The sequence below is a fragment of the Haliotis rubra genome, unplaced genomic scaffold (assembly GCF_003918875.1).
Source record: "Haliotis rubra isolate DU_JTF1 unplaced genomic scaffold, ASM391887v1 Scf24, whole genome shotgun sequence".
Lineage (NCBI taxonomy): Eukaryota > Metazoa > Mollusca > Gastropoda > Lepetellida > Haliotidae > Haliotis > Haliotis rubra.
In genome coordinates this window covers 1,178,682-1,322,860 of record NW_025766447.1, presented here as the reverse complement: position 1 = coordinate 1,322,860, position 144,179 = coordinate 1,178,682, and the positions used below count along the sequence as shown (strand labels likewise).

Sequence of the window (144,179 nt, the reverse complement as noted above, 5' to 3'; positions counted from 1 at the left end):
GTTATCAGTTCCACGTTGTTGTTGATGCTATCTGCTGTTTGTCACGACATACAACACACTTCTAATCACTGGGTTGTAGTCACGTTTGAGTGATAAAGGTGTAAGTTCCTACATTGCAACATCGCTCTTTGTAATGACAAGAATTTGCTTTCTATAAAGTTTAATGTTTTGTTCTCAACAAGCCTGTGTGACAAGAGAGGGAGAGCTGTTATTTGTGGGTGTTACTGCGCATTATATGGCCATTTGTTGTTATTATCTGTTTGAAGCAAATTTGTTGTGTGGTTATTGTGAATATTACGGATTCGAAGAAGCTTTATTGCGACAATCAAAATTTGTTTAGCTACTTTGTTAAGTACTTTGTTTGTCATGTACCCTTTCACTGACATTTGGCTTTAACATTTAATTTTCTCTAACTCTATATATCCTTAATTTCCTTATCGGATTTCCACCATAGCTTTAGGTTGTAATAATCTCTATCTGAATCAGATTTGAATATAAGTGTCTTTAACACTGTCACAGATCATCATTATAAAAACTGATGTGTATACCATTCACAAAATCATATTACAGGAAGGCGATATCTCACATGACCCGACAAAATGTCAATTTCTATTTTCAAAGAGGCAGCAGATCATCACGAGTTTCATATAGTCTAAAACATTTTCAATAATACGGGACAGTAATAGGCACATGTACCACATTGTATCAGTGTTAATGTCTTTGGAGCAACGATATTCACGATATGTTTGGATTATAATTCAAGAGTGAAAAGTATAATTTAACTATTTCATGAAACTGCATTGTCATTGGTCCGAGTCTAAAGAAATACGAAGTATGTACAACGATGGTGATTTCTCCAACTTCTAAGTATGTAACATTTGTCTATCTATGGTGTTTGCTGGTAACAGCGGGATGTTCAGAGAGGGCCTTCGCTGATGCAGGACATACACATAAACATGTCATGTAAGTTAAAGTAATCAGAATCAAACTGAAATCAACATACTTTCATCACATTCCCGAGACTACGCGGAAAGTTAGTTGGCCGGCCGTGACGTCGTGTTGGACGATTTCTGTTGAATTTTCCTAATCATTGTTTACGTGTAAAACTGCGTTTGCTTTGACATTGTCAGTGGGCCAGTGAAAGGCTCACTCGTAGGTTACAGAACCAGGGTTTGGATTCAGGCAGGACTTTACTGTTGATCCTCCGGGATCAATGGCTCAGACGTTTTTCAATAAACTTTTAATGGTGTGAGTAAATAGAGGATGTTTGTACCGTCCCTGAGTGAGAAATGCATGTGGATATGTTGGGTATCTCGCCAAATGCGAAAAGAGTCCTAATTTTGTAAACTTTGGCAAACATAAAAGTTTAGCTTCGCTTTTAAGTTTTTACTACATTACAAAGGTTTTGTTTTTAGTTTTTAACGGAATAATTATTGGAATATTGACATAGGCCAGACACCCTATAGTTGTGCAGTTGAAATTACCGTATATATGAATACATATTTACCTTGATGACGGTAAATTGGTGAAATGCAAAAAGAGCGATATTTTCGTTGCATGTTATTTTCAGAAGTCATTGATTGTACTTACGCTTTGCCTGAGATAAAGGTTAATGAAATATGATATATTCTTTCCCGCAGAATTCCAAATTGCGAAGTGTATATATTTGATGTATGTTTGAGTACTGCTGGACTACTACCGGAGTATACTACTCGCGCCCTGGCCGACATTGCACAGACCCATAGGTTGACGTGTCAAATAACCACAGGCAAAGCTTAACCGAGTGACCAATGCAAATGTCAAAACATATCGATTACTACAGGGTCAAGTACTTACTTTTTATAGGTCCTTTAATTTGCCGTGAAACACAGGACGACGCCATATTGTTTACTAGCGCGATTTTGATAAATTGTTGATTGTCCACGGGCGCACAGGAAATACGCTGTTTTGAAATATAAGCATCGTATTTCGTACAACTCACTTGCAACAAGGTGCAAAGAGTCAAGGAGTCAAAAGGTGACCCATGTTGACGTATTACGTGTTGCATGTACAATGTTGTATATGACTAGCTGCACCATATGGATGCCCCTTTACATTATCGCGTTCATACTGTCAGACTGTGCTACAATGCCAGTTATTATACACATCATTCCTGCAACCCTGAATACAAATGCAAGACTTTTAATTGAACGATGTTCGTATCCAGGTTAAGAATATCCGGAGTATATAGCAGGACAGCTGGCCGCCAATAATTAAGCACATGGAGTGGTCAGTCATCTGGCCACTGGTCAAGTACATTCATGGTCAGTGAGATACCGTTGTCCGTACAATACCCACAGGGGTGACATAGGGCTGTAAGGCTGTTGACGATGATCAGAGCACCCACGCTATATCGGGCATATGCTTGGTCCACTAAAATAGTACTGGACACCAGGCACATTATCTTCTGGCCAGTAATACCTGAAATCCAGTCGTGATTTAGGCCCCTAATTAAGATTAAAACCCACAGGGACCCTGCGGGAAGTAAATGAAAATAACAAATCACTGACCAGATGCAAGGAGGGATAGAGACAAGGACCAGCAATGGTCAACCCAGGGTATATAGGCTGTGCAGGCAATAGGCCTGGAACTTGAGTCAGAGTTGGGAGAAGTTCTGACCTACGCTTGAGACGTGTAGCCTGAAAATCAGTTTTGGACCCTCAGAGAAGACATTCACTTAGAATGACAACTACGAAGTGTAATTACAGTCACACGTTCGTGGACTGGCGTATGGCACAAACCGTTCTGTAAGTGTGGTAGCTTTCAACAGCAATTTCTATAAGACTACACGAAAAGGTCATGGAAAGGAAATTACAAGGAGTACGCATTCAAAGAGTAAAGTCTCCGTTCCATTTCAACGAACGCCAGAACATGATATCTCGTTTGTGGAACCTGTTTTCCCGCCTCAGTTAAATCCAGGAGTGTTCGAGGAGTGGAAGGACCATGCATCATCAACCCTGCACAAGATTGCTGCATCCAGGTCTTCATCCATATTATAAACATACCATTGCCCGCCAAATCGGAACACGCTTGCGAGATCGGGAAACTGGCGGACAATCTGGTTCAGTGATGAATCACGATTTCTAACGACGTCTAAGATGAACGTTAGGGACTGAGCAACGTTCGACAGGTCGACGGGTGTGTGATGTCCGACACACATATTTGGTGGTGGTTCAGGGAAGCTCACAGCAAATCGCTACATCAATCTTCAACGTCACTGTCTTCAACCGACAGAGGCAATGATGCACCACACCACGTGTCTCTGTTCACTAGCTTCTTAACTCAATGTCTTATAGCTACCTGGCTTTCAGAGGCCGAAAGAGCATCTCTGAGCATCACAAACACAACTGACCAACGCACGGGACAGAAGCAGTTATGTGCTAAGGACAATATTCTAGCTATATGGCGGCGGTCTGTAAATAATCGAGTCTGGACCAGACAATCCAGTGATCAACAGCATGAGCATCGATCTGCGCAATTGGGAACCGATGACGTGTCTGAACCAAGTCAGCGAGCCTGACCACCCGATCCCGTTAGTCGCCTCTTAAGACAAGCATGGGTTGCTGAAGATCAATTCTATCCCTGACCTTCACGGGTCTGCTAAGGACGTGTAAAACAGCACACGGTGGTCACACGAGGTGCTGATCAGAACGCCCCACCACCAAGTGAATGGTCCAGGTTATTTACAGACTGCAGCCATATAGCTGGAATATTGCTGAGTGTGGCTTTCAACGACAAACAAAACGTCCGGTACCATAAATGAACTGCTGCCAACCCCCCTGCATGTCAGGAATTCATCCTCTCAGAAGGCAGGTTTACTGACATGGCACAAGTTCATGTACTTGTAATCAACGGATGAGCAGAGAGAAAACGCCCTGTAATCAATATATCCAAGACGGAATCCTGCATTGCTTTCGATGTTTTGAATATTATCGAGTTCCATGCATAATCTATTCAACGCTGAAAAGTGGTTCTGGAACGAATTCGCACGTCATGACCAAAGAGTAACACTGACCTAGAATTCGCGTAGGAAACACCTGCCATGTATGCGTGGTCGTTATATCAACCTTGTACCAAGCAGTCCTTAAAAATAGATTTCTTAAATTCCACTCCGAGTAGTATTAGATATGTCTACATCGATATTTGTTTCTGTTTTAGTAGGGAAACACACACGCTAGTTCTCACCAAAGGAAATTCGAGAATCAGAACGAAAAGATATTAGTTATCATATTTTGTAAGTAAATCTGTTTGTACAGGAGTGCATGGTCTACGTTAACCTTAGATTCGGTTCGATGACATTTATTAGACATTCGAGCGTTGATAGACGTGATACAAGACACCAATTAGTCTATGCTTTGTAGGTGTCACCCATCCGAACAACATAATGCTGCGTATGTCTCTGTGGGTATAAGGTTTCTGTTTACAAATTGTATTTGAATATCATATTTACTAATATATCGGAAATGTTATATACAGCGCCCTGATTATAAGACGGAAAAATGACTGTATAAGATAAATAGGAGTTTACGCGTGACTATGAGAGACGTGTATATAGTCCGTTTGGCTCAAAAGCGGACCGATGAATTGCAATCTAACTTGAAAACTAATAAACATAACATACTCAATGAAACGCTGATCATAATCAAAACATCATACCAACTCTGTGAGTTTTTTGCAGAATTTTTGTCCTAAAATAATAAAGTTGTTTAACAAACTATCATTAAAATATTGACACAGTTCACTATTTGTTACGAGGGAGGAGTGCAGAGAAAGGGACAGCCAGGTGTCCGAGAAGCACGTTCACAGACAAAGTTATTTATTCATTAACCTGTGCTTTGCCGTCTCCATCCGTTCTCGAACACCTGGCTGTCCCTTTCTCTGCACTCCTCCCTCGTAACAAATAGTGAACTGTGTCAATATTTTAATGATACATTGTTAAACAACTTTTTAATTTTTAAGGCCAAAAATTCTGCAAATACCTCACAGAGTTGGTATGATGTTTTGATTATGATCAGCGTTTCATTGAGTATTTTACGAGGGTCGGTCAAAAAGTACGTAGCCTAACTATATTCTCGATGTCCAATGTTTGAAAAGCTTCCATTTTAGTTTGTAGGAATCATAAGCAAAGTCGTATAAAAAATTCACATATGTGGGTAATGTGATTAACGAGATATTAGTCATCACAACACATTGGGGTATAATATTTCTAGAAAAAATGCAGAAAATGAAAAACGATCCGTCATTTAGTACCTCTTGGATAATGGTATGCCCTCAGATAATGTCATATAAAATATGTTAGTATAGTATTGGATGACTTCCCGTCATAATCAACATTCAAAGATTTGGATTGCTTGATTTATGTTTAGACAGGGCTGTTTTTCTAAGGACACACCCATTTTAGTCTTTCAAAAACATTGTGTCCAGATATTCAAGCTGGCCCTGTTTACAATATACTGAGAGTTGACACTTGTGTGACCCTTCAGTATTTACTTTACCTTTAGCATCATGTGTGAAAAAGTGAAAACATTAGAATAAGTTATGTCCTTATGAATTCGTCGTCTGAACGAGGATGGGTAGTGTCTCCAAAACAAGCTGTTTCAGTAAACATGAAAGGGGAATCACTTTAACAAGCGATTGTACTTTCAAATTGCTTTTTTATCCACTTTAATATCTAAGTTTGATTCTAGCGGACGTCTACCTATCTCAAACACACAAAATGTTTCTTGCATATTTTGTTACCTGAAGTTTGTGGTGCATTTATTGCAGATTTTGCGCTTTTGGGGGGTACCAAGATAAAATTTCAAACAAAATGGGGATCGTAAGGCTGGAACGTAGCAAAATCAATTTGCTTGAGGTTGACAGATAATATGTAAAAAAATAAAACATAAAAACAGCTGCATTTGTATCATTTACTAGGTCAGGCTCATTACTTTTTGACTGTCCCTCGTATGTTTATTAGTTTTCAAGTTAGATTGCAATTCATCGGTCCGCTTTTGAGCCAAACGGACTATAGTTTTAGATTGAACTGTGTGAGATGTGATGAAGTCCATGGTCAGGTTTGAGAGACATTAAGGAATTTCAGGTTAAACTACGGGACTTAGGAGTTAAAATATTGAAATGTGAGGAGGCCTTTAAAGTGAAACTTCCAGAGACATTGTGGAGGTAAGGTTGAATTGGGAGTGATATGCAAGACGTTAAAATCGTGAGGGTCTTGAATTTTGTTTTCGGCTAAGGTTGGACTGTGACACATATTTTGTTTTTCGTTTACTCGTGGACCCGCGGAAAGTTAGGTTTGCCTGTGTGAGACTTGCCTGTGTGAGACTTGACTGTGTGAGGCTTGACTGTGTGAGACTTGCCTGTGTGAGACTTGACTGTGTGAGGCTTGACTGTGTGAGACCTCACTGTGTGAGACTTGACTGTGTGAGACTTGACTGTGTGAGACTTCACTGTGTGAGGCTTGATAGTGTGAGACTTGACTGTGTGAGACTTGACTGTGTGAGATTTGACCGTGTGAGACTTGACCGTGTGAGGCTTGACCGTGTGAGACTTGACCGTGTGAGGCTTGACTGTGTGAGGCTTGACTGTGTGATCCTTGCCTGTGTGAGACTTCACTGTGTGACACTTGCCTGTGTGAGACTTGACTGTGTGAGACTTGACTGTGTGAGAATTGACTGTGTGAGACTTGACTGTGTGAGACTTGCCTGTGTGAGACTTGACTGTGTGAGGCTTGACTGTGTGAGGCTTTGACTGTGTGAGACTTGACTGTGTGAGACTTGACTGTGTGAGGCTTGACTGTGTGAGGCTTGAACAAGTTTCTCACTAAACTAGAGAGACACGAGTTTAAGGCTGGAAAGTGTTTTTCCGAGATTAAGGATTGCATTAAGAAGACGGGAGGATTAAAGACATCCTTCATCCTCAACTAATTTTATCATTACTTGGACAATGATGACAAGAACACAAGGTCATCCATATCCCCAGCAATGGTAAAATATTCTCCATCTCCATGAGTATGTCAACTAGTTATGACTACGTCAAATGTGCGGTTTGATGTACCTCAGTAATGTTGATACTGGAAAATGAGTGGTACTGTTGATTTATGTCATTAGGTTCTTGGATATCCACAAAGTGGAAGGAGAGTATTAAAAGGTTTTAAAGTTCTGCTCCGGAAAGAAGTACTACCACCAGTGTTATTCAAAGAAAGACTTGTTCCCATGGAAATGGACAAACATACTTTTTCAGCAATCCAAAACTATCAAACAACAGTTCACCACCATTCCTCTCAATGTGGCAAATATGGTGAAGAAACATTGAACTGTTTTAAAGTTCTGCACCGGAAACTAGCACTACCACCAATCTCAGTCGAAGTCAAACTTGTTCCAATGGAAACGCAATTTATTTTATTCAGAAATCCAAAACTACCAAAAGGCACCATTTCACAACCAGACCTATCTATGTGCCAAGTTTGGTGAAGAAACATTGCAAGATTTTATGTTCTGCTCCGGAAAAGAGCATAACCACCAATTTACTGCTAAACAACGGGGTCTTGTAAATAAACAAGAATGTCAGTAATTGTGGACCAGAAAAGGTCAACTCTGTTGAATCTAGAAATGATGATGTTAATGCTGAATTACGTATGCAGCGTAAACACTGTGCACCGGTTTATCTAGTTCCGAGTCTTTGAATGGCCCTACAGCAACATAACAACGCAATGTCCTCTGTGGGATAGCTGCACACCAATCTCCATTACGCCTCTGTTATCAGAAGTCACGCTCCGGGACGCATACTTGGGTACAGAGAATTATTTTACACATCTGATATGAATTCTTCACAAACTCACCTTGGACTAACATGTGCAGACCAAAAAATGTCCTTGCCCCGTGATTGGATTCGAACCACGAACCTTCTGCTTTGAGGTCGGATACCCTGTCCACGTGCTCAAAATGTTATCCCAATCACCCTGCTGACAAGGTAGGGTTGTCCTCTGTGGGATGACTCCAGGCCCTACTACACTGACAAGGTAGGGTTGTCATCTGTGGGATGACTCCAGGCCCGACTACACTGACAAGGTAGGGTTGTCATCTGTGGGATGACTCCTGGCCCTACTACACTGACAAGGTAGGGTTGTCATCTGTGGGATGACTCCAGGCCCTACTTCACTGACAAGGTAGGATTGTCATCTGTGGGATGACTCCAGGCCCTACTACACTGACAAGGTAGGGTTGTCATCTGTGGGATGACTCCAGGCCCTACTACACTGACAAGGTAGGGTTGTCATCTGTGGGATGACTCCAGGCCCTACTACACTGACAAGGTAGGGTTGTCATCTGTGGGATGACTCCAGGCCCTACTACACTGACAAGGTAGGGTTGTCCGCTGTGGGATGACTCCAGGCCCTACTACACTGGCAAGGTAGGGTTGTCATCTGTGGGATGACTCCAGGCCCTACTACACTGACAAGGTAGGGTTGTCATCTGTGGGATGACTCCAGGCCCTACTAGACAAGGTAGGGTTGTCATCTGTGGGATGACTCCAGGCCCTACTACACTGACAAGGTAGGGTTGTCCTCTGTGGGATGACTCCAGGCCCTACTACACTGATAAAGGTAGGGTTGTCATCTGTGGGATGACTCCAGGCCCTACGACACTGATAAAGTAGGGTTGTCATCTGTGGGATGACTCAGCGCCCGGGTAAAAAAATAATAAATATTCAAGGAGAAGAAACAGTGACAGAAATACACATATGTCAATAGACCTACAACCTCATATTTTGATAATTATCGTATTTTCAAATTAAACTTCTACACAAGCAATCAATGTCATATTCTGGCTGTGAGAATGCCAGACATCAGTCCTTTAGACTGCGGGCTGCAGACAAGATACCGATCAGGAAGCCAAATGGTGGTTGTCGTGGTCGATTCTTTTAACCATAAATCTTCACCAGCTCCACAGGCGACTCAACGTTGTGAAATACGGCCGTGGACTCTTTCATAACATCTTTATATCATGGCATACTTCATTAAAAAAACATGATACTCAACATGGAGCGGAGCATCTAACAACTTGATCTGCATAATTGGCCTCCGGTTGGCAAAACACACCCTTACTTCCCGCATGTTTTACCAACTTATCATGTCCACTCCTGCAGTGGTTATAGCGCATAAAATCGAAGTAAGATTTGTACAAACCAGGTGAGTAAATGTGTCCCCAGAGTCAGGATCTTGACACATGTCAGAGATAGGGGTGAATATGGATAGGCGATAATTAATGATCATAATAAAACAACTTTATTAGTCCATGTTTAAATGTCAGTCTGAGAATTGTCAGTCTGAGAATGCGGTGGACAGTTGAAATGTTTATCGATTAAAATACACAATACATTAGGCTAGCGATTTCACAATACGAGAAATATCACAATTCATGGGGCACAGAAATTATATCCGTGTTACTATTATTGCTCCCGCCTGAAAGCTGGCAGCTCGTTATACTAGTATGATTGATGTTTGCGTTCATTCTCCGTCTCCGACGACATTTAACGGGACACAAATGAGAAATCCGATTTGTAAATGTTCAGCACATCGTTTCCGTCAAATATAAATAATCGCAAACTTTCCTATCATTCCTGCTAAATGATCGATACGCCCAATTGTAGATAATTCCAAACTGTTGTTATGAGGTGATTAGTAATCTGAAACGAAGAAAGTTTCTGAAACTGTGAGATTAGTACAATACCAATGATTAACATATACACGCTCTGGTATGATAATTGTTTCAAATACAAATTTTCTGCAATGAAAAAATTATTGAATTGAATTGCTATTGTTTCTAGAGCATGTGTCCAGATCTGAAGTTTTATGTACTCCAACATTCTTTTTAACTGGTCACTGCTACAAGTTCAACTCTGTCTGTTTTATCACAGCACTGCACTTATTGGGGTAAGTTACTTTAGATGTCTTTGTATGTATATTATTATAAGGAGGTTAGGATATGATATTTTAGTCTAGTTAGTTTCATCATTTTAATCATATGTCTGAAATATATATTATATTGTGTTGTTATATCATCTACATCTATATGATGTAAATATTTTATATGTTTAATATCATGACACACTGTTATGTATTATGATTATTACACGTTTGGTTAATTCAAGATTCAAGATATAAATTTGTAGAAAGGCCATATGACCCAAAGTACAAATGTACAATATAACATAAGATTCTACAGAGTTACTTTCTTTTGTTTTATACATTCAAACACATGTTTAAGAAATTTAGCAAGATTTAACAGAAAGATATTATTATTTGATTGGCACAGGTTTGAAACATTATTATGGTTACCACTACTACAATTTTGGATCAAACGCTTTCTCTCTGTTACAAAATATACACAATCATACAGTACATGGTTTTCATTCAGCATTACATTACATTGTTTACAAATGTAGGAGTTTTTACTAAAAACATTTTTCTTACTCAGATATCCACTTCTAAATAAAGTTAATACACGTCTATGCTCATGGGAACTAATGTTTAACAGATATTTTTCACAGTTAAGCAAAGACTTATGAGAATGATAAAATGTGAGAGAATCACTCTGAAGAGAATAGTGCCAGTTCTGATAAGCACATTCTTTAACACGTTGACTAAAGATATAATGATATGATCTGGATCCCCAACCTCTTGGCTTATCCAAACAAAACCATAGCCATAACAAAAAGTAAATATTTTACTTGATTGGCCCAACTCGGCCTTTTTCTCTCAAGAATGGACAACAACATATTATAACATTGGAAAACATATCTTTGACGTTGCATTCTTAACAATGGTAGCCAATACTTAATACATTTAATATGATAGGAAACATAAAATGGATATCTTCCACACTCCCCGTATGAAGCAGCCTTCGACGGTTTATAACTAATATGGAGAATAAATTTACAAAACTTCCTATGAATAATTTCTATATTACTCCTTTCTTCCCAACCCCAAATTTCAGCCCCATATGTAAGAATTGGAGTAAGAAAGCATCTTTTACTGTAAATTCAAAACATCTGAAAATTCAAAACGTTTGATTAATGTAAACTACAGTGTATTCATTGTAGATTAAGTACATATTTTGGATGACATGAGAAAGAGAGAGAGAGAGAGAGAGAGAGAGAGAGAGAGAGAGAGAGAGAGAGAGAGTGTGTGTGTGTGTGTGTGTGTGTGTGTGTGTGTGTGTGATATAGATTGTATTTAATTGTGTTATTTATTTATTAGGTCTTTGAAGTACTCATTTGCCACTGGTGGTTTAGACTGTGGATTACCTGCGTCCCTGAGACGAGGTTAGTATTTGTGTGTCAAGGAATTGCAAGGGTTATGTTCTTAATGTTATGTTACATATCAGATTTGCATCTGTGTGACTGTAATTTGTAAGATAGGCTTATATTTATACTTAGATTGAGTAACCCTTGTGGTGTACAGAAAATGTTAAATGCAATTATATGTTTACTGTGTACATGTTGCATACCAGTAATTTGAGATGTTTATGTTTTGTTTCAAGGGTTTTATCACCTGATCCATCATCCAAGACAATAAAACCCTGAACCCTTTACAAGTATTCGTCTGTGTTCACTGTTGACGTGATACCGCTGTTACATGAGCACGTCTATTGCGTCTCATAACGCAAGCATAACCGCAAATTCGTTATTAACAAATGTCTGGCTCCTGCCTATAACGAATGTCAAGTTATGTGCGCTATCCCAAGTACGATGCATGAATAACATGTACACTGAAACGCGTACAATGTATGTCCCAACTTTGGCGACTGTCGAACGTATCGCAAAAGTCTATGTTCCGTTCTTGAATCCAGAATAGTGTTGGAAGCTGGCAAAATTCGTTGTTTACCTCTAAACATCCAATCCCCACTTGACTAGCAGATGCAAAACGCATAGAATCGCCCTCTTCCAATTGTAAGGCAGCCTTCAAGAAACTCTTCCATACCGAAAAGTTTGTCACGTAATTCGACTATTCACGTTACTCACTGCTATTAGGCCGTCGGCTGTGGCTGGAAAAGTGGCAAGAAAATGACTTTCGTTCCCGCCAATATGGAAGTACTTTTTGAAAGTTGAAATATGTTCTTGAAACTGTATTTAGCTATGAGCCAAAAGTTCCCAAGTCAATTCCTGGAGAATCAAAAGTTATGGCCCCTCAAAGATGACCCCCTTTATCGCACAAGTTGTAGTCTTTTAGCGCATTCACATAGTACATCTGAGGCCCCAACACACCAAGCAAGTAAATTGTATAACTCACAAGGAACAAGTGATTTAACAGCACCCATGCTCAAGTCATTTGATGTTGAAGGCAAAGGTACATCCATGCATGGTATATTTCCATTATATTGAAACATGCATGAAATTTAATATGTTCAATACTTACCACTATCTAAAGTTTCTGCTTGCATGAGTTTGTCTTTCACTTTCAAATGTCTATTCAAACGATAGGTCACTGATTCCTGCACAATATACACACCGCCGGCCGAGCATGGTAATCTTGTTTTTCGGAGAAATAAAATGATCAGTTAGAATATTCTGCTTAGTGAAAAAGTAGGTATTCTTGTACTTAATTCATGTTCAATGGGATTGACAAACAGGGTTTCCCCTACATTAGTGTCTCTCCTCAAAAGATTACATATCACAACAGTATATTTACATCAGAAATTCCTATTCATTCATGTAGAGAAAACGTTGACTGATGTATTCAGGTAAAACGTTTGCTTAATGATATAAACTTATGAACAGATTGGACTATTTTCGTTTTGACATGATTTGATAGGTTCTTATTGCCAAATAATATAGTGTTCAAGTTGTGACCACTGACATAAAAATAGCTTACATGACGAATATCTGTATAATTTGGGCATATAAATAGATATGGATGTGCATCCCCCATACGCATGACCACAGGAACATCGTGAATCATTGACAATGAATCTATCAAATTTATGACCATTTAAGTTGCTGCATCCCAATCTGATTATTTCTCAATCCATAATTCTGCACTATTTCGTGTACATCACTATTGTCACTATGCAATCTGTTTTTATCACCCCGGCATGTATTGCGGGGGGATAGAGTCGACGCCTCGTCAGCTCGTAATCATTTTATTTCCGGAGCATAAGTCGAAAACCGTTCAATATCTTTCACCAAACTAGTGGTGCCTTTTGCTATTTACAGATTTTTGTCATTTTTTCTTTTCATATATTTCCATGGAAACTTGTAGGACTTAGTCTCAAAAAGGAGGGGTAAGCTTCGTTTCCGGAGCACAACTCGAAAACTGTTCAATATCTTTCAACAAAACTGATATGGCAGATATATGAGGCACATCCCAAAGTGGTGCCTTTTGCTATTTACAGATTTTTGGCATTTATATTTTATATGATTTCCATTGAAACGATTTGGACTTGGTCTAAAAAATCAAGTTGGACTTTAAGTAACTGTCAGATGATGTAACTTTCAAATATGTTAGGGCCGGGGGGATTTGTCATCTTCTGATGACTCTTGTTAAATACTGAATACGATTCGGAATCCTTTATGAATTCTTCGAGATCATTCCATTCTGCAATAGCACACGGGGAAGAGAAATCGTTTATATAATTCCGTACGGCAATTAGGAACTTGAATATTGTCAGAGTTGCTTATTTCATAAAGTGATAAGTGATGGCTTGTACAAGGTATGAGCCTCGATAAATATTCGGGCGTCAAATTTGAATTCATTTTATAGAACAAGTTCATTTTATGATTGTACCGTCTTATGGCTAATGAAGTAAACCCAGTTTCATTATATATTTTTTGATGATTTGTACCCTTTACAGCAGCACAAACAGCGCATCTAAATGAAGTTTTTCAAGTAGGTACTCCTGTGATTTGGAACAATCATTCCAAATTTGATCGTAGTAATCAAAGATGGGAAGAATGAAGGAACTATACGAAGTCTTTAGACTTTTACGTGTTAATCGGTATTCAAGACTACTTGATCAGTTGATCATCGGATGACTATTCTTAAATGCCACCGCCATCCGTTTGGAAAGTTAAACCAAGATGTTTGTGATTTTCGACTTCTGCAATGATTTGACTATTCCTGGTTGAATTTGGTAGTAAGGTTTCAGTTCGTTTCCTTGTAAACAGAATGGTTTCAGTTTTTGTAGGATTGAATTTAACTTTCCATTTTTCAGCCCAAGGAAAAATTCTCTCAAGATCATTATTCAACATGTCGTTGGCTTCGTTAGGATTGTCTATTGCATATAATGCAGTATTTTCAGCAAATAATGTTATGTTGCATTCTTTATCATGAACAATATCATTGATAAATACTAAAATCAAGGCCGCCATATAGCTGGAATATTGCTGAGACTAAACTCAATCACTCACTAAAATCAAGAGAGGTCCTAATATAGATCCCTGTGGAACACCGACTAGCACAAAGTTCATTATAGATTTAGAACCATATATAACTGTATATTCTGCTTCGCTTGTGGATGTTTCTGGCTCACCTTTTCTTTTTAAATTAGCCCTTGAAATTTGTGGTTTGTCCGTGAATTGACTGTAACATGTCTCATGATATCCTGTATTCGTTGGAAAATCTTCGATGTTTTTACTTAGATAGCCCGAACTTCCACACACGTTGGCTACAGACCGTTGGAATTCGTTGCTCTTTTTCTGCCACTCAGAGCAACATTGTTTAAATTTCTCCCACCTCATGCTTGTGAAAATATTTTCTGACTCATTTGCTACATTTTCTATGTGCATTAAATACACATGAAATTCTACGATGACGATGTTTTAGCCATGATCGTCCACTGTCAACATGTTGTTACTGGGCGCAGCCATCTTCAACAGTATCGGTTAAAATGGATTTCAAGCATTCTGATTGCTTGAAATACGACTGATTTATATTCCTTTTATTCTAAGTTTTTATAAGTCTTCCTGAGTTTTCGCTTGGGCGGTACGAAAATAAAAGCCTATGTTTTTTTTCTTTGTTCAGTCACTCATATGTCCATTTGTTGTCGGTCATAGTGTCTCTAGATGACTGAATTCAACAACACATCCAACAATTTCCACATTTTCATTATTTTCAGTTCAGTTAGAAAATATAGAGAATGAATTGGCAAAGTAGTAGTTTCAAACCTGTTGCTTATTAAAATCTTTCGGTTTCAGTGACGTGACTGTCAGAAGGTTGTCTTCGCTAATATACGCCAATGAAAGCTGATTGAAAACAGTATCAGACTTCACCTTAGAAAATCAACAATGCCCCAGGAAGTATACATCGCCAAGGAAATATACAACACCCAAGAAAATGTACATCACTTACGAAATATGCCTTCAGTTTTAAAGAACTTCTTGTATTGCCCTGGTCCACCTACTCCCAAGATTTGTACCAGCATCGAACACCTGTGGGGCCACATCCTCCAGCCAAGTATCCAGGCCCTCCGTGAAGTGTGGTGACGCATCCCAACTTATCCTGTATTTGCGTGTCTTGTAGCAGTGGTGGCCATATACGCTATTAGTGTGACGTCTGAAATTATTCATTTCGTACCGGTTGCATCATTCGCAGTGACATTCGCCTGTTGCTGGTGTAAAGTTCTCTGATTGGTGCGATATGGGCATGGATATATGATGGTTTGAGTATTCCCCTTCTAGGGTTTATGTCTATGTATGACATTATAATCATTAAACGTGTAATTTTACATGTGTGTACCCATTGTCCATTACATTGCCATCTTTTCTTGTGGTACTCCATGTCGATCCGGGCAGCTGTCATAATCTAGGTTCATTAAAATCCATGGTAAAGTTGACAATGTCTTTAACTGTCTGTTTAATTGCCATTTGAAGGATTTCGAATAGTTTGGGTTAATGGCACTGTTAATACACTGACGGGCAAATGAAACTACACAACTTGTATTTGATTTTTTCCAAACAATTACAAACGTTCCGGAAACATATTTGAAAGCAGTCGCCAACATACCGCAAGCCTGATGTCGAACACAAAACCAGGATAATGAGGACATCCGAATGATAATGCATCACATTCGAATAACTTGTTGTTTGCTCGTTTCTTGGCCAACCGCAAGCATGGATGTATACATTTTTAACCAAGCAGTTAATCAACGGTGTGATTAATACGTCTATCTACTCCAGTACAAGGTTTGGAAATCGTTCTTCAAATATCAGTCATCGTTGCGTACATGTGTGTGCCCAACAATTCTTCCATTCAGACACGAATCAGGCCAACCCTTGAATTCTTTCAACTTGTTCACGGTCGTACACTTTCATTGTCTGAAACTGATAGGTTGTTGATATTTAATTCTGAAAGGAATAGTGCACATCATTTATTATTTATGATTGATATAAACCTCTATCGCTGCTCCCATTCCCGTGCGTGTGAGTGTGTGTTTACAGAAATGTTAGATTCGTGCTTTGTAGAAAAAAATAAAACAGTAAAGGTATCGCAGGTTTCGGTGCCCACATCCATTTTCGGCCAGTATGAATATAGGTCTACTGGTTTAATGTATTCTTTCACCGGTTACCTATTGTAGTTTTTGACTAGTTATTGGTACTAACAAGGTCAAGGTCAAGCTTATAGTTATCCAGGGACCTGATCGGGGATGCATTATGTTTCAAGTGGGTCTTCTTTGCTGTGTCTGTAGCCTCAACCTTTTTAATGCGGTGTGGGAGTGCATTGGTGTAGAGATAAACTTTCGAAGATCTGTTTTCAGCCTGCCAGGGTTATTCCACACCTTGTTTGTTCCACATCTGTGTGGGACATCTTCCCTAGTCTGGCCTGGTATTTGTAAGGTCGTTAATAAACCAGTCCGTTTCCTCACTTCATTTACGGTGAGTCCATGCATCTTGGAAATGGTTGGTAATGATAAATGGGATTCGTCGAACATGGCCGTGAGTGGGTCAACAAACATGACGCCTATGCTTGACTCATTAATGAAGTAACACATTTTTATCAAGAGTATATTCTAATATCTGGTTCACTGAGCATACGACCGGGAGTCAAAACAAAATAAAGCCTAGGTAGGCAACTCTGGAGCGCTATCAAAAAGGCGTACCGCTAAAAAACTTACTATTGCCATTGAACATACATGATGCAAGATGTGAGCCGCAATCCACACTCAAAACTTTACAAATTGTGACCCATAATAACTATCACTTAATCAATGATATTACAAAAAAACCACTCTCGTAACAATGAGTCTTAGCCAATCAAAAGGTAATGCGTGCTTTGTTGGTTTTTAGACTACTTCCGGGTCAAGCGATGCCAGACAATGCAACTAACAAATCGTTTTTCTTTTATTTACGATATTTGCTTATAACAAATATAACAGCGGGTGATATTGCTGACATGCAACATGCGAGACAAAGGCGACACACTGTAAACAAATATGTAAGTGATCTGATTTCGGTAGGATTAATTCCTGTCGGGACCGCGCCATTATTGAAATTACACTAGTCTGTTGGAAATGCTGTGCGCTTGCATTTGCTATCTGATTTCCCGAGATTTGAAAAATCACAAAGGTTTCAAATGATTCCATCCAATTTTACGAATTATCCATGCAGTACCAATTTGTTAAACATGGAACTGACGTTATATTTATCTTTAAATCGACTCCCGACCAGATGGTTAGTCGTGCACGCAGATAACATGGTTGGCACACGTTCTGCCAGTGTTAGCAGACATTCAGTCATCTGCTGTTACCCCCCATGGTTGGCACACGTTCTGCCAGTGTTAGCAGACATTCAGTCATCTGCTGTTACCCCCCATGATTGGAACGCGATCCCAGTCATCACATTACATGATAACAATGAAACAAAAATCTTTGATTTGCAATGAAAAAGCATAATTTTCTTTCTAGTTAGGTCAAAGAATACAAAATCACATATAAGTAATTTCCACCACATAAAATCATACTCAGGCAAATTAAATCGCAAAGAATTTGTGCTGAAAGTAAGCTTGACGAACTGTAGCAGTGTCCAAACTTCCAAAATAGGCAGAGGCTGGGTATCCACTGTGAAGGTGAGATCTACATCATCCACAGGTCCTGGGGTGAAAGTGGCATGCGCTTGTCTACTCATCTAGTCATAATTCCTTCTTGAAAATCCCATACCATTCTTGATGTAGCAGTACATGTGTTAGAAGACTCCAGATTGCACTGGACTCCAAAAACATAAAACTGATTACGTAGTGACACATTCCTAACAGCTATAATGTTGAAAAAGAACACAGTAATTAATAAACTTATACTGGCTCTTAACGAAATCATTTAATGCCTTTACAATATTGTTTAAAATTCACTACACAGCTGCATAAAAACAGCAGCTTGGAATTTACATTTTTTAAATATTTTTATTTTATTTTTGACACTTTATTTCTTTTTGATGGGTACCGTTGCATTTGCGGTACATATATAAATATACAAAGTATGAACACGAGTGGTAGATAATCCGTAGGCTAGAAGAATACATTGTTATTGTAATTTATGTGAGGAGGTTATGGCAAGATGACCAAAAGGTGAAGAATTTACCATAGTTGCAATGCGAAAAGGCAGTAAATTTGTCAATTTCATCCAGGGTGTGTAGGTAATTATTTAATCCAACAAACCGCGATGCGAATTAGAAGATTTATTGCATATATATAGTATTTTGTTACGATCATAATCAGATTTAATACATCATTTCGTTTTTCTTTATATCTAAAGATGATATGTTTTACATCCAGAATTAATCTTGTGCCTGCATCTTATTCAATCCAGGCTTTCAGTTGTTGCCACATGTACACACTCACAAACTATGTGGATAATTGTTTTGATTGTAACATTACAAAATGTACAAGTAGCAGATTGTGTCAGTTTATAGTTAAATAAATCTTTGTTTGTTGTAATGATTCTTTGGACAATTTTATATTGAAGCCATCTGAATTGTGTATTACAAGTTGTTCTGAAAGGTATATAGTTAAAAACTTTCCAGAGTTGTTCTGATACTAGTATATCTACGTTGATATCCCTTTCCCATTTAAGCTGGCTGTTAAATTTAACATTTATTCTTAATGGCTAATTTGCTGGGTTTGTAACCGTTGGAATATCAGCAGATCATTCAAATAAGGGCGCCATGAAAGTAAGTCCTTTCAGAAGAAATTTAATAATTCAAATTCAACATCAGGGGTATGGTAGCCTAGTGGTAGCCTAGTGGTTAAAGCGTTCGCTCGTCACGCCGAAGACCCAGGTTCAATTCCCAACATTTGATGCAGATTTTTTCTCAAATCACCATTTTCTCAGTGGTTCGTTATCGTGTGTCCATGTCTGCTAGACGGTTCCCGTCCCACGTCACACATGTCTTACTGAGAATGTTGTATCAACAGTCGTATTTGGCCACGTCTATCCGGATGCCGACACTGTGTTCTTGTGTGACCAAACACTGTGATACGGCGATACGGTCATCTTGCGGGGTGGTCGCTCTCGGTCGTCCAGTTCTGGGACGGTTAGATGCCTGACCAGTATCTTTGCCGTGTCTCATGGTGGTCTAACAGCCGCACGGACTGGCAATACCGCTGTTGCGCCAATCTGACACATTCCAATGACACGTTCTCGCTGATAATCTCTGTATTTCGATGCATTCTATTAACATGTATACCACTAACAATCTCAGTTGACAGTGTTTTATACTACTGATGTTTCTGATATTTGCAAGATAAATATGTTCTTTTAGAAATATGTGCATATCGTTTGCGACTTGTAAGTCACAATCAAAACAGTTGTAAACATATTTACGTTGTTTTGTAAATTATCCTAAAATAGCAGGTGTGTACTTTCTTTTGTTCGTCAGTATTCATTAGTATCAGATGCAATGTTGTTTGGTGAGATCGGATTGAATCAAAGAACGTGGACCCATGTACCATTCCACTTTGTTAAACTACGGTACAATATGGCCAGCCACACAGAGTAAACTCAATTTAGATGCTGAACGCATTGCGTACTCATTATAACAAGTGATAATAACGAACCATGATAAAAATACCAAATACAAAATGTGTCATGTATTAAAGTAGTACGACTACACACACATATTACTGTGATAAAGCGATATAATATTGTCACAGCGTGACCTTCCATCTGTTTGAACAGCATACTGTAATTTAGGTTGTTAGGTTGCCGTTAACTACTCTATGGCTGCGAGGCCTTGTCAGACTGCCACTTCTAGCCAGACTTTACTGTATAATATCTAATTTTTTTCTTAATCCGTTTATTGAACAGTTTTGATATTGACATCCTCTTGTTACCGCCTGTGTGAAATGTCGAAATTCATGTCATGATTAAGTGTTCTGATATTTCGCTAGCTTGTGTATGAATGCCCTTGAGCACGACTTCCCTATCAGAGAAAATACATAAGTGGAGACGTACATATGATAAGTGGAGACGTATGTGTGAGCTGGAAACGTCGATCATCATTGTGCTTGCTAGAATAGAATAGAATAGAATAATACTTTAATGCCTTTTCAGGAATTTGTGTTACATCAGCAGAGCTACTGACACATTAGAGAGATACCAAACATATTTACATAAATTCTTTGATTTAGGTATCTTCACATTTGTTTAAGAGAGTTATGGTACTTGGAATAAAAGATGTACGGGCTCTCTTAGTTTTCACAATTTGGAACTTTGTAGCGGCGGCCTGAAGGGAGGAGGTTGTATTCCGAATTTAAGTAGTGAGTACGGTCAGATATGATTTTGACAGCTTGATTCACGATTTGCCGCTCATATATTGATGATAAACATTCAAATCTGACTCCAGCGATTTTACTTGCAGTGTTAACAATTTTGTCTATTTTAGATGAAGTGAGAGAGACCCGTACCAACAATGGAAGGAAAATGTTAAAATACTCTGAATAAATGCTACATAAAAAGATGACATCACAGATGGGTTAACATTAAAAGATCTCAGTTTACGCATGAGATGAAGACACGATAATGCAAGGTAGCATTTAGGGCATTTTTCAGTCAAATTCATTGTTTTTCAATTTGGGAAGAGCCCAAGCAGGTTAGGTGTTCAAGTGTGGGCATGGGAACTGGTATCCCGAACGTCCATGTTAAATGAACTCGAAATTCATCTCCATCATTGACCGCACTTCCCCAACTGCAGATAGTCCTCAGACACGCCCCTTTTAGGCAGGTTGTATCCATAATAGACTATTATTGTGATAATAATAACAATTATCCTAGTAATTTCGAAGGTCCCGACTCCTTCGCCTTTAGACAAGGTCGACGGAACATTTGTTTCTAAACACTGAAAGTAGTACCTAACTGACCAATAATATTTGTACATCTATCCGTAACTTACCCCAGCCGATATCGGTTTTATCGGTTTGCATTATGCTACCAAGACATTTACCCATTATATTATAAACAAGACTATTTACTAATGAACAATGGCATTCCAATGAAAATACTGAAGTTTGGGTAACGTCTGGATGCCCCAATGACTTGGGAGGGGCTTTAAAAACTTGGATATTGAAACCTTTAATTTTAAATTATCTTTGGAAATACATGTTCAATACAGCAGCCATTGATACGCGATGTCTTCTGGTTCCCTTGGACCTATTCACAATGATATACGGTATACTTAACTTTCATCTTCTATATAATCACAGCAAGGCCATGATACAAGGAAGAAGCAACAGCTAATTAATATTTACATTTCATAAGTATACGTTTCAACTTCAGTCCATCCCCATCCACATCCTCCCTATCGTACCCAATCTCCCACCCCCATATACACACCTGTATTGTTTATATCCGATGACAGTACACACACGCGCGCGCGCACGCGCACACGCATGCACACACACAAGACAAAAGTCTGAAGATCCTTGATACAGACATAGATACTTCAATTCTAACCGATTTTACACTGCCAATGTGATCTTCATGATACTGACGTTCTATATGTATTGTACATAATATTTAACAAACAGTTTAGGAATGTTTATGTTCCAGTGATCTCACAGAAAGTGAAATGAACAATAAAATGTCCATGTATTTCATAAATTATTTCCATCGCATTTCATTTGAAACCTTGAAGTACAGTTTTCTTGCTAAATGCAAAATGTTGGAACATTTCGAAATTTCTTATAAATAATAATACGCTGTAACCCAAGCTGCCTATTAGGCGCTAGAAGGTTATAGTCACATGACTTAATCCAACCAGGTACCCATTTTCTGCTGGGTGAACAAAGGCAGTTTTAAACAAACTGAAGGTGAGACCACATGTATCATATGTGCTTCGTTGTGGGGCAGGGCTGAAGTCCTAGAAACTCTCCTAGAGACATGACCAGTCTCATAACATGTAGAAAACAGTTTATGAAGATAATCTATACAGATGTCATTTGTTAAAACATCAACTGGAATATTATCAGTGATTTCCCTCTCTTAGCTTGACTTAGTGTCATCAGTAAATAGTCAAAGGTTTTAACTCCTAAGACCTAAGGGATGAAATGAGACTCAACAGAAAAGTTTTAAGCTACAAACATTAACTTCACACATTCACTGATATCCTAACAGGGAATGTGTGTAATGGATCACCATGAAAATCAGTAATTTCATGAAATCCCTTGAAATTTTAGGGGGTTAATACATCAAATCCCTGGGGGTCACAGTGATTTCACGAAATCACTGATTCTTTCAGGGATTACGTGAAATCCCTGGTTTCACACATTCCCTGTAACATATATACACGTAATACATGCTCTGGAAGAACGGATACGGACGATATAGTTCAGGCTCTCATTTCAACTGATCTCAGCGCAGCGGCGACTGTAAGCGTAGTTTAAAGTAGGGGAGTTGCGATATGTTTAGTGAGTGAGTGAGTATGGTTTTACGCCGCTTTTAGCAATATTCCAGCAATATCACGCGGGGGACACCAGAAATGGGCTTCGCACATTGTGCCCATGTGGGGAATCGAACCCGTGCCTTCGATTCGGCGTGACGAGCGAACGCTTTAACCACTTGGCTACCCCAGGGCCCCGCGATATGTTTAACGTTAAGAAAGCTTTGTCGAACGTATCCGGATAGGCAGAATTCGTTTTGAAACAGGTATGAGAAATGGTCAAAGTGTTTGACAACATTGATCAATATTGTTAAACAGGCCAATACAGCACCAAATAGCCACAGAACACGGGAGTAGATACAAGACTGTCAGGAATATTCGTACCATTTCAGTGAATTACACTGATCTATTCACATAGTTCTCGCCATGATTTTACCCTTTATTACCAATGGATTCTATTAAGGCGGACAATCACCTCTGGCTATTCTTTGGTGTTGACGGCTAAGAATATTATTATATATTTACCAGGGCACATGGGACATACATGTCATCCATCCTTACCACCAGCATCTGCGACACTACCGCTTCACTGTCAACAGATTAAATGCAATGGTCCGTCTCTGGTAAAAATCCTATTTTTGATAATGTGAAGGACGATTTTAAGCGAGAACACCATTTTTTCAAATTGAATCAATCATTCAGTTTTGAATGCAAATTCAGGTAGAATGATTTTGAATTGCATTTTCTGCCCGTGACTCTACTTTAATTAGAGGCCGTCAAGTTGATGTTTGTGTGTGTTTGTTTGCCTAAGTGTGTGTTTGTTTGCCTAAGTGTGTGTGTGCGTGAGTGCGCGCGCGCGTGTGTGTGTGTGTGTGTGCGTGCGTGCGTGCGTGTGTGTGTGTGTGTGTGTGCGTGCGTGCGTGTGTGTGTGTGTGCGTGCGTGCGTGCATAGGTGCGTGTATGCCTGTGTAGTTGTCTGTGCGCATGTGTATATTTTTTTAGAAACAAATAATAGTTGCCGAAACATTTGGGGAGAAGAGAAATTGCGTAAAGGGTTGATAAAATACACGCCGGATAATGTGTTGTGAATCCAATCACAATTGTTTGTCTCCCCCTTCAAAGAAAATGTTTTGTCACGATATCATCCCCACCCCACGTTTCACAATCCTAACCCGCCAGACAATGCTCCACCCACCCATATCCAACCTGTTTACTGGTTGAGCTCCCAGCAAACCATGGCCCTGCCATGAAGATATATCCCTGGAGACACTGACAAATACTTATAGTTTTTCTTAAAAATGCATCGCTGCATCACCCTTGCTATATATAATTATAATTTAAACTTATTATATATTACTTTCCAGACTGTGACCCTCCTGCTCCAACACCACAAGAAGAGGCTCAATCCTATGGACAGCGGAGGCGGCCAAACCAAGGAAACTGAGTACAGTGCCACATCCAACACTCCTGACACAGGATTGTTCCACCGTTATAATTACCATGATATGACGATCTACAGCGTTATACGAACCGTTCGGAGTCATGGGGTCAGACATGTTGATTTATCCTTGTAGAACGAGGAGGCGGTATGCTTGCTTGGTTGAACATGTGCCCTGATGCATAAGGAACTGACTGGGAGATTGTTGAGACCAAACAGCACACAATTAGCATCACGAGTCAGCGATGAGGGAATTGAGAGGGAAGATTAAAGGGTCGGGGTTCCTTGAGTAGAGGTCTGATGTCGTGTTACGGTCTTCAAAAGTGAACCTGTTCCACATTTACATTGTAACTTGATACTGCAGAGTGACTGATCGAATGAGAATTACAAACTTCCATATCCACTTTGCTTTCATGCGTTTCCCGTCTTACAAAAAAACAACAACAACGGTATTCTAAACGTGTATTGAAGGTGGTTTACTTCATGTAGTCGTACTTGAAAGAATTCGGTTGTTGTTTAATGCAGCATTCAGTCATATTAGAGCTGTATAATGTCGACTTGTAAAAAGTTAAGTCTGATTAACGCATACGAGTACGAAAACACTACATGTTATAATACATGCCTTGAGTCCGCGTATCGAAAAGGGTAACTGTAACATATTTCACTCTGATTTAAAAAAACAAAATACCAACTGAAATTGAAATTCGGTAACAATTTACTAGCAGTCTGCGAGGAACACACAAAAACGTGATTATATTCAATGCCGGAAAATATGGTCACCATGACTACACTACCAATCTGACTGTTCCACAGTTCTCGAACTATTATTGTTGTGATTGTATGAACCACCAAAGTCCAGCGTTGTCATCCATGAATATCGGACGGCTGAAAAGGGAATGGTTATCAAACTGTGGCACGACGGCTGCATCAGTACTTCATGTTTATAAGGTTGATCACTGAGTGTCCCAGGTGCTGTAATGAGATCAGACTTACAGTTATACGAAACACAACTGAGTCACCAGGGTTCAGCTGCACAGATCACGCCCTTGGGTGCAATCCATTTACCACGATTCATTTTACAACCGAGCGCTAACTTTCAGCCGCTTGCAGACGCACCAATCGCTGACTGGGGACGCTTGGTCCTCAAACAAAAAATGATGGCTGAGGGAAATTTGAATTCGACAGCTGAAACAAGAAATGTTTGACTGGATCAGCTCGGAAATGGGCAGAGGCAGCTGACATCCTAGCATCCTCAGTTTGTTCCACACATTCAAAGTAGTCTTCAGTAGTCATAAATTCGTCAGCTCGTCATCGAGGCTCTCTATTACGTTCTTTATTAATCAAGGCGAGCAAACGGTAATCGCCATTTTGGAAGAGTGGACAAGCGTTTCGAGCTGTTGCAAGTCCGGGATAAGCAATTTGTTTGCTTACTCTAAGCGAATCACGGCTTGCAACGCACCACTGGTGATATGCCTCACTGCGACGTTACGACCAAGTATTACTACGCCTAAGTTTCGGTTTTCTCAGAGTCTGCACCACGCCGGACGTCCCTGCTTGTACCTATGTGTGAAGGAAGGACGCCTGATCGGACGCCATTTCCTCAGATCAGCAGCCTCCTTCTGATGGTACTAGTGGAGAGTCAGACTCCCACCCGCCATTACCAGCGCAGCTTTTCGGCATAGTCCAGACGAATTAGGAGACGGTAATCATTTTCATTGGTCTTTCCCAGTCATCCAGGTCTTGGACAACCCATTACTTACCCGGTCGGGACATACTTCCTCACAAATCGGCGTATTTTCTTGTAAGGCCACATAAAAAATGTTCTTGTTTCTGATCACTTTTTCAAAGAAATATGGATCGGGCGGGCGGATTATATTTTTACATTTTACTTTATTTTATGTCCAAAACGCATTGATTTCTGTGGAAATTTACACCTTTTAGCATATGGCTTAACGAGGTTAGCATCTACACCGAAACGTTGTAATAAGAAGTTGTTTATCCATAGAACTATCTCCTTGTTCAACTTTTATATCTGTTCAGAAAACTTTAGTTCACATTCTGCAATTATGAACATTTAGACCCAAGTGTACGTCGCGCCGTCGCAGCACGTAAACATGCGACCAATAACTTTAGAGATATTATGTGGAGCCCGAGCTTTATATGTGCATTTTTAGACCAACATCTTTTTTTAGCAAAAACCCTTTGGTTTCAGGTGGTGTTTAAGTAATGTTCACCTGTCAGTTCATTAAGTCGCTCTATCGACACACACGTTTCTGGGATTGTGTTGTGACACCTAATGCCAACATGGATACTGAATATAGCATCAGACAGTTTTCACAGTTATACATTCAATCAGGGAAAGATTTGCAGCGACGGCATTTCACGTCAAAATATCAAAACCAGTTTAGGATTTATTCAAGTTGAGTCTAAGAAATTCTATATCTTTGATGAGCATTATATAATACTGCAGCTCTTCTTCAATAAATGTCAAATATTTAAATCAATTATTAAGAAATGTCACAATTTGATTAATCCATAATCTTTCCGGATACGAAGAAACTGTTCATCTGATCTACAGTACATATGTAGAATGTCTGGATTCCTCAGGTTCATTAGTATTTGATTTCACAAGACATGTCCTATGAGACTGCAGTGCTCGTTATGTTAACTTCGAACATAAACACATTCCGTCATCGTTATCATCGTCATCACAAGAAATAAGCAATTCTCTAATTCCGTGAAATTATACTATTATCACGTTCTAAAAAGCCAGAAGGCAGTTTACCCCTTTTGTTGACAATTCAAATCAAATTCATATCCAATTTTCGTCTTGGGCATGTAATGTTTCAACATGGTTCTTTTACGTAGAATCTCCAGAAAATACAATCGTCTCACACAACCCCTTTCCTGTAAACCATTGAGTGCTACTTTCTTCTTGTGTAACTACAACTCTTAGTGATCATATGGAGAGAGAAGCTTATAAACCTGAAATTAAACAAAATAGTATTTATCATTGTCATGTTCATGAACTAGGCCATGGGTTGCCCATCTTCAGGAGGACGTCACTCATAACCGCAAGTCGTAAACAGAAACACTACTGCCAGATGTTAACCAACTATGTTGCCAAGCGTTTCATAGCACTGTTACCATGTGCCCTTCACCTATATTGCCATGCGTCATTCAGCTCTATTGCCATGTGTCCTTCAGCTCTATTGCCATGCGTCATTCAGCTCTATTGCCATGTGTCCTTCAGCTCTATTGTCATGTGTTATTCAGCTCTATTGTCATGTGCCCTCCACCTCTATTGCCATGAGTCCTTCAGCTCTATTGCCAAGTGTCCTTCAGCTCTATTGCCATGCGTCATTCAGCTCTATTGCCATGTGTCCTTCAGCTCTATTGTCATGTGTTATTCAGCTCTATTGTCATGTGCCCTCCACCTCTATTGCCATGAGTCCTTCAGCTCTATTGCCAAGTGTCCTTCGACTCTATTGCCAAGTTTCCTTCAGCTTTATTGCCATGTGTCCTTCAGCTCTATTGCCATGTATCCTTCAGCTCTGTTGTCCAGCCCCACTGCCATTTGTTCGGCAGCTCTATTGCCATGTGTATAGCATCTCTATTGCCATGTGTTTGACAACCCCATTGTCATGTGTTTTCAGCTCAATTATCGTGTGTATCGCATCACTATTTCTCAGCTCCTTTGCCGAGTGTTAGAGAGCTCTATTCCCATGCGTTTAGCATCTCTACTGCAATGTGTTGTCATGTGTTCCACTGCCTGAACTCTTAAGTATAACGGTACTGTAAACAAACATAGCATATATTCCCCACACAGTATATCTCTCTTATCAACTAGAAGTGGGAGAGTGTTGCAATATGTATAGCAAAGCAGAAGTAAAACTAGCCTGACGTTTCTGTAAATGTATTAACAACTGTGAAGAAAACACAATGACGAAATCTTCTGTAAATGATTTGTCCGAACACTCGGGTGCTGTAGTGCTGCAGAAGTCGTGCCCAGAAACGTCACACAGTCCTATGTGGCGGTGGGATGGCGGAATCACTGACTATCTGCCACTCGCACGCATTTCGCAATATGTCCCGAATTAATTTGGATAATTCATCATGTAAAACAAACCCTTTGCCATGTTGACAAATGTCATAAGAATCCCAGAATTTGATATTTGATGAATAAAATCCATTATGTTCTGAAAAGGCTATGATATTTTCAATATTCAAAACTATGTATTCAGCGACTTGATCACGTCAGTAATGGTCAAGTACTTGAATTAGCGGGGAAATCAAGACACGGCAAACTTTACGTGCCATTAGCTTTTCCACGGGTGTGGGTTAAGTTTCAGATATAAGGGAGGATGCGCGCACTGCCGGTGATGGAACTGTATCTGTAGGAGAATGGCATTTTCTGCTAATCAATCTTTCCTGCGAGTGTCCTCGTAGAGAGCGAGCCGTCCTCTCTCCGTGTACCTGCCAAGCACTGGCTACGCGCTAACACTATTGAACACTTTGCCTACCTTTCAGTTGCACTACACACATGTGTATTGGTCGGCGGCCAACACAGACCTCAAAGCGTTATTTGCATAGCATTCAAAGGCACGTCACGTGATCTGCCTTCATCCTCCCACAAGGCAAGAGACTATTTAGTCCCAAGTTGGGCAGGTCTTCTCCATTAGGTGCACGATGGTGAGCTGGAAGCCTCCCTCCGCCCGGCCCAAGGTAGGTTTCGCATGGGTACTTGTAATCACAGCTTGGGCCAGTGTAGCCCACAGTTTAGAAGCAGGCATCACAGGTCTAGGATCAGGAGAAAACGAGGACTTATCGGCAGTGAGTGACAAGCGAGCAGCATTTAGTGCTTGGGCCGGAAAAAGAGACTTTCTTGAAAACTTTCCTGAAAGTGATTCTAAAGAAAAGAGGCCGGCGTTTAGCGCTTGGGCCGGGAAAAGAGACTATAACGAAGGTGATAAGCGTGCGGCCTTCAGCGCCTGGGCTGGCAAGAGAAGCTTAGGGGATGAACTTGACAAAAGAGCTGCTTTTAGTGCCTGGGCCGGGAAGAGGGGCACAGGGGATGAACTTTCACAAGATAAGAGGGCACCCTTTAGCGTTTGGGCAGGGAAGAGAGATTTCGAAGGGAGTTTTCCCGAAGGTAAAAGGGCAGCTTTTAATGCTTGGGCAGGTAAGAGGAGTACGTCGGACGACCAAGAGTTATCTGGTGATAAAAGGGCGGCGTTCTCCTCATGGGCAGGAAAGAGGGACAGTGGAGATTCTGAGATTGAAGCCACAGAAGAGTTCGACTCCGACAAGAGGGCTGCCTTCAGCTCTTGGGCTGGGAAGCGATCATTAACTGAAGCTCGGCTAAACCTAAAACTGTTGGACTGGTACCTGTCTCGAGCTCTAGCCAAGGTGATGGAAAAGAGAAAGTTTAGTGTGTGGGCAGGCAAAAGGGACCCATACAAGAACGTATTTCGCCGGAGGTTCGGACCCTGGTCCGGCTAACCAACTACAGGTGAGGGCGTCTCTAGTCAAACTGTCTTATTCATCAGTCACTATTATGTTGTCCTAGTTCTCTGGTGTTCTTATTCCAGCCACTGTTTCTAGCATTCAGACATGGTTTCCCCGGAAACAATAATGCAATATATAATAAAGAAATTGTTTTTCGTAACTCACGTACGATAGACATAACTCATGAAGGAAATATTCAACGTTTCTAAAATGAATGCACAGAAAAGAAAAAAGAAATAAATACCTTTCTCGGTAATGTATTTCAGCACGGTTAACCAGTTGCAGTAACGTTGATGGCGTCAATTGGAGCTCATTTCACATCATTTTAAAGTATGGTCAGTCAATTCATCAAAATAAAACTCTCTCAATCCGACATTTGCCATCAGGCAGGTATCGGAAAACAAGATTAGCTGGGAAATGTTGTAATCATTTTCTGAAGTTTCACCCTTAAACATGCTTGATGAAGTCAAGTAAATCTTGCCGTATTGCCTGTGGTGTCATCGCATAAGATTTCACTGACTTTTGTAGCGAGACTTAACACGTGTCGGGCGTTTTTGCTTCATTAAAATCTAATATACATCCTAACGGGAGCGTGCGCATTGACACAGGCGTCCTCGGTCGTTAACTGTAGCATTGATCGTTTATATATATGTGATTTCCAACCAGGTCTTAGTTCAATATCGTAATGCCACCTTCTAATTGTGAATTTTTAAGAAACTTATTTATCTATAAGACTATGCTGCTAAGGAAAGTATCTCTACTAAGTATTGATAGTTAAAATACTTTATACATAAATATATCAAATCATCATTATATATGCAATGCTAACATGTCTTAACAATTGATTATTGTGTTTTATTCATGGGCCGATTTCCTACACTGTTTCCGTAATAAAGAATTGAATATCTAATCCCTGGAATATACACGAGGTAATGTGATTTATTAATAATTTTCAATTCAGTGATTATAAGCCGAATCAATATTTAATTTTATGTTTAGGCAGTGCGAGATGATTTACCTAAGATCTAGGATGAATGGTAAATGATCAGCACTTTGTCCGGAACTTGATTATGAAGATATGTCGCTCTACATGTTTCCTACATGAGGACAATATACCAACATTAAATATGAAGAATAAATGCATTAAACTTCTCATTCTATGCATTAAAATCGTAATGCAAGACTAGCGAGATTATATCGGAATAGAAAAACATAGAACGGAATTCATAGAACAGAAGTGTGAACTTATAATAATAATAATAAGGATTGGGATGAAAAATGATAAATAACAAAAGTTGTTTTTACATTTTACGGTTAGTATGTCTTCTGTGCTTTAGTCAAACTCGGGTTACTTAACTTCACAAGTTTAAAATACGTATGATAGTATTTTATTTGAAATAACCTGTGATGTGACATTCCCGCACTACCTACGTAGAATCAGTCCCATCCGTTACAAAATCCGATAGCCCTTGTTTATTGATGCAAATGATTATAGTTAGGTCGTCGGAAAACAGTAACAAACAAAACTACGAAAATGTGTGTGTGTGTGTGTGTGCGTGCGTGCGCGCGCGCGTGCGCGCATATGAACTACATTGATAATCCACTTCGTTGAAAATCACTATTAAACTTACCCTTTTTCCAACTAAGTAAACGTTGGACAAGTATGTTAGATATATACACCTGTGACAGTAGATTCTTATGTGACGTACAATGATCGGCGGCAGAGGTCACCTGTGTGCCGTTTGTTGGCCGGCGACTGTGGACGCCGGTGTGACGTACAATGATCGGCGACAGAGGTCGCCTGTGTGCCGTTTGTTGGCCGGCGACTGTGGACGCCGGTGTGACGTACAATGATCGGCGATTGAGGTCGCCTGTGTGCCGTTTGTTGGCCGGCGACTGTGGACGCCGGTGTGACGTACAATGATCGGCGATTGAGGTCACCTGTGTGCCGTTTGTTGGCCGGCGACTGTGGACGTCGTTGTGACGTACAATGATCGGCGGGAGAGGTCGCCTGTGTGCCGTTTGTTGGCCGGCGAGTGTAGACGTCGGTGTGACGTACAATGATCGGCGGCAGAGGTCACCTGTGTGCCGTTTGTTGGCCGGCGACTATGGACGCCGGTTTGACATACAATGATCGGCGACAGAGGTCACCTATGTGCCGTTTGTTGGCCGGCGACTGTGGACGCCGGTGTGACGTACATTGATCGGCGACAGAGGACGCGTGTGTGTCGTTCATTGGCTGGTGACACTGGACGCCTATGGGACGTGCATTGTTCAATGGATGTCTGTGTGATGCACGTTAACCGGAGGCAGTGGACGTCTGTATGACTAAAGCAGGACATGACTCCCGTTCGCGAACTTCAGGTGTCATTCCTAAACTAGCGAGCGAAAGAAAGTATAACACCCATTTTGAACCGACAGAAAATCGAAACTGCAAACCGTATTTGAGTGAAGTAAAGTTTAATAGATTGGTACGAATCATGACTATCACGATAAATGGAGTTCATTGTTGAAGTAACATTGTAAACAAAACAAAGTCAAGTGTAAGACATCACGAGTTTCCAAAACAACAGGTTGAGGAGTCAACTGGACGCCACGTAGTGGTCGCTGACATCTGATCCCTCGACCACGTAGTCGTCTGGACACAGTCCATCTGCTGACACGATGATTCAGGCGTTATTGCCGATGACGTCACATGTAGGGAACGATTACGCAGACGGAGAGTACGCAGATGTCGGTCTTCTCGAGGTGTCGTGACACGTGGCCTACCCGACCTTGGTACTGCCAGTCTGCATCATTCGTGGAAACAACTTATTGGTGGTTGTAGTCGTGCAATTAAACGTTCTTGCAATCGCGTTGTTGCTTTGTTTACCAGGCCATTTTAAACGTGTGTTTTTCTTAGCTGTATGTTTTCCGGACACATTGACGGCAAGCGAGGACAGGAAAGACCCAACGTTTTGGAGCTTCACGTGCAAAAATGTGTTTTTAGACTTTGCTTTAATTATCGTCCATTTCAACTTTCTAATTGATACATACATCAGTTGTCACTACAGTAGATAGGCAAATAATTGTATATACATTGTATTACAACTCTCGTTGGTATTCGTTTGTGTGACATTATTAGGTGTTATACTATTTTTTGCTCGCTAGTTTATAATGCTAACAACAACAACCCTTTTCTATATTCATGACAAATCTGTACTAAAAGCAGAGCAGATTGTGTTTTTCTGACTGTTTAATGAGCATGTGTCACAGAATCACAATCACAATTAAATAGTGATTATACCAGGTAGTCGTGGTGCCACAGGTAGAACCCGTCACAAACTCATGCAATGGCAAGTCAAGTGTTCACCTGTAACAGATACCCGGGCACATATGGTACAAGTGAAAAATAGGGAACTGCATCGGACATAATTCTGATCCTTGTGCAGCAAATATCGAAATGTCCTGTCATGTCTCACTAAAAGTTTTGAAAGCTTTACTCGGGCCTTATGTTGTGAACATGATCTAAAAGGCTTTCGAGCAAGAGTCGTTTAACGCGTTTGAAATCTTTTGAAACGTTTTGAAACGTAGACACCTAAGGCGAGAATATTGTACAACGTAAAGGGAAAATTGACTATTCGAAATTTAAAGTCATCTCCCTTCTCTTTTCATGCAGCCTTGTAGGGGACTTTTGTCGTTCTGGATCTATATGCGCAGATCTAAATATGAAACAGTGGAGGCGGCCTCACTCGTCTCCTACTTCTCATTTGGGCAAATCGGTTGAATGGAATTTCCTATTCAATGAATATTAAATTATATATAAGTATCGATATACCTGCAGCCTAAGTTGATGTTCTTGAAAATCACGTTATGGATATCTAAGCACATCGCCTCAAGAGCTTAGCATCATGGTAAGGGCGGGTTATATTTTCTACGCTTGTGGACTTGGTCGAAATTACTAAAAGACCTCACTAATTACAACGGCAAAAATGTCTACCAAAATGAGTGTTGTTAATTGCATGTATAAACGGGTATTAAGTCACTTACTTCCATGAAGTAATGTATTCAGTTTCGGTGCGTTCAAACGTAATTCGCGTACATAGAGACGTAAATTCACGTGTGAGGCTGCTTTCTCATTTCAGAATTATTTGATAGTACTGGCTCAGGTAAACATGGATTCCCCATTCAGATATCGTCCAGCGTTTGCGAGGAGACCAGCCCTTGTCTTATCCCCTTAATACTAAGCGCCAGGCAATGAAACAACAAGTATCAGCATTTAACGCAGACAGAGAATCGTACCACTTCCGCTACGATACAACGGGAGCGGTGATCAGAGTACCTATGTAAGAATATCGTTCACTACATGTAAGGTATACCAAATTACATTCATTGCTCAACGTTAATTCATTTGGCGGAAACCCCATATTGTCACATAATCACTGACTGCAATGTGAGTTTTAAAAGAGCTTTGAAGGACGTCACCAGACATCTGAATGCATCAAATGTTACAGCGACTTAAGGCGAGAAAGCTGATCAGTTGCATTATTAATGTGGCACTGTCTAGGTGCATGAGCCATCCTTATTTTTTCATTCCAACTGAAGGGCAAATAAACAAGACGAGTCTTGACTGTCCATTGTAGGGGAGCTGTAGAAATTGCCAAGGGGGTTAGAGCGTGGAATATCAACGTCAATCATCATTTTTCTGCCCCAAACGTCTATACGAGTAATCTTTTTTGCAAATTTACACATAGTTATGCCACTCACTTGTTTGACTGCCTGAACAGTAACTCTATATCTGAGATATGTATCATAACAACAATTGGAATATGTTTGGCGGCACATATCCTAATATGATTTTTTATAATATTTCGTCTGATATGTGCTCTTCTGGTATAGGCAAGACTCGATTCGAAAAGTAATAAACTCATATTGCTTGAGTTGATGTCATAGCGATCATTTGCCTTCTTATGCTACTCAGTGTTTTATACGGATACTGACAAACGAAAGTCTTTCTTCGATAACTTCAACAGTATAAGACCTCAGAGTACCTTGTCACACCCCTATCCACATATATGTATTATAGGCCTGTTGCTTTAATCTGTGACGATGTATTTGTTATTTTCCAATGTATACTACTCAAAGCAGAAGCACAACCAACTTTGAAAGGTTGTGTATTTCCAAGCAACCAGGGCAGATGAACTGTAGTCATAGGCAAACATAGGGGTTTGTTTCACTTCTAAATCTGCATAGATTCATTCCATGCTATAATTTGTAGTTACGTCCCGCAGTCTTGCATTGTTGACGGCAAGGTAACGTTACTTTTCCGTCTGAGTATTGGTTGCCCTATGGGAGGTGAACAGCACTGCTGGCTGTGGAGAATGAAGGACTTCTGTGTATGACCTGGTTGGTGGTCCTCTGACGATATGACGTTGTCCCTGCTATCAACCACTAGGATACCGGGTCCAAACCCGATCACTCACAGGCACCTGGGTAGATCCGGGTTAGAACTGGCCTTAAACAATACATGCTTGCCATAAGAGGCGTTTACGCTTGTCGTAAGAGTCGAACATCAGGTGGCCAGGCTTGTCGACTAGATCGACACATGTGGTTGTGTCCGAATTGCGCAGATGACTATGTCAATCATCTGATTGTCTATTCCAATCTGGATTATTTACACACTAACGCCATAGTATTGCTTGCTGCCAAATTTACAGGACTTTAGGAAGCACCCGGCAGATAACTGACTGGGTATTTACTATATAAGAGACTCACTTGCACGTGCATGGTCAGTACATTGTGTAGCACTGAAGGGCTTCTTAGAATAGTCTTGTGCGCTTGACAGATGTGCACGTGTAGTTCATGATATTAGTAATGTATGTAGCCATCTAGTGAAAACAAGACTGATTCATTGAACACAGCACTTCTATGATCAGAGATAATTTTGCAAGTTGAGATCAGGTTTTTTAAATCTTACTCCTGTTGCTGGTGCCAGCCGCTGGCCGTCTCTGCAAGACATGTCATATTACTGAGACGTTCTCAGACATGTTGCAAAAACTTCAACAATACGAGATATCAAGTTTTCCGTTTGTTTGCACGTGGCCATAGTCTCATCCAATCAAACACACGTGAGTGTTGAAGGCGTAGAAGGTCCATAGAAAACGAAATAAACTTTGGTATTATGTGTCGTTGAAGAAACAACGTAGGCACAAATCATATGATGGTCGCTTATCGTATTACCCATGGAGGTCAGAGTTGGAACTGGTCTCCAGCAACCCGTACTTAATGTAAGAGACGACTATGGTTGTTGTAAGAAGCAGCTACCTGGCTAGGATGGTTAGGTTCAGTGACTTGGTTCATGCATGTCATCGTATTCCATTGCGTAGATCACTGCTCATGATGTCAATCACTGAAACTTACGGTGCAGTCTCCCTGACGTACAGACGCTGTCGTAGAGCTGTAATATTGTGAGTGCGGCGTAAAACAACAAACAAACGTACTAATCTTCGTACATTACTGACTAATAGGCTGAATACATTGACGTGACTATATGAACAGGTCACTTAACCGATTGATTTACCTGTCCAAATTATCTAACACTGTCAAAGCAGTTCGCACAGCGGTTCCTTTTGTCAATTTGTGTATAATTGAGCGCCTCACTGAAGTACAATGTGGACTAGGGGTGTTAGAGTGTTAGATCTATATTTGCCAGGAACGCGGTCCTATTTGCCCGGCGATGTAAAACCATTATAGCTGATGCTCTCTCCTCTCGTCCGAATCCAATCGTCTGACCTTGGTGCGTTTCGCGTGCGCTGACGTTACGAGGAATACGACCCACCGCAACAATGAAAACGACGCACCCTTGTTGTATAATTGCAGTTAACCCAGATCGACTGTGAGGAAAATTGAATTGACAGTAATGAAACAAACACAGGGGGTTGGGGTCAACAACAGTGTCACTTTGGGGAAGGAACCTGGGGAATCTGATTTGTGATCTGCCAGGTGTATATTTAAATAGTGAGTTTAGTTTTACGCCGCTTTTAACAATATTCCAGGGGACACCAGAAATGGGCTTCACACATTGTACCAATCTGGAGAATTGAACCCAGGGTCTTCGGCATGACGAGCGAACGCTTTAACCACTAGACTACTATTTAAATAGAATGACATATCTGATTGTTCTCCAAGGTTAAGTAGTTCTGGAAATGATACAGTTTGTTTGATGCTGATGTTCCGGTAACATCATTGAATTGAGGACATACAAGAACGGGCAAGTTTCCGTGAAGATTCAATCTGGCATGGAAGATTGAGTGGCTGGGTGTTGAGCAATGTCTTACGCCCACTTGGATCAGAATTTCAACATAAGCCAGCTTAATATTGGAAGGCTGAGAAAAGTGGCGTGGGCCCTATATATTTCAAAGATTATTAAACCTACGAAAAGTGATATTGCGAATCTGGGATTAAAGCCCGCGGTCACTGGATCATAGCAAGCCTAAGGGAGGTAACTCTGCAATGCGTCTTGCAGCTACTTAGACGACAGTGCCAGAGAATTCCCGGTGTGGGCTGCCTGGTGCCTCCAGTGGCCATAACAGGCATGACGTATTTGAACAAGCAGATATGACCGAACACTGGAGCCGTTTAGCTGTGCACATATCAGGTGCTATAACTGACAAAGGACATTCGTTTTGACAATTTCAATATTTCTGTCAGTTGTTGCATGTGGCACGTGAATACTTCAGTCGACAACATGTCAATAAAATCTGCATTCAACTAAATCCTCGAGTATGAATTCTGTCTTGGGCAATGCAATGCAAGATTATTCTGCGCTTTCAGTATTAATCGTTTATATTTATTCCTTTTTCCAGACGCTAATAACAAATAGAGTTAGTTTACGTTTTGTCTGTATGGCTTATGTCAGTGTCTTCATCTGCAAGCCCCGAAGATGCTCTCATATGGTTTTAGTAATGGCTGTTTTACATTGCATCCGTCTTGTTTTGGATGACGATGACGCACAATACGATTATGTTTATTGCAACAGGGGCTTTAAGGACATGTAGGAGAGAAGGTAGGCAGTAGAATCTCTTCTTTACAGATGTTCTCATCAAGAACATGGATAACTCGAAGTTTGTCTGACTACAAAGATAAATACAATTTCTACTCCAATATACTGGGTCAACGGTTCGCGGAATGTTCATCATGTAGAAACAACAGATTTCTAAAATATATCAAGACTGAACGTGTTATGAGCTGTATCGAAGGTGTTATATAACACATACTGAAAGTGTTATGGGCTGTATCGAAGGTGTTATAACACACAGTGAACGTGTTATGAGCTGTATCGAAGCTGTTATAACAACACTGAACGTGGTATAAGCTGTATCGAAGCTGTTATAACATACTGAACGTGGTATGAACTGTATCGAAACTGTTATAACACGCTGAACGTGGTATGAACTGTATCGAAGCTGTTATAACACACTGAACGTGGTATGAACTGTATCAAAGGTGTTATGACGCATTGAACGTGTGACAAATCTTATATCAACATTCAGCATAACTGTCTGTGATGAACATGTTATAACCTCTGATGAACATGTTATAGCCTCTGATGAACATGTTATAGCCTCTGATGAACATGTTATAGCCTCTGATGAACGTGTTATAGCCTCTGATGAACATTTCATAAGGTTACGGATTGACTTGTGAGTGGTTTTGTTTAACATTGTATAGCCTAAATCTATCATTTAATAAACTTTATATAACCTATTACGAACATTTTACAGCCTAAGATGGTGTTTTGCTGTGTACATCCTAACGTGTTACAACCATCACAGAACGGCAGCCCACACTGTACGTGTTATAGCCGACACTCATGTGTTTATAGTGTAATAAACATGTTATATCCATCACAGAACGGCAGCCCACGCTGTACGTGTTATAGCCGACACTCATGTGTTTATAGCGTAATGAACATGTTATATCCACCACAGAACGGAAGCCCACACTGTACGTGTTATAGCCGACACTCGTGTGTTTATAGTGTAATGAACATGTTATATCCACCACAGAACGGCAGCTCACACTGTACGTGTTATAGCCGACACTCATGTGTTTATAGTGTAATGAACATGTTATATCCACCACAGAACGGAAGCCCACACTGTACGTGTTATAGCCGACGCTCGTGTGTTTATAGTGTAATGAACATGTTATATCCACCACAGAACGGCAGCCCACGCTGTACGTGTTATAGCCGACACTCATGTGTTTATAGTGTAATGAACATGTTATATCCACCACAGAACGGAAGCCCACACTGTACGTGTTATAGCCGACACTCATGTGTTTATAGTGTAATGAACATGTTATATCCACCACAGAACGGAAGCCCACACTGTACGTGTTATAGCCGACGCTCGTGTGTTTATAGTGTAATGAACATGTTATATCCACCACAGAACGTAAGCCCACACTGTACGTGTTATAGCCGACGCTCGTGTGTTTATAGTGTAATGAACATGTTATATCCACCACAGAACGGAAGCCCACACTGTACGTGTTATAGCCGACACTCATGTGTTTATAGTGTAATGAACATGTTATATCCACCACAGAACGGAAGCCCACACTGTACGTGTTATAGCCGACGCTCGTGTGTTTATAGCGTAATGAACATGTTATATCCACCACAGAACGGAAGCCCACACTGTACGTGTTATAGCCGACGCTCGTGTGTTTATAGTGTAATGAACATGTTATATCCACCACAGAACGGAAGCCCACACTGTACGTGTTATAGCCGACGCTCGTGTGTTTATAGTGTAATGAACATGTTATATCCACCACAGAACGGAAGCCCACACTGTACGTGTTATAGCCGACGCTCGTGTGTTTATAGTGTAATGAACACGTTATATCCACTACAGAATGGCAGCCAATGAATGTGTTATAACCTTCGCTGAACTTGTTTTGTTCAAAGCTGAATGTGTTAATGTTGAAAAAAAAAAGTTGTTAGGGATTCTGTTATACGAGGTTTGGCATTTCTTCTTGATGACTCAACTAATCTTCGGGCACCAAACAACAATTAATACTAAATATTCATTCAAATTGTGTGAGTGGCGAATGTAACCGGTGCGACAGGAAATGTTACCCTTTTCTGACAACAACGTGTCTCTTTTGATGTTCAGTGGTCTGTCCACATAATTTTGCCGGGTGTTTTGCTCCACGCCTAGTATAATCTATTTAGAGGATAATCCAGGCTGGATATTCTCCAGCGTTGACGGCCTGTATTCTATTGATGTGAAATAGACAATTGGGCTGTGTGATTGACATGTTTGTTTGGAAGTGGGTGGGGCAGCACCACCTGAGCACCCCGGGGCGCACTCGGAGACAACAATAACAATAGACTGGTGAGGAAGTGCTCCACAATAGGAAGTCTAGATAACAAGGTTGCTTGTCGCGTTGATTGCTGACAGTCCCCAGCAATATGTATAGGCTACCTCATTTAAACGTGTGTGACTTCGTCAGGTATCCGATAGCGTCCAGGACTAATTTAAACACAGACAGATACTTAGTCTGTGTACACCGGTAACATACATGACCTCACTTGAGACGACTTTAACCTAATCAACCAAAATCTTTCCTGGTATAAGCAACCAGATGAAAGAAGTACCGACAATTTGGTTCAGTTTCGCGCAAGGACATAATGCAATATGACATAGTTGGCAGCGCTATCTGTGCGATAACCTGATGTCCATTTAAATAGATATCAACATTTCAGAAGATATTTAACCGTTTTATGATTGCATCTCAAACTTCGAGAAGGTTAAAAGTGGCATTAAATGTTAAAGTGATTATTACCTAACACACATTTGGAATAAATCTAACTATCTGAATCACCGTCAGTGTTTATCATCATGTATATTCTTGTCGTAATAAACATATTCTGTATTCCAAGGTGGAACCAGTTATATCGTATTCTCCTGTCACCTTACAGTGATGATCTGCGTTCAATGTGATAGTTGCTATATAGTATATAAACATAATCCACTCAGAGGTCGGCACAACTCAGCTCCAAATGCTGGAGTGCCTCGATCCCACTGGTGTAGAAGGCCGCCAATGGCGTTCAGCGCCCTGTTTGATATTATTTGACAAATAGATGACTCTGTGAAACAGTGAAAATATGACGGCACTGACTCTTGTGCCTTTTCAGCCTGGTCAAAGCCACAATCTGGAGTGCATTGTCCTGGTGGAAAAACGTAGCGTAGGTGATGCTATTTGCGAGGTTTAAACTTGATACTCTGACGTTGTTGCCTTGTCAGACTGGCACGACACTGACCATTAATCGCCTGACCTTTCCCGATCAACTCGGCTTGTAAAATCCCTGAAAACCGAAGACGCCATCCAGTCAGCTCATGGAACAGAATCTGCTCTCTTTGAAAAGGAGATGATTCCTCGGTCTTGGCTGTTGTTTAGCCTCTGGGTGAAAGGCGAAAATCCAAGACTCAGCACTGTTACCAACAGGTTAGCAGCTGGGTCTGCGGCAGTAAATACTCACGACACATGATGAACTTGATCTTTTCTGATCGGGAGGCAAAAGTCTAGTGACCCGTCGTCATGCAACCTTTGTCATGCCCAGTTCATTCACCGGAATGCTCTCAACTCCTTCATGAGAGACTATATTGACTACATGGCCCGTGGTGATCGTCAATCATCACCTATCATATCATGTATTTTATGAACATTTTCCTCCGTGAAAGTGGAAGCTGAAGTAGCAGCTGAAGGTCTTGTTGGTCTTGGATCAGCTTGAAGCCTTCCCTTTCCCTGTGAATACTCTGCCCGAAAAAGGGCAAAAAGCGCTCACATCGTGAAGGTGACACCCTGCCCTCTGTATGTTGGAGACAGCTTGATTTGAGGATATTCGATGCCAGAAGCCATATGCATTTTATATATTGTCATCAACGATGAATAGTGAGTCACATTGGTGGCTTCAGACATATACTGCTGGTTGTACATTTGGATCATATGCACACTGTGAGCATGGAACGTAATGAACGATTTTTGTTGTTCGGTTTTAGTTCTGATTAAACACTTTCGTTAGAAGGTTTACGGTCATGTGAGGTACCAAAGTGCCAGTCCGTTACAAGAATTAGCACGGCGAACAGGCTATATCCTCATGTATTGAGAAGACCGCGTTTATGAACTTCAGTATGTATAGGATGTAATAGTGAAGACTATAGTAGAGAAACACAGGGTGCGTGCAGAGAACTCGGATCGGAAGTCTTCTGGATGCCTGTGGCTGTGTTGATGAAACATTATGAGGAAATTGTCTTATTGTTCATTTCATTTGTTTGCCATTTTACTGAAGACGCTTCATTCTAAAATGTCACGCTTACAAAAATGATATGACGTCATGTTTGTGTGTTCATCGAGAAACATATATCTTCAATTTACAGGACACATTAGTCAACAGCTCACGGAGCAAGCAGACATTGCATAGATTGTATAGTTTCTCCTTGGGTTGGTACATTTACATATTTTATCGGATTCACGTATAACATCGATAAACTATGATAAAATGTTAATACAATTTAGACAATGTGAGTTGAAACTAATAGCAAGAGGGAGCCGTCGAGGGGATTCAAAGATTCGATCGCACTGCGTGTATTATTCGTTTTGAAGACAAATGTCATACACAACCGTTTCCGACTGCTACGAAGATCTGGAAGATCTTACGTCACCGTGACTATTGGCCAGCATAATCTATAAACTCTGCAAGTTTGAATGTCTTAACATTTTTTTTTCCAAGAAGTCAAGTTTATAATTATGCTTTAATGTTGCCGAAGGGTACGCTGAAACATACAACTTGAGCGATAGGTAAGCTGTGATATACATTTAGGGATCGACGGGTGAAATATGTGACATTTGAAACATCGAAAGGATTATAAAAATGTTGAATGGATTTGTACGTTCATAATTATTACGTCGCGTCTGACATTTACGTGTTCGGGAATCTGTTTTTTTTCATAAACACTTGAAAACCCGGATATCCGTGCGGTCGTATATCTCTCATAAACACGTCACAATCCGGCAGGCATATATCGTCCCCGTAATGTTGCACTTTCCAGGAGATGAAGATGTGGATGTTTCAGTTGTCATGCAGCTAAGAGGGAAGATCCGTGGAGCGTTAAACTGATCATGTTCGCGATATCAAAGAGATCGGTTATATAAGACAGTTCCTATCTGTGGTGGTATGGATTACTATAATAGATGTAGGAGCGAGCGGCAACGCTGATAATCCCACGCCTTCTCCGGATAGCAGGATAGTCCCCCTCGATGGAACTACTGACGGAAGATAGTCCCCCTCGATGGAACTACTGACGGAAGATGCGGCGCATTCACACCCACCTTTCATCACAGGCGTATGATGTGTGATAAAGGCCATTTCTATCAATCCTTTTAATTTGGCCGCAAAACCATTCGGGTTCTTCCACTTCCTCTGAGAATTCCCCAACACACATAGCAGCAAGCTACCGTCGTTTCAGGTCGGCCACGTCGCATAGTCCCTGAGTGTGGTGTCATGACACTTTCCGTTCCAGCTTTAGGACTCGGTGAAAAACTAGGTGCCACGATTCGATGTTCAGAGTTGCTTCTCTCAATCGTGCCTGATAACATTGGCTTAGAATGTCTGTTCGTCCTGTTCTAGGTTTGTCAACACAATATCCGTACAGCATGGTTTGAGCAAACCGGTGAACGACAAGACCCGTTGTACTTCATGTTTCGACTCATGTGTAGCTAACCTATCGTGTTACGACATGAATACTGACTATTGCGGTGTTAAACTCAATTCACTCACTCTAACTGCGTTAGTTACCTGCTAGTATCTCACTGTATGTAGGTTTGTAAATCATTTAATACCTACAGATGGAAATACAAGCCACAAACCCTTTAAGAAATCTGAGTTAGCGCTAGAGTTTCTTGTACAGTTCCGACTGTATCTTGGCCATTTGTTGATGAATCACTGTCTAAGAGTGATAACAGCTTATCCTGTTCTTCCCGTGTACCCCGTCACATACAACAACGACATGACAGAACTGGGGAACAACTGCCACACAAGAACACACTTTGACGCAAATATGGACACACTCCAATTTAATGTGTGTCACGATGAGGGTCACGTTGTATTGGCGATATCTGGTGAGTTGACAATATGTGCCAAAACTATAGCACATTAAACCGTCACGGTGATCCTCCCTACATGCTGGAGTTTCTGTCTCACTCACTCATCTCACTGACTCACTGACTGACTCACTCACTCACTCGACACTGACTGTGTCACCGTGCTTCCCTCTGGGATTTCGCCGCTTGAAACGCAATTTGCCGATATAATATCCAGTGAAAATTGACTATAATAGCCAATGAGACAGGATTGTTCTTTGGATTGTATTGATTGGGATTAAATGACAGGAATATCCCATACAACCATGACACAGCAGCACAACGAGGGGCTGATTGATAGATTAGATACATAAGCCTTTCACAGGATAATTACACTAAGTATGACAGGAATGTTAGAAGCGGTATCTGGAGGTGTCTCCTTTAGTTCACGCTTCCAGTGTTAGTGGGGCAGTGTCCTGCAGTGCCCTGTAGTGTCCTGTAGTGTCCCGTAGTGTCCTGCAGTGTCCTATAGTGTCCTGTAGTGTTCTGCAGTGTCCCGTAGTGTCTTGCAGTGTCCCGTAGTGTCTTGCAGTGTCCTGTATTGTCCTACAGTGTCCTGTAGTGTTCTGCAGTGTCCCGTAGTTTTCTGTAGTGTCCCGTAGTGTCCTGTAGTGTTCTTTAGTGTCTCTCTTACTGTCGTCATGGTGGTACGTTTGTCGGGGCAGTAATGCTTCCATCACTTTCGTCATAAATTTACAATACAAATTCCGATAAAGCAAAGCTGTGTTAAACATCATGCAGTAATGTCAATACGACTTTGTCTTGGCTCTATATTGAGGGATCTCAAATTGAATCCATTTCATACTATTACTAAAGAGATTTGACGCTGAAACGAAACATTCCAGATTAGATCGATCATAAGTCATTGAGACTTCATTCATTAGTTACGGGGATGAGTGTGGTCGATGGCACACATTTGACAGCAAGAACCAGAGAGACACTGACGCGAGGTACTCCATAACGACATGAGGTACATCACAGCGAAACAGGCACATGGCGTTAACACAAAGAAATATAATTGTCACTTGTTTTACAAGAAGAGAGCTGTTTTAGTTTTACAGTTTAGTACCCTGTCGGAAAAAAATAAAGACATTACATGGAAGAGGAAATAGTGGACACAACTCATGACGAGGGGAAGATGACAAGCGTTAACCAGTACAAACTGAAAGCTTGCCTACTCGCTGAAGTTCGGCAACAAAACTAGGCTTTTTTCCTCAGTCGATCAGTATAGGTGGATGACGGCAAGATTTCATTACAGAGTCGCCCCACTGAGGCCAAACGTTTTAAATTGGTCTGAACAATTTACACTTGATAGATATTTGTTTCGGAGCGGATGTGAAAGTGATAGATGGCTCTGTGTCACAAGCTTGCGTTGAGCGGGTTAAAATCATTACTTCATTTCTTTACGGGTTTTGTTTCTGATATCACTTCGGTGCGTTGTATTTGTCGATTGTTTATGGAGTCACTTGGTTTCATTCTCTTTTATGTACTCAGGGAAAAGTGTTAATGGTAGAAAGTTGGGTGGGGTTCTGCAGCAAGAAGGGCACCTTGCACATACAGAGGGTTGAGGGGTTGGGCTTTTACAGAGGGGTGGTTTGCTCGGCAGTAATAACGGCAACTCGCTTTTACGATGTGGGGGAATTAAGAGTTGGGAGTGGCGTTCTCAACAACAGTAACCGCAACTCCTTTGGTACTACACACACTTTCTGTCAGAATAATCACAGCATGCCGTAAGCAGTCAAGTTTGGAAAAAAAACTAGCGGTTGATAACACGAACAAAAGTCAAAGTTTGTCCCCACGAAACGCATGCGTCCAGCCAACACATTATCAAAGACCGATCAATTCTTGAGGACATTTTGGAATCCTCAACCCAGATATTTCCAGGTGAACCACGGGAAGTGGAAAGAAGTCCACAATAGGCGGCGACTTGGGGGTTGCAGAATAGTGAACATGAAGATGCATCACGCGGTTGTTGCTTTTACTTTTTACAACAATGTGTGTATTGCATAGCCATGGCTGCAATATTCTATTGCAAAACTATATTTAACGTCAAACCGGAGTTAGCGATAATGCATCAAAAGTGTTGCTTTCTTTAGTTTTGTTTGATCAAATTTAGTTTCGAAGCAATTGTTCGTGTAATTTATATCCAAGCACTGATGGAATCGTCTCTCGGGTCGAAGGTAACTGTATTGGCCAAATACAGAATTATATTTTTTTCCGCGAGGCACCGACGCCAGTCATATGGGAAATGGATGGATCAATGCTCGCTTAAGATCTCGGAAAAAGTTTCAGTGAAGTAAATTAAGTAAAAACTACCGTAATATGCTAAACGTCACTTTTAATATAAAAAACATTGGCTCAGTGGTAATGTGCGAGATGTTCGTGAAAATGTCAGTTCATCGCTGACTCTGGGCAATGTCATTGAATTCGTACATTTTAACTGTCGGTGACCAGACAGTTATGCAGATGTCCTCAATATTGCAAGTTTATGTACGAGATCTTCACAGTGTGGCTAGTCCGGCCTGGGCATCTGTGATGGAGGGCCAGGTGTCTAGGTCTTGTCGGATGACAACCGATCTTAACCGAATGATAGAAGTGACAAGCTTTAATCTAAATATCACCCTCCATATTGAATTTACATGAACCCCATATATAACCTTCATACCTGGACAACTGACCAGGTCGCATATCCTGAATAGCATCGGCGTGGAAGCAAACATCCTGTTGACCGAGAAATAGGTTTCGGAGCATGGACAACAAAATTATTCTGTCCAGTCAAAAAGTGCTAGCTTCTCTGCACCCCAGCCCCACACTGGTCCCTTTCCTCACCCCCACATTCACCCCTGTGCCCAGGAGACAAGGCAGGATAAGGGCCTCTCTTTACGTTCTGGATTTGTCAAATTATTAACACATGCAAACATTTGCAAATTGTTTGAATATTCTTCAGATGTCATCAGATGGTAGACGGTCAGTTGCAATGTTTCTATGTACACAAGAAAATGAGCGAAATGGGAAAAGTTTCCAACTTCAAAAGACAAGTTTATCCAACGAGAGTTGTGTATCACATGCTTGCACTGGTTTTACTTCCGTTCATCATGGTAATCTGTATCAAAGATATCATCCTCAAATTTTAGATAATAGAAAAAGACAACCCGAAACCTTGTAAAATCTCCACCTTTGACTCATATTTGCTCTACTTCACATGAAGTCGTAAACAAGCATTAGTTGATTAAGCAACGTCTATTTCTCATTTCTGGAAATCTTCATAAAGTTTTGTAAATAGATCTTTCGCCTTATTATGCATACCTCATGGGCCAAAAAGGGAGCTTATCTTAACTCGTCCTTTAATGTACGGTCCCTAAAGCACTTTCCCCATCCTGTCTGCTTATTATTGTATCCGTGGGGTTTTGTTCCACTGATTTCACCTGATGGAATAACGTACTTGGGTGTTCTCTTATCCCCCTGTTACTAGTCCTACAAGTGTTGATGCTCCTCTGTAATCGACCCTGTTCTGTTATATTAACTTGAAACAATTTGCTGCGACTTAACCATACAGGGATTCCAGAGAGTCATAATGGCCTTCATAAAGCATTTCACGCTTGTTGCGTTAGGCTGCCGAGTCTCTTGCCATGCGTTCAGATAGAGGCAATTATGACATAATAACATTCACGCCACAGCATTACCGATTCCACTAAACTGCCGCTTATACGTCAGTGCCGATGTAGGAGAGAGTATTTCCCCAAGTAGGGCCGGGTTCCTAGAGAGAGACACATTACACTCCTCTCCTTCTCTCCCATTTGGTCATCTAGTTGACAGACAGTTGTCACGGAGAGCAATAACGGGCTGCCCCCCACTGAGGAAACGGCTCAAGAGAATCTGATGGTACGATCTGATCTGTCCTCATCCTGCTCAAACACCCTACAGCTAACGCTGGTACTTCTACAACTTCTAATGATAATATTTCGATTTTGATTTAATCCTAGAAACCCATGTCGCTCTCATAGCAAGAGAACCTTTAACAAGCCAGATACATTACATCTTGAATTGGCAAGTATTCAATCAAACGCAGGGCTTTCGTCGCGAAGTATGCACGCTGCCGGACCAGATAACCGTTGGCAGTGAGTCTTGGAATATGTACGTGAATATATCACAGATTCTGTAAATTTGCATGCCATGGAATTATACCTGACATAAAACCTGTGCATAAAAGTATATAATATATTCTGTATTTTTACACTGAATAAATTAAAACAATATATTCTGTGTACGACTGGAATGATACTTTACATTGGGCACTAATCATTCACGTGTACGCGGATGAAATTATTTTTAAAATGTCCTATACAGTACATGTACATGCATTGAATTATAATATACAACTCTATACATATACGTGTTTAGTCTGTGAGGGTGAATGTGCCCGTGTGTGTGTGTGTGTGCGTGCGCGCGTGCGTGTGCGTGTGCGTGTGTGCATGCATGAGTGTAGGGTATCCGTATTTCTAGTCGAGTTATTTTATTCAGACTAACATCAGATGACAACTCCCACATTTAACGGCGTAGGCATATCAGCGATAGATGGAAACCGATCTCCCGTTTTGTAATTTACAATAATAAATAAATACAATGAAATCACCATAATTCTCCTTACTGGTATATTAGTCAAGATCCAAAAACAGCAGTGACATTACGATCTGAATGAAACGCCATTGCGTTTTGTTCATATTCATCTGTGAAAGTAAACTTGTCAGGTCTAAAGGGAGGCATCACGAAAAGCGTGACGCCGGTTGACACCAACACTCCCCGGCCCACAGCTGGACGTGTATTGCCCGCCGATTACAAGGCTGCTATTGTGCATCTGCATATCAGCAGAGCATTAATTGGAGAGAATGCATGTAACGCCTGGGATATCGATATTATATATCGACCCTCAACAACTTCAATCTCCCTGTTGTTCAAACTCAATGACTTATTCCCTGTAATGTTCGTCGCGGTTTGTCTTAATTAATTGCGAGATCCAAGTACAATGTTGTCCGTCAGAAACAACTTTATTAACTAGCGGAATTGCCACTGTATTCTTACGTGGGCTGTGGTTGTAGCCTTTGTTTGAACACTTGCTGCATATTTTGCCAGGATTGATATGGACCCAGCCCGTCACAAAGGGAGCAAAGATTAAAATATTGTAGCGTACTTGTCGCCACACAATATGCAGTGAAACTGATCAATAAGATTAAGGTATGAGAGTAAATGAAAGGCAATAGTGGAGACAGTGATATGAATTGCCTTCCCTTCATTAGCCGGGAGTAGCAGTGGGACTTTCATCTGTGGAATGAGAGACGCCAGTTGACGTTAAATGTGTCCAACTGTCAGGCGAATACCGCCGCCAACAGCATGCGACACGTTGGCCATCGCTCTTGGTAATACCGCCCATGTACCCTCAAATAAAAGACTTTGCACTGAAAGATCTGCTGTGGTATACGACACGTATACGCCGTCTTCTACCGACCCACCTATCTGCTTATCTACCTTCTACTCATTAGTATTGCCTGTTCTGTCAGATACATAACGTTTACCACTAAGATATACTTAGATAAGAAAAGCAAGATTTATGGATGTCAAATATCTTGGTGTTATTCACAATAAAGAAGTTGACATCCATAAATCTTGCTTTTCTTTTATATTCCACTTCTAAATGCCTTTTAAGGATATACTTAGATACATGTTACTTCCGGTAGAAAATTGTGCACTGATATGTAAAGCCGTCATATATTCAGACATAAAACATATCCTATAAAGACATATCCTATAAGACGTGTAGCATGTTTAGTCCAAACTCAACACATTTCTATTGTGGATCACGGCCCAGTAAGGTAAACCCATGGTAAACTGTGGAGATACGACTATGGAGTCGACATTCCTCTCGGATGTATAACGTATACTGAGATACATCAAATACGTTATGCAATTGCGTAACATATTCTGCACAGGTGCGTCATGTACCTTTACCGATGTATATAACGTACAGTAAAGTTCTCACGTAATAGGACATTCTCGTTGGACGAGAAGCCGGTCACGTGGTAGGGAAGCTACCGTTAATCAACGTGTGGAGGGCACAGTTGACGTTTTTCACGAGACGTTTATCCAGCACTGACTTAAACACTGATGTGATGGACTGCTTTAGCATTGCCAAGATCATCATAGGAGTGTCCTATGAACATTACCGTTGTCAATGATATGTAGACGCTGTAATGTTGTACATGGTAACATTGAAAGTGCCAGACGTTCTGAATGAATGTCCCCGATAAAGTGTCTTCGACTATAGGACATGTTATATGCTATGATCCTTCCCACATCAAAGTGCAGGCAACGATGAATCCTGTTCGCGCCGAGGCTGGCAGTCATCAACACTCTACTGTGACATCCAGTGTACTTCAGCGTTTACTTGACACCGACATATTTCATATAACTTTATAAATGATCGAGAAATACAGCAACGATGACATAGACATATGTATCGCAAAGCGTTTAGTAAAACACCTATAATTTAAGTATATTTCTCCCGTCAAGTTGATCATATTTCCCGTCAAGTTGATGCATATGTATCGCATAGCGTTTAGTAAATAACCTATAATTTTAATATATTTCCCCCGTCAAGTTGATCGGACCGACCATTTTAGCTTCTTGAAATACATGTATGACGGCGCACTTTCACTTGGATAAACCTTGTTCGGTATAATAACACACACTGTCTATCTAATGATTATATTCTTTAAATGTAACGAAACTACAAAGGCGGTTTCGGGGGGCATTATGAGTACCCATACATGCATATCAGCGCCCGTGGTGAGGAACTATTTTTTCTGGGATGCAGCTGGTTGTTATGTGGTTGTGTCGAGTCACATGGCCTCACACAAACATGGTGAAATGATGCACGATTTATACGAGCTACCATATGTGAGTCTTTTATTCTACTCAGATGTGTTCTACTCTGACATGTAGCGTGTTTTACTGACATGAGTAAACTGTTTTTCTCAGATATGTAACGTGAGTGAGTGAGTTAGATGTCGCCTTGAAAGAGGAGTAGAGCTCGGACATAATCTGGATGAACCGGGATTCGAACTCACGATCATATGTTCCTGGCTTGCCCAAAGGAACTGCGAGTGGCGGAGCGTTATGCTACTGGGCTACCCGTGCCTCCAGATGCGAAACATGTTCTACTCAAGTGTACAACACGATGTTCTATTAAAACGTCTGTTATGTTCAACTCAAGATGCATACAGTATTCTACTCAAATGGGAAACATGTTTAACTCAGATTTGCTGACGTTTACTACTCAGATGTGATCGTGTTCTAAGAAGATGTTTATCGTGTCCAACTCTCGATGTATAAAACGTTTTCAAGTCAGATATTTAACGTGTTATAAGAAGATGTTTATCGTGTCCAACTCGATGTATAAAGCGTTTTCAAGTCAGATGTGTAACGTGTTCTAAGAAGATGTTTATCGTGTCCAGCTCTCGATGTATAAAGCGTTTTCAAGTCAGATGTGATCGTGTTCTAAGAAGATGTTTATCGTGTCCAGCTCTCGATGTATAAAGCGTTTTCAAGTCAGATGTGATCGTGTTCTAAGAAGATGTTTATCGTGTCCAACTCTCGATGTATAAAACGTGTGTTATCGTGTCCAACTCTGTATAAAGCGTTTTCAAGTCAGATGTTAATCGTGTCCAACTCCAACTCTCGATGTATAAAGCGTTTTCAAGTCAGATGTGTAACGTGTTCTAAGAAGATGTTTATCGTGTCCAATCGTGTCCAACTCTCGATGTATAAAGCGTTTTCAAGTCAGATGTGATCGTGTTCTAAGAAGATGTTTATCGTGTCCAGCTCTCGATGTATAAAGCGTTTTCAAGTCAGATGTGATCGTGTTCTAAGAAGATGTTTATCGTGTCCAGCTCTCGATGTATAAAGCGTTTTCAAGTCAGATGTGATCGTGTTCTAAGAAGATGTTTATCGTGTCCAACTCTCGATGTATAAAGCGTTTTCAAGTCAGATGTGATCGTGTTATAACGTGTTATAAGAAGATGTTTATCGTGTCCAGCTCTCGATGTATAAAGCGTTTTCAAGTCAGATGTGATCGTGTTCTATGCAGTCGTATATGGTCTTCCACTAAGATGGGGTCTCTTCAGATGTAATATCGTGTTCTACCCAGATGCGATCGTGTTCTACTCAAATGCGATCGTGTTCTACTCAGGTGTATAACATCATCGACTCAGAAGTGTATTGTCTTCTACTGATCAGAAGTGCACCGTCTTCTAGTCAGAAGTGTACCGTCTTCTAGTCAGATGTGTACCGTCTTCTAGTCAGATGTGTACCGTCTTCTAGTCAGAAGTGTACCGTCTTCTAGTCAGATGTGTACCGTCTTCTAGTCAGATGTGTACCGTCTCCTACTCAGAAGTGTACCGTCTTCTAGTCAGATGTGTATCGTCTTCTACTCAGAAGTGTACCGTCTTCTAGTCAGAAGTGTATCGTGTTGTATAACATGTCTCGTCAGATGTATTCAATCTATTCAAGTAGATGCATGTATTACGCATTCTACATTGTGTTTTAGCGTAGTAATTCCTTATCACGTTTACCCGATACACGACTTCCATTGGTCTTGTGATAGCGAAACAAACGTTCATTTTTACACTTAGCACCATTGCTTGCGGTGTTAAACAACAAACTGTGGAGCACAATCCCTGCCCTTTGTCTTTGTCACGATGGTCAGTCTTTTGAAATAACTACACGTCTCCAGTAACGTATACCGAGGATACCCACTCAACATAAGGACACGCGTCCCCCAGGTGGTCTCCGAGACATATCATATTGTGCAAGAAGATACGATACAGTTGAAAAGGTTGTCAAACACTATTGCCAAGATCAGTTCCAAAACATGATATATGATAGTCGAGTACTATTCTTGTGGTTAAATATGAGTATGGTAAACAAAAGCAAGATTTATATCAGACAACTGGGTACAATTTAACAAAAAAGATACATACACATAGATAATTTAAAGTTGTGACATTGTTAAAGTGAAAATGTACCATCCGATTCGTTATCTAGACCATTTAGTAAAATGTTCAGTCAGTCTTTCGTTGGAACGACTTTAATACTGACTGACTGAGTTTGGTTTTACGCCGCTTTTAGCAATATTCCAGCAATATCACGGCGGGGGACACCAGAAATGGGCTTCACTCATTGTACCCATGTGAGGATTCGAAACTTCAATACGATATTTGTCATAAACAATTCATAACAAAAGTGATATTATTTGCAACATTGCACTGATATGCTGCCAAATTCTGCTTCACAAATAATGAAATCAATGAAACAATAAACGCGACTATTAAATGAAAACTGATATTGCTCACCGGGCCATAATTTCCTTGTCCGCGTGGCTAATGTACTTCATACGGATACTACAAGAATTTGATCGCTATACATTTTATGAAGCAAGTGAATTGTTTGTGTCATCTGTCTGATTAAAACAGACATTAGATACCACAGAAAGGAAATCGGTGACACTGAAAAAAGAGATTGGTGTCCTTTGTTATTTACCAGTGATACATTTCGATTGTAATGTAAATAGGTTACAATACGATCTCGTTCAACAGGCCCAATCCAGTTATGCAGGATGATGTGTATGCTCATTAATAAAGTTGTTATGATATGTCATGTGTAAATATGGCAGAAACAGCAATTATTTTGAAAACTGAGAATTACATTGTTAACTGAAACATGGCTGCTTGGACAAAGAAACTCGCTTCTCCTTGAGGGGCGGCTGCGTAGTCTAATGGATCAGAGAATCAACCCGAAGAGGGGAAAGTCGATGGTTCGATCCCCGGTAGCGTCACAGCAAACGACGTCATTAAAACATGGTCCTTGTTGTAACCGAGCATAACGCTCATACGTAAGGGTATGATGAATGAATGTTTGTTGCTATGCGAGTATGCAAATTATTAACGAACTGCCGTCTGTAACTCATACGTCCTTGTTTGCTTAACAATTACAAACATCGGTCAGTTTGCTTTTGTGGAAATCCATTACCATTTTGGAAAAGAGAAAACCTGGATATCACTAAAGAAGTGAGAGATCAGTTTGAAATTAACATGGAGAAACGAGGGACAAGGTCAACGTGAGAATAACGCCAGGGGAACGCTTAACACACGCTGGTTTAAACAAGGATCATTACGTAATGTTTCTGTTCATATTTCGGATATTTCCAGACCTGAAAGCCGGGCATGACTTTGATGGAAATGTTGTAGGAATGTTACACGGATCATTCAGGTCCGCCTTGTGATCTGTTCGTGCAGTCGTGTCATTCACGACCGGAAATGATTCAAACCTGAAAAAGAGGGCACGGGCTCAGCAACCAAACAGTCAACAGCTTGCAGCACTTTCTGACTCTTTTCTCAACAGGAATTTTATATTCAGTCCAACTGGACAAGAGCATGTGCACTTGTAAGACCACGGTTTATCAGGTGGTATACATTTTCATTAATAATTTCTGATCGAATTTGTAATGTCTGTATAAGATTTAATATCAAGTTAAGAGGATTGGAATGCAGTCTTGCATCATTTTCGTAAGTGTGTGAAATGATAGTTTCGGTTCAGCAAAGCCTGGATCCAGAGTGATCCACCAAATCAGACGAAATGTTAATCGACACACGACTTACGGGTCCATAATATCACTACCTGTCTCTTAAAATACATAATCAGCTGCACTGATTTACAACATCTTTAACTCTGACGTGGAGGTGGTTAAATCTCTGCACTATTGGTTACCTACCTGATGTTACTCCCACAAGATCTGGGACCGCGGAATATGGCATTAACTTTTACCTATGAAGGATGTTGTATGAAGGAACTGATGTGAAGCTGGTAATATGAAAAATGAGATTAAAAACAATATTGTCTGAAGGTTGTTAATGTGAAAGATGTTTGTGAATGTTGTGATGTGAAGGATGTGATATGAAGGTTGAGAAGTGAATGGTTTGCTGTGAGGTGTAATATGGAGGATTACACGTGAACGTTGTGATGTGAAGGTTGATATGTGAATGGTCTGATGTGAAGGTTGATATGTGAATGGTGTGATGTGAAGGATGACATGTGAATGTTGTGATGTGAAGGATGACACGTGAACGTTGTGATGTGAAGGTTGATATATGAATGTTGTGATGTGAAGGATGTATTGTGAATGTTGTTATGTGAAGGATGACATGTGAACGTTGTGATGTGAAGGATGAATTGTGAATGTTGTTATGTGAAGGATGACATGTGAACGTTGTGATGTGAAGGATGACATGTGAGCGTTGTGATGAAAAGGATGATATGTGAATGTTGTGATGTGAATGCTGATATGTGAATGTTGTGATGTGAAGGATGTATTGTGAATGTTGTGATGTGAAGGATGACATGTGAATGTTGTGATGTGAAGGATGTATTGTGAATGTTGTGATGTGAAGGATGTATTGTGAATGTTGTGATGTGAAGGATGTATTGTGAATGTTGGGATATAGAGGTTGTGATATGAATGCTCTGATATGAATGCTGTGATGTGAATGTTGTGATATGAATGCTGTGATGTGAATGTTGTGATATGAATGCTGTGATGTGAATGTTGTGATATGAATGCTGTGATGTGAATGTTGTGATATGAATGCTGTGATGTGAATGTTGTGATATGAATGCTGTGATGTGAATGTTGTGATATGATTGCAGTGATGTGAAGTACAATGTGTTCAATGACGTCAGTATCAACCAGTGATGATGTTGAGCGCTGCAGATGTAAAGATCGTGCACGTTCAGTATACAGAGGAATTAAACAATACGTGCTTGAATGATATTAACGATTTCAGTACAACAGTGCAATAAAACAAAGTTTGCTTTCATGAAGAAAATTTTTATTAGCTTGTGATTAATGATTCATGTGGTTTAGTGGCTTATTGATAATGTGTGCTAATTAGTCCTATACCAGCAGATGGCGCTTCTGGATGTGACATCAAAGGGGCCGTCACATAAATGTATATGATTTACATGTCAATATATAACGTAGCTCTCGCAAGATAGCTCTCATAAAACTCACCTGCCTCATATAACTGAGAATATAATTAGAATGCATTGCATGTTTTTAGTCCTATCATTGTTTGACTCGGCGTTGGATACCGGACTCTAAACCTACGACAAAGGACATAACTTGTTAGGTGTTGTACCTGTGGCTGGGTAGTATACGACTATAAGCCCCGTTTTTGTCCCTCGGGGTGCTGGCCGCGTGAAAGTGGGTAGTATACACCCGGACAGTAGGGTATCATGTAGATGCCTGTGGATGGGTTGTATCTAACACAACCACGGCAGGTGCCTACAGCCGTGTACCCGTAGCAACAAGTGACAATGGGGCATAGAGATATACTTTCATATCTCAAAAAAACAATCTAATTTATCTCGCATGATAATGTGCTTTTTGTCGGCTTGGAAGGGTTTATGGAGATAGTGTTGGTTGAGTTATTTTGTAGCTAAAGGGAGCGTCAAGTCCGGGAGTGGGAATTGGAAATGTTCTTCCTCATGTATATTGCCTGATGGAGACATATATATGGTAATATGAACAGTCACTCTACGTCTCCTGGCAACAGGTACACTGAACATCTTGTCTCCAGCACTTGTTTACCGCTAATCAGATCTACCTCTAAGCAGAACTCCTATATATTTGTGTCATTACGGCATAGATGAGACAAGTGTCATTCTACCATTTGGGAGTTATTACGAAGTCCCTGTTACTAGGTATATACGTAGGTTCTAGTTCAGATGCGGGACCTTTAACTCGTTACAAAGCATACCGTCTGTCTCTGTATTGTTTCCATATTACACAGTGTGATGTAACAAACTGATGGAGAAATTCGTGTTTATGTGGTATCCGTGTGAGTGTTGTTAAGTAATTATGTTGAGCATTCACGACAAAACGATATATACCTGTGGTGTCCCAGCAGGGACATTGTCGCGTTATTGCCTTTACTAAGACATACAGAATGTGTAAAAATTAACATTTTGTCTAATTTTTGCAACTCTTACAAATGGGCGGCCAGGCGTCAACGCGGCAATATCCCTTCTGGATTTCCAAAGATATATTTAGAATAGTTGGACTAATCACCGACTACAGTTGTAATTATGACGTCAGGTAAACAAGTGCATCTTCAAGAACCTCAGTGACGTCACATCTCACATCGACCCCACCCTTCCTCCGACACGGCCAGGTTAACACTACATACTCGAGAACCAATTACAGCGGCAGTAGATATGGCAGATGGGGACATTCGCACACATAGCAACTACAAAACCACCTTTTTATTGTTTGCTCAATAATTCAGATATGGTTGAGCCATTATATGAAATATTAAATGATGTTTCAAATAAGAGGACTCTGCTACGTGATGCATAACGGTTCTTTATTAAGCTGCGATGATCTTTACTGAGTCTGGTAGACCGTGGAATATTGTCTGCCTCGTTGGCAACAACGAGTGGGTGCCACGCCTCGGCTGCGTCAGCAGTGGAAGACACAGCTTGTAAGAGGCGTCGGCGACACGTTATTTCCTTCATCAGAGGCGGCTTACGCCCCGTCACTCTGGCATTCTGATAGCAACTTCCACTACGGCGGTGATATTTATCGTTGATAAACCTACCTAACGATACGTTCATGCATATAATCACATCACATCATTCCGGCAGAGAACCAACTCCATCGCGAGAAAATAGTAGCATAAAATGTGAAATATTCTGGATAATGATTTTCATATAGATGTCGAACTACGGGGGTATTAGGAATAGTGTCTCGGTGTGTCTGGTTATTAGGAATTATTTCCAGAGAATTTGGCACATGAATGTAGCGAAGTAGAGGATGCTGACACGTTGCTGCAAAACATGATTGTTGATGAGGGAGAACCTACTGCACTGCGCATTTCAAACCTCCACGTACACAATACATGAACCTGTGGATCTTGACCAAACATGTGGGGTTTCTTTTTTTTCAGTCGGTTTTATTCCTTTATCATATTTCCCTTTTTGTTATTTTAATTTATTTCTATATTTTGTTCGTTCGTTCGTTCCTTTCCTCGTTCCTTTGTTCGTTCGGCCATTTATTATATCCAGTGGATGACCACGGGTCTCTTCAAATCATTTGTATGTTGGATACAAAATGGCTAACGATTATCTGATGCTTTTATCAATCGTGTAGCTCAGCGTTAATGGTAACTATTGAAGTTTAAATTGTAATTAATCGACAAGTTCGACTTATGGATCGTGTGATTATGGATCGTTAGGACTGCAACGACCCGTCCTCCAGCCAAGGTCATCGTCCCATACGTATAACAAACATAACTACCAGCTTAGATTGTTATAGTTATAGGAACTAGACATAACTACCACTGTAGTTTATAATTTGTATGGGGCGGTGGGGTAGCCTAATGGTTAAAGCGTTGGCTCGTCACGCCGAAGACCCGGGTTCGAATCCCCACATTGGCACAAAGTGTGAAGCCCATTTCTGGTGTCCCCCGCCGTGATGTTGCTGGAATATTGCTAAAAGCGGTGTAAAACTAAACTCAGTCAGTCAGTCAGTATAATTTGTATATGTCTCCCCTTAGTACAGCTGCAAATTCACAACTCTCTGTGCTGTGAACGCCTTAGCAACATGCAGATTCTGATAGTCGATTTCTGATTGTATCATGTAATCATCCTAAAAGTAATCATATATAATGTTATCATGTATAATGTAACTTCTTTGAGTGGCATTCATTCAGAAGTTGGTACGGGTGATGAACAGCGGGGAGAGTTTATGGATATACAACTTCTTGATAACGGTGTGTATCTACACTGAAACGTCGCTTACATAATAGAGACGTTGTATATCCATTGAACATCAACGTTGTTCATGTATAATGTAATCAAGTATAATGTAATCATGTAGGATCAAACATCAGTATTGCAGCCACACTCTGTCTGTAGTGGTCTTTTTGCCGTGACAGTTTTGCCTTTACGAGTTACCTCAACTTGACGAGTTTGCCTTGGAAATTTATCTGTCGTTTTCCTTTGACATTTTTCCTTAATGTGGGCTTTGTAGTTAAATTCTACTGAGACACTGTGACAAAAACAGACGTAAGGCATGGCGTGACCTTCATCTCGAACGTCAGTCAGTTCAGCTTCACTAACCAGTTTTATCACTAATGTGTAATGTCTAGCTTGTGATTCTCGTTATGTCTGAAGGTCGGGGTGTCACATTGTCTGAAGGTGCTCGCAGTATCGCTAATGTTCTACGTCTGTTATTATGAGACATTAAAAACATGACAAACAGAAGTAGATGATTAGTTTGTGAGAAGAACTTTTAACATTCCGGAGTTTCACTTGACTTGAGTTTTGAAGCCCTCGAATATAGTACACCAGTCCTGTATCTGTGCGTTGAACGGGGGGGTGTTTGTTCGGTAGGAAGGCGGGGGTGGAGCTTGGGGTGGGGGTGGTAGTGTAGTTCGGGAATACACATCCTAAACTCACTGTAGATTTAAAGAATACATCACCGCATTTACGTGTAAGACAAATTTCACTAATAGCTAATGGTAACTAATTTTGCAATTAAACATATCATATAGAACATGGCAAAGCGTTTCCCTCTTGTGTTGCTTGTTTGATAATATGACTGTTGGTTTCTTTCATTTGTTTCATGTGATGTTTCGTAGATCACGTGACAGAGTTTATGATATGGAAACCCTACTGCGTAAAACCCAAATGTTGTATAAAGGTTTGTGTATGTCTTTCATGAGAAACCGTTGATCTGTGTTCTTCAACTAATCTTCACAAAGTGAAAATGACAACTTCATTGCATTCAAAAGAAATTTGCATTCAGTTACACCACGGCCAATTGTGTGAAACGGTATGATGCTGATAAATCTAGAATCAGAATACAGGATGTGCAGATCCGTGCACGGGGAAGGGACGCAACTCTACACAGCACATTGCGGCAACTACTGGGTCACTTATGTATAGGGTTGTAATATACAGCGGATATTCGTTGATTCAAAGGAACTGTATACATACCCACTATTTTACTCGAATTGGCTAGGTGTGTGTTTGATTGTTCGTTTTTAAGCCTACCCTCAGGTAACTATTTCAGCAATATGACTCGCGTCGATCTGTTGCTAGAATGGGGCTACAAGCGGCATAAAACCATATTCATTCACCCACTTATGTATGCACACTGTTGCGTTAAAAGGTCCATAAAGTTAACTACAGTTCTAACCAAGATACGGTTGTATCGCTCTTAGGATTGAAACACTTTGTCATAGGCCCCCTGGAAGTTGTTATAATTAAATCTCCACTTTACATTGCCCGACATCTTGACGAGTGGGATACACTTATCGAGTAATGAAATGAAGTACGGTTTCATAAATCAATTAAATACGTTTCCTCTGTCACTGGTTTACATATATGAAGTATTAATCGACACAGTGACAGGACTTGGCTCTCGGCTGTGCTCATTCAAGGTGCGTATAGCTGTAAGGTGTTGGGTGTTCGATCCCGACATGGTGATGAAGACAACATTGCTGCTCAGTTGCAGAGTTAAACAGATATTTGAGATATGATATCATTAAATTGAACACATGTCTTGCTAAAGTGGCATCTGAAGTGTGGGCTATGGGCGTGGCTTGGAGGGTCAGTATTGACAACTCCCCGGACGAGAGTGACATTTACTGAAATTAACACGCCCTCCCATAGGCCTGAGTAAATTCATATATGACAGAAAAGTTGATGATGCTGGAGTCGGGGGAGGGAATGTCGAGGCTGAGTATTTGCCGCTCCTGTCAATTCAATATTTAACCACAAGCATTTCTGATACTTAGATATATTCAATATATGGATAAGAGAAAATGCTGTTTCGTGGTGTAATGAGGAACGTATACGGTCTACCCTCTCCAGAGCTTTTTAAATGTAGATTAGTGTCAGATACACTATTGACTGCGGAACAGTATTCAGTATTTGATTTGTATCCCCGAAAGTTTGTATGATTGTACGCGTGTAAAACTTTACTGGAATTATCGTCACGTCTGGGAGGCAAGATCGTTGCTGCGTAAAGATAACCTTTTCTCGGAGGAGACTCTCTTAATGTCAAGTATATACATTCTTGCGATTAACGTCAAGGTACATTCACGAATATTCGAACATTATTTCATAATTGATCCTGTACGCCGGGAGTGTTTCATTTCGCAAAACAGATCACAGTGTGTGTAAGAAATTGTTTTACCTTCGAACAGATATATGATTACCGTTCTGTTTCGTTTTGTTAAAATTGCAAGAAAAACCTCTCTCAGCTGAAGATGCGATTTAAGACATATACTTTCTTTACGGCTTTTGTGTTGGCTTTTACGGCAGGGTTAAACGTGAAAGCTCCTTGTGCCGTGATCTCCTGTGTCACTGCTAATGCGGCACGGATCGATCACTCTCGCTGCCTCAGTGAAATATCCACAGTCTTGTACCTATTACCCGCGCCTGCTTACCGCTTCTCAGTGGCGGGCTGAACAAGTAAATCTGTCACTTCGACAAATCATTGTCTGAAAGGTCGGTAGCAGATGCTGCAACAGAGGCTGGCGTTAATATGGTGCGCTATAATCCTGCTTTAAGGGGCCTGTAGTACTGGTGGGGCATGTGTGTTAGTGCGTGGAGCGGACGTGTAGCGCTTAGCAGCAAAGAAGCTTCGGTGTGATAGGTCAACGAATGGGTTTAATCTGTGAAATGTCCTTAACAAGCCGGCAACCTCAACTGGACTTAATTACCTCTGAGCAGCATCCAACATTGTCAGAAGAAATGATCATCCAGACATCAAGGAAGCGCATTTCTATATTTATGTGCAGGTGTCGTGTGTGTTCTGTATTGTACAGGTGTCGTGTGTGTACTGTATTGTACAGGTGTCGTGTGTGTACTGTATTGTACAGGTGTCGTGTGTGTACTGTATTGTACAGGTGTCGTGTGTGTGTACTGTATTGTACAGGTGTCGTGTGTGTACTGTATTGTACAGGTGTCGTGTGTGTACTGTATTGTACAGGTGTCGTGTGTGTACTGTATTGTACAGGTGTCGTGTGTGTACTGTATTGTACAGGTGTCGTGTGTGTGTACTGTATTGTACAGGTGTCGTGTGTGTACTGTATTGTACAGGTGTCTACGGGAGAGTGCGTGTGTCTGGTAGAGGTTGTGTGTCGGTAGTGTGAGAGTGCGTCTCTTAGTGTGTGTCTACTAAATTAGAGCCTTCTCCTGTGGAGTACATTTGTCATCTGGTGTCTGTGTGTCTTCAGTGGTGTGCGTGTGTTTAATAGAGGTCGTATGTGTTGACTAGGGCGTGCGTTGCCTACGACAGCGCAGTAAGTGTGTCTGCTGTAAATATGTTGTGTGTGTCATGAGGTGGGTAGGTTTACTGGAGACTGATATCTTATCCCAGGCTACATGTGTGTTTACTGTTTGGTTCGTGTATCAACTGTTGGGTTAGTGTATCATGCAACTATTGGTTTCGTGTATCAACTATTGGATTCGTGTATCAACTATTGGATTCGTGTATCAACTATTGGGTTCGTGTATCAACTAATGGGTGCGTGTTTGGCTAAAGAAGCGCGTGTCACCTAAAGGGTGTGTGTGCCTTCATGTGGTGGTGTGTGTGTCTTCATATGGTGGTGTGTGTGTCTTCATAATTATGGTGGTGTGTGTGTCTTCATATGGTGGTGTGTGTCTACATATGGTGGTGTGTGTGTCTACCTTATGGTGGTGTGTGTGTCTACCTTATGGTGGTGGTGTGTGTGTGTACCATATGGTGGTGTGTGTTTCTACCTTATAGTGGTGTGTGAATCTACCTTATGGTGTGTCTGTGTGTCTTCAAATAGTGGTGTGTGTGTCTACCTCATGGTAGTGTGTGTATCTTCATATGGTGGTGTGTGTGTCTAACTTATGGTGGTGTGTGTGTCTACCATATAGTGGTGTGTGTCTTCATATGGTGGTGTGTGTGTCTACCATATGGTGGTGTGTGTGTGTCTTCATATGGTGGTGTGTGTGTCTACCATGTGGCGGCGTGTGTCTTCATATGGTGGTGTGTGTTTATACCTTATGGTGGTGTGTGTGTCTTCATATGGTGGTGTGTGTGTCTTCATATGGTGGTGTGTGTGTCTTCATATGGTGGTGTGTGTGTGTCTTCATATGGTGGTGCGTGTGTCTACCTTATGGTTGTGTGTGTCTTCATATGGTTGTGTGCGTGTTTTCAAGTGGTGGTGTGTGTGTGTCTTCATATGGTGGTGCGTGTGTCTACCTTATGGTTATGTGTGTCTTCATATGGCGGTGTGTGTGTCTTCATATGGTGGTGTGTGTCTCCATATGGTGGTATGTGTTTCTTCATTATTATGGTGGTGTGTGTCCTCATATGGTGGCGTGTATGTCTTCATATGGTGGTGTGTGGATCTTCATATGGTGATGTGTGTCTTCATATGGTGGTGTGTGTGTCTTCCTATGGTGGTGTGTGTATCTTCATATGGTGGTGTGTGTGTCTTCCTATGGTGGTGTGTGTGTCTACCTTATGGTGATGAGTGTGTGTTTACCACATGCTGGTGTGTGTGTCTTGATATGGTGGTGTGTGTGACTACCTGATGGTCTTGTGTGTCTTCATAGGTGGTGTGTGCTTCTTCATGTGGTGGTGTGTGTGTTTTAATATGGTGGTGTGTGTGTTTTCATATGGTCATGTGTGTGTCTTCATGTGCTGGTGTGTGTGTCTTCATATGGTGGTGTGGGTATCTTCATATGGTGGTGTGTGTGGATACCTTATGATGGTGTGTGTCTACCATATGGTGGTGTGTGTGTGTCTACCATATGGTGGTGTGTGTGTCTACGTTATGATGGTGTGTGTCTAGCATATGGTGGTGTGTGTGTCTATCATGTGTGTATACCATATAGTGATGTGTCAAGTAGAAGGTCACGTTGGGGTTAGGATGTGTCCACGGGAACCTATGCTTAAGCGCAAGAGGAAAGAAGAGACTTAACTGGGTGATATCCCACTGCCTTTGGCCTGTAAAACCCACCATACTCACAGCTCCTTTGAACGGTCGCAGCTCAATTGTGCGTTGCTTTACTCTGTTATCACATGCTTTTGTCAATAAGCAAAACTATTGACTTCAAGAAATATATTGTAATAAACCTTAATCCACAACTACCATTGCTTAAGGACATATTTATGTCGTTATAGGTCCATGTCTCACCCTTCTGGCGACTTGTGTCTGCATGCAATATACCCGCTTATCGACATGGCGATTCAATAAGGGCAAGCGAGGATTGCATTTTATATACTTTTGAAGAACATTCTAGTATTTTCTGTTCATCTGTATTCCCAGAGATACAGACTAATATGGAAACTATGAATATCCCGCCAGATAAACTAATTATTAAATCCAATACACGTGTTCTACAGGATTAGGCACAGGCCTACACAATATTAGCTCTCGAGTAGAATTTCTTTTTTTCTGCCCGACTTAGTCCGCAATCGAGTCATCCCAATCTATTTGGTGAAGACTCCGCAGGAGAGCCAGTGATTAATGGCGGGCGTCATTTGATTGCCATAAGGGGGAAGTAATCAAACTAAGCCGTGCACAGATATAGTTTGAGCTTTTCCAATAGTAGTGACAATCTTATAACGGTAAATTGCGCAGTGCTTGTCTTGAGGCTATTAGGTTTATGGCTACAACTGCAGTGATATTCTGTAAGAAGTAAATGATTAGGTTTTGTCGTTATGACCAAACAGGTGTGAGAGCTCCTCACCGCGTCTGCACTTAGAAGCAGCAGGGACAGAGAGGAAACCAAGCACATACCAAAAAGGACGACATCCAAGAGAAGCTTCATTTTTCAGCTTAGGTATTTAATTTCGAACAGTAGCTGAAGACTCTGAAAATGTGAATATGTCGATGAGATGCAGCTGAAGTAATCTGTTCTACAAATACTAAATAGCATGTGTACACGATAAGGTGAACTGTGGTGCTCCTTGAAGATTAGTGCCTGTGTACTGTCACGTGCATGCATAGTGTTCTAGCTCTGAAACATGACTGGTTTATAGTTTCCACATTTCAAAGATAAAAATATATGCACCATTTAGGCACAATATACCGACTCTGAGACGACTTGTCATTATTCAGCCCCCTTTACGTCACATGTAACAACAAGTACCATCCTTTAATGTGGTCTGGAATGACGGGGATCGAACCACCACCTTTCCGCTCTCCTGGCTGATCCTCTATCATTTTGATCAGGGAGGCCGTAACATCCATACAGATTAAAATACAAATTCCTAGGCAAGCAAATCTGACAATGTTTTCGCAGTGCGGAGATTGGTTTGAGGGTTTGCTTTTCCTTTGTATGCAGTACGTTTACTGCTCCATAAAAGCCCCAACAAAACACCACAGATGGTACATGAGCAAATAACAAAATGACACGTGAGTACATTTGCCTGATCGTTTTTCGGTGTTCCGCTGAAATATTGCTGGGTTATTGCTAACAGAGGCGAAAAACAATATTCACTCATTGTTGTGACACTGTCTAGACATATCAAACACATCTACATTAATGCACCGATAACAATCATTAAACCAACACTGTGATCTAAACCACTTGATAACAGCACGGCGAACTTTGTAAAAGAAAATGTCAGAAACTGATCACAGCGCCGAGAGTTTCTGGACAAATGTGTTTCCTGTATTAAGTTGTGACGTGTTACTGTAATCCCAAATACACTTTCTAAACTAAGATAATGATCATTATACCAGTACGGTGATAATAATCAAGTCAGCCCTGTGGTTATAAGATGATATCAATACTATGCTACTAATCAGGGTGTGACCCACTAAACCTGCCACAGTCTCCCCCTCCACCTGTACTATAACTTCATCTTACATCGACGTCATCAAGTGGGCTCAGGTTTTCGTTAATCAACCTCTTTTTTTCAAGGCTTTGCACGACATCCAATGAGGAAGGAATATACTGGAGATGTTTTTGCATCACAAAAATACATGTAACACTTGCGTCTCTATTTTCAGGAAATGAAACTGGTTCCAGTGCTTGATCCGCATCCCAGATCACGTGTCACAACGTTCTACCAATGGCAGGCGTCAGAACATTGACCAGTGAAACCAGTGCTAGTGAAACAAGGCTCAATAATTCTTCGCCTGCCCCGTGAATCTGTTTACCCAAGTCCGTTCACCATCCTCGAGGCCAACCGACCCCACGACCACACAGTCTGTTCTGATCCACTGACATGATGTTGTAAAATCACTGCGACTGCTCTTTTGTATTAAAACATCACGTGACCGGATGTGGTCCAAATTTTGTTGAACGCTTGTAAGTCTCTATGGCCTAACAACTAAGTTGTCTCATTGTGACACATGATATTTATATGACTGATTTATAATCACCCGATGCCAAGGTAGACATACATGTATGTAAACAAGACTTGATAAATCGAAGACCATTGATTAACCTACTGTCGGGCATTCGTATAACAGCTATGGTGTTTGTACTGAAGTAGGAAGTTAGCTTTGCTCTAACAACTGTCCATCCCCGGGTATCTGTATCACCGCGACCTCTGTCTGGTTTAAAGATGATTATATTAGAATATCTTGCAAAACATGTCACTATTTTCTAAAGCTATAAATAAATTACTGTTTGCATGTTTAGTTTGTTTTTCAAATTGTTAATGAACTACGTAAATACGTTAATGATATCACACAAAGACAAATTATGTAATACAGAATATCAGTTTGGTTCTCCGTGGCTGGGGCTTGAGACCATCCCGATCCTCAGCCCCACCCGTCCATACCACAGCCACACCACCCAACCACCATAGACTAACACTGACACCAGTAACAGCTAACACTTGTCATCCATATTTGTAATCCATTTTTATTTCAAGTCATCGGTTAGCAATTCATTATTGTGAATACAGCTCCACAGCTCTACAGCTCAACAGCTCCCGGTCATGCTGACCCTATGGTTATGAGAGACACCGTCACACCGTATAAATAAAATGAAGGACAGGTAAACTGAACGTCTGAATTATGTTTTCATTTCATCCCCAAACAGTGCACGAACTACTGCGCCTAGTAATGGGGCATTCTGAGTGCGGATTATACAGTCACTTGGCTCTAATACAAAGATAGCTCTAATGCAAAACGCTTAATGAGGAATTCTAGTAGAGTCATTCGTGTAAACATGTATTTTGATTTTCTGCCCTTTCACATAGAACCATACCTGTAGAAGGGACATTTACTGGCTCTAGGTATTGTAGAAATCCACATGCCGTATCTGTAACAAGGAAGCAGTGCACAACATTACACATAATACAACTGTTACAAGGATGTAAAACAAAGTTATACATATAGTTCCTTTATATATACGTATATTAATACATGTATTCCATATGGGGAAATATGACCTTGTATTGCATATTATACCGCTACTATTGGGAAATAGTTATTATACCAGGGCTGTTATGAGCAAGACATATACATCGAACAGCTGTTAAAAGAAAAGAAATGCACATATACTTATTAAAACAAGTAGCTCAGTTGTACAAGAAAAAATACATCTTATACAGGTGTTATGAGGATATAATACACATGAAGTAATACATGTTGTACAGTTGCTTCAAGGGAGGTTATACAAAGTAATACATGTTGTACAGCTGCTTCAAGGGAGGTTATACAAAGTAATACATGCTGTACAGCTGCTTCAAGGGAAGTTACATACAATAATAAATGCTGTACAGCTGTTACAAGGAAGTAAAACAAAGTAATACATGTTGTACAACTGCTTCAAGGGAAGATATATAAACTAATAAATGGTGTACAGCTGTTACAAGGAAGTAATACAAAGTAATACATGTTGTACAGCTGCTTCAAGGGAAGATATATAAACTAATAAATAGTGTACAGCTGTTACAAGGAAGTAATACAAAGTAATACATGTTGTACAGCTGCTTCAAGGGAAGATATATAAACTAATAAATGCTGTACAGCTGTTACAAGGAAGTAATACAAAGTAATACATGTTGTACAGCTGCTTCAAGGGAAGATATATAAACTAATAAATGCTGTACAGCTGTTACAAGGAAGTAATACAAAGTAATACATGTTGTACAGCTGCTTCAAGAAGTAATACAAAGTAACATGTTATATAAAAACATATAGCTAATAAATGGTGTACAGCTGTTACAAGGAAGTAATACAAAGTAATACATGTTGTACAGCTGCTTCAAGGGAAGCTATATAAACTAATAAATGCTGTACAGCTGTTACAAGGAAGTAACAAAGTAATACAAAGTAATACTAATAAATGCTGTACAGCTGTTACTTCAAGGGCTTCAGTTATATAAACTAATAAATGTTGTACAGCTGTTACAAGGAAGTAATACAAAGGGTAAGTAATACATGTTGTACAGCTGCTTCAAGGGAAGTTATATAAACTAATAAATGTTGTACAGCTGTTACAAGGAAGTAATACAAAGTAATACATGTTGTACAGCTGCTTCAAGGGAAGTTATATAAACTAATAAATGTTGTACAGCTGTTACAAGGAAGTAATACAAAGTAATACATGTTGTACAGCTGCTTCAAGGGAAGTTATATAAACTAATAAATGTTGTACAGCTTACAAGTTACAAGGAAGTAACAGCTGTTACAAGTAAGTAATAACAGCTGCTTCAAGGTAATACATGTTGTACAGCAGCTGCTTCAAGGGAAGATACTAATGCTGCTAATAAATGGTGTACAGCTGTTACAAGGAAGTAATACAAAGTAATACATGTTGTACAGCTGCTTCAAGGGAAGTTATATAAACTAATAAATGTTGTACAGCTGTTACAAGGAAGTAATACAAAGTAATACATGTTGTACAGCTGCTTCAAGGGAAGATATATAAACTAATAAATGGTGTACAGCTGTTACAAGGAAGTAATACAAAGTAATACATATAGTAATAAATGTTGTACAACTGGCGCGTTACCTGGACATAAAAAGAGGGATGTCTATAGAAGATATTAATAACAAACATGTAACTGAAAAAGTGTAAGTACTGAGCAACCATGTTACAGTGAGCTCCAAGGTCGAACCTCACTGTATGACTTTCTCATGCAACACGTACAATGTATACAATACTACGATACATGTTACATCAGGTAAATAAAAGCGACAAAGCCCTTTTCACATTCATAAGAAATGTCTGGTAAAAGCAGAGCCGATTGTACAATTGTGGCTATATCATGGGCATATATTTGTTTCAGCAGTATTACAGCTGTACGATGCTGTTTGTAGACAAACACGTCGAGTATCACGGTATCACGATTCCACAATACTCATACATTCAATACACTGCCGCTATACAAGTGAGTGAGTAATGTTTTACGCCGCTTTTAGCAATATTCCAGCAACATCACGGCGGGGGACACCAGAAATGGGCTTCACACATTGTACCCATGTGGGAATCGAACCCGGGTCTTCGGCGTGACGAGCGAACGCTTTAACCATTAGGCTACCCCAGCCACTATACAAACTACATTTGGCACTGTTTGTGTGAGTTAGTGCGAAGAGGTCAAATGATGATTTATTGGAAGAGTAAACTTTGCGGTCAATCAATAATCCAGTAATTATCTACATCGATCTACACAATGGGGACATGTACCGACCTCGTCATCTTGCGACAAGCTTGGGCTGATGAAGATGAATTCTAGAAGCTATCTATGCGGAGTGTTGAATCATAATTTGGTGGAAGAGTTGACGTGATGTCATCATGACGTCAAGTTTGACGTCAGAATGAATCAAGAACTAGTTATAAAAATCTCAATCTGGGAAGAACATCATGGTTAGAGGATGAATTACGCGAGTCACAGAACATGGCAGCTTCGAAGGCAATCAAGTAGCACACCAACCATGAAGGCCGTGGGGAGGAACTATTTCAAAGGCACATGTATCCACATGTGTTAACGGTATTTGAACATGTCCTCATCACGTCACTCATTTTGAATACTAAAGTAGCAATCTAAAGTAGCAGCTCAGTAGCAGCTCAGAGGCAGCTTTTGAAGAAAGTCTCATTTTGTCGTCAGAGCGGCGTAATATTCCTTAACACGTGCTACTTACTAAACCACATGGTTAACGTTGCTCCACTTTTATCTTACTCTCTTTGAATGTATCTAAAAACAGCGATAGATGGAATAATTGATGTTTGTTGGTCTGCAGCTGACCTCTCTCGGTGTCTGATCACAGGTTTTCCAGTATGTTACCGTCTATTATGTAGCTCAGTGAGAGTGGGTCGGGTGTTAATGTCAACGCAATATGTAAGGAAAACCCGAGGTGATGCAGTCTCAGATGCTTACCACTGAATTCCATGATCACGTTTATGATGCTCAGAATCCTAGAAATATGGTTGAGGCGAACCATAGATTTCTGGTGTGACCTGGCTAACTGATTCTGCACAGCTGACTGCGGCGCCCGAGACTGTACCAAGAATCCTAAATGATCACAGACAGAATGACTCTTGTTCATTGACTCCTCTTAGACAGCATGGTTCCAGTTGACTGACCCGCGCCATAGGAGAGTTCTCTTTCATTGACCACTTTGGTTCCAGTCCAAGAGTGAAAACATCGTATATGCAAATGGAATATATAGGACTTTCATTTCAATAAGATTCCCTAAAACTGTATTATGTTGGTGTCGGCTTTTCTTCTCGATAGATACTGCTAGGGAACATTGCTATTAAGCGCCACTCTATATCACCTTCAAATACGGCAGTAATTGCAGAACATCAACAAAGCACGGGTAGGTATGTATGACAGACCCACGGTATTATATCCACAATAGGTTCACCTTACTGAAAACCGAGTGCAAGTCCCATCGTAGCTATCAATCAGTCTCACTGACGTCATTGCTAAATAAATGACATTAAACTTGAGTGGATAGACTTTCAGGCATTTGGAACTTTTTGACGTCAGCTGAAACAATTTGTCTAAAGATGATAAAGCACTTGCAACTTAGATGCCAGCTTCAACTGTAGCCATAAAACGTATGTCTGTTGTATTTACACAATGTGAACACGGGTATAACTGCAACAAGGCGCCATGGCCCTGTGACTTTGTTTATTTTATTAGAGCAGGGATATAACTTCAGCTTGTAACTTTGTTATATTGCATGGATTGAGGGGTATATATGGGCCTCTCATCGCCTCTGTTATCTTACATACTGGGGCAACAAAACAACATAATCCTTTCATTTTCTCGCTTATATTACATACTACAGCAGGAATGTAAGTGCAGCAAGGCACCATGGCCCAGCGGCTTTCTCTGTTTTTACATACTAGGGCAGGTATGTAGCTATAGCAATGCAACATGACCTGTAACTTTGTTATATTACATACCAGGGAGTGAGTGAGTGAGTTTAGTTTTACGTCGCACTCAGCAATATTCCAGCTATATGGCGGCTGTCTGTAAATAATCGAGTCTGGACCAGACAATGCAGTGATCAACAGCATGAGCATCGATCTACGCAATTGGGAACCGATGACATGTGTCAACGAAGTCAGCGAGTCTGACCACCCGATCCCGTTTGTCGCCTCTCACGAAAAGCATGGGTTACTGAAGATCAATACTCTAACCCGGATCTTCACGGGTCGCATACCAGGGAAGGGGTATAACTGCAACATTTATGATAGCAGCCCCGCCCAGGAAACCCTGATGCACCGTGCAAGGCACCCATAGTTAGTTCTTTGAGGGAAGAGATTTGTCAAGAGTTTACTAATTCATACTGCTGCCCTGCTTGATTTAAAATCATAGCGAATAAATGAGTTGCGTCTAAAAGTTTTGGTACGCATTTATGTCAGATACTACGGGGCTGTTTGCACACCAGTAAACCCGACAGCCCCTTCAAGCTGTATGCTAATATATCAAAAATGTTGATACTTTTCTATGACTCACATGGATCAGTGGAAAAGTGCTATTGAGAACTCAAATCCTGGATTATATACAGGAGTTTAAATATACCTCCCGGGTTTAATATAATACATGTCATTTCTGATTGCTGTTATATCAATACCTTATAGATTAGTTTAAATTAGTTATGACCTACGGGCACCGTTAGGTGTACGTGTGGGTTATTCAGTTATTGTCGTATATTTTATGAGTTCATCGTTTTTCGAAACCTTGATATTGCCAACGTGAGTAGAAATTCCGATTCATATGCGCAAACAAAAGGAATAGCCAGGAGGGGAATACAACTGGTGATCATGAATGTGTTCACATCTCGTATTGATGCCCAGACCTAAATCTTCAGATATTGTTCTCTCTGTAAATACCAGATGACCTTTGTTTTCATTCGTGAGAATTCGTCGTCGATCCATTTGCACCAAGCGATCTTAGCGCTAAGACGATCGTAAACCTAGGGTTAAGTATAGGTAGCCTCGAAGATCCCGGTTTGAATTTGTCTTCAGCATCCCATGCTTGTCGTAACAGGTGACTCAGGGGATCGGGTGGTTACGTACGCTGACTTGGTTGACACATGTTATCGTATCCCAACTGCGTAGATCGATGCTCATGCTGTTGATCACAGGGTTGTGTGTTCCAAACTCGATTATTTACAGACCGCCGCCATATAGCTGGGATATTGCTGAGTGCGGCGTTAAACAACAAATAAACAAACAAACAGACGTATAGGAGTTACGATTGTCGTAGCTCTAAGATCGCTTTGTGCATGCGGGCCCTGAACAGCTAAAGAGAGAGATCTGCCTTAGTCTATGGCCATCACGTTCAGGAACCTAACATTTCAGCAATATCGGTGGTCATCACGTTCAGGAACCTAACATTTCAGCAATATCGGTGGTCATCACGTTCAGGAACCTAACATTTCAGCAATACCGGTGGTCATCACGTTCAGGAACCTAACATTTCAGCAATATCGGTGGTCATCACGTTCAGGAACCTAACATTTCAGCAATATCGGTCACGTTCAGGAACCTAACATTTCAGCAATATCGGTGGTCATCACGTTCAGGAACCTAACATTTCAGCAATATCGGTGGCCATCACGTTCAGGAACCTAACATTTCAGCAATATCGGTGGTCATCACGTTCAGGAACCTAACATTTCAGCAATATCGGTGGTCATCACGTTCAGGAACCTAACATTTCAGCAATATCGGTGGTTCAGGAACCTCATTTCGTTCAGGAACCTCACGTTCGGTGGAACAACATTTCAGCAATATCGGTGGTCATCACGTTCAGGAACCTAACATTTCAGCAATATCGGTGGTCATCACGTTCAGGAACCTAACATTTCAGCAATATCGGTGGTCATCACGTTTTCAGCAATATCGGTGGTCATCACGTTCAAACATTTCAGCAATATCGGTGGTCATCACGTTCAGGAACCTAACATTTCAGCAATATCGGTGGTCATCACGTTCAGGAACCTAACATTTCAGCAATATCGGTGGTCATCACGTTCAGGAACCTAACATTTCAGCAATATCGGTGGTCATCACGTTCAGGAACCTAACATTTCAGCAATATCGGTGGCATCACGTTCATCAGTTCAGGAATCTAACATTTCAGCAATTTCAGCAATATCGGTGGCCATCACGTGGACTCTAACATTTCAGCAATATCGGTGGACACCAGAAATGTGCTTCCCACGTTGTACCCATATAAGGAATCGAACCCAAATCTTTGGCCATCCACTTCCTCCGTACCACAGCATCACACTGTCTGCTGCAACGTCTGCGTTACGTCTGTTCCCCGGTATGATGGGATAATTATTGCATGAAATATGGTCATAAGGCCAACATAAAACAGCAATATATCTACAAAAGTAGGACTACAAGAAACAAACTAATGGCATTTGATATCTAAAAACCCCTTTACTTTGTTTTTGCTCAAAATGGATTCATGTTTATGACTTAGATTTATTTATAAACCATAACAGCATGGGGTAGCTGGGAGAGTTATATACCAGCACAAACGCAATACATAACCACTGGCACCTTCTTGAATGAAAGACATTTGGCTTCGAATTCTGTATAGATGGACAATCGGTTGTGTAGATATATTCTGTAGACTGTAGAGAGATACAGCCTCTTCTGTAGATATCATGTGTGGACTATAGAGGGACACTGTCAGTTGTGTAGAGATCATGTGTAGGCTATAGACGGAACCTGTTCTGAAGAGATCATGTGTAGAAAATAGAGGGACACTCTCTCTTCTGTAGAGATCGTGTGTAGACTATAGCGGGACACTGACTGTTCTGTAGAGATCATGTGTAGACTATAGAGGGCCCCTGTCTGTTCTGTACAGATCGTGTGTAAGACTATAGAGGGACTATGTTCTGTAGAGATCATGTGTAGACTATAGAGGGACCATGTTCTGGAGAGATCATGTGTAGACTATAGAGGGACACTGTCTGTTGTGTAGAGATTATGTGTAGAATATAGAGGGACACTGTCTGTTCTGTAGAGATCATGTGTAGAATATAGAGGGACACTGTCTGTTCTGTACAGATCGTGTGTAAGACTATAGAGGGACTATGTTCTGTAGAGATCATGTGTAGACTATAGAGGGACCATGTTCTGTAGAGATCATGTGTAGACTATAGAGGGACACTGTCTGTTGTGTAGAGATTATGTGTAGAATATAGAGGGACACTGTCTGTTCTGTAGAGATCATGTGTACGCTATAGACGGACCCTGTTTTGTAGAGATCATGTGTAGACTATAGAAGGACACTGCCTGTTCTGTAGAGATCATGTGTAAAATATAGCGGGACACTGTCTGTTCTGTAGAGATCATGTGTAGACTATAGAGGGACACTGTTCTGTAGAGTTCATGTGTAGACTATAGAGGGACACTGTCTGTTCTGTAGAGATAATGTGTAGATCATAGAGGGCCCCTGTCTGTTCAGGAGAGATCATGTGTAGACTATAGAGGGAAACTGCCTCTTCTGTAGAGATCATGTGTAGACTATAGAGTGACACTGTTCTGTAGAGATCATGTGTAAACTATAGAGGGACACTGACTGTTTTGTAGAGGTCATGTGTAGACTATAGAGGGACACTGTCTGTTCTGTATAGAACATGTGTAGACTATAGAGGGACACTGTCTGTTCTGTAGAGATCATGTGTAGGCTATAGAGGGAAACTGTCTGTTCTGTCGACATCATGTGTAAGACTATAGAGGGACACTGACTGTTCTGTAGAGATTATGTGTAGACTATAGAGCGACCTTTTTCTGTAGAGATCATGTATAGACTATAGAGGGACACTGACTGTTCTGTAGAGATCGCATGTAGACTACCGAGGGACCCTGTTCTGTAGTGATGATGTGTGTAGACTATAGAGAGACACTGTCTCTTCTGTAAAGATCATGTAGACTATAGAGGGACCCTGTTCTGTAGAGATCATGTGTAGTCTATAGAGTGACCATGTTCTATAGAGACCATATGTAGACTATGGAGGGACATAGCCTGTTCTGTAGAGATCATATGTAGACTATAGAGGGACACTGACTGTTCTGTAGAGATCATGTGTAGACTATAGAGGGACCCTGTTCTGTAGAGATCATGTGTAGACTATAGTGGGACACAGCCTGTTCTGTAGAGATCATGTGTAGACTATAGAGGGACCATGTTCTGTAGAGATCATGTGTAGACTATAGAGGGGCACAGCCTGTTCTGTAGAGATCATGTGTAGACTACAGAGGGCCCCTGTCTGTTCAGTAGAGATCATGTGTAGACTATAGCGGGACACAGCCTGTTCTGTAGAGATCATGTGTAGTCTATAGAGTGACCATGTTCTATAGAGACCATGTGTAGACTATAGAAGGACACTGTCTGTTCTGTAGAGATCATGTGTAGAATATAGAGGGACACTGTCTGTTCTGTAGAGATCATGTGTAGACTATAGAGGGACACTGACTGTTCTGTAGAGATCATGTGTAGACTATAGAGGGACATAGCCTGTTCTGTAGAGATCATGTGTAGACTATAGAGGGACACTGACTGTTCTGTAGAGATCATGTGTAGACTATAGAGGGACCTGTTCTGTAGAGATCATGTGTAGACTATAGAGGGACACTGTCTGTTCTGTAGAGATCATGTGTAGACTATAGAGGGACACTGTCTGTTCTGTAGAGATCATGAGACTATAGAGTGACAGTTCTATAAAGACCATGTGTAGACTATGGAGACGGACCCTGTTCTGTAGAGATCATGTGTAGACTATAGAGGGACACTGTCTGTTCTGTAGAGATCATGTGTAGACTATAGAGGGACACTGTCTGTTCTGTAGAGATCATGTGTAGAATATAGAGGGACACTGTCTGTTCTGTAGAGATCATGTGTACGCTATAGACGGACCCTGTTTTCTGTAGAGATCATGTGTAGACTATAGAGGGACACTGCCTGTTCTGTAGAGATCATGTGTAAAATATAGCGGGACACTGTCTGTTCTGTAGAGATCATGTGTAGACTATAGAGGGACACTGTTCTGTAGAGTTCATGTGTAGACTATAGAGGGACACTGTCTGTTCTGTAGAGATAATGTGTAGATCATAGAGGGCCCCTGTCTGTTCAGGAGAGATCATGTGTAGACTATAGAGGGAAACTGCCTCTTCTGTAGAGATCATGTGTAGACTATAGAGTGACACTGTTCAGTAGAGATCATGTGTAAACTATAGAGGGACACTGACTGTTTTGTAGAGGTCATGTGTAGACTATAGAGGGACACTGTCTGTTCTGTATAGAACATGTGTAGACTATAGAGGGACACTGTCTGTTCTGTAGAGATCATGTGTAGGCTATAGAGGGAAACTGTCTGTTCTGTCGACATCATGTGTAAGACTATAGAGGGACACTGACTGTTCTGTAGAGATTATGTGTAGACTATAGAGCGACCTTTTTCTGTAGAGATCATGTATAGACTATAGAGGGACACTGACTGTTCTGTAGAGATCGCATGTAGACTACCGAGGGACCCTGTTCTGTAGTGATGATGTGTAGACTATAGAGAGACACTGTCTCTTCTGTAAAGATCATGTGTAGACTATAGAGGGACCCTGTTCTGTAGAGATCATGTGTAGTCTATAGAGTGACCATGTTCTATAGAGACCATATGTAGACTATGGAGGGACATAGCCTGTTCTGTAGAGATCATATGTAGACTATAGAGGGACACTGACTGTTCTGTAGAGATCATGTGTAGACTATAGAGGGACCCTGTTCTGTAGAGATCATGTGTAGACTATAGTGGGACACAGCCTGTTCTGTAGAGATCATGTGTAGACTATAGAGGGACCATGTTCTGTAGAGATCATGTGTAGACTATAGAGGGCACAGCCTGTTCTGTAGAGATCATGTGTAGACTACAGAGGGCCCCTGTCTGTTCAGTAGAGATCATGTGTAGACTATAGCGGGACACAGCCTGTTCTGTAGAGATCATGTGTAGTCTATAGAGTGACCATGTTCTGTAGAGACCATGTGTAGACTATAGAGGGACATAGCCTGTTCTGTAGAGATCATGTGTAGACTATAGAGGGACACTGACTGTTCTGTAGAGATCATGTGTAGACTATAGAGGGACCCTGTTCTGTAGAGATCATGTGTAGACTATAGTGGGACACAGCCTCTTCTGTAGAGATCATGTGTAGACTATAGAGGGACCATGTTCTGTAGAGATCATGTGTAGACTATAGAGGGGCACAGCCTGTTCTGTACAGATCATGTGTAGACTATAGAGGGACACAGCCTGTTCTGTAGAGATCATGTGTAGACTATAAAGGGACACAGCCTAGTCTGTATAGATCATGTGTAGACTATAGAGGGACCCTGTTCTGTAGAGACCATGTGTAGACTATAGAAGGACCATGTTCTGTAGAGATCATGTGTAGACTATAGAGGGGCACTGTTCTGTTTATACTATCTGTGAGCTATAGATGGACAGTCTGTTCTGTAGACATCACCTGTATAATACCGAGTGATACAGTCTGTTTTGCGGAGTATATCAAGGGATAGTGATTGCTCTGCTGATATCCACTAGCGATTACATTTTCCTAGTTCAGGCAAGTACAAATTGTCGTGGTGATAACGTGCCCACCATACTGGGAGACTGCCAGTGCTGCTGATTACAGCATAATCTTCCCCAAGAGAAAAATTAAACCTGCAGTTTTTTTACGCGACATGACAGTCGCCCTTCTTTCTGTCCCTCCTTTAAACTTGAGTGGCAATTTAGAATATTGATGAATTTCACCTGACAGATCAGATGTGTCTTTTAGACAGGTTCAATTGACAAGCCTGATCGACTGGGTGATTAGCATTAGTGTTAACGTTCTTTTAGCCATTTGGACAGTGGTATGGTAATACGAAAACAACTAATTTACAATAATGAAATAAATATAACTTCCATTTAAGCATGTACCATGTATTCTGAAGCTGAGTTTGTTTGTGTTGCTGAAAGGTACAATGCAATCTTAAATCCAGACTCTGATCACCTAAAACGAAATCAGTCTTGGTGAAGTAACGAATAATTCCGCTGGATGACAATGAGGAATCCTTGCGGTGCGTGGATGAGTCGGAAAGAGCGTTTCTTCAGCGTTCTTCTGATTTCAAAAAGATGGATTCTGCCAAATGCTTAAATTTGATTAACAGTTATGTTCGCATGTATAATTGGCGATTAGAAATTTTGTAACAAGAGTGTTGAAACACCTGAACCTGCTCCAAAGTGGCTACCGTGTTGAAATTGTTTGAGATGAATGTGTTTAACAGAAAATGATGTAACGAGAGTGTTGAAACATCCTAACCTGCTCCAAAGTTGTTACCGTGTTGAAATTGTTTGAGGTGAATGTGTTTAACAGAAAATGATGTAACGAGAGTGTTGAAACATCCTAACCTGCTCCAAAGTGGCTATCGTGTTGAAGTAGTTTGAGATGAATGTGTTGAAAATGATGTAACGAGATGTGTTTAACAGAAACATCCTCCTAACCTGCTCCAAAGTGGCTATCGTGTTGAAGTAGTTTGAGATGAATGTGTTTAACAGAACCTGCTCCAAAAGTAATGATGTAACGAGAGTGTTGAAACATCCTAACCTGCTCCAAAGTGGCTATCGTGTTGAACGAGAGTGAATGTGTTTAACAGAAAATGATGTAAACATTGAAACATCCTAACCTGCTCCAAAGTGGCTATCGTGTTGAAATTAAAAGTGGCTATCGTTTGAGATGAATGTGTTTAACAGAAAATGATGTTTGAAGCAGAACGAGAGTGTAAAGTGGCGTGTTGAAGTAGTTTGTGAATGAAACAGTCATCCTAACCTGCTCCAAAGTGGCCAAGCTGGTGAGACTGAACGACATGAATCTGTTCAACAGACATTGATGTAACAACAGTCGGTAAAGCACGTGTCAACATTTGTGTTTCAAGAAGCATGTGAAGATATATGCATCAGAGCATTAGATTTGGAAACACATGTTCAAATCTATATCAGTAACAAACAATGATCCATACAGGAAGCGATACATGTTCGTGGCACGTGTTTTTTTTCCAGAAACTGCGAAAAGGTGAAAAACCATGTCTTGACATTTTGGCAGCTGAAACTATACGTGTTATCGGGGCATATAAATAAGGATATATACGGACGGTTTATACACCCACGCTGATGGTACAAACCAGAACTGAAGTGCCACGATTGACACCCGAGCAACGCGAGCGGTCTCTGGGTAGAGCACAGATGGGAACCACGAATGCCCACATTGCTACAACGTTTGGACAAGAGTTAATCTAATGCAACGTTTCTGCCAAACCGGGGAGACATTGGACCGGCCAAGGGCAAGCGGATCCAGGGTATCTACATCCAAGGAAGACCGAAATATCCAGAATCGAATCCTGACAGTTAAGTTATCAGCGATGGATAGGCCTACTGACAGTCGACAGACCGTGGCCAGTTATTGATAGAGAACAGAAGCTGACAGGGCAACATCGAGACTGAAATGGTCTCGGACTGCAAGTCGCTGGCAGTGACGTAGAGGGTCGCCTTCACTGATGAAAGCCGGATGTTCAGAGCCGATGGATTACCGCCAAATGCGAGAACCCGGGTCTTCCGCGTGACGATCGAACGCTTTAACAACTAGGCTACCTCACCGCCTCGGAGTCGATTGAAACTTGTCTTTGAGGTATAACAAGATTACTGTTTATGGTTCATGCAGTTACATAACTAGAAAACATAGCAAAACGGTGCCACTTGGAGATTTGAACATTCAGGAACATGTGTTTGATGGAATTTTTCCTGAAAATGCATGTAGTTTTGATATGTTTATGCGATAGTAACAGTTCTCACAATGATTGTTATTCAACATTAGACCATATCATCCTTAGCCAGGCCATTGCCAAGTCGTATTACCGTATAGCGTCTGGCAGATAGTAACGATTTTCATGGCTGTGGATGGTTTGACTTTCCAGGGTAGATTTCCTTCAAATTGTCGATAGAAATATTTAAGCACAAGGAAAGAACATTCTGATGTAACACAGCGCGGCAACATTCAAGAAATTGGTCATCGTCATATACATAACTGTATCTTTGACAGTCAACTTGAAAGCTTTAACATCATTGTGGCAAAACTGTATTCCCAGTTTAACATAAGGTTCCTTCTCACATCAACACCATGAACGTGTTCGTGAGTTCACTTTTACGCCTCCTTAGGTAATATTCTAGCAATATCGTCGGGGGATAACCGATATAGGCTTTCCACATTGTACCCATGTGGGGACTCCAACACGGGTTTCAGCGTGACGAGCAAACGCTTGAACCACTAGATTTCTCCATCGCTCCTGAATGTGATCAGAAATAATGTAACACACTTGTAACAGAGTTACACAATACATAAAACTGACAGGGATATTAACGTGGACATCTCGGTTTTCTAATATGCACACTTATGTCGTTGGGATGTGACACGCATGTGTTAATGTTATAGATTTCTGTCATGGATAAATGGTTTTGTTGGCGTGATAAAAAGGCTATATTCAACAGGGCTTCTAGAATTCCACTGAAGCATCAATTCATCTTGCAAACAGTCCAGATGTAACGGCAGAGGGACATGGTGGCTGTGCCCCAGTACGAGTTTTGCAGTCTACTGCTTCCTGTAGCATGGTCCTAAGGGATATTATCTGGAACTGTGTCTCATAATCAAACATCATCCTGTGGATGTATTTATTCTCTTATATAATCAAAGGCACAACCTAGTGTTACTTACACAAACAAACTTTAAGATAATTGGTCAAAATGATTTCTGTCATGGATGATATTATAACGTATGGAAAACACAATTCTGAAGGCACGAGCAGCTCTCTGTATGTGGACATTATCAAATGAATGTTGTTTAATGCCACTCAGCATTATTCCAGCTATATTATGATGACCTGTGAGTAATTGAGTCTGGACAAGAAAATCTAAACATCCAGTGATTGACATCCTGAACATTGGTCTACACAACAGGAACAAGATGACTTGCACCGTACAAGTCCCCTTGCTAATGACGGATCCTTACAAATAGCGTTGTTGGTCCGTTCAGAGTTCAGAGGCAGATTCATACTATACTATCAGTGCCACATATGTCCACCTTGTGAAGTGATAGCACAACCACAACCACAGACAGTAGAAGAATATGAGCTCAAGTTCTTGGCGTCAAAGAGATAGACTGTTCATGTGTGGTGTAATCACACAATCTCAGTGAAATACCGACACTATGGCTACGGTAGAGAATGGGTAATCTTAAGATCATGACTGCTGAGTTGCTGCTGCAGATGTTCTAATCAAATATACAGTTCCGTGCTTTTGATCAGTGTGTTAAATATGATGCCATTTGATGCATTTTCCAGTCAGTATGCCCAACGGATTAGGTTAGAAAATAGTTTGTTGAAATAATATTAAGATACAGTTTGATGATATATATACGTCATCTTCACACCTGTTTGTTGTTGACAATTCAGGTTTAGATCAACTTCATAGTAATTATATACAGATGATTTAAACAGGATTAATACTTCAATAACAAAACACATGACAGAATATCTCATAAAGAATATTATGTCTTAGTTTCGAGTCCATAAATTTTAATACAAATTATTCGAAGGTATTTTAGTTGTGCATTCTTGAAATGTTCACGTTTCCATTTATTGGTCAATGAAGATATTTTTGCTATATTTGGTCTTTGTATTTTTTCAAGGTTTTTTTACATACTGCATCTATATCCGATGTATTAAACAATTATCATGGACAGTATATAATTTTCAGCCATACACATCTCTGAGGCCATTTATCTTGGGTGACGTATAACACACGAATATTGATTCTATATGTACAAATAAACATTTACAATTAGAAAGCAAGAAACATGAAGTAAATCATTTTCTTCTCATAGAAATCTGATTGCAACAATCAGTCTCAAATAACACGCATACACCTGCACCAACAGCACATTCTGGTTGGTTCGAAAGCTTCGCCGGAGATGATCACGTTTCCCAGCACGGATCCGTGTTGATAGATGAAAAGGTATTGTTTAGATTCTGAAGATGCGGAGACGTTTACCTCTGGTAGACTAATTGGTTAGTGAGTGAGTTTAGTTTTACGCCGCACTCAGCAATATTCCAGCTATATGGCGGCGATATGTAAATAATCAAGTCTGGATCAGACAATCCAGTAATCAACAGCATGAGCATCGCCCTGCGCAATTGGGAACCGATGACATGTGTCAACCAAGTCAACGAGCCTGACCACCCAATCCCGTTAGTCGATTCTTACGACAAGCATGAGTTACTGAAGATCAATATTCTAACCTGGACCGTCACGGGTATGACTAAATGGTTAACCGTTATTGACACGTGTATTATAGGGGCAGATATTTCCCTATCGATTGGTCAAGAGGCGTTATATTTCTTTTTCATAGGAGTGGGGCAATGACTGTCACGGATATTTTTTGTGGTATTACTATAATGTAGATATTAAACAAAATACAAATTGGCATTATGAAGAAGACAACCAAGAACATAAACGAAATGCTGAAGCACAAGCGGGGTTTAGGAGTTGATAAGCCACCACCGATAATATTTTCAAATTATGTGTAGTTATTAAAAATTATATTTAAAAGAAGAAAGGTAAATACAGTGTGGATATAAAAGACTCTGTGGACATTGGAACAAGTACATATGTCGGGTGTTGAAAGATAATAGAAGGCATTATAGAGTAGAGTGTTAATGTTTAGAGAAATAAAGGTTTTACAAAAATACAAAACAACTTGATTGGTCACTGGAATTGAGACAAGAGTGTGTCCCTTGTCAATTGTGTTTGCTTTACATTGTCTTTCAGGTGTGTTTACATTGTGTGTTAGACACAGAAGGCTTTGATACACGAGATGTATTATTTTAGGAATTATTTCATGTATACGTTGATGAGGGCACGGATGTTCGGAGGGCTCTCTGTGGCGTCTTGTGCAGTGGACGGGTAGCGGTGGCAATGCAACAGCACATCGCACAGTGGTATGCACGGGCTTTTCTAGGGAAATTCGTCCTATCTAACAGCTGAACCTTCGTATATCACTATAGTATGCCCTAATCAGCCATCATACTATAGTGCAATGGAAAATCATGAACGGTTTTCTATGTTTGGCTTATCTTCTATGTCTTTGATTGCGGAAACTTCAACGTCTGTATAACAACACCACCAACAAGAGCAGAACTGTTTTGGGGCCCAGAAGGTCCCTGATTTTGTATGCCCCAAAATACAGAACAAGAGCAGAATGTACGGTCTGTGTGAAGTAAGTCGATCTACTGAAGATGACAGGTGGTCCGTAGTCTTCAAGCACAAGACCCCATCACTGACACACAAGGTGTGTAACCAGGAACCATATACATATTTTATACATAGGGAAGTAATGTCCAGAGTGTAGGTATTGTTTCATGCAGGGTTAGAAGATGTAGGCGACATATGTGTAGGATGTCCTAGCTGTAACCTTTCCAGGAAATGTTTACTTTAAGATTTTTATACTATACTGGCCACATAAAAACTGTGCACACAGGAAATATAAAGATAGACAGGCAGTGTCTTTATACATAAATAAAGGTGTGAACATAGCAAGTATTGGAGACAATCAAACGCTCATGCAGGTGCCAGGCGACGTGACGTCATTGATGGTGGCCTATGGACTTGCAATGTGTTACTGCACGTGCAGCCTGTGCAGCTGCACACAACATGTGAAACTCAGAAATTGATGTCACTGTCGAAAGCTTGATCTTTGGTCATTCAAACGTTCACAAATTCACATGAGAAGTCACATGCACATCATGCCATGCTCAACGTCACGAAACCATTGGAATGGTTCGAGCAGGCATGAGCCAACAACAGGTGGCAGCACATTTCCAATGCCATCGTAACACGATATCTGCATTGGTCAGGCGTTATGGAAACAGTAATGACGTCGCCGACCACCAACGTTTTGGGCGTCCCCGAGTAACGACGCAAAGACAGGACATATGGATTCGGGTGAATAATCTCAGACACAGGTTCCAGACGGCAAATGGACCACGTTCCAAACCATTCTCCAGGCCTTCAATGCTCATTTGGTAGCCTATATGCGTCGTCGATGCACTGCTGTGCTTCACGCGCATGATGGCCATACCCGTTATTGACTTTGTGACTTCGTCGTGTGAGCCCCTACTCAATTTTGAACTTCTGACGTCATCGTTACGGATATTGTTCATGTTCTTTTGACATGTTGTTGTGGCCCGATACTTCCGCTTATAAAGTGTCTACATCATTTCGTCTTTTTTGTGTTGTATTCTTATTCTGAATGAATTTTCTGTGTGCACAGTTTCTTTATGTGGCTAGTGCAATGCTATTTGTGATTCTACTGTTCAGAATATGGGGTTTACAAAGAGCGCACAGCCAGATATCTAACAACATGTTAGAAATATTCCAGCTACATGGCGGCGGCCTGTAGATAATTGAGTCCCGAAAAGACAATCCAGTGATCAACAGCATGAGCATCGTTCTACGCAACTAGGATACGATGACATGTGTGAACCAAGTTAGCGACTACCCGATCCCGTTAGTCGCCTCTTACGCAAGCATGGGGTTGCTGGAGCCTAATTCTCACACATATCTTCTAGGATCTAACCTATTCTGATGCATTTTTAACAAAGAATTAAATTTATTACCTACGAGGGCGAAAATATCGGGGTTCATATTTTTCATACGATGCCCTAGGGCAAAATATCACTTTGTCATGGTGACGTGACGTCATGAACAATGATATGACGTCACGTTTCTTCTATGACGTTGCGTTCTACATAGGCGACGGCAGGTACCTAGCCGATCTATCAGTGATGGATCACGGGATCTTGCACCACGGGTGATGTCGTCGTTGATGCTGTTCCATCAGGATCGGCCGTCTGAACGGATGCCGTAGATGCATAGACGTTGTCGGACTGCCCACTCAGATGCGGCCGTGTGCTACTGCATGTCTGAAACCTGTGCTGAAGATACTTAATTCGAAATTACCTGTATCTGGCACGGCACGGGTAGGAACTATTCTGTTGACAAGGTCGCCATAAATTCCATATGTTGTTCCCAAGAACACTGAATAGACATGCAGCATAACGCTACAAGGTACCTATTTGTACATCTGGACGACTGACTATCTGTAACTTAGTCGTGGCATGGTGACATTTCACCAAAACACCATACCTTTTATCATCAACTCTTGCGACGATTGCTTTGAGTATCAGTGATATGGGACTGGATATCTTGATGCCGTTGTGCAATACGATTTGCGCCTTTAGTTGATCGTAACTCCCATGTCTCAACATAGACTTACGAGTGCAGCGCTAAGTTGATCGTAACTCTCATACCTTAACATAGACTGACGACTGTACATAGCGCTAAGATTGTTTTGCAAAACACTTCAACGTATTTTTTCCGAATATTCCCCGTTTTCTTTTAACCCAATAGTACTGTTTGGGTTATTGCATTTATTAACTTATTAATAGACATTGTCACTGGTTTATATCAAAGCATTCGTGGTAAACCTGGAGACTGGAAGTTGAATTGTTTGATTCCCCGTCATGCCAAAATACGTTGAGACACTGTACTCCAACACTGCATGGAACACCCCGGTCTGCACGGTGTCAGTATACTGTTTGTGAGTGCAGCAGGGCCGTAATGTTCAACTGTGGTATGGCGTCTCAGAGAGTATAAGAAAACTACATTAATCTATAAAAACAGCAACCCATACACGCACGTGCACGCGCGCGCACACACACATTCATATATGCATTCAAATATATTTGCAATGAGTTTGAACTTGATTTCCCATGTAACTGTAAAATCAATTTTGTATTTGTGTATATCTTACTTAGTATCGCCGCTCCGTATATACGTGGAAGTCTATCAAAGCGAAGACAAAGGATCGATTCGGATGCATAAATGCTTTACAGGTAAGGAAGTTAAGTGTAAATGGTGAACTCCTGTTGTCAAAATACCAAGGAAGTCGCTGTGTATTAATTTACAAAATATGCAAGTCATATTCTATAACTGACGTCTGGAGTTGGTCACACATTGTACTATTGAATGGTCTCCCGCGTGCTTATGAATGAAGACATCATCGTCAAATGTAGAAATACAACCACGAGAAAAACCCAGAAAATACACGAAGAAGAATTTAAACACATTATCGAGGACCAACATGCGGGGAAAGATCATTCGGCTACTCTGAAAGATTTGTGTTCCTGGAGTTACACGTACACAAAATGACAAGTTCTTGCTTTCATTTGTTCCTGAAGTTTTGTGACCATGAACACAAGGCTTTAAAACAACAGTTGAGAGAGTTTACCTGACCCATCTACATTCTTCCCTTATGTTGGGCCATAACAAACACCTGCAATGTTCTGAATACATATGCATCGTATAATCGTTCACAAATATAAGAATAAGTTCCACTGAAAGAAGCGGCTATAAAATATATAGAACTCGTGGTAGGAACAGACGTTACCATACTTATTGCTCATTTAATACAAATGCATTTTGCAGGGCATGTTGCTTTGCTCAAGGTGCTGTTGATCCCTCTAATTGAAAAATAACATCTTTACGAAAAACATCAAAGTCATAATTTCATTTTCAGTAAAATACCCCAAATGCCGACATACAGCCATGTGCATCCTCCGTAGTTCAGTGGGCAGCGGGGTAGCCTAGTGGTTAAGACGTTCGATTGTCACGCCGTAGACCTGGGTTCAATTCCCCACATTGGCACAATGTCTGGAGCCCATTTCTGGTGTCCCCGCCGTGATATTGCTGGAATATTGCTAAAAGCTGCGTAAAACTACTCACACACTTCCGTAAAGAAGACACTGGCTGTCTGTCTGCGGGCACAACGGTGTTAAACAAGCAACTAGGAGCTATGACGTGATCACTCTGATTATCGTAAACTTACATTACAGTGATTGTTCGTTTTTATTCCTTTTACCTGACAACTCAATTAAATTAGTTCACCCAAACCTTGATACCGTTTATGATGGCTCTAGCTGAAAGTATTTGTGACACATCTAACCACTTCATTTCAAACTTATAATTACTTCTTTCCAAACTTATATACATATACGACTTACTCACCTCAGTGTATCCTCCAACCTATTTCCAGTCATGTACTGTATCCTGAATGCGACTCAGTAGTACTAAAAGTTGTACTTTACTGAGAAAGTGCAATAGTTGATACATTTAACAGTTTTACAAAAGGCATTGTTTTATTCATAGCTCTCGGCCAAAGGAGCCTTGTCAGCTTACACTTGACAGAGTTGTAACGCAGCAGATCTTCAGACAAAACACTTCAATGTTAACAATGTAAGGACATCCAGGAGCACCGTTGACGTTTAAAGGCTGCCGGAGTCCGCTCTAGGCCACCTGCAGTTCGTCCACCACTAACACCACGTCACAGGCAAGCGCGTTTGAGATGGAGTAGACATCATGGCCGCTGGAATCAAAGTCAGTGGTCTCGTGTGCTCAGATTAAAGCAGATTCAATTTGTCCTTCCATGACTGTCGGCAGAGGATTTATCGTCGCAATGGCCGAATCACAGACTGTGGCCACGCATAACTGATTTGGCGGGGGGTCGGTCATGGTTTGGGCAGGGATAATTCCTACTGGATGTACTCCACTGCACGTGGTCGACGATAATCTTACCGCACAGCGTTATCGGAACAAGACTCTGGCTCCTATAGCAGTACCATTCGTGCAAGCTATGCATGGCTTTTATGGTCGACCCTCTTTACTGCAAGAGGATTGTCACGGAATTCCTTAGGTAGCAGGGTGTAGAGCGGATGGAGTGGGCAGCATGCTTGCCAGATCTCAACCCAATTGAGCATGCTTGGGATGAACACGTCATCCAGCACCAGTGGATATCCTCGGGCTCTTCAGAGCTCCAGTAGATGAATGGATTGCTATTCAAACTTTCGTAATGAACTTGATAAGGAGCATGAGAACAAGGTGCACCTGTGTCTTGGACGCGCGAGGAGGGTACACAATATATTGAATGACCGAGTGCTTCATGTTTGTCATTTTCATTTTGGGGTGGTGGTCTATACAACTGATGTTTGCTAGTGCTGTTTGAACTTTTTGTCTGCATGTCACGATGTGTCACGTTTGTCAACACATTAAACATTATGATTACAACTCTTAGTTCTATTACTTCTGAGACACTTTTCTTTACATGTCCTATATATCATTTGAGCCTTTATTAATGACGCCTAGTACTTCTACCTATGTCAGGATCCTCCATACCTCCTACCCATCTCAACATACCTTCAGGGACCTCCTTCTACCCATCTCAACGTACCTTCAGGGACCTCCTTCTACCCATCTCAACGTACCTTCAGGGACCTCCTTCTACCCATCTCAACGTACCTTCAGGGACCTCCTTCTACCCATCGCAACGCACCCTACATCTGCCACATCTCAGCAAAACTCCAGACCTGCTTCTACCCAAGTCAGCACAGGTCTTCCACCGTGTCCGTCATGAAACTACTTAGTACTCAACCCGAACTACTCTGTTTCATAACTATTCACCTTTGAAAACACAATGCCATTTTAGAAAGTGGTCAAATGTAACATATGTTATATTTGGGATTACACTTTCTTAGTAAAGTACAAATTCTAGTCCGTCTAGTACAAATTTCCATCCGGGATTCGAACCCGCACCCTCAGAGTCAGGGACCTAATCGCCAGCACACAAAGTCAGACGCCTAGACCGCTCAGCCACCGCGGCTTCTCTGTTCACCTTTGTTTGTACCACTATAAGGACATTCACGACTCTAGGTATCTACACGTCTGAGCGTAATAAGGACATCAGACACCATTAATTGAAAAATAATGATCTCTGTATATGATTGTATGTAGCTCGAGGCGGCCTCAACCACGGAATTGGATTACGTCTTCATATCATATTCAAGTTTGTTAAAGTAGCCTTGCGGCGTTTCTTGTATTGTCAACGCCCTCGGTGCCGGTCAGCAGCGTCCTATTCCTCATTTTATCGTTGATTTATATGGAAAATTGGCTGTTTGCACATAAGAAATATAGCCTCATCAGTGCTCTCGTATGGCAAGCCGTTTTGACATTTATTACGAAATTACTGCTATCTTAAAGATACCAGTATTGCGTTTAGATATATCAATAATGTATTTAAGATATTGACAAACAATTGAAGATGTCTTTAATTAATTTCTGATATCCAAAATAGAATTGCTGATATCGTACATTGCTACTGAGATATCAAGATAATATTTTTTGATATCTCTAAATATGTTTAAGATATCAATAAAACAATTGCGATCATAGTGTACATAATTGTGTTAATTCAAGATATCTTCAAATAATTTTCACATATCAGATATCTTTAATTCAGTCAGAGAAATCTTCGATTTAATCAGAGTTATCTTTAATTCAATTATAGATATCTTCAATTCTGGTCGTTACTGATATCTAAAGTCAAATTAAAGATAGCATTAAAGATTTTGAAGATATATTTAAAACAATTATTGATATCAAACTTATCTCTATTTGAGATATTTTAATTCATTTTAAAGTATTTTAATACAATTTAAAATATCAGTAATTTTTCAATACATTTGAGATATATTTAATTCATTTCAAGATATCTCCAATTCAATTTAAGATATTAGCAATTGTCTCTCAGCTGCTTGGTGACCTCATTGGAAATTGAGAAAAAATATTTAAGGTCTTTTAAGTTAGAGCAAACTTTGTTTTTAGTTCCTGTTGGGATTAGTGTGTCATAAACAAACTTAAACTTATTGGGACCGAAGCTGTGACGGTCACGCTGTCACCGACATTGTGAAGGGATATTTTACAGACGCTGTAATCAGATACAGCGTCCGGTGAGTGTCCGGTCTTGTCAGGTGTCGGACTCATGATGGGCCTGGTATTTTCATGTCGCATCTTACAGTAAAGCACGTGTACAAGGAAGGCGTCCAGTGATATCAACAGGGCACGTGGTGGGCGTGGTACTCAGGTGTACCATGCCACCTTAAAGGCACGCATCCTCTGTATCTGCATCTTCCACTGTGTCTGTTCCGTTAGTATCACCCTCACTAAACACATTTAACATATGTTATATTCACTTTCTTAGTGAAGTACAAATTCTAGTACCTTTTGGGGTTGAGTCCCATCCGGGATTCGAACCCACACCCTCAGGGTCAGGTACCTAATCGCCAGCACACAAAGTCAGCCGCCAGTTTAACAAACTGTACGTATGTACATTGAACTGAACTTACATCGGTACCTAAATATTATTATTATACGATATTTTTATATAGCGCACATATCCAGGCAACTAGTGCTTGCTCAAGGCGCTGGTATTTTTTTCCCTCGATCATTGGATGTCAATCTCAACGGCACATCGTGTTATCAATCTCAACTCCCTGGGGAGTATGCAACTCTTGCAGCCACTAGGCGCACCGAGTTATTGTGGCTTTCTCATCCTAACGAGGTACCCATTCACAGCTGGGTGGACTGGGACACATAGTCACAGTACTTGGTCCAAGTTCACTGCACGTTGCTGTACCCGCAACTAGGTGTTTGCACGTATTCATGTGGCCACCATCTGGTCATATACCAACGGATTCGTGGGTTCTTTTAAGTGCACAGGGTTGTGTACTGTACACTAGGGGTTGTGACAACACTGAAAGAGTCTGCACACAAAGTTGACTCCAAGGTTTTTACACCCGGTCACAGGTGGGCTCGACCCCGACACCTCAACCTCGCTGGATCACTAGCCTGGCGCCCACCGCGCCCAAATACTTATCTGTCACGCGACTCTTATGCAACATGGCCGTAAGTGCCTGCGCATTTGTTTATTCAGCTCATCCAGTTGAGCCGTGCGTCCCATGTTGATAATTTTTGCTTGTTAAGAATTGTAATCAACTTCTTTTACCACCTATGTATGTACCCTCTTGTAGAGGAGTTTACTAGCTTTTTGTATATGTGACTCCCCTCAGTGTATCTGTTTTCATAAGTGAGATATAAGCTTTTATGCTGCTCCAACCTTTATGTATACCCCTTATGTTATCATGTTATCAAACTATTGTCTCAATATCCACCTATATCTATTTGTAGTAGAGCTCACGCTCTTCTTATACATGTATTCCCTTCACTGTACATACGCTTACAAGTTAGTTACAGTCGTTTATGTACCCAACTATTAGTATACTTCTTTGCTGGTCAGAGGCAAGATACCAACTTTCAACTCGCGTCGTGTCTTGTCATCTGCGACGTCCGCGCGTTTTCGTTATAGCTGGACGTGGCCAGTTGTCCACACACTTGGGAAATACTGCTGTGTGCATGTCGGCCTGCTACCAGTTGTCAATCGCCGCATCGTGGGACGACCTGAGGACCGAACTTGGGAGCTTAAGACTGTTTTTTGTGATGGTACATCTTGTTCTGGTCTGTTTGACCTATTGATCACTTGGGGTGTTAAATGTTTATTGGCCCGATACTCTCCCTGTAAGTGGCAGTAGTTAGGTCCTTATTATCCCCCCACTCATTAGGCGTCACCAGTCAATATATGGTCTGATCCCTGAGCTAGTCTATTAAGGCGAGTTTACTTAGCGAGCTACTTGTTGTTTTAAGCGGCTTGTTATTTGGCATGGGGTGCAAGTTCATTCATGCTTGAGCGGGTACTTAGCGTTAATAAATGGTTGTATCAACAATCTGGTTGTGTATTTCCTATTGTGGATCTGAATTTCATTTTCCGTCCAGTAGTTGGCGCCGTGACATTATCCAGTTTGACAAACTGTACGCCTGTACATTGAACTGAACTTACATCAGTACCTAAATACTTATCCACACCCGTTTAACAAACTGTACACCTGTACCTTGAACTGAACTTACATCAGTACCTAAATAGTTATCCACACCCGTTTAACAAACGATACGCCTGTACCTTGAACAGTACTTACATCGTTTCCTAAATTCCTAGCCACACGATTAACAAACTGTACGCCTGTACATTCAACTGAAATTACATCGGTACCTAAACACCTATCCACACCCGTTAATCGTGCGCACATCCCCCGCCTTCAAATAAATAAACAAATTATCACTGATAGTTACATTTTGACAATGAGGGGTGTGACACACACACAGAGAGAGAGAGAGAGAGAGAGAGAGAGAGAGAGAGAGAGAGAGAGAGAGAGAGTGTGTGTGTGTAGAGATACGCAAACGCGCGCGCACACACACACACACACCCTCATAAAGCTATATCCGCCCAAATGTACTCAATTACCGCCATTAGTGTCAGAAACGGGAATCGTTTTTGTGCGCCATAGGAAAGGAGATAATGAATTCACTGATGCACTGAGATCTGAAAATCTTTGGACCAGACATATGTAAAGAGCATTATATTACACGATAAAATGGACTTTTATGAGATCAGTAATTGCGATCTGTTGAATGGCAAACAGAGTATTTCTTGTATGGCATTTTCGCTTCAGCGTCTGAAACTGGATCACGTGACTCAGGTGACATGACGCATAGAACGTAACAATTACTATTACGCCTATTCATACACGGAAAATGCCATATTTACCGACATCGGTTGTTTTTCTATCGTAGTAAACTCACAAGAAGATAATATGTAAATATACTACATACATAAAATATTTTAATCAATCATGTTATGGCGTGTAAAGAGAGCGACACTGGATCTTTCTCTGATTGTATAAGAACTAGTCTCACGTCAACTGATGGGTCGAATCCAATAGGCAGAAAATAGTTATCAGGTATTGACACATCGAGTACATAAGGAAACACTTTAATATTGTGGGAGAAAAGCAAATAAACTGTGCTGCCGGCCTTAAGCCACACTGACACTTGCACGAATTGTGCCCCAGCACTGCCGCGCAATTCGTCGTGGCAATGCGCGTAATTTAGTTGGTATGCATGAAAGCGTGAAGCCTGGTTTGCCCACTGTTCGCGTCCTTTTTACGCATAAGTTACGCACTTGGCATGCTATGCTTGACCAAAAATGGTACACATTGTCACGCATTGGCACGCTATCGCACCGCACGACGTATTTACGACTAGGTCAAGTATTGTTGGCACATTGTTTACGTCTAGTGTACAGCATGGTACGCACGTCGCGCATAGTTCCAGCATGGGCATGTATTGCCACAACCACTTCACGCATGCGTGGAGCAGTCGTGGTATTATTTGGCCCGGCTTTGTCCCGCTTGATGCCACGCTATATAAATACTAGCCATCACCCCCAGCTTCATCCACTGCTGTGGACCTACAAGAGAACAAGCTCTTCTTGCAAAATAATTTCGCACTGTGAAGTTTACACAGATTCCCGAACGTTGGGTGGTTGAGAGAGCGGTCATGCGATCTAAATTTCAAGGTTAATTTCCCTTGAACCCTTCAAATCGTTCATACGTGTGTAAACATCGTTCATACGTGTGCGAACGTTTTCGAGCCGATCTGGGTCATGTGAACTTCTGCCGGAACTACTTTCCGGGTTTTCCCCAGGATAGTCCGCTGTCCAGCTTGACGTTAACAAAATAAATCATTTGCATTCACACTCCTTTTAATTTATACATATCACTTGCTTGCTTTTGTATATAACAAAAACACCAACTGAGCACTCTCTCTCTCTCTCTCTCTCTCTCTCTCTCTCTCTCTCTCTCTCTCTCTCTCTCTCTCTCTCTCTCTCTCTCTCTCTCTCTCTCTCTCTCTCTCTCTCTCTCTCTCTCTCTCTCGTGGATAAATGCTATTTAGGTTTGTTTTCACCGAGTTACAAAATCAAAACTACTTTCTACTGGTAGTAAAATATGTATTTTATTGATGACCAATAGGATTTTGCATGACATAGCGTATAACATAACAATGTCTCTCGTGGAAGTGAGGTGGGTGTCAATATAATACTACTTACAATATTATTGTTACTTCGACCACAACCTCACTTCCGAGGAAGAAATCGTTATGTTACAAGTTGTGTAATGGTAAATCTTTATGGTCATCAATCATATACATATTTTACTATAACTAGTAAGTAGTTTTGATTCTTTAACTTCCGTGAAGCGATCTGAACACAAGTAAGATATTGTTTCAGGCTTCCACAACGCTCGCTTCGCACTCACAAACATAACCCATTTAGCACGAACTGCGGGGTCCTGTGGAAATCTGTGCATGGTGACACCATCACCCGACCCCTAGGAGCAATTGACGACAAAGCAACGATTCGGCATGTCGTCGTTCATGTCGAGAAATCATCAAAATGATGAGCGTGCTACACACTTTCTATACAACTAACTGAAAATCGTTCCTCATATATGACGTCACTGCAGTGCTCTGGCGACAGAGTTACGTAACCTGTCTGTGGTTTCGTTGGCGGGCGAGAGTGAAGCAGGCGACTTTGGCCACGTTTAATCGCTCGGTATTAATTAACCACAAGTTTTTAAAGAATAAATTTGGTGTTCCGCATAAGTTTACTTAGCGTTTAGCTACTTGTTGTTTTTTAAGCGGCTTGTTATTTTGCATGGGGTGCAAGTTCATTCATGCTTGAGCGGGTACTTAGCGTTAATAAATGGTTGTATCAACAATCTGGTTGTGTATTTCCTATTGTGGATCTGAATTTCATTTTCCGTCCAGTAGTTGGCGCCGTGACATTATCCAGTTTGACAAACTGTACGCCTGTACATTGAACTGAACTTACATCAGTACCTAAATACTTATCCACACCCGTTTAACAAACTGTACACCTGTACCTTGAACTGAACTTACATCAGCACCTAAATAGTTATCCACACCCGTTTAACAAACGATACGCCTGTACCTTGAACAGTACTTACATCGTTTCCTAAATTCCTATACTAGCCACACGATTAACAAACTGTACGCCTGTACATTCAACTGAAATTACATCGGTACCTAAACACCTATCCACACCCGTTAATCGTGCGCACATCCCCCGCCTTCAAATAAATAAACAAATTATCACTGATAGTTACATTTTGACAATGAGGGGTGTGACACACACAGAGAGAGAGAGAGAGAGAGAGAGAGAGAGTAGTAGAGATACGCAAACGCGCGCGCACACACACACACACCCTTATAAAGCTATATCCGCCCAAATGTACTCAATTACCGCTATTAGTGTCAGAAACGGGAATCGTTTTTGTGCGCCATAGGAAAGGAGATAATGAATTCACTGATGCACTGAGATCTGAAAATCTTTGGACCAGACATATGTAAAGAGCATTATATTACACGATAAAATGGACTTTTATGAGATCAGTAATTGCGATCTGTTGAATGGCAAACAGAGTATTTCTTGTATGGCATTTTCGCTTCAGCGTCTGAAACTGGATCACGTGACTCAGGTGACATGACGCATAGAACGTAACAATTACTATTACGCCTATTCATACACGGAAAATGCCATATTTACCGACATCGGTTGTTTTTCTATCGTAGTAAACTCACAAGAAGATAATATGTAAATATACTACATACATAAAATATTTAAATCAATCATGTTATGGCGTGTAAAGAGAGCGACACTGGATCTTTCTCTGATTGTATAAGAACTAGTCTCACGTCAACTGATGGGTCGAATCCAATAGGCAGAAAATAGTTATCAGGTATTGACACACCGAGTACATAAGGAAACACTTTAATATTGTGGGAGAAAAGCAAATAAACTGTGCTGCCGGCCTTAAGCCACACTGACACTTGCACGAATTGTGCCCCAGCACTGCCGCGCAATTCGTCGTGGCAATGCGCGTAATTTAGTTGGTATGCATGAAAGCGTGAAGCCTGGTTTGCCCACTGTTCGCGTCCTTTTTACGCATAAGTTACGCACTTGGCATGCTATGCTTGACCAAAATGGTACACATTGTCACGCATTGGCACGCTATCGCACCGCACGACGTATTTACGACTAGGTCAAGTATTGTTGGCACATTGTTTACGTCTAGTGTACAGCATGGTACGCACGTCGCGCATAGTTCCAGCATGGGCATGTATTGCCACAACCACTTCACGCATGCGTGGAGCAGTCGTGGTATTATTTGGCCCGGCTTTGTCCCGCTTGATGCCACGCTATATAAATACTAGCCATCACCCCCAGCTTCATCCACTGCTGTGGACCTACAAGAGAACAAGCTCTTCTTGCAAAATAATTTCGCACTGTGAAGTTTACACAGATTCCCGAACGTTGGGTGGTTGAGAGAGCGGTCATGCGATCTAAATTTCAAGGTTAATTTCCCTTGAACCCTTCAAATCGTTCATACGTGTGTAAACATCGTTCATACGTGTGCGAACGTTTTCGAAATCTGGGTCATGTGAACTTTTGCCGGAACTACTTTCCGGGTTTTCCCAGGATAGTCCGCTGTCCAGCTTGACGTTAACAAAATAAATCATTTGCATTCACACTCCTTTTAATTTATACATATCACTTGCTTGCTTTTGTATATAACAAAACACCAACTGAGCACTCTCTCTCTCTCTCTCTCTCTCTCTCTCTCTTCGCTTGACAGTTTTCCAGCTTCTAAATGTACTCAGTGGCACGTAAAATTGCGTACCATTGCGGGGACAAAATTCGTGCAAGTGTGAGGGTGGCTTTAGACGTACGCAACTTTCATGAAAATATGAAGACGGGTGTGTCCAACACCACATAAAGTTTGCGTTGTATCTGAAAACATCTTCAGGGCAACGCAAGTCCTACTTACTCTCTCGTTTATCTGTACCGATTATCACAGCCGAACCTACACCCGCTGTTACCTATGCTCATTATTACACATGTACCCACATCCGTTGTTACCTATGCTTATCAATATACATGCATCTACAACCACTGTAAACTGTTAGATCCCTTGAGGAACTACCAATACCTACACCCGTGATTACATCCATTGTCAATTCTGTCTACACCTGTAACAGATCAATAAGTAAATTTCATAATATACTCTGCAAAAGCAGAAACGCTAAGTATGGAAATATCTTACGACATTTTGCTGATATTCAAAGAAAATGAAAATGAAATTCCGCTTCATAAGAAAGGTGAAGAAGACGATTGTTCAAACTATATACCTGTAGCGTTAACAAGCTGTGTCGCTATAGGTTTGAAAAATGCATTAATTTTTTAACTGCCTCTTCAACTTCTTCAGGGATAACAACATTTTATTAAACTAACAATCTGGATTTCTGCCTGGTGATTCTACAGTAAATCAACTAACTTATCTTTATAATTTTATCGCAAATGCAGTAGACCAAGGAAAGGTAATCAGAGCCGTATTCTGTGATGTAAGCAAAGCCTTTGACAAAGTTTGGCAAACAGATATTATTCATAAACGTCATGCTTATGGTATACGGGGAGAACTTTTGGAGCGGTTTGAAAGTTATTAGTAGAATGCAGAAAGTGGTAATAAATTAAATGGCTATAGTTCAGGTATCAAATCTGTGGAAGCTGGTGTACCTCAGGGTTCCGTTTTAGGACCGCTTCTGTTCATCATTTATATTAATATGTAATAATAGATGATCATATTACAGCAGCCGCAATTATAAACAAATTGATTTGACTAAAAATTCAGATTGGGCTAGAAAGTGGCAAGTTAGTTTTTATCCTAGTAAGACTGAGAGTATAATATTCACTCGTAAAACGAAAACTTATGTCAGACCTAACTTACTAATGAATGGTGAAACTATTAAAGAAGTTGATAACCATAAACACTTAAGTATAACACTTCAAAGCGATTGTTCTTGGAAAGTTCATATAGGTGACATGGTAAAGAAAATTAGTCCAATTATCAATTGTCTGAAAAGTTTGAAATATCGTTTACTCGGAAAACGCTAAATACCATAATTATATAACTCCTTTATCTTACCATTGTTTGATTACTGCTGTCATAGATGGAATAATTGTACGATTAAACAGGCGATTTTACTGGAAAATTTACATTTAGACGCATTAAGAACTATATGCGGTGCGGTTCGTGGCACCAGACACGATAAAACATATAAGGAAACCAATTATAGCACACTGAAAGGAAGACGATATCGCTCATAACTTTCAATAAAATGTATCATCGTCTGACTCCTGATTATCTGAACGATCTTGTACCATTTAGAGTTTTTCCACAAAGCAACCATAATCTTAGAAATAGTACTTCCATTCGAACTACTAACTGCAGAACGCAAAGATATTCTCAGTCATTTTTACCGAGCGCGATTATGTCGTAGAATTCATTGCCCGATGGAGCTGTTAACGCTATTTCAATGAATCAATTTAAAACCATGATAAACCCAACAGAAACTCACAATTACTAGATTTAAATTTTGGAACAAGATTTTGTCAAATCATCCATTGTCGCCTCAAGCTCGGCTGTACTGATTTAATCGACGCAGACAAATATAATCGAGATATATCGGAAACAGCTAAGTGTTCATGTGGTCATTATAACGAAGACGTCATTCACTACCTTTTTACATGGCGGAACTATCAAAATTTAAGAACAACGGGGTATTTTTATATTCAAGGATATGATTTCAAAACTACTTTATACGGTAATGGCGCATTGAATAACTCAACAAATAGTGACATTTTCGACTCATTACACCTGATCATTTCTAAAAGTAACCGCTTCCAGTGATTATCACCTCTACATACAGTACAACCAGAAATTATTGAGAATTTAAAGATTGTAATTTTTCTATTTTTTTCACTCATTACTCATGTATTAAATGTGAATTCTAGCAGAACATAACTCCAGATTCAAACACAGGTGAACAGTTAGTATTTTGTCAAGTCACCATGGGCAGCAATATGGACAGCAATGCAGGCTTCAATGCGGCGGGGCATACTACTGATCAAAGAAGTTAGAAAGTCGTGGTCCATGCTGTCCCAATATCGGACCACCTCTTCTTCCATTTCAGCAATATTTGGCAGATTTTTCTTATTGACACTTTCCTTCATAAGTCCCCAAACATTAAATTGGATTTAGGTCAGGGCTATAGCTTGGCCAATCTAATAATGTGATATTTTGTGTCCGAAACCAGGCCTGTGAATGCTTTGAACGATGTTTTGGGTCGTTGTCCTGCTGGAAAATACAAAAATTTCCACAGAACACGTGAGCAGATGGAAGTAAATGTCCCTCGAGAATATCTGTGTACCGTTCACTGTTCATATTCCCTTCAAATACACAGAGGGGCGTTGCCCCTAACACACATATGCCACCCCACACGTTAAATTTCGGACTGTACTTTGGGCGCTGATACAAAGGTTTTTCAGTTTGTTTGGTCCAGAATTTCAGTGTATTAGGAAACAGCCACACAGAACTTTCATCTGAGAAAATCACATTGTCCCAGTTAAAGTTTCTATGCTGTAAGCACCAGTTCAACCTTCGCTCCTTTTGTTCAGGTTTCATGATCGGTGATGGAATTCCTCGACTTTTCCGCCAACCCATTGCATGCAGCTCAGTTCTAATTGTCTCCTTACAGACAGCCACAGTTCCTCTATCAATCATATCCAGCCTTAAGTTTTCTAAACTCCTTCGTTTGTTTTTTAGAAACAAGAATACCAAGCCGCCTCCTCTAAATCATCCATACCAAGGATCACTGAAAATGTCGTCTGCTAGCAAGTAAACAAAGGGGGATAACTCTTCATAAACTAATGAAAAAAGGATTAACGGAGTTGTCTCTCTTGAATGAAACCAAGCACTTGACAGCTGGTCAAGGTTGTTTATACTAGAAATCCAATTAAACATATTCCTAAAATTCTCAATAATTTCTGGTCATACTTTATATATTCAATGTAAGACAAGTTTTATACAACTTGATTTTCAGTCATTTATCTGTTACTTTGTCTCAGTATTATTCTTTTGTTGTCAGATTATTTCAATTATGTATCCAGATATTGGAACAATGTACTGGAGCGACGTGTATGTAAGCCACTGGGCTTGTTCGCCTATCCAGGTTTCTGCTTTGACGAAATAAAAATATGTTTAAACCAAACCAAATGAAAATCAAATATGTGTTTCCCATGTCTGAATGCATCTGGAATTGATTTGTGTAGGTAGAATATACTACAGCCGAGACATGCGGTAAAAGTGGGGGAAAGCAATAACGAAACCACGTTGGATCTGGGCGGAGAAATACATCAACATGAAATGAACATGCAACATGAATTGTTGGGCTATGAAAATTGCGTCATCACAATTGAACAACAAGTGAAAAGTTATCATGAAAGCATGACTGACAGAAGCTTAACACAACAACGCCATCGGTCGACTGCAGACAGGCGACTCGGCTTCTGTCGTGGGCAGGTTGTTCGTCGTGATCTTGTCAGGAATGTGTCTGACCACAGTCATCCACCAGAAAATGTCACTCGGGCTAAGTTTATCGGCAGTCTTAGGAAAAGAGCTAGAGAAGAGACAATCCACATGCATGACCTCTACTCTGACCTCAAGACTTTGAACTTGCAGCTATCCAGGCTGTCGAAGCTGAGTTTCCTAATGCCGAAATCAAGGGACGTTTCTTTCATTTCACTCAAGCCATATAGCGCAAGACAAAAACCTTTGGATTAGCCAGACTCTACAAGGATGACCCCAGTGTTCAGAAGTGGATTCGACGTGCTGCAGCACTTCCACTCCTTTCCTTAGATCTGGTGCAAGACACGTGGCTGGAATCCATGAACTCAACTCCTGACACCCCTCATTCAGTGGACTTCAATGACTACATTGTTGCCAACTGGGTAGATGACGACGCCAGATTCCCAATGCACCTATGGAACCACCACCAGACCAGGGGACCGCGCACTAACAACAATCTCGAGGGCTTCCACAACAGTCTAAACCGGACTTTGTCACACGACCATCCGAACATCTACAAGTTCATCACCGTCATCCGCAAGATCGAGTCTGCAGACCGAGCCAAGCTGTCTCAGATCGACTTCGGTGCAGCTCCTCCTACCAGAAAGCGAGTGTACAGGGAGATGGAGAACAGAATCCAGACACTGAAGGACCAGGTTCACCAGGGTACCAGGACACCACTTGACTTCCTTGATGCCATCGGACATTTGATTAAGCTTGGTTGAGACTCTTGTTATGTGAAATCTATGTGCTGAGTTGAATCAGTGGTTTAGAAATAAAAGGTAAAAGACATCGAAGAATGATGAACTTCATATACATGGATTTGCAAACAAATGCATATAGAATGCAATAAAATTATATGTAGTGCTAATCAATTGTGTTGCGTTCTCTTTCTATGTCTGTGTCGAGTATGGACTATCCCATTCTTCACTAATGGGTAATAAGTGTGTGCAGTGGTCTGTGACCTTATGTGTATTGGGGGTGTAACAACTGGCATGTGTAACAAATGGGAGGATACCGTTACAAGACTATGGAACACTGACGTCTACTGTTCCTTCTTAGATCATCAGAACTACCATTGAGAATTAATACCGGTACCGGACGCTGGGAAGGATTACTGTACGAAGAAAGAATATGCCAAGTTTGTGATTACCATAGCGTTGAAGACGAATACCACTTCTGTCTTATTTGCCCAGCTTATGATACTTTAAGACCTTTACATCTACCAAAACACTGTCTTGCAAATGCTAACATCTCTGTTTACTATAAATTATTTTCCTGTACAAATAATACTATTCTTTGTAACTTTACACAATTTGTAAAACTTGCACTTCTTAAAAGAAAGACAACCCTTAATGTTTAATCTCGCCACGGAAAAAATGTCTATAGTTGTTGACATGGGCCGATAGCCTTTATACTGGAATAAACAATTGAAATTGAAATTGATACCCTATGGAACCGTTTTCAGACGCAGGGGTCAACATGTGACCTACCCAGATGCGGTTGACCACGTGTCACAGCTGCAGCGCAGGACAGGTTCATATGAAATTCTTTGATCAACTGTCCTTCTCATTATGCAGCATGTCATTTTTCAAAATGACAACGCCCAACCTCACGCGGCAAGACTAACAACGGCATACAACATCCAAGTACGGCCATGGCCATCATGCTCTCCAGATCTAAAATCCCATTGAACATTTATTGAATGCTCTTGATCAACGTCAACACTAGCCCCGGAACCTCCAACAGTTGGCACATACACTGCAGGATGAATGGGTAGTGAGTGAACATTCATCAGGCCACAAGTCTTTATCTTATGGGTTCATGGGGCGATACTAGGCAGTTCTGGGCTTTCACTGGTCAAGATATTGAGAACAGATGACCTTCACCTTGGCATTCGAGTTCATGTTTGCCATGATGAACCTCGATCAATGACAATGACTTGTACCAATTTTAATAATGTGATGATTATTTATATGATTCATATAATATACATCTGGAATCCAAGTGGGCGGTGGGGTGCCTAGTTGTTAAAGTGTTCACTCGTCACGCTGAAGACCCGGGTTCGATTTCTATTTTCCCCCTCCGTGATATTGCTGGAATATTGCTAAAAGCGGTGTAAAACTAATCTCACTCACCCATTGACCATGAAACCCAAGTTTTGTTTTTCTGTTTCTGCATCTGCATGTGCAGAACATTAAACCTGTTTGTATAGTCATCGGGAGTTATTGTAGCTGTGTTAAAATCTTTCAGAAGATACCCTGATGGAGGATGAAGCATTCTAATCACTTCAGCGGAACGAGACAACATTAATGTATTTAATCATGACCGATTGAGTCCAACAATACGAAACATGCATTTGATGAAGCCTAATGCCATCGTGTGGGACAGAATGCGCTCCAACTTCAGTACCTAGTTGTCTGGTTAACAGGTATAAATAACTACTTACTTGAAGTATTCGCTCTGCGCGACAATACTGACCAGGAAGGGTATTCCCACAGCGTGCCATCTATCAGAGGGACTTCCTGGTGCTCCTGGGTGAACAAAGCGGATTGTCTACACTCTGTATCTGGACACACAAACAAGGAAGACTGATGTTCTTGCATTACCGATCCTGTCCATGGGTAATGCTAGAAGACTTCACCGATTCCTGGGACACCGGGTGTTATCAATATAATGGCCTGACGACGGTTAGATGATAATGTGATATACCCTAGAGGCGCAAAAGAGATATATCACCAAATAGAGTGACGTTCATTGACCTCTTACTGTGAACTTCAATTTTCACGGAAGTATTACTGTATAGCGTGACGTTCACGCCGACCTGTTACACGGCGGGGACACCAGAAATGTACTGTGGATGAGTGAGTTCTAGTTTTACGCCGCTTTTAGCAATATTCCAGCAATATCACGGCGGGGGACACCAGCTTCACACATTGCATCCATTGTAGACATTACTTTATAGTGAAGTTCATAGACTTATCCCTATACATTGTGACGTCCACAGACGCCTTGCTGTGTAGTGTCCCGTTGAATTACGTTTACTGTGTGGAGCGAGTATCACAGACGGGTTACTATAGCATTTATCTTACCTTCATGTAAAATACTTTAATTTCATTGGTCAATGACGCTTTAATAAGTTTCCGTGTCACCCCTCCCAGGAGGGTGACAACTGAAAAAATATTACGCGCTGCCATGGTAACCGGCAAGCTCTCCGCCGAGAAGCTGAAGCGCTAACAATCGTATGACGTCATAATATGACGCATGCCGTGTCCGGAGTTCTAAAACCGCGGTTTGATAGGCTGTTTTTGTGTTCACTTTGTACAGATATATTTTACCGACTTTCACTGCTTTATTTAAGCTATTTTATCCATTGAGTGGTTTGCATACTCAACGTAAACATGTTTATACCAATTTTAAGCTTGTCAGAATATGTTTCACTGATTTTAAAAATCCAGACGATAGGCAGACGCCATTTTGTTTACATGTCATATAGTCGGTAGCGATCTTTAACATAAAATAAAATGATGTTTTGTACATTTAACATGGCGGTAAGATAAATACGTTGTATGCTTCTCCCTCAGGTAATACGGTCTGATGTACACCTTTTTGTAGCAGTGTCATCACTCGCCTACGGGCTCAGGTGACACTGCTACAAAGAGGCGTTACTTATAGTAACGTCCACAGAAATTGCGCGACCGCCTTTGAATTGATAAAACTATTGAATTAATATACTGCTATTCATAAAACAGCCATGTGTTACCAACTTTATCAAGTTGATGTTCTATTCATATTTGGCCACATTGACTGTCATTTCCTTTTCAATTAAAGTATGTAATTCCAAATTAGAATATATTTGTTTGTTTAATTTGTTATTTATTTTCTAAATATATTTGTTATGCTGCAGCAATATTTTGTAACTATTCCAAATTAAAAACTATTTTTTACATATTCAATATATTTATATTTGTTAGGAACTATTTGAGATGAAATAGTTTCTAAAAATATCAATATTGACATGTAAATTTTTTTTTTTAATTTGGAATAGTTACAAAATATTCAATAGGGACAATTGCCTTTATGCAATGTAAAATGCATGTGTATATATACTTGAGGTACTAATATAAATATTTTGTAAACTAGTTGGTAGGCTTAATAATTTTACTCTCTTCCAAGTCCAAGGGATGACTGTATGCAAGTTCAGGTGACAGAATGACTCAAAGATACAAGAAATAAATTGTTTGTTGTTTTGCAAATGTGAAAGAAAATGCATTATAAATTTTACTTTGGATAGATGACAGGGATCTGCATGTGTCAAATTGTTTCTTTGCCATGCTGTAAATATACTGATAATGATATATTGAATACAGGGATTGGGATTGAGACCTTCGACAATTTCAGGATTATTAGCCATTTTCTGAATTTAGAATGGGCCACTGCCCTTGTATCAATAGTAAACTTCAAAATTTTAAGGGGGCATTTTTATTCTAATGTGCAAAATGACCCCTGTCTTTCCCAATGCCTGGAATAAATAGCAGTTCTTGTAACATTATAATTTTTTTTATAAATATATGAACTTTCCCATTTATAGCGACGTTTTTATTCACACAAGAAATCATAGTGTCACAAATCAATCAACAGCTCGAAAAAATAACCTTGATGGCATGGTTACAATTATTTCGGTTACTACTGTCAGATATTCAAAACAAAAATGTGAAAACCCTCAGCCATATGAATATTCATCATGAAACAATTATTTATCAAATTATGTAAACATTATTTTAGAGGTGATATATATAAACTGGTTGTTGGACAATATTTATTACACTTTGTACTAGATGTCTTGGAGTGAGTGAACTATGTACTATGATCTAAAGTACATGAGTGTTACTTAGTTCTTGGTTATGCAGGGGTGAGGTTCTGCTATGCTGTAAGCAAAATATGAAGCAGCACACAGCACCTTCAAGTCACAATTGGCAAAAATGCAAGACCAAATACACTCAAAATATGGAGTAATCACTCAAGACATTTCCTGTATTGTAAAATATACTGATCAATACATGGGGAAACTAAATGTGCATATATACTATGTCATGACTGTAGATTCTGCAGACACTGGCTGATAGCAGCATGAGTATGATTACTTGTCATGTAATATAGTGTTTTTCACTCCATTTTTAGTAACTTATATATTCCAAATATTCTGCCAATGAGGCCAAGGTTGGTAACTGGCATTCCATATTTTCCACTATACAGTTAGACCAATATGTTTTAAAATAATGGAAAAGAATAATGTGTACTGGTTATTGTGCTATGAACCAGTGTTGTAACCTTACAGCAAATAAAAACTAAGAATTTCATATTTCAACAAAATTGCATCACATGCATATGGCATTGATTAAGTTTAACTTTTCATTGGTAAGCATGTTTTTTCATGGAAACTGGAGTAGTAGGGTAACCTAGTGGTTAAACTGTTGACACTTGTCACACTGAAGGCCCGGGTTTGATTCCCCACATGTGTGCAAAGTGTGAAGCCCATTGCTGCTCTCCCAGCATTATGTTGCTGGAATATTGCTAAAAGCAGTGTAAAACCCAACTCTCTCACTTGGTAACCTTTGCTACATACACTGAAAATCTAATCTCCTACATCCATCATTGTGTATTTACTGTCAAATCAATATCATGGCTAAAAGCAGAAATCTTCCAAACCATTCAATTTGTGCTTGCTTTATCCACACTTAAAAAAACAATAAACAAGTTTTAGAACTATTCTGCAATTTTATTCCAAAGACATAATTACTCATAACATATCAAACATTCTTTGCATTTCCCAGATGCTAAACCTGAAAAAATACTGTAACAGTATCATCTGGAATACAAATGTTCTTTCATGGTCACTCATCTAAATTCTCACTGAATTATCTGAGAGTCCCAAGATGTCACAAGACTTTCCACAACACCTTGCTGGTTACAAGCATTTCCTGTTCCAGCAAGTGTCCAAAGGATGATGTGTAGGGCTTTAATATGTTTTATAACTGTACATACAACACTTCAATGACTTGCTGTTTCTTCATTTGCAATGTATATTGCTTGACCACCAGATGTTAAAAAGAAATCTGAAGATCTGTTTCAGTTTGTGTTGCTCTTGATGTCAATGGTAATTGTGGTGATAAAGAAATCTTTTCCTCCTTCTTTCTCCTCTTAAAGATGTGCATCTGTTCCAACTGAAAAAAATACATAACACACGTGAGACCAAGTATGATATACTTAATAAAATGTAAACAGTTCCTTACAATGTTGACATCAAGATATTATTGATAAATTAAGCATGTGGATGTTATGTTTAACTGAACATGCTGCACCATAACCAAATGCTAAATGGGGTTGTAATAATATATTAATCAAGCTCATATTACAGAACACATTTGTGAGAGACACCTATTCAGAGCTATTGGTATCAATCAAAGTGTGGATATATTCATCATTGTTTACGTGCTATTAAATTATTATTAAAATCATTACATTTATTTTTTTAGAATTACACCTGGATTTTCATTGCACATTAAGTTATCTTCTGGATAATTCCAACTGCAAGATACTTTATTTATTAACACAGGTTTTTTTGTACACATGCATTATTACGGATACCTGCCTGCCATATTTTATTAGGTCCCCTCTCCGGGGGACAATAAAATCCCACTGTATGATATCAAATGCAATCAAACGATTCACCAATCTGCACACATGTCAACTCCACCCTTACTGTGCGTGCCATGCTTAAACAATACCAGCCTTTAAATGAAAAACAAAGAAATCCATGTAACAAACTTACCTCGACTAATGAATGGGCCAGCCTGAAGACGTCGCTGTGACAACTCTGCATCTGTTTGGCAAATATTCACGTGCTGTTCACGCAACATTGCCTTAGTGCTTTAGCAGTCCATAGTCTGTTACATGGCATAGGTTTCTGATTCACACAGCCAGTGTCGAGTATGATTATCCACGGCATACCCCATGTAACAGTGTTATCGCCATTGCCGAAAACTTTGTTTGTCACCGGAAGTACTAAACAACGTAATCTCTCGCGAAGTGCCGTGACCTACTTACGGGCCCTATTGCGATATATTATGAAATGCATATATGTAATATTATTAAATAGTAATACACAGTGCAACGTTCATGGACGTATTACGACACAGAGTGACGGTTGTAGACGTATATCTATACAGTTTTAATTCATTAAAAATATGGCTACATAACATGATGATTATATATTTAGCCTAATGCACCACGATGGCAATTCTTTATTCTTCGTAGAAATAACACTATCACTGATTCATATCATATATCCGATGATATTTTTACGTCAGGTTTTACATGTTGTTCAAGGGTGTAGTTATCAATGGCCATTGCAAACTGAAACACGTTACGAACTAGAACTATGGTACGCACACGACAAGGGGTCAAACGGGGGGTCAAGGCTGATTATTAGTTGAACATGCTGATGGAGCTCCTAAATGACCCGTGCAGAAGCGGTAATAGGGTCAAATCCATCATCGGTGTGGAAACTACTAAAGATAATTCATTATAAATGGGCAAACGTGCAAACACAATATCATCAAGTAATGAGCTTCTCCCTGTTGAGATTCCCCTTTAGCATAATTATCAATATAACACTGAATGGTCAGGGGTTCTCGAGTAACGTCCTAATGCTGGACTAGCCATGCGTAATGGTAAACAGAAAGTTGCTTTGAGATTCTAGTCTAGAGCGAGTTGAGTGTAACGTCGATTTGGACGACATTTAGTTTGGCTGTTACAAAATTTTAGTTGTAATTTAGGCGACATTTTGTTATGTGACGATCTGTTTCGTAGACTTTTACATCTTTAATGAAGCACCTGAACAGAAGTATTGCGCTGAGAAAAAAAGCGAATCGTGATCGGCGAAACGAGGAGCAGAATCGGTGATGATCGCCTAATTCCACGACCACGACCTCTACAGAACATTTTGCAACAACGAGGAGAGTTTTATGGATATACAACTTCTTTATCTTTTGTATGAGAGACGTTATAAGGGGAGGGGAACAGTTGCACATATATAATATATGTTTCAAGTTATTTAAGTATGGAGATGACAAGACTTTATGGATGATCAACGTATTTATTTTGACAATGGCGGCGTTTCGGTATAGATTCTTATACCGTTTTCAAGTATATGGGGGCATGGTACACCAGTTTATATACAAGATACGATAATAAGATAACAATCACAAGGGTGGGACAATAAAGCATCAAAGTAAGCTACGTGATGAGCTACAATAGCATGCTGGTGAGCTAAGATAACATTAATGAGATGAGTGGGATTACCTTGACAATTAGTGACTGTAAGTTAATTAGGCAGAAGCCAAGGTGGTGGGGGATTAATTAGAGGGGGAAACCAGTGGTGAGGAATGTCAGTTACGCAGGCAATGAGAAGCCAGAGTGGGTTGAGTGGATAATTATTTGTGGATTAGGTGGTTGTAGGCTGATGGGATGTAACAGCCCTGATCCTTATTGATCATACATAAAGTCTTGTCATCTCTATACCACCAACTTCTAGAATGCCACTCAAATCATATTTAAGTATGCCCGATTAGTTAGATACAGTTCTCGTTAGTAGCTGTATTTCAGGAAGACACATCTTACTGTACTAAGACAAATACGTGTTAAAACAGTGCTTACGTGTTCCTCTGTTTGTCCATTGTTACAGGCAGTAAATTCAAAACATAAATCTTCTTAGAGGAGAACACTTTTCATTGTAAACCTTTACACTATCACCTTTCCAACCATGTATTTTCCACTAAAAAGATATCCTTTTATGTTGTCAGGTAGTTCTACATCACAAAACTTTTATTAAACAAAACAAGACACATTAAAACATTAGATCGGAGATAATGAAAAAATGTGTTTCCCTTCAATGTATTTACAATCTAACTTTTACAAACTCATACATCCCTATAAGTAAAATACGACTCGTATTACATTTTGCATGTCACACATTTTTAGAACCAATGCACATTCAATGCTGTCCACTATTCTGATAACATATAATATAACAGGGAAAACGGTTGCTCCGAGCCAACTGTGTATCACAAAAGCCTTATATTTCCATATCTCCAATATGTATTTTAATCAGAATATTTATACATTTATACTTCGGCATCCAACAGACATGTCAGCTCGAAATATTTCAAAGTATTACATTTTTAGATTTATAACTGCAAGCGTCTTAATCTGCATGATGTTTTATGAAGATACACCATTCTTTAATATGTAGCTCATTTCCTCACTGTTTCACTAGACATGATGCCCCGTAATGAAAATGTAGGCAGAATAAGACAGCATCATATTAGAGCAGCTAAATTATGCTTCATGCGGATGTCAGGCAATGTCGTTCCCTATTTATCTGCAATCACTGTTAGTGATTCGCCTCTACCTAGACGCTGTCATCTTGGATTAGCCCATAGACTTGGCGGTTGATACGACAGTCCGGCGATGCATGAAAGCTGTTCTTTGAAATACCACAGGTATCATTCATCACGAGCCCAAACGATTCTCCTATTCGTTATGGGCCGGATGTCCACTTTTGTTGACGGGCCTTGTTATGATGGCCTTCCAATTCTGTCGATTAAAATCTACCTAACATGACCCTCTGTCGTCCACCATCAGCTCCACCGACATCACCGTCATCCACCGTCATCACCCTCTTCCACCATCACCCATCATCAGCCACCACCGTCAGCGACCACACCTCCTCCATCATCCACGATAATCCGCCACCGTCAGCCACGGCCGACATCACTGTCATCCTCCTCCATCATCCACGATAATCCGCCACCGTCAGCCACGGCCGACATCACTGTCATCCTCCTCCATCATCCACGATAATCCGCCACCGTCAGCCACGGCCGACATCACTGTCATCCTCCTCCATCATCCACGATAATCCGCCACCGTCAGCCACGGCCGACATCACTGTCATCCCGTCCTCCATCATCCACGATAATCCGCCACTCATCCACGATAACGACCAACATCACCACGGCCGACATCACTGTCATCCTCCTCCATCATCCACGATAATCCGCCACCGTCAGCCACGGCCGACATCACTGTCATCCTCCTCCACTCACATCCACGATAATCCACCACCATCATCCACCACCACCATCAGCTCCACCATCATCCACCATCATCCATCTGTCCACCCACCATCATTCATCCACCATCATCGTCCATCCATCATAATCCATCCACCATCATCCAATCCATCCATTTTCCACTTCAACCATCATCCATCCAATTATCCACCATTCCATCCACCATCATCATCATCCACCATTCCACCATCATCATCCGTTCATCATCCACCACCATCATCATCCATCCACCATCATCCACCATCATCATCCACCATCATCACCCACCATCATCCACCATCATCCACCATCAACCACCATCATCCACCACCATCATAATCCACCATCATCCAACACCACCATCATCCACCATCATCCACCATCATTAACCCACCATCATCCATCACCACCATCATCCACCATCATCATCCATCATCATCATCATCCACCATCATTCATTCACCACCATCATCCACCATCATCATAATCCAAATCATCATTTACCATCATCACCATCATTAACCACCATCATCCACCATCATCATCATCCCCACCATCATCCACCATCATCCACCCACCATCATCCATCCATCATAACCACCATCATCCACCACCATCCACCATCATCATCCACCATCATCATCCACCATCATCCACCATCATCATCCACCATCATCCACCATCATCCCATCCACCACCATCATTAACCACCATCATTAACCACCATCATCCACCATCATCATCCACCATCATCCACCATCATCATCCACCATCATCATCCACCATCATCCACCATCATCCACCATCATCCACCATCATCATCCACCATCATCCACCACCATCATCCACCATCATCCACCATCATCCACCATCATCCACCACCATCATCCACCATCATCATCCACCATCATCCATCATCATCATCCACCATCATCCACCATCATCATTAACCACCATCATCCACCACCATCATCTACAGCCATCATACAGCAATCCACATCAATCCACAATCAGCCACCACCGTCAGCCATCACCATCGTTCATCATCATCAGGGACCACCCTCATCAACAATCATCAACCACCATCATCCATACTCATCCATCTTCAGCCACCACCATCATCCATCCTCATCCACCACCATCCTCCGTCATCATCCATCTTTAGCCACCATCATCCACCATCCATCTTTAGACACCGTCATCATCCATCTTTAGCTACCATCATCCATAACGAAGGATGGCTAATCTTTAGCCACCATCATCAACCACCATCCTCCGTCATCATCCATCTGGCCACCACCCCACCACCACCATCCTCCGTCATCCTCCATCTTTAGCCACCATCATCCACCACCATCCTCCGTCATCATCCATCTTTAGCCACCATTCCGTTATCCCATCTTTAGCACCATCCTCCGTCATCATCCATCTTTAGCCACCATCATCCACCACCATCATCCATCATCCATCTTTAGCCTCTATCATCATCCATCTTTATGGATCCACCACCAACCTCCGTTATCATCCATCTTTAGCCACCATCATCCACCACCAACCTCCGTTATCATCCATCTTTAGCCACCATCCCCCACCACCATCCTCCGTCATCATCCATCTTTAGCCACCATCATCCATCCACCATCATCCATCTTTAGCCACCATCATCCACCACCAACCTCCGTTATCATCCATCTTTAGCCACCTTCCTCAACCACCAACCTCCGTCATCATCCATCTTTAGTCACCATCATCTATCACCCTCAGCTACGACGACCACCCTCCACCCTCAGCAAGCATCATTCACCATCATCCTGTCCCACCCACCATCTACCACTTTCAACGACCATCCACTACCGTCATCTGTAATGTCTACAGTAAAGCGTGGACGACTGACCTCCTCCTCCACCCACACCCTCCCCAACCCAACCCCACCCACACCCCACCCACACCCCACACCCACACCCACACCCACACCCACACCCCCCACCCAACCCCCACCCACACCCACACCCACACCCACCCACCCACCCCACACCACACCCACCCACACCCACACCCACACCCACACCCACCCACACCCACACCCACACCCACACCCACACCCACAACCACACCCACACCCACACCCACACCCACACCCACACCCACACCCACACCCACACCCACACCCACACCCACACCCACACCCCACCCAACCGATTAGCAAGACACGTGAGATGCCAGAGAAACACAACACCCTGCGGTGATATTCGCCTGGGTATTTCTTAATAAACCCACTGATTCTTGTTCTTTCTTATCTTACAGAACTGAATGAACTCTTTCCCCTCGCAGACACCAATCGTCTGACCGGTGTCCAGTGTTGTATTTCGATGTGTTTGTAATTATGCTAGTTCACAATTGCACTTCGTAGCTTTTTGCATTTTTTCAGGAAAGAGACTACATTCTTACAACTTTATGACGAACGTAGTACATTACATGCAGCAGAATATGACCCACATTCCGATGCCAGTCCCTGCCTGTGTTGATGGTCCTGGGTAAGATAACCAGGGCCCAATCTGTACAACGATAAACCTTAAATGGCAGCCTGCAGTAGATTCCGACAACGAGCCGGTGACGAGATTTAAGTAACATTATGAAAAACAACGTGCTCGAATATCACAAGAGATAATTATAAACGTATATTCGCTCTGTCTCTAGGCACATCATTCACATCCACGCCATTAAAGAGACATGTTCACATTAACGGTAGATGATTACTAATATTAGACAGATAGCTTGCCAATCCGAGAAACGTTCATTCTGAACATGGAGGATATTTCTGCATAAACTACCTTGGTGTAATGCCGCTCTGGTTAACATCAAGTAATCTACTCTATGATTTCCTATAATGACCTTCTACAAAGTAACTACGAAGCTTGTTATTTTTAAGTGGGCAACTTTGCCCCTCAAGGCGGGCTTTTGATGTTTAAAGCGAAATGTGCAAATATGGTCCAGACGGTTGGTGCGGACACACTCTACAAAGATGGGCTACCGGAAGTAATAGACCTATTGATTATACATGTGATCGGCTACATTATACATGTGATCGGCTACATTATACACGAATCACGTGATGTCACACAATCATCATAGCTCTTGCTGTCCCCAACCCCAATGAACGGTGTGTCTCATTTGGTTTGTTTTAAGGAACTAGGTTTTAAAATTTCGTGGCATTTAATCTCACAATGTGTACACCGGGAACTACAAATAGACAAGTGGAACCGCTCAATCTTCGTCAATTATATTTTTGAAGATTTAGAGTGTGGGTGCAATATGAATAGGATGTGATTGGAATCTTCCAATTGGCAGTTTTCCGTCGAGCAATACCCCAGCATCCAGCGTTTGGTGTCTACAGTTACAGTGGAGCATGTTCCTTCCACAAAGTTTCTAATAGTATCACCCGAGTCTTGCACCATAACTATTTGCTTCAAACATATTTATTTCCAAAAGTGGAACCGGATTGGTAAACAAGCAGCATGTTGCTTATCTGAATACCGCTATAGCTACGGAATACAAAATAAATATAACAATCATGAGGAGAAAAGCATGTTATTAACAAACAAACAACAGCTTTCTGGAAATGTAACAACCAGTAACTGTAAATATAGCTGCTTATAACATTAGAACAATTAAAACTAGTTAGTACAATTTCGCTTTTACTACTTACAACAAAAATTACATAAGTCAGTGTAATTAACGCACGAAGAGTAATAGTAAATTGTATCTTCGTAACAATAGCCACAAGAACAAGAGGGATTTGAAGATATAAATCGTTCATAGTTATGCGCGTTTAAATCGCTGCAACCGAGCCTGAGGCGTGAATGGATAATCTGACAGATTCTTGATCCAGAGTTTAAATTCAAGTAGTTGTGACCATTATTATTTGACACATAGCTGTTTGACCAATGTACTCTGCAATATTTATCTTCACAAGGACATAGTTTTGTGTCTGCCTATACAGATGAAAGAAGACATGAAACTGTTTGTTTTTGACAAATATTAGAAGTGTTGAACAAATCGGGCAATAACTTATTCGCTTCTTATTCACATATTCTTTTGCTCAAAATCAGTACATGCAGGGTAGAAATTAATGGTCTAAGACACAGGATTTGTTTATGTGGATGGATGGATGGATGAACGGACGGATGGACGTCGGACAGATGGATGGATGGATGGATAGAGGGGTGGATGGATGGATGGATGGATGAACGGACGGATGGATGGACGGACGGATGGACGTCGGACAGATGGATGGTTGGATGGATAGAGGGGTGGATGGATGGATGGATGGATGGATGGATGGAACCTGCATGCCCGTCGTACATGTGTTATGCGTCGCTCTTGTATAGAATAGTCCCAACGTTTTGATACTAATATATGTATAAAGCTTATACCACTACTGCAAGATAGTCAGGAAATATATTCATACCTAGTTCGGAGGTTATCTTTGGTTATGTTTCGTTGAATGAAAAAGATATTATTCAAAGCGCGACAATGCGACACAGCGACAAATGGCCAAAGTATCTTGTCGCATTTTCCCACTTTTCTGGCAAGGGCGACAACACGACAATGTCCCTTATAGGATTCCATAGTTATCCCTTACCCGAATGAAGAATATGATATATACTTACTATTTTGTTCAGGTGAACTGGTGTCAGGTGTCCCTTATAGGATTCCATAGTTATCCCTTACCCGAATGAAGAATATGATATATACTTACTAATTTGTTCAGAACTGGTGTCAGGTGTCCCTTATAGGTATCCATACTTACTATTTTGTTCAGGTGAACTGTGGTAACAACGCTCAGCATGTACACAGATGCAAGAGGTCTACAGACCAGGGCTAGAGAATAACAAACAAACCAGCAGTAGAAACTGTAGGAATCTCTCCACACCAGTGATCAGATCAGGTGTTGAACACAATGCAAGGTATATAATCGGAACGGAAAAAGAGATTGTATCCATTTAACCATCATACATCACGGTGGGTGGTTTTAAGAACTAATTAAAACTCATATACTGATCTTCAAAGATAAGATGTCACATATACCCATAAGCAGTTCTGTAATTTTCTATTTCGATTTTTACAAATTTTGAATCAAATTATATTGAAAAGTCATAATTATATAGAAGTATTCTTTGTTGTTTTTTATATATTATTGCTAACTTCAGATATTTCCAACTGAAAATCAAACTTACGATAAACCACATACATAAAAGCTTCATTTACTTCTCTGTTCATACACACACTTGAGCCGTTTTGTGATGTATCAAGCCATTGTTTTTCAACTATTCAATCAATATATTTAAAGCATGAAAATGTCTATCATATATACTATTAATGTCTTGTGTATTCTGCACATAACTCTTCGGAAAAAGTACATTACAACATTCTTTTTCATTCTTTTTTTATTGGTACATTCAATTATTTTTAATAGAACACAATTCATATAACGAAAGGTCATAATATGATATTTCAAATAATAGAATCTTACAAATATATCTAATGTGTTTTCGCTACATTTTCCAATGTTGATCGATAAACATGCCCTTAGTGCTTCTTGTGTTTTGGTAATAAATAATCTATGCAAATTTGTTTCAGTTTAATCAGGTGACAGTAAATATTCTAAAGGGCACAATGTAGACCAGGGAAGATGTTAAGGACTGTATGTGACTCTCGCTCAAACTGATAAGGTTAGTGGGGCGGTGGGGTAGCCTAGTGGTTAAAACATTCGCTCGTCTCGCCAAAGACCCGGGTTCGATTCCCCACATGGGTACAATGCTTGAAGCTCATTTCTGGTGATATTGCTGGAATATTGCTAAAAGCGGAGTAAAACTAAACCAACATTGATCAGGTTAGTGAAGCCAGAAAAGCTTCCCAAATGTTTCATGGTAAAATAGCAATAGTTGGGACACGTGGTCGAAATCTGGGTAGGTCACGTGTTGACCACAGCGTCTGATAACGGTTCCGTTGTCTTGTAATGGTGCATGGCAATACGTGGAACAACCTGTCTACAGAGAGAAGTTGTCATCTGTCTGCAGTCGGCCGATGACGTTATTGCGTTGAGCTTCTGTCATACGTGGCAAGTTTTCACTTTTCATTTACTGTAAATTGTGATGACACACATGAAATCCATAGCAAAATAATTCATGCTGCACTTCATGTTGGAGTCCCACATGTTTGCATTTTTGCGTTTTCACTTTTGGGGGATTGTTTCAGTCGTGCTTTATTCTACCCACTCAAATCAATTCCGACGCATGCAGACACGAGAAATTCATATTTCATATTTATTTTGTTTGAATATCAGCAAAACGTCAGACATTTTCAAATAATCTATACTTTTCAGTTTCTTTCTTTCTTTCTTTTTTTTTTTTTTTTGCAAAGTATATAATTCTTTTACGATAGTTTTCGTGAATAGGAAAAATACTGGCTTCTGATTGGCCGATCAAAATATTAAAATAGCAATATAATCACCTAATATCCATATTACCGACCTTCACAGAATGATTTTCCGACTCTGCAATATAGTTAAATTATATACAAACACTGACATTTCTCGGGTTTCAAGAAGCTCGTGTTATTTCAGCTTACGTCCATACAAAGCAGTCGTTGGTGGCTCAATCGTCTTATTTGCATTACCTGAGCGGAGTAGCAACCCTCTGTGTAGGCCAGAACCTTTGATTCTGAGTTTTAATCCTGGTTCGCACTGATTATGTTGGCACCGGTGCTTATGGGTATCTGTATGTGGTAAAGTTCGGGACCAATCGGGCTCTACTCCTACATGAACCAGTGATAGTATTGCACTAAAATAGGTAAGCATATATACTCTGTCGTATTTGTTATTTGACGAGCGCAGTGGATACTAGGGGTGATTATCAGCGATTGTTGGCGGCTTGCCATATGACTTGTTGTAAATAAGATACATTGAAACATGTCGTAACAAGCTATATAGAGCAGCCATATGACGTGTTGTACATAAAATACATTGAAACATGTCGTAACAATCTATATCGAACAACCATATGACGTGTTGTAAATAAAATACATTGAAAATGTAGGTAACATGTCGTAACAATCTATATAGAACAACCGTATGATGTGTTGTAAATAAAATACATTGAAACATGTCGTAACAATCTATATAGAACAACCATATGACGTGTTGTAAATAAAATACATTGAAACATGTCGTAACAATCTATATAGAACAACCATATGACGTGTTGTAAATAAAATACATTGAAACATGTCGTAACAATCTATACAGAACAACCATATGACGTGTTGTAAATAAAATACATTGAAACATGTCGTAACAATCTATATATGACGTGTTGTAACATGTCGTAACAATCTATACAGAACAACCATATGACGTGTTGTAAATAAAATACATTGAACCATGTCGTAACAATATAGAACAACCATATGACGTGTTGTATATGAATCTATACAGAACAACCATGTTGTAAATAAAATGTTGTATTTGAAACATGTCGTAACAATCTATACAGAACAACCATATGACGTGTTGTAAATAAAATACATTGAAACATGTCGTAACAATCTATACAGAACAACCATATGACGTGTTGTAAATAAAATACATTGAAAACCATGTCGTAACAATCTATACAGAACAACCATATGACGTGTTGTAAATAAAATACATTGAAACATGTCGTAACAATCTATACAGAACAACATATGACGTGTTGTAAAATGAAATACATTGAAACATGTCGTAACAATCTATACAGAACAACCATATGACGTGTTGTAAATAAAATACATTGAAACATGTCGTAACAATCTATACAGAACAACCATATGACGTTGTTGTAAAATAAAATACATTGAAACACATGTCATGTCGTAACAATCTATATAGAACAACCATATGACGTGTTGTAAATAAAAATACATTGAAACATGTCGTAACAATCTATACAGAACAAACATATGACGTGTTGTAAATAAAATACATTGAAATACATTGAAACATGTCGTAACAATCTATATAGAACAACCATATGACGTGTTGTAAATAAAATACATTGAAACATGTCGTAACAATCTATACAGAACAACCATATGACGTGTTGTAAATAAAATACATTGAAACATGTCGTAACAATCTATACAGAACAACCATATGACGTGTTGTAAATAAAATACATTGAAACATGTCGTAACAATCTACATCTATATAAAACAACCATATGACGTGTTGTAAATAAAATACATTGAAACATGTCGTAACAATCTATACAGAACAACCATATGACGTGTTGTAAATAAAATACATTGAAACATGTCGTAACAATCTATACAGAACAACCATATGACGTGTTGTAAATAAAATACATTGAAACATGTCGTAACAATCTATATAGAACAACCATATGACGTGTTGTAAATAAAATACATTGAAACATGTCGTAACAATCTATAAATACAGAACAACCATATGACGTGTTGTAAATAAAATACATTGAAACATGTCGTAACAATCTATATAGAACAACCATATGACGTGTTGTAAATAAAATACATTGAAACATGTCGTAACAATCTATACAGAACAACCATATGACGTGTTGTAAATGAAATACATTGAAACATGTCGTAACAATCTATATAGAACAACCATATGACGTGTTGTAAATAAAATACATTGAACACATGTCGTAACAATCTATACAGAACAACCATATGACGTGTTGTAAATAAAATACATTGAAACATGTCGTAACAATCTATACAGAACAACCATATGACGTGTTGTAAATAAAATACATTGAAACATGTCGTAACAATCTATACAGAACAACCATATGACGTGTTGTAAATAAAATACATTGAAACATGTCGTAACAATCTATACAGAACAACCATATGACGTGTTGTAAATAAAATACATTGAAACATGTCGTAACAATCTAATAAAACCATATGACGTGTTGTAAATAAAATACATTGAAACATGTCGTAACAATCTATACAGAACAACCATATGACGTGTTGTAAATAAAATACATTGAAAAACATGTCGTAACAATCTATACAGAACAACCATATGACGTGTTGTAAATAAAATACATTGAAACATGTCGTAACAATCTATACAGAACAACCATATGACGTGTTGTAAATAAAATACATTGAAACATGTCGTAACAATCTATATAGAACAACCATATGACGTGTTGTAAATAAAATACATTGAAACATGTCGTAACAATCTATACAGAACAACCATATGACGTGTTGTAAATAAAATACATTGAAACATGTCGTAACAATCTATATAGAACAACCATATGACGTGTTGTAAATAAAATACATTGAAACATGTCGTATCAATCTATACAGAACAACCATATGACGTGTTGTAAATAAAATACATTGAAACATGTCGTAACAATCTATACAGAACAACCATATGACGTGTTGTAAATAAAATACATTGAACAACCATATGACGACGTGTTGTAAATAAAATACATTGAAACATGTCGTAACAATCTATACAGAACAACCATATGACGTGTTGTAAATAAAATACATTGAAACATGTCGTAACAGTCTATATAGAACAACCATATGACGTGTTGTAAATAAAATACATTGAAACATGTCGTAACAATCTACATGTATATAGAACAACCATATGACGTGTTGTAAATAAAATACATTGAAACATGTCGTAACAATCTATACAGAACTACCATATGACGTGTTGCAAAAAAATACATTAAACCATGTCGTAACATCTATATAGAACAACCATATGACGTTTTGAAAATAAAATACATTGAAACATGTCGTAACAATCTATACAGAACAACCATATGACGTGTTGTAAATAAAATACATTGAAACATGTCGTAACATCTATACAAAACAACCATATGACGTGTTGTAAATGAAATACGTTGTGACGTATCGTAACAATCCATAAGATGTGTTTGTACATGTGATTTGACGTACATTAGATATATAGAGAATACTACACTAGGAAGGTCACGAGTTTCGTATAATTCGTCTGTGATGAGACCGAGTGTGGTATTTTATTTATTACCCACGTCTTACATGCATTAAATTGACAAAATAGCGTATTTTTTGTTATTTTTATAGTTTCAAACCGAAACCGGTTTCATAAAGAGGTTGAGGAAGAGTTTTATACTGTAGTACAATATTTGCATGACGTCACACTGTAATGACGTCACTGCCTTGGTAACCGACGTCACGATGCATGTCAGTTGTCATCGCCTCGTACAGCCTCCTACAGTAAACTACTCCGTAGCACCCGGTTTCTTGGTTTGCAGTTGCTTCATTCGGCTAACATCACTGGTGGAATCATTGGGTTTATGTTTTTCGACGGATATGATGTCTCAGTTCGACTCATAATTAAACAGCGACACGGCAACGTTCGCAATGTTTACATTCCCACAATGCATTTAAGTTGTAGAATGAATGAATTCACGTGTTTGTTATGAATGAAAACATAGTTACGTCAGAATGTGACCTAATTGAGAGGTCATCGGTTATCCAATCAAATCGTTAGAATCTCAGATCAAGTCGTTACGACACAGGTCAACGCGATACGACACTCGTGTGACGTACGAGATTAGTATGCAACTACCCATACGTTGACCACGTGGGTAATAAATCCTGATATGTCGTAACAATATATTAAAAAAACAACCATGCTGCGTGTTGTACATTAAAATACGTTGGGACATTTCGTAACAATCTATGTGGAACAACAGTGTGACGTGTTGTGCATTATACATAAAGCTGCCAAGTGACGTGTACTTTAAACAGTCATGCGTCATGTTGAATATTGCAGAGAAGTGCAGGGCATGCTTTACTGTTTTTGCAAATGGTGTCATTACAAAGTGTCTACGCTGTTTGGTCATTTTTGCCTAAACGGAATCTATTTCGCCAGATAACCGTGACTTGGTATTCCCTGGGCTGACTTTGTATATGTATGTCTGGAGCTAGATGTATCTCTCTGTATTCCCTGGGTTGACTTTGTGTATGTATGTCTGGAGCTAGATGTATCTCTCTGTATTCCCTGGGTTGACTTTGTATATGTATGTCTGGAGCTAGATGTATCTCTCTGTATTCCCTGGGCTGACTTTGTATATGTATGTCTGGAGCTAGATGTATCTCTCTGTATTCCCTGGGCTGACTTTGTATATGTATGTCTGGAGCTAGATGTATCTCTCTGCTAGATTTGTATATGTATGTCTGGAGCTAGATGTATCTCTCGCTATTCCCTGGGTTGACTTTGTATATGTATGTCTGGAGCTAGATGTATCTCTCTGTATTCCCTGGGCTGACTTTGTATATGTATGTCTGGAGCTAGATGTATCTCTCGGTATTCCCTGGGCTGACTTTGTATATGTATGTCTGGAGCTAGATGTATCTCTCCGTTTGTCTGACCGTATTATGGTTTCCTGTATGAATGTCTCTGTTTGTTGCTTGTCTCTGACACTTACTCTAGCTTATGATGACATGTTTCCGAAAGTATGTAATTAAAATAATCCACCAAGAAGGATGTTCAAGGAGTAAAGTCCATGAATTATGTCCTCAAAGATTTTGTTGACGCGTTAAGTCTGATCTTCTTTCAAACAAGCTCCTCCGTTGTTGAACGCGTATTAGCATCCGCCTCCAATCACCCCCTCACACATCCTCGACAGCGACTGTGACAGCTAAAGGAAGCTACCCTCCATTTACTTGCGTCGCCAGCAGTTCCGCAGAAAGTTGACCTGAGTGAGTCCCTGGTTCGCCCCCTCTCTGCTCGCTATATAGCAGCTTGGAGAACTGACCAAGAACCTTTCTAGTGCGTGCTCCCGTGATGTGCCCAGTCCGACGGGAAACGGGACTAACTTCATTGTGAGCGTCATTTGACTAACACAGGGGCCGCGCTAACATTAGAGTCCGCAGGTAGGTGTCTACTTTAAATACGTCTCAATTATTCAGTAACTCTTCCCATGCTGAAATCCGCAGGTTACATTGTTTCTAGGGTTTATAGGATTTTATTCTGCTTGTCTTAATGCAAGTATGAAACAGACAAACAGACAGGACAGGAGGAGGAAGAGAATATAGGTATTTATGTATACACTATGCAGATAAGACACCGACGTTCTAAACCAGCGAATTCCGACAGACTATTGAAGACTTGTGTGGGGGTTGAGATTTGTTCCCCCCTTAGCTTTTGGGTAACTGGTAAAGGGCTTCACAAAGGCAAGGCCGATTATTGGGGATTAACTGTGTTTTGACACGAATTATTGGTTCAAAACTTTTTGCCACATACGGGATTGTTCGGTGTAAACTGTTTTGCTAAACACCTAACTATAGATGATTGAGTATAGTGTTGTTATATATCTGATGATTGGATATAGTGTTGTTATAGATCTGATGATTGGATAAAGTGTTGTTATGGATCTGATGATTGAGCATGGTGTTGTTATAGATCTGATGATTGAATATAGTGTTGTTATATATCTGATGATTGAGCATAGTGTTGTTATAGATCTGATGATTAAGCATGGTGTTGTTAATATATCTGATGATTGAACATGGTGTTGTTACATAGCTGATGATTGGATATAGTGTTGTTATAGATCTGATGATTGAGTATAGTGTTGTTATAGATCTGATGATTGAGCGTGGTGTTGTTATATATCTGATGATTGAATATAGTGTTGTTATATATCTGATGATTGAGCATAGTGTTGTTATAGATAAGATGATTGAGCATGGTGTTGTTATATATCTGATGATTGAGCATGGTGTTGTTACATAGCTGATGATTGGATATAGTGTTGTTATAGATCTAATGATTGAGTATAGTGTTGTTATAGATGTGATGATTGAGCATGGTGTTGTTATATATAAGATGATTGGATATAGTGTTGTTATAGATCTGATGATTGGAAAAAGTGTTGGTACATACCTGATGATTGAGTATAGTGTTGTTATATATAAGATGATTTAATATAGTGTTGTTATAGATCTGATGATTGGACATAGTGTTGTTATAGATCTGATGATTGGATATAGTGTTGGTACATACCTGATGATTGAATATAGTGTTGTTATATATCTGATGATTGGACATAGTGTTGTTATAGATCTGATGATTGGACATAGTGTTGTTATAGATCTGATGATTGGACATAGTGTTGTTATAGATCTGATGATTGGACATAGTGTTGTTATAGATCTGATGATTGGATATAGTGTTGTTATATATCTGATGATTGGACATAGTGTTGTTATAGATCTGATGATTGGACATAGTGTTGTTATAGATCTGATGATTGGACATAGTGTTGTTATAGATCTGATGATTGGACATAGTGTTGTTATATATAAGATGATTGGACATAGTGTTGTTATAGATCTGATGATTGGACATAGTGTTGTTATAGATCTGATGATTGGACATAGTGTTGTTATAGATCTGATGATTGAATATAGTGTTGGTATAGATCTGATGATTGAATATAGTGTTGGTACATACCTGATGATTGGACATAGTGTTGTTATAGATCTGATGATTGAATATAGTGTTGTTATATATCTGATGATTGAATATAGTGTTGGTACATACCTGATGATTGAGTATAGTGTTGTAATATATAAGATGATTGAATATAGTGTTGTTATATATCTGATGATTGAATATAGTGTTGTTATAGATCTGATGATTGGACATAGTGTTGTTATAGATCTGATGATTGAATATAGTGTTGTTATATATCTGATGATTGAATATAGTGTTGGTACATACCTGATGATTGAGTATAGTGTTGTTATATATAAGATGATTGAATATAGTGTTGTTATATATCTGATGATTGAATATAGTGTTGGTACATAAGTCGTGACTGAGTGTGGCGTTGTTACATGCCGGAGGATTGAACATATTTGCGTTACTTTCACATACCTGATGATTGATTGTAGTGTTGTTACATAATTCGTGATTGAGTACATACTCGGTGATTGGTAATATGTGTTAAAACGCCACACTTCTACAGCAGACATTTTCTGTAGTTTTCCCTCCCATACTTTTGTTTAATGCGATGTTCTTCACAAGTAACAGTTCCAGACCTTGTGTCACGGATATTGCAATTGCTTCTGTAAACAAGACAATGGTCTATGTTTATAATAAACACGCTAAGTACAGTTATCCGAATTGCGAACTGCGGTTATAACGAACACAAACATTAGTGCTCCCTTTATAACTGTAGGATAAAACAGGAAAGGCAAAATTAAAACATTTGCGATAAAATAAGTGTTAACATAAATATTTATTGGCATGGCATAAACCACCGGTAAAACAGATTAAGTGTTAACATAAATATTTATTGTATGTATAAACGGTATGTTTTACTGTTAAATATACAATCAACATGGATAAATGATGCATCGTTCGATTAGGTCAAGTGAAAAATAATTGACAATTTTGTCAAAGTAATATGTACTAAATAAAATTGTCTGTATTGCACCACAATCATTTTTAACGTCAACGCCACCACTGACAGAGCGTTATTGACTTGGCTGATGTACATTCATCGCACATATCTCGATTACCGTGACCATTTGCACAAAACGATCTTACCGCTAATGCTGGCGTTACCCCTGGACATTAACAAATAGCAATAATACCACGGTAATGTTTTTATACATGTGATCTGATTGTGGACTGAATACGTTGGCTTATCCACATGCATGTATGTAGCGTGCAATATACAACTGAGACGAAATGCCACCTTACTGAAGTAGTGTGTTGCTTTGTTGGACGAGTTGATTGTTCGTGTCCAGTGAACAGGAGAAAGAAATTGGAAATGAAATTGGCCTATTTTCTTCTTCATCCGATCTGAAAATGACGACTGTTTCCGTACCGCAATGAATGTAGCACAGCACATTTCTTTCTCTCTTATTGTGATTCCACCTGTGCAGAGCCACGAGGCCAGAGCAACGACAAATACTTTGCTCAACCGACAGACATGTGGTTTCTGCGATTTGTTCTTGCGGTTAAATTTACAGCCACGCGCTGACTCCTTGGTGTTCTTTCTGTACCGGGCCGGTGGGATAACCTAGTGGTTAAAGCATTCGCTCGTCACGCCGAAGACACGGGTTCGATTTCTCACATGGGTACAATGTGTGAAGCCCATTTCTGGTGTCCCCCGCCGTGTTATTGCTGGAATATTGCTAAAAGCGGCGCAAAACTAAACTCACTCACTCTTTCTACATCAATCAACAACCACAAGACACGAGGGCCCTGTCAGTTGTTCTTCCAGTATTATTACAAATACACTTATACATGGTTTTTGTGCTATATTCTTCCGGTATTGATACAAAAACATATGCACATGTTTCCTGTCCGTTGTTCTTCCTGTATTAGTGAGCCATACAGATTCGTGGTTCCTGTCCGTTGTTCTTCCTGTATTAGTGAGCCATACAGATTCGTGGTTCCTGTCCGTTGTTCTTCCTGTATTAGTGAGCCATACAGATTCGTGGTTCCTGTCCGTTGTTCTTCCAGTATTAGTGAGCCATACAGATTCGTGGTTCCTGTCCGTTGTTCTTCCTGTATAAGTGAGCCATACAGATTCGTGGTGTCCTGTCCGTTGTTCTTCCTGTATAAGTGAGCCATACAGATTCGTGGTTCCGGTCCGTTGTTCTTCCTGTATTAGTAAGCCATACAGATTCGTGGTTCCGGTCCGTTGTTCTTCCTGTATTAGTGAGCCATACAGATTCGTGGTTCCTGTCCGTTGTTCTTCCTGTATTAGTGAGCCATACAGATTCTTGGTTCCTGTCCGTTGTTCTTCCTGTATTAGTGAGCCATACAGATTCGTGGTTCCTGTCCGTTGTTCTTCCTGTATTAGTGAGCCATATAGATTCGTGGTTCCTGTCCGTTGTTCTTCCTGTATTAGTGAGCCATACAGATTCTTGGTTCCTGTCCGTTGTTCTTCCTGTATTAGTGAGCCATACAGATTCGTGGTTCCTGTCCGTTGTTTTTCCAGTATTAGTGAGCCATACAGATTCGTGGTTCCTGTCCGTTGTTCTTCCAGTATTAGTGAGCCATACAGATTCGTGGTTCCTGTCCGTTTTTCTTCCGGTATGTGTTAATGTAATTCATTCTCAGGAAACATTCAGGTAACATTTGCTTTCATTTCTGACAATGTGTCCTGAACCTGTAAAAATAGGTATGTAAGTAAATTATATATATGGTCACCAAGTTTAGTAATGTCCCATGAATACATAAATGAAGTTTTCCTTGTAATAAGGAATAGTTATTTGCGACGTAAAAAAAACCTTGGTTCTTTTCTGAAACTGAAAAACTTCAAGCAAAAACTTTGTTTTATGAGGTTTTGTGAAGCCACAATGTATTTACAACGTCAAAAAGCTTTCTCTGAGTATCAAGAATGTCGTCCGCTGATTGATTACGGTAACTCTTTCAGACAGGGATTTAGTTGATTTGGTGGTGTGTACATGTATATGTACGTACAACATGTATCTTTATCTACCATGCTGGCGGAATGCAAGAACACATTTCATAAAACGCAATACACAGTCGTCTTCCTGTTTCTATCATATCAGTTATATAATTACTGTCGGTAAAGTAGGCAGTAACACTTACAGTAAGCAGTAGCAATTATATAAGCGGCAACAGAAGCAGTAACAGGCAGCTCCTAGCAGTAACATAATCAATAACATAAGCAGTTGCTCACAGTAACGTAGGTAATACCACCACTTGTACCAACAGTTAGTTGCTCACAGTAACGTAGGTAATACCACCACTTGTACCAACAGTAAGTTGCTCACAGTAACGTAGGTAATACCACCACTTGTTCACACAGTAACGTAGGTAATACCACCACTTGTACCAACAGTTAGTTGCTCACAGTAACGTAGGTAATACCACCACTTGTACCAACAGTTAGTTGCTCACAGTAACGTAGGTAATACCACCACTTGTACCAACAGTTAGTTGCTCACAGTAACGTAGGTAATACCACCACTTGTACCAACAGTAAGTTGCTCACAGTAACGTAGGTAATACCACCACTTGTACCAACAGTAAGTTGCTCACAGTAACGTAGGTAATACCACCACTTGTACCAACAGTAAGTTGCTCACAGTAACGTAGGTAATACCACCACTTGTACCAACAGTAAGTTGCTCACAGTAACGTAGGTAATACCACCACTTGTACCAACAGTAAGATGTTGTTATGAGCTCAAACACACTGAAATGACACCATAAGCGTCATTCGTTATCGACTCCATACCTGAGCCTGGGGTGTAGCATGTGTGATGCTGGCATGATGCAACGGTTATCGATTGCTTTGAAACTTAACTCACGGTAACCAAATAATGTAGTGAAAAATACCTTATTTTGTTGTGGATCATACCAAAAGACGACCTGGACTCCTATCTGTGGGAAGACGCAAACTTTTGATACAAAATAACTCATATAATCAAACTAAAGAACGTCAACGCCAAGGAACAGCCAGTGTCGATTATCATCCACCGATTTCACTAGGCGTAAAGGGCAAACGTTTGTCATTCTTTTTATTTGCATTGGTTGCTGAAACTGATAAGCAAGTCCTTAAGAACAATATAAGGTAAGCATCCAACCAAGAACAAAATCACCCACACAAGGCTGTGAAAGAACTGCTCACTGCTTGTTCGAACGGTTGCACATTACAATACGTCATTCCAAGCCACTCGCTCCTGCTAGGACGTTCAACCAGTAAATCAAACCACAAAACATACACTCTCAATTTAATCACTCTTTTAAAGAAAATGTGAGCGCTTAATGTATTCCCAAGAAAAAACAGACACTTTAGGGAATAAAGACGCTCTGAATTGCATTAACCCTCACTGTTCCAAATTTCCATCGACGTATAATAGTTTTTGGTACTGTTCCCCTCCTTATGCCACTTGCCTAATTGATAACCTCAGCTCGGCAAGAACATATCGATCTACTTCATAGCATGATCTTTTAACTGTATCTGAACTGGCGGAGATGTTCGCTTCCAGAGCACGTTGTAAAACCTGAAGCTAGTACTTGTCAACGGGAAGTGCACTTCTGTGTCCAACCTTGTAGCTGCTCTCTAGCTGCTCTGTGCTCCTGTAGTGAAGATATTCCCTGTGCTTGTGTTTACTTCTTCCTGGGTTGTAACTTTCAGGTTATGTGACGTATGTGTGAAGGAAAGTGACAACACGAGAGCGTTCTGAGCTATAGTCGTGGTGTTAAGGTGGGTTTTATACGTTGACGTAACAATCATTCCACGCAAAAGAACGAGTACATTTCGTGAGCAGTGTCACACTATATACTGGATTATGGTGACTGAGTAGGACGATGGGATTTAGACAGACGTTCAACCCGACAAGGGCAATACAGAATGATAACGTATATGATAACATTGAGACATTTCTTCACAGCCAAGACTGGTATTCTTTTGCACTAACGTTCTATACTCTACATGTACAGAAGAAAAAGCTCGAATATGAAAATCATGTATAACAGAGACCAATACAGGCATGGCATTAAGTAATAATGTACACATAAGTATGTACATTATACACTAGTAACTTGAGGTTATTGGGTAACGTGTATGACATAGGGTAATAATGAACAGTGACGTCTAAATACGGCGGTATTAAAACAAGAATATATATATACAGAACCTTCCAGTTATATTCGGACACTTGACGTTACTTCCATAGACTTACATGTTAATTTAGTGTAGCATAAAAAATTTAGCTGGAATCTTGCATATCATCTGAGCATGATTTGGGGAGCAAAGTGAATGAGGGTTTAACACACTGAGCACATGGCGCTGATAAACCTATGACATATTTAAGCCGAAACGAGATTCGAACCAACGATCATATGTTTCTGGTTCGTCTGAGGGAGGCTACTGTATACAGCTAGCAAGCATACAGAGACATTATTTTGCCGAGTTGAGTTAAACATATTTCAAGTGGATTAGATGTTAGGCGACGTGGGTGAAGGTAGAGAACGGACTACGCACGTGCACTCGGATTCTCTGTGATTTAATTTATACGACACGTATACGGAAGAAAATATTCAATTTAGAAAGGTCCAAACAGAATGTATAGGAGGTATAGTTTACTCACCTGTTTTCATACTATAAGCGAAATCCCCCTAATCAAACATTCGTTGTAGTGTCTTTGGAACCCTTTACTATATTTTGGGTATCACGCTGAATGAGACACATTTACAGCTAATTATGAACGGTTTGACAGATAGTCTTTATGTCAGTGTTCAAGAATATATTATATATCATTTACAAGTGTTCCCTGTACTTTCAATGAATTTTATTTTCAGTATACTTAGTTTGCTTTGGAATGATGGATAAAATTAGCCTACACAGAAAGATGACTCAACACGGCAGCAATGCAACGCAATATCCTGATGACATTACATCTGTCAGAGAAAAGAACAATGAGTAGTTCGACTCCAGCTAAACATAAATAGACAATGTTTTAGAGCACCTACATGTTAGACAATACACACGGCGTTACGTGCGGTGTTAGAGTTGTATGTTTTAATCTAACACTGAGATAGATACTAGATGGATAAGATGAGATAAAGTCTTACGATATATACTGAGGGAAACAAATAAGAGAACACCACTTCATGGCAGTGTTTCTCTATTTATTCTCAGATTCTCACCTATAGTGCGATACAAAGCTTGTGAAGAAACCTGGAAAATAATAAAGGAACACTTGTGCTTTCATGTGTTCCCTTATTTATTTCCCTCAGTATATTTAGATTAACGCCAGGGTGATTGTTGGGACATGAGCAGTAATCAGTTGGCCGATCTGGAATCTGTCCACATGACAAACATCCAATACAGACGCCAATATGGATGGTTAATATAGCATCAGAGTTGTCTACCTTTCCTCAATGTGAAAAACTTACTTCCGGCTTGTCCGCCATGTCCACATGTTCAAGTGTTTGCCCTTGCAGCTGTTTGAAAGGATGATGTATGTGCAGTGAACTATGTCGAATGACATATAAACATTACTGGGTTCATCTCCGCTTACCGTTTTCTCTAATCACCTGCTGGTCGTTTTCTCCAATCTCTTGGTGACTCTAATCTCTAATTATCTCGTGATCGTTTTTCTTTAATCTTTAACTCGTGGCTCTTTTTCTAATCACCATGTGGGCGTTTTCTCTATTTACCTTGTGGCCGATTTCTTGGTGGCTATTTTCTCTAATCTCCAGGTGGCCGACTTCCCAAATCACCATGTGGGCGTTTTCTCTATTTACCTTGTGGCCGATTTCTTGGTGGCTATTTTCTCTAATCTCCAGGTGGCCGACTTCCCAAATCACCATGTGGCCGTTTTCTCTATTTACCTTGTGGCCGATTTCTTTGTGGCTATTTTCTCTAATCTCCAGGTGGCCAACTTCTCAAATCACCATGTGGCTGTTTTCTCTATTTACCTTGTGGCCGATTTCTTTGTGGCTATTTTCTCTAATCTCCAGGTGGCCAACTTCTCAAATCACCATGTGGGCGTTTTCTCTAATCACCTCATGGATGTTCTCTTTAATTACGTGGTGGCCGAGTAAACTAAATACTGGTGCCTGTTTTCTGTAATCACTTGGTGACAGTTCTACTAATATCATGGTTGCCGTCTTCCCTAATCGGTGATACCCCAGTTGCCAGACACCCCATTTGTCAGACGTTATCTATTACTTCATTAATACACTTTATGTAAAAGATGAGCTTGCATTACGTTCAGCATATATGTAGTACAACTTAATTATTGAAATATTATTATCATGTTTTTGTACGTGGGTCTATATATAAGGCCTTTTCACGAAATAAACTGATTGAATTGATATTGACTCCAAATTGACAGACAATCGATAGACAGACACTGAACTAGAAGGTTAATTAGGGTAACACCAACGGGTATAATGGAACAGTCCACTGTCTAGTGCATAGATTGGGGTTAGCCTGAAACAGGTTCGTTACTGAGAGGTTTGATTGTGTGTACAAAATGTAAACGGAACTTTGTTGTGTTTAAATTATAATCTGTTTTCTCTTCTCAAAATTGTTTTACTATCAATTACTATCGAATATAAAAACAGGTTTGTCACTGAGAGGTTTGATTGAGTTTATTGATTGAAACATATTTTATTCATTCAAGAAAAGGATTGGGCACAAGTTATCCAATTTAGAAAAGCCCTCTCCCAATAATTACACAATTCATCTTAAAACAATGTGCACAAGTGACATACATGGGCAAGGATATGTACAACAGAAAGTTAACTGAGAAAACGTTTTATAATGACAATTATTATGGATAGACAACTTCTTTTATTCTGTGCAGACGACGTTTCGATATAGATTCTAATGTCGTTGTCAAGCAGAAGTTTTGTTTGAGAGATATAGATATGTACATATTTAAACACATTCTGATTGTCAGTAATTGAGAGGCCTGCATGGCCATGTAAGATAAGATTAATACCAATTGGTATTCTATTTTTAACAATTTTTTCTAAAGATTTCAACAGTTTATGTCTTTGAATAGTTTACATTGGAAGTACTGAAAAACATTCTCAGATACATGGCACATTGACATGATGCGTCATTTTTCACATTTATTCTAAATAAATCATAATTAAGTGTACTCGTCATATATCTTAATCTTGTGTGCAAAACATTTAACTTCTTCATTCTATATAAATAATATTTAGGTGCACGTTTTTCTTTCAAAAAGATTTAAGATTTAAATGATGCAATAGAGTCGCAATTTCTAATAGCTAAAGGAATATCATTCCACATTTTAACTGCTGATGGAATAAAAGATGATGTGCAGTACCTCAGTTTCCTCAATTTCCGAAATGCTCCAATCATTTTAGATGTCTTTTGAACAAAGTTTCCAATATAATGATGCCAACTCCCGTTAGACGAGAAGGTTAAACCCAAATGTTTATGAAAATCAACTGTTTTTATATTGCAGTAATCAAAATTCAAATAAATGTCTTTTCGGCCATCTTTCAAAGTAAATAATATAGCTTCAGTCTTTTCTTGTGTTTTTACTATTCCATTATAAAATGTAGGTAACAGGTAGTAGCTAATCTGTCCACTGAACCGTAAATGTTGTTGTTGCATCTGCGAACTGGCTGTCAGACACTTGACTGAGGGTGCGGAAGACTCACCCCTACAAGAATACTATATCAGTCTGAGCAGTCCTAATCAGCCCACTAACTCTAGTCCCCAGTCCCTAACCTCTTGTTCTTTAGGATCAAGTGACTACCATAACACAGGGTTTGGTTTGAATAATAAGGACATAATCCTTTCAATTGATCTACTCGAATATAAACTGATTTGCACCAGTACTGTATGATTTACCCTGTCTATTGAGTTAACAATAAGTCTGCATAAGTCTCTTGGACGTGGGTGCTGCTCCTCCAGCACGGAAGAGAATATAATAGAGAAACAACAACCGATTGGGCAGGTTGCAGGAACACTTAGAGGGAGGGATGAAGACTCTGATCCATTATCTGGACTTTTAGTGCTGCTAAATATAATTATAAAGTAGTTACCAAAATATATCTGACTTTCAGTGCTTTATTTAGTTAAGTGTCTTAATGTTCATCAAAATGTGCGCCTTATGGTGTAAATATTTCAATAAGATATCCCTATGCCACACTATAAATTTCACCTTATTCTTCCTAAGTGTCTGACTACAGGACTGCCAGTTGGACTAGTACATTATCGTAATGGGCAACAACCTTTGCATTTGTGTTCACTCAACCAGGTTTGTGTATTGGGGTGTCTTACAAATGGGGACACCCCCTAATCATCTTGAGGCCATTTTCTCCAATCATATTTACCTGGTGGCCACGTTCTTCGTTTACCTGGTGGCCGTGTTCTCTAGTTACCGGTTTGCTATTTTCTCGATTTAGCTGGCCGCAGCGTTTTCTCATTATATGGTTTCCGTTTTCTCTGCTTACCTGGAGGCCGTGTTTTTAATGACCTTTTCTCTATATGGGCGTTCGCTATGTTTACCCCGTGGCCATTTTCTCTATTGGTTTTTATATCGAATATTATTCTCCTGCCTTTTCTTCAGTGTGCGAACAGTGACGTATTGTCTTGAGTGAAACCGTACAGAAAAATGGAATATCCGGTTAGAACTGATCTTCAGAAACCCATGCTTGTTGTAAGAGGCGACTAACGGGATCATTGGTCAGGCTCGCCGGATCCCAGTTGGTATCCTGCCATTTGTCAGACACCCCAATAGTCAGACAGGTTAAAACAACAAGCCATCTGGTTGAGTGCACAGCTAATAGGAATGGTCCATAACATAAATAAATAAATAACAAAACAGAACTTTATTACACCCAGGCCGATATATCGTCGGCATATGAGGTACAAATTACAATAAATGATAATATTATGGCGGAATAGTAGTTAGCCGGATGAATTTTCGATTTGCATGATACATTTACAGGATGTACTGAGATTTTTCATTTTTTCTTCCTTTTTCAACTGGTAAATGGTGGCATGAAGTACGAAAATGGAGTAAAGGAAAAACTTTGTTAAATGGTAGGTACATTGGATAATTTTCAAATTCAAATTGAGATTTCAAAAGAGAATATGTGTGACTTTTTGGAGTAATATTCCACCTCTGAGCTCCAGATTTGAATAGCACTCGCTATTAACATACGCATTTCAACATGATCAACAGAAAGTTGGTGGCTACCTAATTCACCATAAAGCATATAAAATGGTGTACTTTTCTTTACAGGTAATAATGTTCTCATAAAACAATCTTTTTAAACTAACATATCCCCAAATTTCACAACCGCATAACAAGATTGGTTTCACCATTGAATCAAAGAGATATAGTTGACATTTATTGATAAGTTTAACATTCGACTTCAGCGTAAAACAAAATACATGGCTTTAGTAGCTTGTTGAAAGAGATTTGATATAGATAATTTAAATGTTTTTTTCAAGCAAAAATAACTCAAATGTACACAATAACAGTTGTCCTTAGGTTCAACTAACTGGTTGAAATATCTAATTGGGACATTCCCATTTGTATATGAGTGTTGCCTTGTTTAATCCCTAGTCCAGCGTCTGACAATTGGGATGTCTAACTAATGGAATGTCAAACTAATGGCGGTAAATCGCAGGATCTCCCAGCTGCGTGGATCAATACTCATAATGTCAATCACTTGTCTGGTCTGGACTCGTTTAGTTACAGACCGCCTTCATATAGAAGGAGGACAAGTTTGATGGACATACAACTGCTATAATATTATCCTGTATTGGCGACGTTTCGACATAGATTCTATATCGTTGTCGTTGCTTGACAACGACATTTATTTAGAATCTATGTCGAAACGTCGCCTATACAGAATAAACAAGTTGTATATCCATAAAAATTGTCCTCATTCTTCATCTCAACTTCTAGAATGCCAGTCAAAGACGCCTTCATATAGCTGGAATATTGCTTAGTGGGGCATTAAACAGACATATTTACCCTTTGAGTTTTGTAATTCAAATTGACTCGTTCTGACATATGTGATAAATCTGTTCAGTGGTATTACAGGAGCCCAATGCAAATATCGCCACATGTATCAGTACATCAATGATGCATATATCAGTAGAAATGATTGTGGCCTTCTACGCTATCAACAACGTCCAGTAGGTCGTGTCTAGTTTATGCCATTCCCGTCATGGCGTCACGTGACCTCGCAGAGACACATCCGGTGTGCGGCACATATCTCTGATGGAGCTTAATGGCATGTTTATCGTGAAACAGACTTACTTGAGCGGCATTCCTTAGCCATTTTGTTTAAGCAGCCTACTTACTGCTTGGTAGGATAGGTTTGGAATCTGCCTGAGGGCGTGTTTCATTGACAGCATGATGAGACTGTGTGCTTCAACTGCACTCAGCCCCGAGCTGAACAGTTCCTCCTGCAGGTGTCCAGACGCCATGTTCTGGGGATGTATTACATAGATGTAGCTAGGCTTACGCATCTTAAAGCGATATCGTCCTTGTAAATGAACTAGACTTACTTTAAATTGGATGGATTTACGCTTGCTGCGAGTCAGGGATAATACGCTGACACTGCAACATTGCAACCAAATATACCCTTGTCTACGCTTAATTCACAATGTTTCGGTATTTAGTACAATATACAGATACCAGTCCGAGTCCGAATTAATTAATTGATTCTGAGGGCCACACCCTTTCAAATAGATTAGGCAGCCTAACCGGAGTCCTCTATGAGTGAGTGAGTGACTTTAGTTTTACGCCGCTTTTAGCAATATTCCAGCAATATCACGGCGGGGGACACCAGAAATGGGCTTCACACATTGTGCCCATGTGGGGAATCGAACCCGTGTTTTCTGCGTGACGAGAGAACGCTTTAACCACTAGAGTACCCCACCGCCCGAGTCCTCTATGAAGGGGATAATATGCTTAAAACCAGGTAACCACTTCTTTATTTTCTTATATCCACGACTTTTTAAGAATCGAAGGGAACTACAAATTACTGACTCTTGTCAGAAGCCGACATAACGGCGATTTGGGCGTGCCATCGTGCCCAAACTCGTGGATCGTTGCTCATATTGGCAATCACACGTTTGTCTGGATCAGGCTCGATTCTTTCCAGGCGGCCGCCATGTAACTTGAGTATTGCTGAGTATTTTGCTCTCGTAATGCCAAGAGCAGTGTAAAGAACAACAATAATGTCCCAGAGTGCCAAGCATCACCCATTCCTACATGGGGGACACGTCACATATGTGGATTAGCATGGTTAGAGCGCCTACTCCCCGACCCCACAGGGGGTGGTGACGGAGGAGTAACTCCCACGTGGCAGGAATATATTACTCACGCACGATTAAACTCTTTGATTTTGCCACATTGCCAATCAAGCTGCCATTTGCAATAATTATTTCCAGCAAGTGTAAAGGCCGTATCAGCTACGCCAAGTTAATCAACATTGTGTTAGATTATTCGTGGTTCGTCAACTCCCTGATTGAAGGAGTATTAAGCTGAACTGTGTTCCATCCCGCCTGCCCTTTCTCCATATAACACTCCCTCCACTGCAACATCTCCATCCCGCGATATTTGTTTACATACACCTCCTCATCCTCCCCATTGCTATATCAAACTCTGTCTCGGTTTTCTTCTGTAGTACACAACGTAAGCCCACTTGACCAGTGACGCAAAACCGCAGTTCCTTGTTAATTGTCCCGTGAATTTTCTACCAATAATCGCAACTGAACACATCGTTCAGTTCCAGGTTTAGATAATGATACTTTCTTTGTCAGCGCCGTGTTCGCCCACAGAGTTCAACTGACGTAATACACGTCGACCCCGTCTCGCGGACTACATGTCCCGATGGAATTGGACATGACGAGCTCACTAAATCACACCCAATCATTAGTTTATGTAAATGAAGCGATGTGCATTAGAGTGTGATGTGATGTGTATTGATTGCTACAACCTCGATGCTTAATTTCATACGCTAAAAACAAAGTGTCCCTTCCCAATCCCTAACTGCTATCGTGGTCTTGAGGACACAGAGAGCGGAACGTGAGTCGGTGGTTCAACCGTCTTGCCTAATTTCCCTGATACAGAGTACCGTATATGGCCGGAGATAAGCCGAATTTTTAGGACAAAAAGCAGTTTGTTGGGCATTGTATTATATCCAGGGATTAAGATTACCGCGTGTATTGTCTCGTAAAGAGAGCCGGTGACTAGCAATCAGCTTGTTACCCTGCCTTTATTGGGCATTAATGGGATAGAAAGGACAGGGGTGTCGGCCCGGGAAAGCGAAATTTCAATATTCCCTATTCCCGGTAAAGCGAAAACCAAAGTTGTGCTAAAAGTGCCGCGAAAGCGAATTGCTATGAAAACATCGGATTACCGTCCTTCGTATTAGCGCGCGACCCCAATACTCCTTCTGTGAGCCTCTTAACTGAGATGAAGTTTCAATTGTTTCAAGTTTCAGCACTTGATTTATGACAAGTTTAAGTATTGGTGTAGGAAAACCCTCCGAGAAAAGAAGTATTGGAGCTGTGTAGTCGCCGGATGCAAAGCGTCAGTGATTACCCAGAATGGATTCCTTCAAGCGGTCTTGCAGGTAAGAAAATATTATCATGAATTATTATAATATTAAATGTATATCCGACTTGACTTAAAATTGTTTGTTGTTTTACTTATTTGACTGTTGTTCCAGACGACCTGCTAAATCAAATACCTTCCTTCGCATCACTCAAGACCATTCTCTACAGACAACGGCACAAGACCATTCCTAGACTCCCTGTCACCCGACGTGAGATTCAGTTTGTGGGACAGTGGACCTTGGCCGAAGCAGGAGAACCCTTCCTCCATCGCATCGACGACAACATCATCATCTTCGCGACAAACAAGAACATCCAGCGCCTGTGTGCACCAGATACAGTGTTTGGCGACGGCACCTTCTCCTCAGCTACCCGGTTGTTCGAGAAGAACAAGATGATGATGATGATGATGATGATGATGATGATGATGAAGGCCACATGTTCCAGTTCGTCTACTGTTTGCTGTCCTGGACTACACTGATCACGTCGCTGACCTGATCCGTCAATGTGACTTACCGGTGAACAGTCTGTGGCTCAAACATTTATTGTTATTTATTTATTTCTACCATGACTACGGTATCAGACGACGACTCACATTTCTTTGTTTTCTTGTTTATTGAGAGTCCTGGGAACGCTAAATTCAGTGTTTACTGTAGCTTGACCTTAAATTGAGGAGGTTTGGTCCAGATTTCGCTTTCCCGGGCCATAACCAGGACAGGTGGGCTAGACTTCATGACTCATTATATTCTTTCTGAGTGGGACTTCCATGTCCAAATGATATGGTATAAGTGCGTACACACGCACGCACACAGGCACACACACCCGCACGCATGCGCGCGCGCGCGCTCTCTCTCTCTCACACACGCTCTCACACATATAATCACACGTCGCTTTGGGAGTGAAATAACATAAAACATGCCGTAAAATGCTACATGTACTTCACATCACCTCGCCTCATCCCACCCCACCTTGCCTCGACTCGCTATACAAACCTCACGACACCACACTCACCTATCTTTTCTCGGCCATCCATCCTATCTTGGACGACTCGTTATCATATTAACAGCAGCCACGATGGAGGACATCGTGCTGAACACTGGCACATGCTAAACCTGTATCTGTCTGAGTTACGACTACATGTTGGTATACCACAGGGAGCTGAGGAGACACTTCAGTTGTTTACCAGGCAGTGGGTTTAATACAGTTTAGTGTATTTTGACAGACAGTACGTACATTAAACTAGGATAACTGTACGGATAACATGATATCTTGTCGTGAAGCCACAAAGCCGTAAGCCGTAAACTGTGATCCTTTCACAATAGCGAAGGCGTTGAGGGAGCACTAGTATGTGAAATATAGCACTTTGGGAGGCAGAAATCAGAGCTAGATCATATATAGGAGGAAAAACGAACAATAGTAATCATTTTAGACTTTCAGAAAATATATTGGAAAAGTCCTTGGGGTATTTCCTACTGATAAGTGAAATAATTCAAACTGCATCTGAAATGTCAAGAATATGGTGGTATGTTTCATACGAATATTACTATGGGAGGCAGGACTCTTCTTGTTAAAATATGGAGCACACTTCAAGCACACGGAGATGTTTCATGATACTGTGTTTTTGTCAGCAATAGTTCAGGATAACAAGAAATACAACCCAATGAGCCGTGTAAGTAAGTTTTGTAAATACATTATAACCAGGGGCATTATAACCAGGGGCATTATAACCAGGGTGCACTGTATGTGACCTAAACCCTGACCACGTGTGTTCGTACAGGCAGTCATATATCGTGTGGTATGGCAGAAGGATATCAGCTATTTAACAGGATTTTGTAGACAGGCAATCCTATGTAGCCCGCCTGATATATACACAACGAACTTAATGAAGCACCCCCTGTATTTTCGTAATGATAGGTTTTCAACACGTACCTAAAACGTCTCGTAATGACCGCAATGGAGAAACATGAGTTTTTCTGACCTGTATGATGCTTTGACTCATTAAAAACCCGACCAAATTGATTAGAATCCATGTTGATTTTATCATGATAATTAATCATTTAAAAAGAACAACACTGATTTTCATACAAAACCATGTTTGAACAGGTAGGGCTCTGGAATGTTTAATGTTGAATTTATTGGTGAATGTGAATATTCAAAATGTCATTTTGCGTGTCTTACACGATTCAAAGTCAATACCGAGTGTAACCTCATATGTGACTGTATAACAGCCAGCACACTCCTCCTCATACCCCCTGTCGGTCTCCAGGTCCTCTGGTGGGGCAGTCTACGCCATTCCTCGTGTAAAGCAGCGTCCAGTTGGGTCAGGTTCTGTACAGGAGGATCCCTTTGTTGCACACGACAACCAGTCATGTCCCACATTATGCTCCAAAGGGTTAAGATCGGGGCTCATTCAATCGTGAGATATGTCAGTGGGTGCTTAAACTAAGTTCTTGTGTATATATGTAGGGTTCTGCAGAAATACGAGCAGTGTACGGCAATGATTGTGGGGTGAGCATGTGTGATGTAGGCCCACTTGATATATGTAGCGTTCTGCAGAAATACGAGCAGTGTACGGCAATGATTGTGCGGGTAAGCATGTGTGATGTCGACCCATCTGATATATGTAGCGTTCTACAGAAATACGAGCAGCGTACGGCAATGATTGTGCATGTGCATTGTCACACTGTCCTACTATTGGTATCCTGACAATAGATGGCTATCAACATAATGTTCATTTAATTAATTATAATTTAACTAGATATAAAACATGTTTTGTGTTTTCGTTCATGCTTTGTTTATCTTTGTGAGTGTGTGCTGTGTATGCTAAAGTGGGTCTTGCATGTGTTTGTTTGTTTGTTGTGGGCGGTAATTAATGTGTAAGCATTGAGTATGCTGTTATTACCAGTATGTTAGATGTGCGTCAAGGCTGTTCGCAGTGTTTTCATCACAAGAGTCAATCACTTGTTTTTCTTCTTAGACAGACTGCAATGGTCGGGTGCCACGTCACTGCGCTACTGTTGCTGGTGGTGTATGCCGTCACGGTACAAGCCTTCTTCTTGGTCCCAGATTCCAGCCACTGGCAACCCAATAAGATGACCTACATCTACGAACAGTTAGAGAGGAAGCGGGAAAAAGCGCAAGACAGGGCAGCGGCGGCGGCAGCAGCAGCAGTAGCAGCGGCAGAGGAGGCTGCAGCAGCACAGGAACTGGCCAGAAAACAACAGTCAGCAGGAGGAAAATCTAGGGTGCTGGCGTTCTACCCATGGAGGGGGAAGCGAAATGGCGACACACCGAGTTCCGTCTATATGACCTTAGGAAGGCAGCATGTTGGCGATACTGAAGATTATTACCGTCCACTTACAGCAGTGTAACGTACAAATATTGACTGGGCAGTGAACCACCACCCGCTTTCGCTCTGAGAACCTTTGTTTTTGTTCAAATGGAAAATAAAATTGTCTGAGGGTATTTCTGAAAATTATACATACAATTGTAGTGAGCAAGTGAGTGAGTATACTTTTACGCCGCTTTTAGCAATATTCGAGCAAAAGTACGGAGAGAGACACCAGAAATCGGCTTCACACATTGTACCCACATGGGGAATCGAATCCGGGTTTTTGACGATTTGAGTTGGTGGTTTTCCCTTCTTGCAGCTATCGGATTAACGTCTTTGACGACATTACTAATCCTGTCCCCATTCTCTCTCTCTCTCTCTCTCTCTCTCTCTCTCTCTCTCTCTCTCTCTCTCTCTCTCTCTCTCTCTCTCTCTCTCTCTCTCTCTCTCTCTCTCTCTCTCTCTCTGTAACTCTTTCTCGCAAGCACCAATGAGTTCGCATTCATTTCGTAATGATATGATGTAAAGCTAACTTACACTTTTATTTAACTTAGCTACATTTACAACCAAGCTAAATACGTCTGCTTGGGGGTAACAAAACTCTAAGTTGAAAACACGATCTCTACAGCTCCTAATTTACTGTCTGTGGTCTAAAACAACATTCATCGAATCAAGGGTTAACGGTCTTGACGCACAAACCAGACAGATCGACAACATGGATTAATTAGTGTCGAACGTGAAACGAGATCTGCTTTTGCAATCCAGGGCATATATTTCCTGCATTCATTAGCTACAATACCCTATTCGTGAGTTAGAGGTCTTATTTCGAATGACTACCTTGACCCTTCCAGCTCTCGATAATGTCTGGACTGAGTTTCGCTGGAAAAAAAGTGTCTTCCTGTGTATTAAAGGGAGTGCAGACATTTAGATGTACGTTTATATGCGATTAATGGTATCTTCCTATAAGACAGACCTCCCAAAAGACAGACCGCTTAAAACAACACATTTTATGGTTGGTTGCATAAGGCGTAATTAAGCTGTACCCTTGATAAAAAATGGTATGTGCCCAGATAAAAAAGACAACATTAGGTATTAACTATAGGTTTATCAATTCATGTAATGAATTATGTTGGGGATTTTAAATTAAGACATATTGCATCAACATATAAGTACATCAACATATATTTGCCAGATCACATTTACTTGTGAATATTATCAAAAAAATAATTTATATACATGTACCTATCAAACATATGAGACCAAACCGTAAGTCCCAAAACATCAGAGTCAATTTAGCTCTACCAAACTTTTAATCGCAGTATATATTGGTTATTTTTATTAATGGCTAAAACTCAGCATAATCGCCATCGGCTGAAGGGATGGTGTAAATCCTGCTAGGGTCCATGTAGGTACCTAAAGTACTGTAAGTCCCCATGGTCCCTAGTGTGGTGATCTACCTTCAGTTGTTGGTGATCTATAGCCCGTGTTTATTTTGTACTGTCTATACTGATTTAATTGAAATATTGCCGATGTGACGCTAAATATTAACTCACTCACTCACTATGAGACCAAGCACCATATTATTTTACATCACATGTTTGTCAGTGCACAGATAACACTTATTAGAAAGTCACTTGAATATCATTATGTTCTCCTTTCACCTTGTTCTTGGCATACAGGCAGCCATCTAGAAGGGTGATCGGAAACAAGGCATAGGAAAAAAGTCATGGGAAAAACGTCCTGTTCTCCAGTTATTTATGCTTATTTGAATAAATACATTAATTTTATAAGTTAGGTTCAAATGTGGTTCAGAGAAATTGCTGATAATATTGTTATGACTTTTTTGATAATTACATTATCAATACTGATTTTTTTGAGTTTATGACTTATTTTCCTCCCCAAATCAATGAACTTTTTCCTATGACTTTTCTTCCTACAACCTCTAGGAGTACCTGGGGCGCACCTTTCTGGGATGGGACATACTCTGCTCTTCCTAGGCCAGCTCATTAATTCAACAGGGGTGGACAGCATGGCTCAGCTAATTATTGTACTCATTGAGTCTGTCTTATGGGAGGTCTGTCTTTTGGGAGATTAATATATCCAAAGAAATTATCGCATCCAAATAATAACCCCGCTTTTTTTCAACAATTTAAGAACAGATATCTCAGGGATCGAACCACACTCAGAACGAAGTTACGGTGTCGGTTTAAAGAGCATCTGTTTGAACCACTGTGTTCTTGGAGAGGTGGTATACGAGCAGCAGGTCAAGTGATTGTCATGAACACAGAAATCAGAACATGGCCACACAGTTCTGGAACACACAGGAGGGTTCTGTCCGGCAAAAAAGTGCACGCTTGGAAAAAGCATTTGACAGCATTATCGGCTCAGTTGCCAAATGGTGCAAACATAAGATCCAAACCACAACC

The 144,179-nt window shown here is 40.3% G+C and overlaps 2 protein-coding genes across 2 annotated transcripts; both read left to right on the top strand.

Annotated features, from left to right (window-relative positions):
• Positions 1 to 28,794: 28,794 nt before the first annotated feature.
• On the top strand, positions 28,795 to 66,791 carry LOC124278550. Its single transcript, XM_046714278.1, has 2 exons — positions 28,795 to 29,849; positions 66,160 to 66,791. The coding sequence occupies exon 1, from the start codon at positions 29,027 to 29,029 to the stop codon at positions 29,837 to 29,839; it is 813 nt and encodes a 270-aa protein (XP_046570234.1). The 5' UTR covers positions 28,795 to 29,026; the 3' UTR covers positions 29,840 to 29,849; positions 66,160 to 66,791.
• Positions 66,792 to 123,039: 56,248 nt separating this feature from the next.
• Positions 123,040 to 141,887, top strand: LOC124278549. Its single transcript, XM_046714277.1, has 2 exons — positions 123,040 to 123,223; positions 141,400 to 141,887. The coding sequence occupies exon 2, from the start codon at positions 141,410 to 141,412 to the stop codon at positions 141,791 to 141,793; it is 384 nt and encodes a 127-aa protein (XP_046570233.1). The 5' UTR covers positions 123,040 to 123,223; positions 141,400 to 141,409; the 3' UTR covers positions 141,794 to 141,887.
• Positions 141,888 to 144,179: the final 2,292 nt, after the last annotated feature.

What these genes read in the sequence shown, in the direction of transcription:
- LOC124278550 (XM_046714278.1), top strand. Translation starts at nt 29,027, where the DNA reads ATGGTGAGCTGGAAGCCTCCCTCCGCCCGGCCCAAGGTAGGTTTCGCA.
- LOC124278549 (XM_046714277.1), top strand. Translation starts at nt 141,410, where the DNA reads ATGGTCGGGTGCCACGTCACTGCGCTACTGTTGCTGGTGGTGTATGCC.